Source organism: Balaenoptera ricei, chromosome 4 (assembly GCF_028023285.1).
Source record: "Balaenoptera ricei isolate mBalRic1 chromosome 4, mBalRic1.hap2, whole genome shotgun sequence".
Classification (NCBI taxonomy): domain Eukaryota; kingdom Metazoa; phylum Chordata; class Mammalia; order Artiodactyla; family Balaenopteridae; genus Balaenoptera; species Balaenoptera ricei.
This window is the reverse complement of record NC_082642.1, coordinates 160,576,097-160,717,531: the sequence shown is the minus strand read 5'-3', so window position 1 is coordinate 160,717,531 and position 141,435 is coordinate 160,576,097. Positions and strand designations below refer to the sequence as shown.

The 141,435-nt window shown below is 51.3% G+C and overlaps 2 protein-coding genes across 9 annotated transcripts in view; one reads left to right on the top strand and one right to left on the bottom strand.

The window, feature by feature from the left end:
• POFUT2 (protein O-fucosyltransferase 2) overlaps positions 1-2,628 on the top strand; it is a 12,331-nt gene extending 9,703 nt beyond the window's left edge. The window contains exons 8-9 of the mRNA XM_059921719.1: positions 1-41; positions 1,369-2,628. The exon at positions 1-41 is cut by the window's left edge and continues 83 nt beyond it. Coding sequence (XP_059777702.1) covers positions 1-41; positions 1,369-1,522 — 195 coding nt within the window. The 3' untranslated portion in view covers positions 1,523-2,628. The remainder of the gene's footprint in view (positions 42-1,368) is intronic.
• Positions 2,629-23,162: 20,534 nt separating this feature from the next.
• Positions 23,163-139,682, bottom strand: ADARB1 (adenosine deaminase RNA specific B1). 8 transcript variants are annotated; one of them, XM_059921715.1, is made up of 12 exons: positions 139,567-139,682; positions 89,736-89,871; positions 88,245-88,454; positions 64,436-64,510; positions 59,961-60,895; positions 56,393-56,507; positions 54,233-54,401; positions 53,469-53,617; positions 52,235-52,403; positions 44,741-44,922; positions 27,912-28,090; positions 23,163-27,107 (listed from the first exon to the last, which is right to left on the bottom strand). In XM_059921715.1, exons 4-12 carry the CDS (start codon positions 64,461-64,463, stop codon positions 26,928-26,930), a joined length of 2,106 nt encoding a protein of 701 aa, XP_059777698.1. In that variant the 5' UTR covers positions 64,464-64,510; positions 88,245-88,454; positions 89,736-89,871; positions 139,567-139,682; the 3' UTR covers positions 23,163-26,927. The 8 variants fall into 8 exon arrangements, 6 of the variants coding, with proteins under 6 accessions (XP_059777698.1, XP_059777697.1, XP_059777696.1 ...); XM_059921714.1 differs by having other exon boundaries at positions 88,245-88,442; XM_059921713.1 differs by lacking the exon at positions 88,245-88,454.
• Between the last annotated feature and the right edge of the window lie 1,753 nt (positions 139,683-141,435).

Genomic DNA, 141,435 nt, shown 5'->3' with positions numbered 1-141,435 from the left:
GGCGTCGCCATCGTGGACCAGTGGGTCTGCGCACACGCCCGGTGAGCAGCCCCTCCCGCCGCGTACACGCCTAGCCCGTGTCCGAGGCTGAGTCCTCACGTGCAGACCCCCAGCTCGGCCCTCCTTGCCTCACCTGGGGTCTCTCCTCTGTCTCGTCTTGTCTCGGGGGAGGGGCCATGCCCGCTCCGCCCGCCCCTGAGTCCTGGTCCCCAGGTACATCTCGGGCACCCGCGGGGCACCCTGCCCAGTGTCCCGTCCTTGTCATGGGAGGCAAGCTGCCCACAGGGACTTGGGCCCGGGCCTCGGGGATTCTTCTGGGGCTCATCTGCCCACCGGCGCTGGGAGAGCAGGGCTGGGGTGAGTCGGGCACTTGGAGTGAAGTGGAAAATCAGATCAGAGTAGGTGATTTTCCCTCTCCTTCCAGAATTCTCAGACATGCTGGGTGCAGGGGCCTGTGTGGTTTCCCAGGTAGACGTGTGCCCTGACCTGTTCCAGGGGACACCTCCTCCAGGCTGAGCAGAGGGGTGAGGGCGGGCTCAGCGCCGAGCAGAGGGGTGAGGGCGGGCTCAGCGCCCAGCAGAGGGGTGAGGGCGGGCTCAGCGCCGAGCAGAGGGGTGAGGGCGGGCTCAGCGCCCAGCAGAGGGGTGAGGGCGGGCTCAGCGCCCAGCAGAGGGGTGAGGGGGCGGGCTCAGCGCCCAGCAGAGGGGTGAGGGCGGGCTCAGCGCCCAGCAGAGGGGTGAGGGCGGGCTCAGCGCCCAGCAGAGGGGTGAGGGCGGGCTCAGCGCCCAGCAGAGGGGTGAGGGTGGGCTCAGCGCCCAGCAGAGGGGTGAGGGCGGGCTCAGCGCCACCAGGGGTGCAGGGAGCAGCCCCAGCCCAGCCCTGTGCTCTGGGCCCTGCCCCTCGGCCCCGAGGTTCTGCTGGTGGGGGGCGGGGGAATGGGGTTCGGGGCTTCGCTCTTCCCCGCCCGCCTTGGGCTCAAACCTGGCGGTGACAGGGAGCAGACCTCCGGCACGTGTGTTCCAAGATGCCGTCCCTGGAGGGGGTTTCTTCCTTCTCCGGCTGCAGCTCCGCCCCTCAGCGGGGAGGCCTGCCTGCAGGTTGAGCTTGGCCCTGAGCCCCTGCCCCAAGCAGCCGAGGTCTAGCAGTGGCCCGAGCCTGCCCCTGGTGCGGGACCTGTCACCCGAGCCCCTGCGGCTGCCGCAGCCTGGCCTCCGGGCTCCTCCAGCCCAGGCCGCGTGGTGGCGATTGGCCACGGGGAGCCCCGGCCGAGGAGACTGGGGTGGGGGGCCGGGCGGGCACCTGGGGCCGGGGGTGGGCGTGGCTGGCAGGTTTGCTCCGCAGCCCCGGTGACCTCACGTTTCTCAGCAGGTTTTTTATCGGCACTTCGGTCTCCACGTTCTCCTTTCGAATTCACGAGGAGAGAGAAATCCTGGGGTTGGACCCCAAGACGACCTACAACCGGTTCTGTGGGGACGAGGAGAAGGCGTGCGAGCAGCCCACGCACTGGAGGATCGCGTACTGAGCCGGCCCGCGGGCGCCCCACACGCGGGCTCGCAGCTGCCCTTAGGACAGGTGGCGCCGCCGGGGCAGGGACCCCCCGGCTGGGCAGCAGGCTGTCCCCTCTCCGGTCTCAGGCCCGGGAGCCCTGCGGAGCCACGCTGCGTCTGCCCTGCCTTCCCCAGGCCCACCTGTCTGCCGTGACCCGGAGCCACCGCTTCCCCGGGATGCGGGTTGTTGGCTCCCGATCCGGAACCGTGTCTCCGCAGCCAGCGAGGCCCCCATGATGCCTCGGAGGTGCCGGCTTGTCCTCGTTGACCTTGGTCAGGAGCGTTTCCCGCGGCGTCGGGCAGGCCTGGCACCTGGGCTGCTCCTGTCCCGGGCGGCGGCCACAGTGCTGACCCTCTGTGTGCCACAGAGCAGGGCCCTTGGTCCTGCGCTTCTCCCCGTGGGACCGCGTGCCAGCTGGATGGCGGGCGAAGCGCCACATCACGGGGCCGGTCTGAGGCCTTTGGGGGCCTGTGATGCCCTTGCCCCATCCGCCCCGACTGCCTGGGCCAGAGCGTCGGAACATTCCTTGGCGAGTCCCGGTGCTTTGTGTGCTCACGGGGATGGGGGCCCCTCCCCCCCGGTTGTCTGCAGGGTCCATCCAGCTGTCCAGGCTGTCTGGTCTGTGACGGCCACAGCAGTACGAGGGGTGGCCGGATGCTCGTCCTCGATCCCCGCGCGAGGGCAGGGGTGCGGCCGAGAGGAGCGGGGTCACTCCAGCCTCGGAAGGCACCTTGGGGAGCAGCTGCTGCACGCGGGGCGGAGGCCGGTCTGCAGAGCCCTGTGCTGGGACTTCAGCACGGCCGCCACGGAGCTACCGTGAGGGCACTGCTGGGGCCCCACCCCGTCCCCTCCGACTAGGCGCCCTACTTACCACGACACCTGGGGTGACTGGCAATGTGGGCGCTGGGAGCCCTGCAGAACCCATGAGTCTGGGCCCCGGCCACCCGGCATCTCCTTCCTGAGCTCTAGAGAGGCCCTGATCACACGGCAGGGTCCTGCGGTGTCACAGCCGTGCCGGGTGAAACGGTGAGATATTTATTCTTTGTACATCAAGTATTAATAAAATACGTTTTCTAGAAACGGTGCTTTTTCCCACCCTGCGTTCTCTTTCGGCTGAGCGCTGGTCCAAGCATTTGGACTTGGCCGTTACCTTCCTTTTTAAGAAAAGCTGTGTTGTCGTCATCTGTGTTTACGGCTGTGAGCATCGTGGAGGCACCAGCCTGGCACCACCTGCCCCGCCGGCTGTTCGTTCTTTGCACGTTGGCCGCCAGGCTTGTTTGGAAAGAGCGTGCGGTTCTACAGGTTTGAGAACTGCTGTCGTTTAGGTGCCGAGGGGGCAGCAGTAGAGCCTCCCTGGGGTCTGCATCCTGCTGGGAAAGACCAGGCAGCGAAACCCCACCCTAGAGCGCAGGGCACGTGGTGGGAAGGCAGGGAGATGCGGGAGTGGGTGCGGGCCACGCGGCGGAGGGGGCAGGGGTGAGTCTCAAGGGGCAGTGAGGGTGGGGGCCGCCGGGGGTCTGTGGAGAAGCGGGAGACAGCCTGGAAGCCGGGCTCCAGGTGACACTGTCAGGGCCACCGGACACGGGGTGGGTGGTCGGGAGGTGGCGTCTCAGCTGCTGGAAGGACGTGGGGCCAGGGCCTGTGGTCTTGGCCACGTGGAAGGGCTGAGGGGTGGGGCAGCCTGTGGGGACCCTGACCGCGGGCGGGGCCGGAGGAGGAGGCGGCCTCCGGGCATCGCACCCCCGTCCTGACGGAGACAGGAGGAGCCGTGGCCTCGTGGGCCTCCCCAGCCCCAGGCCTGCCCGCGCTCTCGGCTCTGCCGTGTCTGATGGGGCACCGGGCAGGCCGCAGGAGGGCATCGTCAGAGGCTGTCTGGAGCGTGTCGTGCCGTCGTCGGAATTTCAGAAACACATCGAGGGTGAAGGAAGGCGAGCCAGAGGGGGTGGGGTGGGGTCGCTGTCCGCCTCAGCGGGGGCACGCGTGGTGAGTGTCCCCCGAGGGCTCCAGAGGCCCCCCCCAGGGACGGCAGCCGCCCTCTGCAGGCCGGGGGTTCCCGGACGTGGAGCCACCTCCCTACATCTGGGGCCGCCCCACCCTGCGCCCTGATTTCGTGCCCGACTCTGAGGTCACAGGGTCGGCGCTGCACCGGGGCTTATAAATAAACCGCCTGGTCACAGAGCGCATCCCTGCATCGCCGGCCCGGACAGTCCCGCTGGATCAGGGCATCAGGTCCAGGGGACAGCGGGGGAGCTTGCCACTGTGGCTCCCTGGGGACCCCAGCCGTGCGCGGCCGGTTCCCCTGCACCACGGGCCAGGCTCCGGGCTCCGAGGGGAATTTCTGCGAGGTGGCACCTTTGTCCCCATCCCTGGGCGAGGAGTGAGTGTGTCGTGGGAGATTGTTTTCTTATGATGACCGGTCTGTGCTCTCAGAGCCCAGGGGCCTCCAGAGACCCCATTTCAGCAGAGAACCTTCCCTGTGAGCTGAAGGAGAACGGAAGCCCCCCTCTGTGGAATGATGACCCTTAATAGTCTTTCGCTTCCTGTGGGCAGCAGGCGCTCGTCGGCGGGGTCTGTTGTGAGTCCAGCTGTCGGGGGGTCCGGGCGGCGCTCCTCCGCTCGCAGGACCGCCTGGACGGGGACGGGGACGTGGATGGGGGAGGGCAAGCCTGGCTGTCTGACCTTGAGCCAGAAGGACCACGCGGGCCCTGCGTCTCGGCCCGGCCCTCCCAGGACGGAGGGTGGTGCAGTGGGCGCGGACAGCCTGCAGCCTGGGGGCCGGGCCTTCCAGCACAAGGCCCTTCACCCACCCAGGCTGGGGGCGCCGTCACGACGCAGTCTAGGTTAGGAAATCGGTCGCAGAGCATTCCCAGCTTCACCTGGGGACTGATTCTCTGGGGGGTGGTGGTGCTGTCATCCTGCTTTTCTACTTCACAGAGGGGTCACTGGTGTAAGACCACCCACGTGATCCCGAGGTGCCCTCTGGGCCGCAGACGGACCCCTCATTCACCCCCTGGGCACTGAGCACCCCCCAACCCCCCACCCCTGGCCTGGGTGTCCTGATGGAGTCGGGAGAGTGGGCGCTGGGGAGGCCTCTGCTCAAGGGAGGACCAGGGCCTTAGGTGATGGTCGGGGAGCGCGTCCAGCGCACAGGGCCAGCCGGTGCCTGGCCTGGCGGGAGAGCCTCGGAGGAGGTCGGCAGTGCTAGGCCCGGAGTTTGGAGGGGCACCCGCCTAGCTTGTTGGAGAAGCAGGGGCAGGTCCCAGCCCAACGTGGTGGGAGCCCCAAGGTCTCGGAGCCCCGAGGCCATCAGCAAAGGTTCCTGCTGTGGAGTGGGCTTGGGCGGCTGTGTGTGGGTGGGGGCAGGAAGGACCCCCCACATGGGCCGGGCCAGGCTGGGTGCCCCGAGACAGACCTTTACAGGTGGAGGGCGAGGGAGACCCAGATGCCGGAGGTGCCTGGTCAGAAGGTGGGGAGGGGCAGATGGGAGATGACCAGGGCTGACGGCCGCCATGAGCTGCTCCAGCCCACAGCCCGCTCTCCTGAAGGGACTTGGGGGCTGTCACACGGTGAGGCGGAGCCTCAGCAAAGCCCCTCCCAGCTCTCCTCTGGACCCCTCAGGCCTGCTCCAGCTGACGTCTGACAAACCCGCTCATCACTCATCGTTGTCTGACAAACCCACTCATCACTCATCGTTAACCTTTTAAAAACAAAGGGGAAGTGTCGAACCCGGACGTTTGAACTTTCAGGGATTCGTCTCATCTGTGGAGAAGGTCAGGGAGGCAGGCACGTGGGCAGGAGACAGCGGCTGATGCTCTAAAATTGTTCCCCTGACCTCGAAGGCAGGCGGCAGCTCAACCAAGCAGCGAGGCGCGGCCTGAGATAAATATTCACGTCCCTCCCCGCCTGCCTGTCATCTCTGTGATTAAGCCAGGTCCTTGTTCAGTGAGGCGATGACACAGCCAATTAACTCTTGCAACACCGTCACCAGCGCTCAGAGAAACCCAGGACAGTCACGTGGTCCTTTCCAACCAAGCAAGGAAGATAAGGGACTGGAAAATTCAAAGATGTTATTTAAAGACTGACTTCCAAAGGAGATTGGCTCAAGATGGCGGAGTAGAAGGACGTGACCTCACTCCCTCTTGCGAGAGCATCAGAATCACAACTAACTAACTGCTGAACAATCATCAACAGGAAGACACTGGAACTCACCAAAGATACCCCACATCCAAAGACAAAAGAGAAGCCACAATGAGATGGTAGGAGGGGCGCAATCACAATAAAATCAAATCCCATAACTACTGGGTGGGTGACTCACAGACTGGAGAACACTTATACCACAGAAGTCCACCCACTGGAGTGAAGGTTCTGAGACCCAGGTCAGGCTTCCCAACCTGGGGGCCCGGCAACGGGAGGAGGAATTCCTAGAGAATCAGACTTTGAAGGCTAGCAGGATTTGATTGCAGGACTTCGACAGGACTGGGGGAAACAGAGACTCCACTCTTGGAGGGCACACACAAAGTAGTGTGTGCATCAGGACCCAGGGGAAGGAGCAGTGACCCCATAGGAGACTGAACCAGGCCTACCTGCTAATGTTGGAGGGTCTCCTGCAGAAGTGGGGGGTGGCTGTGGCTCACCGTGAGGACAAGGACACTGGCAGCAGAAGTTCTGGGAAGTACTCCTTGGTGTGAGCCATCCCAGAGTCCACCATTAGCCCCACCAAACAGCCTGGGTAGGCTCCAGTATTGGGTCGCCTCAGGCCAAGCAACCAACAGGGAGGGAACCCATTCCCACCCATCAGCAGACAAGCGGATTAAAGTTTTACTGAGCTCTGCCCACCAGAGCAACAGCCAGCTCTACCCACCACCAGTTCCTCCCATCAGGAACCTTGCACAAGCCTCTTAGATAGCCTCATCCACCAGAGGGCAGACAGCAGAAGCAAGAAGAACTACAATCCTGCAGCCTGTGGAACTAAAACCACGTTCACAGGAAGATAGATGATATGAAAAGGCAGAGGGCTATGTACCTGATGAAGGAACAAGACTAAACCCCAGAAGAACAACTAAATGAAGAGGAGATAGGCAACCTTCCAGAAAAAGAATTCAGAATAATGATAGTGAAGATGATCCAGGACCTCGGAAAAAGAATGGAGGCAAAGATCAAGAAGATGGAATAAATGTTTAACAAAGACCTACAAGAATTAAAGAACAAACAAACAGAGATGAACAATACAATAATTGAAATGAAAAATACACTAGAAAGAATCAATAGCAGAATAACTGAGGCAGAAGAACAGATAAGTGACCTGGAACACAGAATGGAGGAATTCACTACTGCGGAACAGAATAAAGAAAAAAGAATGAAAAGAAATGAAGACAGCCTAAGAGACCTCTGAGACAACGTTAAACGCAACAACATTCACACTATAGGGGTCCCAGAAGGAGAAGAGAGAGAGAAAGGACCTGAGAAAATATTCTAAGAGATTACAGTTGAAAACTTCCCTAACATGGGAAAGGAAACAGCCACCCAAGTCCAGGAAGCACAGAGAGTCCCATACAGGATAAACCCAAGGAGAAACACGCCGAGACACATAGTAATCAAATTGGCCAAAATTAAAGACAAAGAAAAATTATTGAAAGCAGCAAGGGAAAAATGACAAATAACATACATGGGAACTCCCATAAAGTTAACAGCTGATTTCTTGGCAGAAACTCTACAAGCCAGAACGGAGTGGCATGACATATTTAAAGTGATGAAAGGGAAGAACCTACAACCAAGATTACTCTACCCGGCAAGGATCTCATTCAGATTCGATGGAGAAATCAAAAGCTTTACAGACAAGCAAAAGCTAAGAGAATTCAGCACCACCAAACCAGCTCTACAGCAAATGCTAAAGGAACTTCTCTAAGTGGGAAACACAAGAGAAGAAAAGGACCTACAAAAACAAACCCAAAACAATAAAGGAAATGGTAATAGGAACATACATATCAATAATTGCCTTAAACGTGAATGGATTAAATGTTCCAACCAAAAGACACAGGCTCACTGAATGGATACAAAAACAAGACCCATATATATGCTGTCTACAGGAGACCCACTTCAGACCTAGGGACACATACAGACTGAAAGTGAGGGGATGGAAAAAGATATACCATGCAAATGGAAATCAAAAGAAAGCTGGAGTAGCAATTCTCATATCAGATAAAATAGACTTTAAAATAAAGAATGTTACAAGAGACAAGGAAGGATACTACATAACGATCAATGGATCAATCCAAGAAAAAGATATAACAATTATAAATATATATGCACCCAACATAGGAGCACCTCAATACATAAGGCAACTGCTAACAGCTCTAAAAGAGGTAATCGACAGTAACACAATAATAATGGGGGACTTTAACATCCCACTAACACCAATGGACAGATCATCCAAACAGAAAATTAATAAGGAAACACAAGAATTAAATGACACAATAGACCAGATAGATTTAATTGATATTTATAGGACATTCCATCCAAAAACAGCAGATTACACTTTCTTCTCAAGTGCACACGGAACATTCTCCAGGATAGATCACATCTTGGGTCACAAATCAAGCCTCAGTAAATTTAAGGAAATTGAAATCATATCAAGTATCTTTTCTGACCACAACGCTATGAGATTAGAAATCAATTACAGGGAAAAAAACATAAAAAACACAAACACATGGAGGCTAAACAATATGCTACTAAATAACCAAGAGATCACTGAAGAAATCAAAGAGGAAATCAAAAAATACCTAGACACAAATGACAATGAAAACACGACTATCCAAAACCTATGGGATGCAGCAAAAGCAGTTCTAAGAGGGGAGTTTATAGCAATACAATCCTACCTCAAGAAACAACAAATATCTCAAATAAACAATCTAACCTTACACCTAAAGGAAGTAGAGAAAGAAAAACAAACAAAACCTGAAGTTAGTAGAAGGAAAGAAATCATAAAGATCAGAGCAGAAATAAATGAAATAGAAACAAAGAAAACAATAGCAAAGATCAATAAAACTAAAAGCTTGTTCTTTGAGAAGATAAACAAAATTGATAAACCATTAGCCAGACTCATCAAGAAAAAGAAGGAGAGGACTCAAATCAATAAAATTAGAAATGAAAAAGGAGAAGTTACAACAGACACCGCAGAAATACAAAGCATCCTAAGATACTACTACAAGAAACTCTATGCCAATAAAATGGACAACCTGGAAGAAATGGGCAAATTCTTAGAAAGGTATAATAACCTCCCAAGTCTGAACCAGGATGAAATAGAAAATATGAACAGACCAATCACAAGTAATGAAATTGAAACTGTGATTAAAAATCTTCCAACAAACAAAAGTCCAGGACCAGATGGCTTCACAGGTGAATTCTATCAGACATTTAGAGAAGAGCTAACACCCATCCTTCTCAAACTCTTCCAAAAAATTGCAGAGGAAGGAACACTCCCAAACTCATTCTATGAGGCCACCATCACCCTGATACCAAAACCAGACAAAGATACTACAATAAAAGAAAATTACAGACCAATATCACTCATGAATATTGATGCAAAAATCCTCAACAAAATACTAGCAAACAGAATCCAACAACACATTAAAAGGATCATACACCATGGTCAAGTGGGATTTATCCCAGAGATGCAAGGATTCTTCAATATATGCAAATCAATCAATGTGATACACCATATTAACAAATTGAAGCAGAAAAACCATATGATCATCTCAATAGATGCAGAAAAAGCTTTTGACAAAATTCAACACCCATTTATGATAAAAAACTCTCCAGAAAGTGGGCATAGAGGGAACCTACCTCAACATAATAAAGGCCATATATGACAAACCCACAGCAAACATCATTCTCAATGGTGAAAAACTGAATGCATTTCCTCTAAGATCAGGAAAAAGACAAGGATGTCCACTCTCGCCACTATTATTCAACATAGTTTTGGAAATCCTAGCCACAGCAATGAGAGAAGAAAAAGAAATCAAAGGAATAGAAATTGGAAAAGAAGAAGTAAAACTATCACTGTTTGCAGATGACATGATACTATACATAGAAAATCCTAAAGATGCCACCAGAAAACTACTAGAGCTAATCAATGAATTTGGTAAAGTTGCAGGATACAAAATTAATGCACAGAAATCTCTTGCATTCCTATACACTAATGATGAAAAATCTGAAAGAGAAATTAAGGAAACACTCCCATTTACCACTGCAACAAAAAGAATAAAATACCTAGGAATAAACCTACCTAGGGAGACAAAAGTTTTCTGTTCGCAGAAAACTATAAGACACTGATGAAAGAAATTAAAGATGATACAGACAGATGGGGAGATATACCATGTTCTTGGATTGGAAAAATCAATATTGTGAAAATGACTATACTACCCAAAGCAATCTACAGATTCAATGCAATCCCTATCAAATTAACAATGGCATTTTTTTACAGAACTAGAACAAAAAATCTTAAAATTTGTATGGAGACACAAAAGACCCCGAATAGCCAAAGCGGTCTTGAGGGAAAAAAACAGAGCTGGAGGAATCAGACGTCCTGACTTCAGACTATACTACAAAGCTACAGTAATCAAGACAATATGGTACTGGCACAAAAACAGAAATATAGATCAACGGAACAGTATAGAAAGCCCAGAGATAAACCCACGCACCTATGGTCAACTAATCTATGACACAGGAGGCAAGGATATACAATGGAGAAAAGACAGCCTCTTCAATAAGTGGTGCTGGGAAAACTGGACAGCTACATGTAAAAGAATGAAATTAGAGCACTCCCTAACACCATACACAAAAATAAACTCAAAATGGATTCGAGACCTAAATGTAAGACCAGACACTATAAAACTCTTAGAGGAAAACATAGGAAGAGCACTCTTTGACATAAATCACAGCAAGATCTTTTTTGATCCACCTCCCAGAGTAATGGAAATAAAAACAAAAATAAATAAATGGGACCTAATGAAACTTAAAAGCTTTTGCACAGCAAAGGAAACTACAAACAAGACGAAAAGACAACCCTCAGATTGGGAGAAAATATTTGCAAACAAATCAACAGACAAAGGATTAATCTCCAAAATATATAAACAGCTCATGCAGCTCAATATTAAAAAAACAAACAACCCAATCCACAAATGGGCAGAAGACCTAAATAGACATTTCTCCAAAGAAGACATACAGATGGCCAAGAAGCACATGAAAAGCTGCTCAACATCACTAATTATTAGAGAAATGCAAATCAAAACTACAATGAGGTATCACCTCACACCAGTTAGAATGGGCATCATCAGAAAATCTACAAACAACAAATGCTGGAGAGGGTGTGGAGAAAAGGGAACCCTCTTGCACTGTTGGTGGGAATGTAAATTGATACAGCCACTATGGAGAACAGTATGGAGGTTCCTTAAAAAACTAAAAACAGAATTACCATATGACCCAGCAATCCTACTACTGGGCATATACCCAGAGAAAACCATAATTCAAAAAGACACATGCACCCCAGTGTTCATTGCAGCACTATTTACAATAACCAGGACATGGAAGCAACCTAAATGCCCATCGACAGACGAATGGATAAAGAAGATGTGGCACATATATACAATGGAATATTACTCGGCCATAAAAAGGAATGAAATTGGGTCATTTGTAGAGACGTGGTTGGATCTAGAGACTGTCATACAGAGTGAAGTAAGTCAGAAAGAGAAAAACAAATATCGTGTATTAACGCATATGTGAGGAAGCTAGAAAAATGGTACAGATGAACCAGTTTGCAGGGCAGAAATTGAGACACAGATGTAGAGAACAAACGTATGGACACCAAGGGGGGGAAATGGCGGGGGTGGGAGGTGGTGGTGTGATGAATTGGGAGATTGGGATTGACATGTATACACTAATATGTATAAAATAGATAACTAATAAGATAGATAACTAATAACTGCTGTATAAAAAAATAAATAAATAAAAATAATAAATTAAAGAAAAAAGAAAAAAAGACCGACTTCCAGAAATTCTTCTGTCTCAGCTCGTGTACCTCCTTCTGGCCATGGATGCCCTGGAGGTCGACACTGATAATGCTCTGGTGTGGATTTGGGGAGAGTAGGAGCCCCTCTGTGGACCGAGAGCTGGAGACAGGGGACTCCCATCCAGGCATCCCACCCTGGGTGACATATTTGGGAGAAAGAACCAGGGGCTGAGCTTGTCCCGGAGGGAACAGATCTCTGCTGAAGGAGCGTGTCTCTTGGCCCTGAAGACGTCCCAGGGGAAGGGTAGCAGACAGCTGTGCCTGGGCCCTCTCCAGATGGGATTCTCTTCTCAAGGCCGGCCATCAATCAAGAGAACAGAAACCCAGCGAGACTTCTTAAACAGTTCGAGTACATACCAGTCCCACCACTCAAAAGGCCAGGGGTGACTGCCATCAGGCACAGCTGGATCCAGGGGCCTGAGCAGCCTTGCTGGGCTCTGGTCCATTCCTGCTCCCCATTCTCCTGTCTGCTGGTGACCCCAGTCTCCGCAGGGCCCCCATCACAGCGACAAGATGGACAATGTCTCATGTCCCATTTCCACATCCAGCGGGTGAGAGTGGTACCTTCTGGATGCCCCGCAAGCGTCCGTCACACCTGACCCCAAACGTGGCCTGTGGGGGGGTCAGCCCAGCCCCCACAGCTGGGTGGAGCCCCTCCCAGGCCAGCTAGGAGTGGGGAGGGGAGGCCAGCCCCTCTACCTGAGCAGGTGGGCTCTGCACCTCTGGACTCGGCACTTAGTCCTGCAAATGGTCCCGGGCGATAATCTGGGAAGCCCTTTTCATGCCCCCCAATGCCACACATACGCACATGCACACACACACGTACACACACGCACATGCACGCACGCACACTCACACGCTCGGGCAGGAGTCCTCAGGACACAAGCTGCTCCCTCCGCCCTGGGCACCTGGGGTGGGGGCCTCAGGCGTTCCCCTGGGTCCAGCACCCTCCCTGCCCAGGCACGCAGTCCGGGTGTGGCCAGCCTGTGCTGTGGAAGAGGCAGCTGTGCAGGGTGTGACCTCCCGGCTGGAGAAGGAGACTCGGCTGCTGGAGCAGAAGCCGCAGGTGCTGCCGAGGCTGCACGAGCGTCACTTGGCGTGGCCGCAGGAGACGTGCCGCAGGAGGAGAGGCACCGCCTAGAGCGGCAGAGGAGGCTGCCCGCCGCACGTGGAGACCCGGCCTCCGCGCAGCAGACCCGCAGCCTCTCCCGGGAGACGGCCGAGCACCTGGGCCGGGAGATGGAGGCCAACGCCTCCTTCCGTCGGAAGGAGACCCTCTTCCAGGAGACGAGGGCCCGGGAGAGCTGGATGGCGGCCGTGCTGACGGAGGGGGAGCGCCAGGAGCTCAGGAGAGAGAACGCCGGCCGCAGGCAGGTGCTGGCCGGTGACCCAGCCCCCTCCCGGCCCTGCGCATCCCCCCCCCCCCGCCCCGCCCTGGAGCCCCCGCCACTCCGCCCACCGCTCCCCCCGGCTCCTCGGGCCCCCAGGGGAAGGAGGAGGCTCGGGGGTCCCGGGTGACCTGCAGGGGTGACTCGGCTCCCAGCAGCCAGGCCCAACCCCCCACCACCACGCACAACACCCGCGTGTGGGTCTGTGAAGGAAACGTGCATCTCTCCCTCTGTGGAGCTCCTGGGACCGAGATGACGCCACAGTGACTCCGGCTAGTGTAGCGTGATAACTCGAGGGTAGTGGGATTGAGGTATGGATTCGTTCATAGAGTTCTCGTGATGACATAATTTCCCCACTGAGACCTTTAGAGATGATGTATTCTAGAGTCTTGTTTTTTGGTTTAAATGAGATGCCCGCTCTGAGTTAAGAGTTCTCTAAGTTTGGCCTGAATAGAGAGAGATGTTTCAGACGATGTGAACTCTTCTGTGCACTATGGCTGGTACTAAGATTGACCGAATAAATTTTGGTGGGTTTTAAAACCAAAGCAAAAAACAAAAAACAAAAAAACAAACTTAAGGGAAACAAACCCCATGCAAACTACTTAATATTTGCATTAGTGTAGTCTTAATTCATAGTTTAGTCCTAGATTTATAGACTAGAGAAAGTTAGGGTTTTGCAACCACCATTTCATGGTTTGTAATTTTTTGTTAACCTTTGTTGTTTTGTTTAAGATACTGTTTTTGTTTAGTTTTTCTGAAGATATGCAGTCAAAATTAAAGTCTTCTTTTGATGCCAAACACACACACACACATACACCCCACCCGGCAGACATTAGACTCTTTAAGTTGTTTCGTGTACCTGAAAAATGAAAAATACGAGTTGCAAGTTTCAAAGAAATTTTAAAATAAATATGTGTATGGGAAGAAACAATTGTGTGCATGTAATTTTATAGAGATAAGTCTCCTCTCTGATATGTAGAGAGGGAGGGTTCCCTGTGACAGTGACCTGATACCAAATGGAAACACTTCCCCCCAAATGGTGCAGATGGAGACATTGAACTGAAGGCCCTGTCCTGAGCAGTGTCAGGAAGAAGGGAAGGACCAAGGACGGGGCCCCAGGTGCCAGCAACAGCGGGGCTGTCCCCTTCCCTGGGCCTGGAAGGAGGAGGGGACGAGGTGTCCTCTGAGCCACGGAGGGGCTTCTCAGGAGCAGGGGAAGTGCCCCCACCCTGGGTGCTGTCCCCGCATTGACGCAGGACCAGCGGGCAGCCCCCGAGGCCTGGGTAGTGCCGGCAGAGGGAGCCTTGGGGACAGAGCTGGCCCGAAAAGGACCCCTACATCATGCGGGGAATGACCAGCACACTTGACTCTCTTGGATCCAAAGTGTGTTTGCGTGTGTGTGTGTGTGCGCCTGTGTGGTTTGTTGCCTTTGTTTCCATCCATTTGTTTAGTTAACATCTATGGGTTCCTACGATGTCCTCAGCACTGTTCTGGATGTTTGGATCCAGAGATGGAAACATCACCCAAGCTGAATAGTCCTGGGGACCCAGAGGTCACGCTCCAGTGAAGGACAAGGTCAGGTAATAGGACCTTTACAAGGGGTAAAGATGGTCATATCTGCTCTGCACACAATTGCAGCAGGGTGACGGCTGGGGTGACAGGCTCACACCAGGAGGGACATGTGTGCTGCTGTCTGAGGTCGGAGGAGTTTGCCTAGAAAGTCGGGGCACAGTATGCCAGGCAAGAGAGCACAGGCAGTAGGAATTCCTGGGATCCAGTGTCGGGGCAGGGAAATGGGGCAAGATGACCCGGAGGGAGGGGGGCGGGGCAGGGCCTCTGCACTGATGTCCCTCTATTGTGGTGACCGACACCATGGAGGGTGCAGACCCAGAGGGAGGGGGTTGGGGGGAGGTGGGGTGATGGGAGTTCTTTGCAGGTCCCCCTGGCTGTGGGCAGAGTGGAATGTGGGGGGGAGGGGCAGGACTGGAGGAGGGGCCGCTCAGGGGTCTTCGGGGAGCTCTGGGGCGGCCCTGGGGTGGCCGTCTGGATGGAGGAAGAGGAAGGGTGTGCTGTGTGGGGCGGCTGTGGGGTCAGAGAAGAGGGGAAATGGCTCAGAGCTTTCAATGACCCTGTTGTCATCGGGCCCTAAGTAACCTGCGGTGACACCTCTGCAGGAGAGCCGGGGAAGCCCAGGGAGCAGGAGCGTGACCCCGCGAGAGCTGCTCCCCTGGGGCAGGTGTGGAGCAGGACGCGCCCATCTGGGCTCCACGCGGCTCCTCCCGCCCTGCGTCCCTGGCATCAGGGTCTCCCCTCCCAGGAGCTCCCACCACAGGGGCCTCCCAGGGCAGGAAGGAGGGGCTGGAGTGCAGGGTGAGGACTCCCGCGGTGATGCCCTTGCCCCCCGAGTGTAGCGGGTGACGCTGCTCGTGGGACACAAGACGGGCCAGGTGTCCTCCAGCACGTGCACAGCCATGGGAGAGACAGACTCAGGGAGCACAGGTGCCCACGAGCGGGGCCTGTACCCTCATTGCTGGGCCTGCCCGTCTCTCCCCCTGTCCCTGCAGCAGGCTGGGCCGAGCAGGAGGTCAGGGAGGGCTCCCTGGAGGAGGTGGCCCTGAGCTGAGCACTGAAGGAGAAGCAGGAGTTCTCTGCAGGGCTCTTCGTCCCTTAGGGGCACAGGGATCGCCTGGAGAACTTGCTACCAAGCAGCTCCTGATTCACAGGTTCTGGGCTGGGTCTGACCCTGCACTGCTCCCTGCTGACGCCCAGGCTGGGACCGAGCAGGAATGACAAGGGTCTTAGGGGGTGATGGGCCGGGAGGGGGGAAGTGGAGGGGCTGGGACATCTCTGTCCGAGGGCAGCCCAGGCACAGACTCGAGGCAGGGGGAGCCTGGCAGAGCAGGTGTGTAAGGTGTGCAGGTCAGGTCCTCCCAGAAGCTCCCCTCTACCCTGGACCAACATGGTCCTGAGGACACGGCCTGTCTCAGAGCAGCTCAGTGAACCTCAGACCCCTGGTCACCCTTGGGGAACTCGGCCATGGATGCCCACTTCCCTCCAGATCCCCATGGTCAGCAGACGGACCAGGTCCACTGGCTTGCTCAGCCCAGTCCCCCAGGACCCCTCCTGACCTGTCCTGGTCCCTCCCCCTCCATCCGACCCATCCCCCAGTGCATAGATTATCCTTCAAACTCCCTGTTTTCTCTCATCTCAGCCACCGGCCTCCAGGGCAGACCACCCCCTCTGTCCCCTGGGTCCCTGTCCCTCTGGTGACCGACCCTCCTACTGACCCCACTTCACCAGGCTTCTTCCCATCCATCTCCTCCTGGCAGCCAGAGAGGACACTGCGTCCCACGACCCGAGAAGGAAACCTGGGCCTGGGCACGCTTGGGGTGAAGGTCAGCTGACCCCTGTCCTCGGCCATGGTGTCCTGGCTCTCGGTCAGCAACAGCAAGAGTTAACATCGCCCCTGTGGGCCCAGGACACTCCGGTGGTGCCTGGTGTGAGCCTGCCTGTTACTGATGGTCCCTTTTCACTCAAAAAATTGTTCAAGTTAGGGCAATATATTATATGGTCACAAAATTAATGGGCCACCTGTGTTCACAATTCCCAGAGAAAATGCAGCATTAAAAATATATATATACTCTCCTAATAAGAAAGAAAACACGAGGTATTGAACCGTAAGTGCAGCCTCGGACAGTGGAAGACACAACTCACTTTTGCCAATTTAACCAACGTGAGGACAGTACTTTTTTGGTTGAGATGATCCACATTCTTGAAGGTCAAGTAGAAGCCACCTTAGACTTGAGAAGGTCCCATAAAATCCGAGTAATCCACGGGATTAACATAACTCCAGTGTCCTTGGGTTAAAGACAAGCCCCCTCCTGTGACTGCAGACCTGGAAAACATTAAACCTGAAAATCTTTCCACCAGAGCCCCTCTGATGCCAAGTTCCTGGGATGCAACGTTCCGGGGAACCATGGACAATAGATTCATCTGTTCGCTCAGGTCAAGGGCGTTTGTGATGAAGAAGACATGGAGTCTCCAGACAGAGTGTGAGACACGCAGTTGCTGTGTGTGGGAAGCGCCCGGAATCAGCAACTCCAGGAGGACGAGGCAGTGGGAATGGCCCTTCCACCACCACCCCCGCCCCACCCTCCCACCCACCGCCGGGTGAGCTCCGGCCTCACCGGGAGACTCTCCAACACCAGCAGGGGGCTCCGACCCAGGCTCCTTTGAATTTCCATATACATTTTTTGATAAGCTTGTTAGGGGGTTTAGATTGGGATTGCATTTCTTCTATACGTAAACTGGAAGAAAGCTGACCTCATAACAATGTTTTCTTCCAATCCTTCCATCCCCTGCCTTCTACCCTTAGTCTTCACTCTCCCCCTCCCACCTTCCATTACTACCGTCCACCATTCATTTTTCACCGTCCACTGTTCTCCATCCTCCAACCACCTTCCATCTCCCACCACCCACATTTTACCACTCACTGCCCACTGTGCACCATCCCCCACTCACCATCCGACACTCAGTGTACACCATCCACCATCTTCTATCCACCTGGTACCATCCACCTTCCACCTTCCACTTTTCACCTACAACTTTCACCTTCCATGGCTCATGTTCCACCTTCCCAAACCCATCTTTCACCATCCATCACACAGCAGTCACCGTTCACCATCCACACACCACCTTCCACTTCCAAGCATCAGAATCCACCTTCCACCAACCACCTGTGACCCCTCATTATCCACCTTCCACCATCCTCCTCGACTATCCACGACCCGCCATCCACCTGCCACGTTCTACCATCCACCTGCCTCCTGCCACCTTCCACCAAACACCATTTATCTTACATCATCCAGCCCAACTGCCCACCATCCACTTCCTACCACACACCATCCATCATGTACCTATTACATTCCATCCACCATCTACTTCCCACCATTCACCAGCCGCCATCACCATCCATTATCCATTTCCACCTTCCACCCTCCTCCATCCTCCTTGACCATCCACCACCCACCCTCCACCCGCCACCTTCTACTTTCCACCTTCCAGCATCTTTCATCCTCCTTCACTTATCCTTCCTTTTCATTCCCTCTGTGACCAACAGACTTCACTTGTTAATAATATCTCCTGGATTGTTATTTTTTTCAAATACTCTCAGTTCACAATTATTCGAACAACATAAATATATAACAACATTGATAGGTAACTATTACACACAAAAGCAACATTTTAGTGAAAATCCTTCTCCTAATGAGATGAGGAAGCCTGTTCTTCCAACTAGATGGTTCCCATATGCAAGGATCAGGGACAGTCTGCTGCAACGAGACCAGCTTCATCTTAGTTCTGTTTCTAGTCTTCTTAAAATAGAGGTACATCCAGGACACGTTGTGTGCAGAATACATAGGTAAGGAGGTACATTACAGCAATGTCCCCCAATTGTTTATTGAACTCCTACATAACACCCTTTAATCAGAAGGTGATCTGTAATAAAAATTATAAAAATTTTAAAATGTTTTATCAACTGTCAGCAATATTACAATTTCATTCAAATTTTTCTGAAAGCAAAGGATTAGAAATGATGTACTTGGAGGAGGATGTGTTATCCTGTTGGGACATTACTGGCGAGGCCTCACATCGACTTATCAAGGGACTATGGTTTATCCCCGTTTCTCCGTCACCTAGCGGTACCTTGTTTAACCTGATATATTCTGAGAGGGTTGGGAACGTTGAAATGTTCATTTCATTGCTTTTTAGCCCCTTCAATATTTTTCAATAAAATGCTTTTGTCATACTGTTTTTTTAAATATATTTTCATCAAAGCTTGGAGTTGCAGATTTAGTTCATTCCACTTATGGCCAGTGTCCTCCCTGTAGTCTGACCCTCCTTGTCAAACCAGTGAACCAAATTAGACTTATTTTCTGTCAGACAAGGTCTGACCCACTTTTCCATTGAAATAGAAGTGTTAACATGATTTTCCAGAGATTTTCAGAAAGAAAATCGTGAGAAATAAAATTATAGGACACACCTTATAAGATAAATGGCTGAAGACAGTGAAGTCAAGATTTAAAACATATAGACTTAATTAATTGACCCACTTTATAATATGCCATTAAAAGAAAATGAGTCTATACACTGCTTTTCTAACTTAATTTGTAACAATTTAATGAAGTATGTAGGCAAATGTTCAGGTTATATACTGAGTGAGGAGAATGATGATAAAAAATATGTGTATGTGCATGTAATGATCATTATTCCCAGGAGCTAAAGACTAAATAAGAATTAAGTATAAAAATCATTTGAAAAAGCCCTTCCTCACTAATTCTGGTAAGCATCATGATCAAAACCTCCTTTGTGTTTAATGAAAAAGAAAGGTAGGAAAGGTATGAAGGCTTAATGAAAAGGCAAAAAAACGAAATCAGTCTCATAGCTGGCACTTTGCAATGTGTGTTTGCAGTATTTAAGAATATTCAATTCCTCCATATACAACAAGAAATGAGTAGAGAGGCAAGTGGTCTATTTGACTCGTGAAACCGTTTACAGGTCAGCCGGACGTGGGGAGGTACCGGTATTCACAAGACACTCGTCTTCACGAGGCCAGACATTACCCACCCATAGCTGACTTCCTGTTCGGCCCCAGCGTTTCCTGCCAGAGGCAAGCAGATAAAACACCGAACGCATTTAATCTAGCAGTGTAACTCAAACTCCCAGTGGAATTGGGTTTAACATCTTATTAGTCTTGTCATTAACTAGAGTTAACTAAAATCTTCGTCATGTGTCCATATAAAGATAATGGATGCTCGAGTTCCACCCCAGTAAGACAAAGACCTAAATGTATTCTCACACCCCCTAGCCTTCCCATCACCGCAGGCTTTGCCACGTTGACACAACCCAGACCTTAAACTCTAGGTTTTCAGGGGTATGTGTTCTCTTACTTTCAGCTTAGCTTTTACAACCACCATAGACTTAATTTTTACATTGTAGGCTTCTTGCAAGATTTCTTAAATGTTGTTTCTCCATTTAAGCATTTCATCAAAACTGCTTTCAGTGCCTATTTTTCTGTGTCAAAGCTCTGAGGCACCATTTTTAACAATTAATCATTTGCTTTTGTTAATTCAGTGGGTATTTATTGTCTGCAGCACGGCAGGGCTGTCCTAAGTGACGGGGAACAGCTGTGAACTGATGCCTCTGACCTACAGTGTTTAAGTTTCGTTGGGGACAAACAAACCCAAGTTATGTCAGAGCAGTAAGTGTCAGGAAGAAAAATCAGGCAGGGTGAGCGGCGACAGAAGATTCAGCGGATGCATAAAGTCCTTATTTCCATGAAGATACCCTTAAAACGGCTCTCCAAGGAAGTAAATGATTGCCATTTAAAAACCGTTTTATGCCTAGCCTCCATTTTTAAAACTTGGAAAATTCACATTTTACAGTGGTAAAATTTTTTGTGTGTGCATTATCTGCTTTTGTGTAAAAACTCCCAGAGCACTTAGAGTACCATAAAATGCTAGTTTTAAAAGTCTATGTTTGAACTTTTAAAATTCCTTATGAAAAATTTTAAAGACATAAAAGTAGAGAGAAGAGTATACTGCATTCCTATGTGCTGGCTCCAACAATTTCCTACACTCGGCCAATATTGTTTCAACTAGACCCTTTCTCCATTTACAGTCCTTTTTTTTTTGTTTTCGTTTTTTCTTTTAAGGAAGCCCCAGACTTACCATTTCATCTGCAAGGGCTTCACTGTGCATCCTAACGGCGCCCTTGTGAGGGTAACAAATGGCACGGACGCCCCATTTGCCAGATGTGACACTTTACTGCTAGTGTCCAGATATTTTAGTTTTTCTTTTTGTCTCCTCCTCTTTCCATCTGGTTTTCTGATTGTAAATTCATTCTATCATTTAGCTTGTCTACTGTGTTCACTATTTCAAATTCTGCTTGGCTCTCTTGGTTTCTTTTTTATCTCTTTTATAATGTTCATTAAAGCTAATTTTAAATTCTTGGGCTCTCTGTTCTAAAATATTAACACATATTCTGACGGAATCTCTAATTCAATATTCTAATTGTCAAATCGTTGTACTCTTCAGATGTCTTCTTTCTCCTCAGGAGGTCATTTTCGGCTGGGTGTTGGCTACTTGGTCAGCTGGGCTCAGAGGCCTCGGCCCCAGGGAGCTGAGGGGCGGGGAGAGGTGGGGAGCCCCGGCCCCTGCAGCTCTGCCGCTCCGGGCTGTGGGCAGACGCTCCGAGAACAGGGCCTTTGCACCGCCCGGAGCTGCCCTACGGACCCAGGCCAGCGGTGCCGGTCGATGCTTAGCCATGCACCCCCTCCCTGTCCTGTGTGCACGTGTGTCCATGAGCTGACGGTCAACTTTATGGCTGTGAGGACTGCAGCCGACGCTGCGTATAATAGATAATAATAAAACACACGATACTCTGGCAAGTCCCAGGGCCCGCTGCCCCCGCGGACGCCCGGTGGGTTCTCGCTGCGCCCTCGCACCCAGGGCCAGCCCAGAGCGGGGTCGCTGTCACCCGTGTGTCTGGCGCGGGAAGCAATGGTGGCGCCTCTCGTCACGGGCGTGACAGTCCTCAGAGGCGGCACCAACACGTTCTCAACTTCCGGCGCCCTCACAACCTGGCAGGCGCGTTCCAGGTGCCATCTGCACAGTCTGCGCCCCTTTCTCGGGCCTGGGGACAGCAGGGCAGCGGAGGGGGCCCGAGCGGGGGCGTCCAGCGTACACAACTCCCCCGCAGGCCGACGCCAGGGCCCAGCACAACAATGCGACACGGCGAGTGAGGGGCTCCGGGGGTCCAGCACCTTGATCTCGATGACTGGGAGCTCACACGGTGTGATTTTAAATAACGGCTGGGTTCAACCTCTCCCCAAATTCCTGCACCTTCGCTGCTGGGCCAGCGCCCCAACTCTCCAGGTTCACTCGGCTGGTCCCCCTACCTTTACTAAAGAAATTATTAATACCATGACTAACTAAATGTCAATTAACAATTAAATGACTGCAATTTATGAAGTAGCTGCTCCCCCCGCCCCCCGGCTGCAGCCCGCCTGCCCCCTCCCCTCCTCCTCTCTCCACCACGACACCCCCCGACCCCCGTCCCATCCCAGGAATGCATCTGTACCCTTTCCTGCAGGAGAACAAGAGCCCCGTGTCACGCCAGCCCCGCCACAGAACACGGGGTCTTGCCCGCCCCCTCGATGGAGCCACAGGAAGACCCCGCGAGGAAAAGCCCGTCTACAGACCCAACTCGTAAAGAAGAGGCTGCTCCCAACCTTTTCTCTGAAGCTTAATCTGCCCTTTTTGATGACACATATTTTCATTTGAATGTTGCTTTTATTGTGGGGAAAGAAATGAAAACGGAATCAAAATGGATGCAAAAGACAGTAAATCACTTGTCTACAATAGTGCTGCTTTTTATTTGTACGGGACTTTTGACTTTTCAAAAGGTTTTCCTGTTTGTTTTTCATGTGGATATAGAAATGTTGGACAAAGAGATAAAATTTTTAAAAAGGAAAATAAAATTAAAATGAGTCCCAATCCCAGCATTCACACACGGTGACCAGACGCGGCCTCTTCCAGATTGTTCCGTGTGTGCTTGTACCCTTCGTACATAAAGCATCCGAATCTCTCTACAACCGCGAACTTCAATACTGCTTTGCGGCCAGGTTTCCACTGTACTGTGAACGGCCCTCCAGAACGCCAGCCCTGAACACTGCCGCTCTACCCTGTCACCAGGTAGCTGCCTCACCGTGGCCGACACCCTGGCGGACAGTCTGGCCAGCGACGAGCTGGTGTGGGCTCCCCCTCTGCTGTCCCGTCCACGGCCCTCCACACGCCTCACGCCACGTGGGCTCACGCCATCCTCCCTCTCTATAGCCGGGCAGGAGCAGGGCCAGCTGTGCAAGTTCCACTCCTCCGCCTAACATGTGGAAGTGGCCGGCGTGTGCCAGGAACCCACGTGTGGGGGGGTGGGAATCAGAGGGCCCAAGCCCCAGGGGAGGTGCTCAGAGCCACGCACAGATGACAGGAGTGGAGCGTCGGCCCAGTGCCCTCGGCTGGCACCCATCCACACCTTCCCAAACCCTGCTCCGGACCAAGGAGGGAAACAACCAGGGAGGAGAGAGAATCTCAGCGAGGCTGCGGTAGTGAAACATGGTTTTATTGAGAACATCTCAAGTCCTCTGTCTGAGTGACAGGGTCTCATGCTCGGTTCTGGCTGGTCTTGGTGCAGGAGGAAGCTCATGCAGGGGGTCACGTGTGGCCTGTACATCACTGGACACACAGGGGACACCGAGGAGTGTGCCTTAGTGACAGCGTTCTCGGCTGAATTACATTCATATGAAATGTCCGAATTCTAGGATAAAATTAAAAGCATATAACCCAAAGTTGGAGAAGCAAACAGCTTCTGGGGCTCATTCCACGAACATTCCGCAGACCGCCTTTAACTGTTCACGACTGGGTCCGTGATGCAACGCCAGCCCAAGCCGTGGCCAAAATGAGAGTTCTCGGGGCTGGGGGCGTGTACCCCCAAACCCTGAACGAGGACGCGCAGACGCGCTGCCAGAAACAGGAGCTCAGAGTCAGATCAAGTCAGAGCCGCTCCCTCCCAGCCATGTGGACACAGAACCCCAGTGCCCCGGGCCGGCCTCTGGCCAGGGAGAGACGGTCGCAGGACACGCCGGGGACGAGGACACGCAAAGCCAGACTCACACGATCACAAACACTCCGCTCTTTCCATTCGTACAGTTTTGATAAAAAGAAAACCTTTTGAGAGATTCACTAATTTCACAGAATTTAGAGATGGGAATGCCAGCTGATTTTACTTCTCGTGCTGGATCAAATTTCTGGTTGGGGCAGACCTTACATTTTGGTGTAAAATATTTTGGAAATGGAAAAAACCCATCTGTCTTTTTTGTCTGTTTCTGGAGAAAAGGGGCAGGGCGTGCTCCCCCCTCCCAGCACCCACCAATTCCACTCTGGGACCTGCCTACCCCAGGAGACTGGGAGGCTCGGCCACGTGAAATTACAAGGAAAGCAGGGACTCTATAGCCTGCAAAGCAACAAAATTATTCATCAAAAATAAATTCCAGAGAAGTTAATACCTTGTGAAATGTGGGCTTGTACATTTTAAAATAAAATAACTGTTTTTGATTATAATAAAAATCTCCAAATAGAAAAAGATGATGAAAAGCCCCATTAAGACTCAGAGTCAAACTGCAGGGAGGAGGTGAGGCCTCCCGACCCCAAGCAGGGGTGAGGGCTGAGGAACCAGCGATCACGGCCCCCACCTTGGCCACCCTCTCCACAAGCCCTGGCTCGGGTCACAAAATGAGACTTCTCTGTGGCGGACCTTCCTGCCAGCAGGACAGCTACCCAGTGGGCCCAGGCACTGCAGCAGGGCCAGTGTCTTTGCAGAACACACACTACAGGCTCAGCCGACGAGACAGAACAGAAACCCTCCCAAACCCCACCGGTCAAAATGTCCTCGAAGTTTAAGAATTTTCTCAAAAGATCAAGGGCTTGGTTGTGTCAGATTTCCAAAGTTTCTAAAACCCAGATTAAGGACCCTGGATGCAAAACGACACCCCAAGGAAATGCCCGCGTGGTGATGCACGGCGGGCTGTGCCCCCTGATTTGTCTTTTGCGGGGTGAGCGTTTCCTCCTTTTTCCCGCTTACAGAGGCATGTGCCAGTTGCCCTGTCCCGGGAGCAGGGGCTGTGCCGGCCTCCTGCCCCAGCCCGACTCCCCGCAGCCCCGCCTGGTCCTGCCGCCCAGGGGTCCCCAAGCCCCCCTCGCCCGCGACCCTTGGCTGCCTTCCTCCCCAGCACCCTCCTCAGGCCCGGGTGCTCTCGGGGCAGGAGCCCCGCGTCGGGTCCGTCCTGGACGGTCGCACACGTGTGAGCCGGGAAAGGCAGCAGGGCACAGCCACGCGGCACGGACCCACACAGGAAGGCATTCGTTTACCTGGGCTGGGGGCATGGCGGGGGGATCGTGCTCAGGTCCACAGTCGGCTGACAGAGGGGGGGCCGGGCGTCCTGGATTGCTTGTGTGCATGTGCAGTATCATTCCTCTGGACTTTGTAACCAAAATCCACATATTTTTTAAAAACTAAGTCCATCTCCCAATCCCCATTAGAAAAAATACCATTTATAGAGATAAGAATAAAAATGCAGGGACTCACAGATGTCTTTTCTGAGTGTGCAGGAGACTGCTGTGGTCGGGGCGCGCCACCAGACACCTTTCTTTTCTCGGGTGAAACCACAGCAGGCCCCGCCGGGCCACGCGGGCCCGAGCCCTGTGCCGACGGGGTCGGGACAAGAAAACGCCCTGCAGAGATGGTGGTGTGGGCAACCCTCGTCCTCTGACCCGGCCAGGCCCCGGCAGTGTGGCCCCCTCCCCGCTGCCCTGCACGCGCCCACGGGGCGCAGCACCTCAAGTCTCCGTGCGGACGCGAGGAGACACCTGGAGACATGACCTTCTGAGACCACGTCTCCCACTCTGAGCGCCCGGGGTCTGGGCCAAAGTGCCAGTGGCCGTCCTGCTCCTGCTCTGAGTTTTCTGAGCCCATAAAGGACACGGGACACCCAGGCACACAGCTTGATGCCTGGACTTGGCTGGAGGGCCCTCTCTGCCTATGGCACCCCCAAGACCCCCCAGAACCAGGAACTGGTGCTGACTCAGCAAAGGGCACGAAGCTCCTCTCCGATCCTGAATGGAAGTGGGAGGAGCGTGGTGTGGACCTCTGCGTCAGGGTGGGGCGGCCTCCCAGGGTCCCCACCTGCCCGCCTGCCCTGACCCCCGGCTCGCTCAGCCCGCCTGGGACTGGCCTGTGTGCTGTGGGGTGCTGAGCGGGGTCCCGGGCACCCCCGACTCCAGACCACCCCCTTCCCTGCCGTGACATCAACATCCCAACCTGGTCGAGACCCCACCAGCAACACACTGTCTCGCCAGCTCTCAGCCTGAACACTTAAACTTCAAACATGTCCTTGATAAAGCTGGAAAGAATAATCAGAAAATACGCCTTAAGTGGCATTTTCCAAGAATGAATACCTACTTACTTAGCTCTATTTCCATCCTGTGAAGATCTTGGGACAGTCATTCACATCCAGGAGGTTCAGAGGAAGGCCCAGAGGGAATTCGAGGTTATCTATTGTGCAGTAGCCCCCGTGGACCCCGTCTAGTCCCTAAAAACTAAATACTGCTTAAAAAACCCAAATGAATGGCCAGGCTTACTGACCATGTTTGACCTCTGATTATTTAGAAGTCAACCGAGAGACGATTTTCCATGATACGGTCCTACGAGGAGCACAGAAACTTCTAGAGGACGCTGGAGGCTGCAGGGACCCGGCCGCGACCCCATGCGCCACACCACGGGTCGCTGCGCCGTGGACTTGGGCTCCGTGAGGGGAGTTCTCTCCCGGGGAGGCGCCTACGGGGAACAGGGACCTACGTGTGGACAGGGGTACAGTCTCTTTAGGTTGCTGCTTCCTATCTATTTCCTCACTCCCTCCGTATATAAATGCTTCTTTGCAATTAAAAGAATGTGGCATAAGAGTGACCTGACATAGTTATTTCTTATTTTATAAACCATATTCCTAGTTCTGAATAAATTAATTATTCAAGAATTTCACACAAAGTAATTTCTATTTTTCCTAAACTTCAGGAAGCCCTACTCAGTAGAACTCAACTTCTAAATGTAAACTGAGGTTGAAAGCAGTCACTGGATGACTCAAAAGGGGGAACGCTGCTGTAGAGAGATGCCAGGTGGTGACACGGGACCCTGACGCCAGACCCCGCGCCCCGCGCCCCGTGCGCCTGCCCCTGGGGACGGTGCCGCGTGCCCAGCTCCCACACATCCCACACCTGCCCCGCTTCAGCTGCGAGGTTTGGGGCCGCGCTGCACGCCCGTCAGGGTGTGAGTGAGAACTGGTCCTGTTCCGTGGGCTTCTCCACCCAGGCGCCCAGCCCGGCCTTGATGAAGGCTCTGAACAGACAGGCCTTGGCGGCCTGGTACTCCTTGGCCACCAGCTTGGACTCGTGGTACACGTTGGGTTTAGTGATCTTGGAGCGCAGTAAGTTGGAGGGAACCTGTAAAAAGATTAAAAAAAAACAAGTGCAACTGTTTAAGCAATAACGGTAGAAAATGAAACTCAGTATGATGTTCAAAAAACGGCGTTTCAAACGGCGCTGCTTCTGGGGGGAACCAAGGGACAGTGCCATCCCCGGGGACCGTGTCACACAGAGCCACGCTGGACACCCCCTGAGGGCCTGCATCCTCAGCCCCAAGTGGCAGCTTCCAGGTTAAACAGACAGGAGCTGCTGGCCAGCAGCGGACTCCAAGGTCGGGTTTCACACCTGCAGGTCTGTAACAAACAACACCTCTGCCGTTTGGTCACGGGCAGAGCTCGAGGCCCCCCCACCTCCTCCCACCCATTTTTGTGCAGATCTTAGAATCAGCAGGGCAGCTACCCAAGGCCCCCCGCGCGGGTGAGGGTCCCGCCACGGGGACGCAGCAACCTCTGCCCATCACAAACAAAAGCTACTGACCCGACTTACAAGTAAATGGAAACCGGTAACATTCTGACTCACTAGAGGAGAGTTTATGTGGGGAAGAAGGGCCATGCCGCTGCAAAACCCCCAGCCCCCAACCAGAGCCGTCTAAACACACAGGTCTGAACCCAGGGCGCCCCGGAGCTGCGGGCCCCGAGGAGGACTCCGCGGGAGCGCCGAGTCCCGGGTTCCGGCGGGGGTGGGTGGGAGTCTGGGGGGAGGGGGGCTGAGCCTGCTTTGAATCTGAGGAGCCAGGGCCAGACTGTCAGCCAAGAGCACCCAGAAGAGACAAGGTGTGGGGCGGCCGCCCGGGCAGGCTGGTGGGGAAGGGCGCCTCAGTACCTTGCCGTGCACACGCATCCAGCGACAGTACAACGCGTGCTTACACAGGCGAGAGGCGCGGCCCAGCTCGTCCTTCCCTGTGGTGGCGTTGATGACCTCGATGGCCGAGTCGCCCACCGTCCAGTTGACACTGAAGTTGGGGGCCTTCCCCGGCTGCCGCGCCTCCGCGTTGCTGATGCCTGCAACGAGACGGGGGCGGGTGACGCGGGGCCCGGCGTGGGTGCTGCGGGGACGCGGCCCGACAGTGGCCGGCCGGGCGCGTCTGCCCTCCCAGCAGCTCACCCAGTCCCTGCCGCCCAGGAGCACACCCGTCTGTGCAGGGAGGCGGGTGGGCCCGCAGAAACCCCTAACCCCGAGACTTCACGCACGCCCGAGCTCACTCGGGGCCAAATCTCTAGACGCCTGGGCGTAGAGGGGCCCCACTTCCGGGAGTGATTCAGGGTCCCACACGACCGTGCTCCTTGTTAGCGTGCCTGGCGCTCAGACGCCGCCCGCCGGGGCCAGGCCCCCGCCTCACACGCAAGACGCGAACGATCCAGGAGACCCGACTCTCAAGGAGCGTGTACGAGCGTGCTGGTGCTTTCTCAGCAGGGTTCAACCCTCCTGGTCTTGACCAACCGAGGCTCACGTCCTGGGGCTGAAAGTTGGACACACTCAGGTCGCCGCCGGGGACTGAATGCACACCTCCCCGACCCCCTTGCGTGTAGAGCCCGGTCATTCAACCCCGCAGACGGCAGACACAAGGCCACGGCGCCTACGACAGCAGCTGGCCCGCACCTGGACCCTCCCGGGGGCTTCAGCCCGGCCCTCGCTCTTGGTGACCATCTACTCCTCCCTCGCACAGAACGTTAAAGCCGGGACAGCAGGTCCAGGCAGCCCACACTTGGCGCCCAGGCCTTGCTCAGAAGCCTCACTTCTTCAGGGCAAAACAGCAGCTCATCTGAAAGCAGCATGAAAAGACAATAAAGAAAATTCATGTTTACAGGCCACCAACCTCGGGGAAATTCACTTAAAGGGACGATACACGCTTAATGGGATGTCCATGCTCCCCTCCCCCCAGGGCGTGCGCGGGAGGGAGTGGGCACCCGCTCTGTCCAGCTGCCCCTTCTGCCCCTTTACCCCTTCACTGGCTGGTCGCAGGAGGAGGGGGTGGTTGGTTCTGAACTAACATCCTGACGTGATGGAGAAGCTTCTCGTTAGCAGCGCTGGCCGGGGCTTCTTAAAGGGCCCTGGCATTCAACACAGACCCCACCCCCACGGACACGGCGGGGAGCTGCTGCCCCACGGGGGGACCCGCGGATGGTCGCCCAGGGCTTCTCCCAGGGGCAGGCGGAGGTGGGGGGCTCCCACGCGGGGGACAAGCCTCGGGAACAGAGCGGAGCTCGCTTGGGCCGGGAGGACCACACCCTGGATCCCCTGCTCTACAACACACCTGCTTCACCTGCTTCTGACATGAATCGCAGGGTGACTTCGGGTCACTAAATGGACACTTAAAAAATGATGATTTGTCCACAAAAGGAGTGCAGATTAAGAGGTGCATTCTTCCCTGGTGTCGTGGTGGTTTAAGAATCCGCCTGCCAATGCAGGGGACACGGGTTCGAGCCCTGGTTCAGGAAGATCCCACATGCCACGGAGCAACTAAGCCTGTGCACCACAACTGAGCCCACGCGTTGCATCTACTGAAGCCCACACGCTCTACAGCCCACGCTTGCAACAAGAGAAGCCACTGCAACAAGAAGCCCGTGCACCACAACGAAGAGGAGACCCCACTCGCCGCAACTAGAGAAAGCCTGTGCGCAGCAACGAAGACCCAACACAGGCAAAAATAATAAACAAAAATAAAATAAATTTATAAAAATAAAAGAGGTGCACTGCCCTCTATTCATTCAACCACAGAACTGCCTAGTCCCTACTAATCTTTTGTTCGGACACCTAAGTCCTCCTGGCCACAGCTGCCACCTCTGAGGTCTTCCTCCGAGCGCCATGGAGGCGGTCCAGCTGGCAAAGCCAGCTACCGACTGGCTTCACACCATCCCCCGAAAGACAGAGAAGAGTCTGAATGTGGAAGGGGTCAGAGTTCCCCCCAGTGAGGCCGGGTGGAGTGCACACCCTGTGGACAGAGCAGGGGGCGCAGGGGCGCAGGTCCCCCCGCCAGTCCCGACCTCTGGCCGGCCTCTCCTCCTGACCCCAGGCCCGGCTATTCGCCTGCCTTCTCAGATGTACACGACGCCCGCCCACGGGAATCCTCCTCAGAGCAAAGCCAGCACCGGGCGCAGCCCCTCTATCCGTGCCCCAGGGCTGCCCCTTCCCCAGCAGCCAGCCTCGGCGCTCAGCGCAGGGACTTGCTAGCTGGCTGACAATTTAGAAACTGCCCCCTAGGGAGACAGACCCAGTCCTGAGAAAAGCTTCAGGGTTCCTTCAAGGTTTCTGCCTTTTCCATTAAACTGCTGAATCATTTTTTCATTCCAAGACGTGAGCGCTGAGTTATTTCACCTTCCATGAATGTTCTACCTGAAGTATAACAAAGTGTGCAACTTTTCACGGAGTGAGCAACCCGTAATCAGCATCTGCTCAGTAAACTGAGCCTCTGGCCCCAGAGGGGCCCCCCGCACCCTCTCCTTGTCACCGCCCCTCCCCCGTGGCAGCCACCGTGCCGACCCCTCCACCCCCCACAGCACTGACCGGTGCTGCCTGCCTCGATATTCATTAAATGAGTATTTCCCAGACCTTCAAATTAATATTTGAGTTCTATACTTACTAAATACTCTCCACAAATTAGTAAGGTTTATTCTTTCTATCCTCTTCTGTTCTCGGAGTCATTTCCGCTTAGTTGTTCTATTTTCTTACATAGATCACTTCTTTTGTGTTTACTTTCCTCAAAAGTTTGACAGCGGCTGTTCATTCGTGTTTGTGAGTAAACATCTTGGCTGATTAATAGAGGCAGTCGGCATGGCCTCTTGTGCCTCTTTCTGGGATGGGCCTCCAATTGCAGCGAGAGCCTGGAGGAAAGGCCAGGACCCAAGGCCCTTCTGACCAAGAGCCCAGAGTGCAGCCTGGCCCTTGCCTGGAAGCCTCACCACGGGCAGGACCCCACTGGAGGAAGCTCTGGCCTCCTCCTAGATGTGCCCAGGGCATGGGACAGCCAGCCTGTTAGGAGTTAGATGCAGTCCTGATTTCAGCATCTCCTCGTTTCACTCTGCTGCCAGGATACTCCTGCCCTGAGCTCTGGGGTTTTCCACCGGCAGTTCTGTCAGGTGTCTGGGTCTTGGGCGGCTGTCACTAGCACACCTGCCTGGCGTGCAGTCAGTTCCTGCAGGTCACCGAGCTGCCGCTGAGCTTATTCAAGGCCACAGCCTTTCAAGTACGGAGTCAGGGAGGGGTTTGGGGGGAAAGGGGGGGAATCTGTTTAGGTACATTTGGTGGGGGAATCTGTGACCATAAGGGAATTGAATCTTTCATGAATAAATGGATAATGCTTATACTATTTTCCTTTGCAATTCCATTACTTTTCTACAACAAGGTCAAAATCAAGGGTTACTATTGAATGATACTTAAACCTTAGAATTACAACATTTTGCATTAAAACTAGAAATGGTCAATTAACTAATTGTTCAAATTTTCTTTTTTTATTTTAAGCTGAGTAAACTACCATCTTTAGCAAGAATGGAGAAAATAAGGCAAAAAGAAAATAGCTAGCCCAAGGTTCCAACACTAACCACACACTTTTTCTGGAGCAGAGAGCCCCAAATGGGCCCAAGAGCTTATTTCTCTGAGTCTCTGGGGCCAACATTGCTGTAGGACGGACACCAAGAAGGAGCTTATCTTCCCGGGGCTGCAAAGCAAGAACCAGGGTAATGAGTTAATCACAGACCACGGTGCAGAAAACAATAAAAGAACAACTTTGTCTGGTAATGAGAGTCCCTCTGTTGCTGTTAATTAAGTGTGCTGAATCAGAACTTTTCGAGCAAAAGTACAGAGAAACTGTGAATTGGCCTAATAACTGATACAAGTAAAAACTTAGAAAACTCAGCTGGCACTGATATTTTTCTTACTTCCCTTGTAAAGATACTTCCTACATTCCTCACATAGTAACATGTAATCAAATGCATTACATATATAACGAAGAGTAACAGATACCCAGGGTGACTATGGGTTCCCCGTTACAGAAACTGCCAGTCACTTGCTAGATGGTCAGGAAAATGTGTAGTTACAATCTGGACTGAAAGTGGTCTTTGTTCTGTACATACACAAAGACCTGAGTCGAGCTGAAGTGGAAGGAAACCGAGTACACAGCACCCGACAGTGATGGTGACACGGGCCGTGTAGCCGGGGCCGTGAGCCCCGAGCCTGCAGCCCCTGGAGCAGAGCACCTTCGAGACTTCCATTCTGATTTTCGTTAAAAAGGCCCCCTGAGCTGACGGAGCGGGGGTGGAAGCAGTGGGCAGCGCGAGTGTGTGAGGGCGAGGTGGCCACACACACCTGTCCTGCTGGCCTCCTGCTCCCCAATCCCACATGGGCCACGGCTCTGCGCAGGGGACCTCGGGCCGAATCAGACCCCCTTCTTACACGAGCCCAGGGTGGGGTGGCGAAAACACCCACTCCGGGAAGGAACCCAGGCGCTCTGGTCCAGAAGGTGACGTGTGTGCTGCTGGCGAGCCGGCCGGAAGGCAGGCCCATCACACGGACAGGGGGTCAAGCCGGCCTCGCCCCAAGAACCGCACAGGGCTGGTGCGCGAAAGGGAAAGCCCCTTCCCCACCAATGTGCCTGGGGGAGCCAGAGGGGGACTCCAACTGCTGGTGCACACGCAGGGAAAGGGGGACACCTGGGCGGGGTGGGGGCGGCAGACGCCCGGAGGGACACGCGGCGCTTGCGTCCTGCGGGCGGTACTATGGGCCAGGTTCATGTTCTGAGCAGCGCATGACCTTCCGGGGGCCCTGCTGCAGCAGCACCTGGAAGCGGGTGGGCAGGGGTGACAGGGACCACACCGCACGGGGTGGGGAGGATCCAAGGGCAGGTGTGAGGGGTCGGGTTCTGTGACAGGAAGGAGGATGTGTCTGCCCCGAGATATGATTTGAAGACGATGCTCAGTGAAGCTTAACAATTATTTCTGAAAAATCCTCAAAAGTGTCATCAATAAAATAGGTAAAGACACCCACACAGAGAGGATTTTAAAAAGCAACAGGCCAATCACATCCCATAGGCTCTCAAGTGTTCAGAACACACTTTGAGGTCACGTGCATCCACAACAGGCACTGGCCGTCCACTCCACCTGGGACACCTCGTCCCTCTCAGGAAGCGTCCCTAGACAGTGCAGTCACCGGAAGGTTTCTCTCTTCGGCCACAAACTGAAAACCTAATTGGAGACGTGGCGCCTTCTCCCAGAACGGGGATCAGAGCCAGAAGAAGGCGACTGTGAGTGAACAGCTATGACAACGCCCGGTGGGTCCCGGGGCACCGGCCTCCACGCGGTCTCGACAGCACCCCCCATCAAAGGCTGGTCCCTCAGAGCACGAGGCCCCTGGCACGGCCGTGAGCGAGCAAATCGGGGGGTCTCTAGCAGGGCAGACCAAAGGACCCAGTGAAGCAGGAGGCTCGGGACGAGACCTGTGAGCTCTGCCCCAGGAGAGGATGGAGACAATGGCAAAGGATAAAATGGAAGAAAATCTCTCTGACCTGAAGACTCCATTACCCAGATCAAAGCGTTCACAGTCGTCAGCAGGAAAAAGGAAAACCGGCCACACACCTAGGCTTTATGTGTTGAAACCTGTGAATTTTAGGGGAAAGCGATAAATTTAATGCTCCAAGGGTAAAACAAAAGGGGGTCCCAGGAAGGAAAGAAAATCGAGGTGGCTCAGTGACACAGGAGACAGGAGGATGGCTGGGGTTCTCAGGGCAGGGCCAGGCTCGAGATGTCTGCGGTCCTCAGACAAGCGGATGAAGGTGCGACCCGACGCAGAGCACCGCCTGCGCAGGCATTTTCCCAAAAATCAAACAGGAAGCAATCAACAAACAACTCTACTCTGTCCACTAAATTAAGGACATATTTCAGCAAAATGAAAAATAAACCTGAGTGTGGAATTAAAGAGAGGGGAGCCCACAGGTACAGGAAACAGTGATTAGAGGAGGACGTGTATCTCTTCTCTTTCTGTCCAAACAACTGTTGATAATAGGTCCGGGGGGCTTATTAAGAAGGGCTTTTTGAAAGTTTGTAAAATTCAAGATGACATCAGAATCTAGAAGGATGAGGGTGAGAAGGACGTGGAGTGAAAACAACCCTGAGGTTGTAGTTCTTCTCCAGCTGTGACCTTTACAAATACTGATTAATTCTTCATGCTAAATTTTAATCAAATATATTTAAACCACTTTTAAAAATTTAAGAGTGGGCTTCCCTGGTGGCGCAGTGGTTAAGAATCCGCCTGCCAATGCAGGGGACACGGGTTCTAGCCCTGGTCCGGTAAGATCCCACATACCGCGGAGCAACTAAGTCTGTGCACCACAACTACTGAACCCACGCACCTAGAGCCCTCGAGCCACAACTACTGAGCCCACGCACCTAGAGCCCGTGCTCAGCAACAAGAGAAGCCACCGCAATGAGAAGCACCACAACGAAGAGTAGCCCCCGCTCGCCGCAACTAGAGAAAGCCCGCGCGCAGCAACAAAGACCCAATGCAGCCAAAAATAAATAAAATAAATAAATTTAAAAAAATAAATAAAAATTTAAGGGTAATCACTGGGAAAAACAAAATAAGTTTTAAAACTTCCAAACCACAAGCACAAAAAAAGAGAAAAAGACAATTTAATCAACTCAGCAAAAGTAAGGGGAAGAAAATAATAATGAGAAGGTATAATGGCCAGAAAGTATATGAGACAAAAGGAAGAATGAAGAATTCACACCCCGGGTCCAAACCTGGTCCCTCCTGTTTCCTCGGGGGGTCATTCTGTCGTAGAAAGATGCGTATGTAGCATGGGGACCCCTATTCTAGACACCGGGGCAAGGAGAAAAACATCCACACCTATTCCTGCCTGGAAAACACATACACACTCATTCTTATTCGTATTTATATTCTCTCTCTCATTTAAGGCTTCACTGTCTTGACACAAAATCAGCTCTTTTCACCAATTATCATAAATAGTCACGTGCTTTCCCCTGGCAGGCGGTGCAGCTTTCTGTCCTGGTCTGACAGCACCACGCCCCGCAACCCGACTCCCATACCGTCTCCCCAGAGACCCTCGGAACTCAGACCAGATCCGTCACGATTCGCTCCCCGACGCTGCCTTGTTTGTTACTGTTTTTTTTAAAAACATGTATTTGGTTTATTTAAGAAAGATGTTAGCTCTTATTTTTAACTCTAAAAAATTTTTTATAGATTACTTTTATTTATTTAATTGAAGCATAGTTGATTTACAATATTATGTTAGTTTCAGGTGTACAGCATAGTGATTTGGTATTTTTGCAGATTATACTCCATTATAGGTTACTACAAGATATTGGGTATAGTTCCCTGTGCTATATAGTAAATCCTTGTTGTTCATCTATTTAATACATAGTAGTATGCATCTGTTAATCCCATACTCCTAATTTATCTCTGCATCCCTTTCCCTTTTGGTAACCATAAGTTAGCTATGTCTGTGAGTCTGTTTCTGTTTGTGTACAGATTCATTTGTATTATTTTTAGAGTTCACATATAAGTGATATCATATAATATTTGTCTTTGTCTGACTTCACTTAGTGTGATAATCTCTAGGTCCATCCATGTTGCTGCAAGTGGCATTATTTCATTCTTTTTTATGGCTGAGTAATATTACATCGTGTGTGTGTGTGTATAGACATATATATGTATATATAGCACATCTTGTTTATCCAGTCATCTGTCGATGGACATTTAGGTTGCTTCCATGTCTTGGCTACTGTAAATAGTGCCACTATGAACACTGGGGTGCATATATCTTTTTGAATTAGTGTTTTGGGTTTTTTAATATATACCCAGGAGTGGAATTGCTGGATCGTATGGTAGTTCTATTTCTTTTAGTTTTTGAGAAACCTCCGTACTGTTCTCCATAGTGGCTGCACCAATTTACATTCCCACCAGCAGTGTAGGAGGGTTCCCTTTTCTCCACATCCTTGCCATCATTCGGTATGTGTAGACTTTGATGACAGCCATTCTGACAGGTGCGAGGTAATACCTCATTATGGTTTTGATTTGCATTTCTCTAAAAACTAGTGATGCTGAGCATCTTTTCCTGTTAGCCATCTGTATGTCTTCTTTGGGAAAATGTCCATTCAGGTCTTCTGCCCATTTTTTGATTGGGTTGTTTGTTTTTTTGATATTGAGTTGTATGAGCTGTTTATATATCTTGGCTATTAGCCCCTTGTCAGTCATATCATTTCCAAATACTTTCTCCCAGTCCGTAGGTTGTCTTTTCACTTTGTTGATGGTTTCCTTTGCTATGCAAAAGCTTTTAAGTTTAATTAGGTACCATTATGTATTTTTGCATTTATTTCTTTTGCCTTAGAAGACTGATCCAAGAAAATACCATATAATTTATGTCAAAGAGTGTTCCACTGGGCTTCCCTGGTGGCGCAGTGGTTAAGAATCTGCCTGCCAATGCAGGGGACATGGGTTCAAGCCCTGGTCCGGGAAGATCCCACATGCCACGGAGCAACTAAGCCCGTGCACCACAACTACTGAGCCTGCGCTCTACAGCCCGCGAGCCACAACTACTGAGCCGGTGTGCTGCAACTACTGAAGCCCGTGTGCCTAGAGCCCGTGCTCCACAGCAAAAGAAGCCACCACGAGAAGCCTGCGCACTGCAATGAAGAGTAGTCCCCACTCACCACAACCAGAGAAAGCCCGCGCACAGCAATGAAGACCCAACACAGCCACAAATAAATAAAATAAATACATTTATTAAAAAAAAAAAAAGTGTTCCACCTATGTTCTCTTCCAGGAGTTTTATGGTTTCAGGCCTTACATTTAGGTGCTTAAACCATTTTGAGTTTATTCTTGTGTATGGTGTGAGGGTGTGTTCTAACTTCATTGATTTACATGTGGCTGTCCAGCTTTTCCAACACCACTTGCTGTAGAGACTGTCTTTTTTCCATTGTATATTCTTGCCTCCTTTGTTGAAGATTAATTAACTGTAGGTGTGTGGGTTAATTTCTGGGCTCTCTATTCTGTTCCACTGATCTATGTGTCTGTTTTTGCGCCAATACCACACTGTTTTGATTGCTGTAGCTTTGTAATATAGTCTGAAGTCAGGGCACGTGATTCCTCCAGCTTTGTTCTTTTTTCTCAGGATTGCTTTGGCAATTCAGGGTCTTTTGTGGTTCCATAAGAATTTTAGGACTATTTGATCTAGTTCTGTGAAAAAATGTCATTGGTATTTTGATAGAGATTGCATTATATCTGTAGATTTCTTTGGGAAGAATGGCCATTTTAACAATATTAATTCTTCCAATCCAAAAGCATGGGATAGCTTTCCGTTTCTTTGTATCACCTTCAATTTCCTTCATCAATATTTTATAGTTTTCAGGTCTTTCACCTCATTGGTTAAGTATATTCCTAGGTATTTTATTCTTTTTTGATGCGATTTTAAATGGGATTATTTTTTAAAATTTTCTCTTTCTGATATTTCATTATTAGTGTACAGAAACACAAATGATTTTGGTATAGTAATCTTGTATCCTGCAACCTTGCTGAATTCACTTATTAGTTCTAATACTATTTGGGTGGAGACTTTAGGGTTCTCTATAAAAATTATCACGTCATCTGCAAACAGTGACAGTTTTACCTCTTCCCTTCCAATCTGGATACCTTTTATTCCTTTTTCTTGTCTGATTGCTGTGGCTAGGACTTCCAATACTATATTAAATAGAAATGGCAAGAGTGGGCATAATTGTCTTGTTTCTGCATTTAGCAGGACGGTTTTTAGCTTTTCACCACTGAGTATTATGTTGGCTGTGGGCTTGTCATAAATGGCCTTTATTATGTTGAAGTATATTCCCTCTATACCTACTTTAATGAGAGTTTTTGTCATGATGGATGGTGAATTTTGTCAAATGCTTTTCCTGCATCTATTGAGATGATCATGTGATTTTTATCCTTCATTTTTTTGATGTGGTGTGTGGTGTATCGCACTGATTGACTTGTGACCTTTAAACCATCCTTGTGACCCTGGAATAAATCCAACTTGATCATGGTACATGATCCTTTTTATGTATTGTTGGATTTGGTTTGCTAATATTTTGTTGAGTATATTTGCATCCATATTCATCAAAGATATTGGCCCATAATTTTCTTTTCTTGTGGTATCTTGTCTGTTTTGGTATCAGGTAATGGTGGCCTCATAGAATGAATTTGGGAATGTTCCATCCTCTTCAATTTTTAGGAATAGTTTAAGAAGGATAGGTGTATGTTCTTTGTAAGTTTGGTAGAATTCCCCTGTGAAGCTGTCCAGTCTTAGACTTTTGTTTTCTGGGAGTTTTTTTTTTTTTAATTACAAATTCAATTTCACTTCTAGTGATTGCTCTGCTCAAATTATCTGTTTCTTCTTGACTCCGTCTTGCCAGGCTGTATGTTTCTAGAAATTTGTCCATTTCTCACTATTGTCCAATTTGTTGGCATACCATTTCTCACTAGATTGTCCAATTTTTTGGCATATAATTATTCATAGTACTCTCTTATGATTTTTTTTTGTATTTCTGTGGTATCAGTTGGTATTTCTCTTTCATTTCTTAATTTATTTGGATCCTCTTTTTTTTTTCTTGATAAGCCTAGCTAAAGGTTTATCAATTTTGTTTATCTGCACAAAAAAACAGCTCTTGGTTTCATTTATCTTTTCAATTGTTTTTTTTTAATCTTTTCATTTCTTCTCTGATCTTTATTATTTCCTCCCTTCTGCTGACTTTGGGCTTTGTTTGTTCTTCTTTTTGTAATTTTTTTAGATGGTAGCCTAGGTTGTTTACTTGAAATTTTTCTTGTTACCTGAGGAAAGCCTGTATTGCCATGAACTTCCCTCTCGAATCACTTTTGCTGCATTCCATAGGTTTTGGGAAGTTGTGTTTCCATCTTCATCTGTCTTGAAGTATTTTCTGATTTCCTCATTGACCCCCTGGTTTTTTAGTAGCATGTTGTTTAGTCTCCACGTGTTTCTTCTTTTCCTGTTTTTCTTTCAACAGTTATTTCAGAAACAACACTTGGTCAGAAACAACACTTGGTATAATTTCTATCCTCTTAAATTAGTTAAGGCTTTTCTTGTGACCTAGTATGTAATCTATCCTGGAGAACATTCCATGTGCACTTGAGAAGAATGTGTATTCTGCTAGTTTTGGATGTAGTGTCCTCTAGATATCAATCAAGTCCAAGACCAAGTCTGGTCTATTGTGTCATTTAAGACCACTGTTGCCTTATTGATTTCTGTCTGATCTGTCCATTGATGTGAGGGGAGTGTTAAAGCCCCCTACTGTTATTGTATTATTGTCAATTTGTCCCTTTATGTCTGTTAGTATTTCCTTTATACATTTAGGTGCTCCTGCATTGGGTGTGTATATGTTAAGGAACGGTATATCCTTTTCTTGTATTGATTCCCTTTATCACTATATAATGCCCTTCTTTGTCTTTGTTATAGCTTTTGTTCTAGTCTATTTTGTCTGATATGAGTATTGCTATCTCCTCTTTCTTGTCGTTTGTTTGCATGGAATATCTTTTTCCATCTCCTCACTTTCAGTCTGTGTCTTTTACCCTGAAGTGAGTCTCTTATTGGCAGCATATTGAAGGGTCTTGTTTAGTATCCAGTCAGCCGCCCTATGTCCTTTGATCAGAGCATTCAGTACATTGACATTTAAACTATAAATATTGATAGGTATGTACTTATTGCCATTTTATTACTTGTTTTCCAGTTGTTTTTGTAGTTCTTCTCTGTTCATTTCTTCTTTTCATTTCCCTTGTGTGGTTTGATTTTCTTTAGTAGTATGCTTGGGTTCCTTTCTTTTTGGTTTTTGTGTACCTACTGTAGGTTTTAGATTTATGATTACCTTGGGGTTCCTATATGTTGACCCATAATCGTATCTACTTGATTTAAACTGAGTCATTTAAGTTCAAATGCATTCTAAAAGAGCTACATTTTTTACTCTCCTCCCCCACATTTTGTATTTTTGATACATTTCACATCTTCATATTTATCCCTTTACTGTTTATTGTAGTCACAGCTGCTTTTACATTTGTTTTTTAATTACATACTGGATTATTTAAGTGATCTTCAATCCTTACTATATATTTGCCTTTCCTATTGGGATCTTCTCTTTCCTATATATTCTTACTTCTTTTCCATTTAGAGAAGACCCATCAACATTTCTTTTAGGGTAAGTTTAGTATTGTCGAATTCTTTTAGTTTTGGCTTGTCTAAGAAATCCTTTATCTCTTCTTCTATTCTAAATGATAACCTTGCTGGTTAGAGTATCCCAGGTTTCAGCACTTTGAATATATCATGCCACTCCCTTCTGGCCTGCAAAGGTTCTGCAGAGAAATCAGCTGACAGACCTATCAGGGTTCCCATGTAACTGACTCCTTGTTTTTCTCTTGCTGCCTTTAGAATACATTATCTTGAACTTTTGCCACTTTAATTATATATCTTGGTGTGGGTCTGATTGGGTTCATCTTGTTTGGGACCCTCTGCACCTCCTGTACCTGGATATCTGTTTCCTTCCTTAGGTTTGGGAAGTTTCAGCCATAATTTTGATACCCTTCTCTCTCCTCCTTCTAGAACCCCTAAAATGCGAGTGTTGGCATGTTTGATGTTATCCCAGAGATCTTGTATGTTCCTCGTTTTTTGGTTTTGTTTTGTTTTGATTTGTCTTTCTGTCTACTGTTCTGATTGGGTGATTTCCATTATTCTATCTTCCAGATCACTTACGTGTTCTTCTGTGGCATTTAGTCTATTACTCGTGGCTTCTAGAGTGCTTTTTAATCTCAGATATTGAATTATCTATTTTTGATTGGGTCTTTGTTATATTTTCTAGCTCCTTATTAAGAAGATCTGTGTTTAGAGCAATCCTCTTCCCTAACTCAGTTAGGATTTTTGTTACCAATGTTTTGAATTCTTTGGTAAATTGCTTATTTCTGTTACATTATTTATTTTTCCTGAGGTTTTTTCTTTTTTCCAATGGAGAGTAGTTCCTCTGCCTGTTCATTTTATTTAACTTTCCCTGTCTCTATGCATTTACCTGAAGCAGTTACCTATGGTGGTCCTCAAGGGATGATCCCATGTGGGGGCATCACTATGCAGACTGTTTGCCCAGTGTCTGGATTTGATGTGGACACCAGTCACATCTTTCCTCAGGGTATGCGGGCCACTGTCACCTTGGTAGGGGATGTGGCTGGAGATGGAGGGGCTAGAGCCTGTGCGGGGCGGGGTATGAGGTGGGACCTCCTCTCTGCTCAGTGGCCATCGCCACACTGTCAGGGGTGAGGTCAGCAACCAAGCTGCTGGAGCGGAAGCCCTGAGGGTTGGGCTCGAGTTGGCTCTGTGCCCTTGAAGTGTGTGTTTTTCTGTCTCCTGCCCTGAGTACTTTGCCCCAAGGGAGGGGAGTGCTGAAGCCAAAGGGGCTCGTGTGCTTACAGAGGTCTGATGCACTGCCCGTGTAGGCGTCGGCAGCTCTGCTCAGACGCAGCCCATGGTCACATCTTTTCCCCTGTCTAGTGCTGTGCTGTGGAGTGGAGTGGGCAGGGCCGGGGTGTTCACTCAGCTTGGGCTGCGGCCTGTGCCGAGGCGGTCATGGGAATTCAGGTGGCCACCTGAGTAAGCACCTACAGTGGCTGACATCACCCCACCCAGACCACACCCCAGGCCTCTGGGTCACCTGTGCATCCTCAGATCAAGTCTCTTCCCAGGTCCTGGCTGCCCTAGGTCCAGTGCCGAGGTGTGGTGTGGAGTGGGCAGGGCCAGAGTGGTCGCTCAGCTCAGGCTGGGGAGCGCAGAACAGAAGCAGACGCTAAGGCAGACCTCTCCCCTCCCTGCCTGGGGTCAGCCAGCACCCGTGCTCCTCACCAGCGGGGAGTCCAGGCTTCTCCAGCCTTTCCATCTGTCCCAGCGGCTCTCCAAGGAACAAGAGGCTTGTCTCCTACACGCAGGACCCCAGGACTAGGACGCCCTGTCTGTGGCTCTCACGACTCACTCCCCAGGGCTGGTGTCGGCCCCGCGATCTCCCTTTTCCTCTGAGTCCCCTCCCGGGGGCACAGGTCCCGACCCGCTGCTCTTCTTCCCGTCCCACCCAATTGCGTGTGTCTCCTTCTTGCAGCCTTGGTTGTACAGCCATCCTCCTGCCAGTTTCCAGCTAGTATTCAGTGAGGACTGCTCCAGGTGTGGAGGTTTCTTTGTGGAGCTCACGGGGAGGTGAGCTCACACCCTTGCTTCCCCATCTTGGCCTCTTCCTCTGTGTGCTCCTGTTTTGTGACATCGCTGGCAGTAAGACCAGCACTGTGGGGGGGTCTCACCCCGTGACCCCGTGACCCCGGGCAGCCTGGCTGTGACCACGGCCCCTGGAGCTGGTGCACCGGGCCAGTCCAGCACCTTGGTCTTTCTTCTTGAGTTCTCCCAGTGCACCTGGACAGCAAACTGGGCCAGTCGAGAAGCTCAGACTCAGGGGTCCAGTGGGGAAGCCAGAACTGTCCTGAAACGTGCAAGTGCTGGATTTGAAACTAATCTGAAAAGGAGAAACGAGAGAGCTCAGGAGGCCAGGGAAGAGCATCACGTGAGCGTCCAAGGCAAAGGCTCACCACCAAGAAATTCTTTCTGAAAGTAAACGCATGCTGTTTATGCTGAAATTAAAATAAAATTCTCATTTTAACCTCGACAGCATCTTCAAAAACAGCCCACTGCTAAATCTTTAAATAAGTCTACCTAGATTTGCTCTGGTTTCCAGGAAACCTTGTTTAGTTACGTCAGCCTCTCTGCACGGCGTTCAGGTCCATTTTCCTTGCTCCCTTCTGACACTACGGTTCTCTCGCTGCTGTCACATATCGTTCTCTTTTCAACGTGGGAATGATCTGCGATAAACCGTGAAGCGAAAAAGGAACGACAAACACGACGCGAACTGTTAAACACGCAGATGCGCACCACGTGTGCACAGCCGGAGGACCAGAATGGGACCACCCACACGTGCTGGGTGCTCCCCTGTCCCGGGCACTTACTAACTGCGGGACCCGCTGTGAGAAAGTTTTGAGGGCTTTGCTGTGGGGCCCATTTCAAAGGAGTGTGGCCTCCCAAGACCTTAAGACACTGACACCACCCCCCTCCAGACTTCCGCTGTTCGAATCCTTTCGTCTGTGATGACACCCGCCGTGGTACCTGTGGGCCCCAGGCTTTGGGGTCAGGGATGATACCGGGGAGGAAGAAGGAAGAGCAGATTCTTTCCTTATTTATAATTTCACGTTTTTAACAAATATATGTGGTGCAGTGCCAACTGAAACACTATTTTTCCACATGTTTTCACAGATACAGATGCACTTCATATACCTATGATGTGATAAAACACATTTGACTTTCACAGGTGAGCTATCCTTTCAACACCTTGGACTATTCCTTTAGCGAAACGGTCCTGTCTGTTTAGGCTGCAGTGGTGGAGCGATAGTGCTTAGTAAGTACCACGCAACAGGGCACTAGCCAGCAATGATTTCTGAGCACCTCCTGCACGCCGCGTGTTTCACACACGATGTTTTCAGTGGCTATGAACGTAAGAGACAAGTGACGGCTGTAATGAAACAAAGCACTCTCTCCTCAAACGTAGAACACAGACTAAGCAGGGAAAATTATTTTCTGACTCGTGAGAAATTTACACGCCAACACACACCAAAGTACACTTATGTCGTATCTACCAGTGGAAGTTCAATGGGTGTGGGTGCTACAATTTCAGCCATCAAATTCTATCAGTCTGGTTTTTTTTTTCTTAAAAGATAACGGTTAAAGTTAGAGAGCTGTAAAATTTGATCCAAAACAACTTTTGTTTTTCTCCGTTCCTGTGTAATTCATGTGCTCTAAGAGATATGCTTTCAAATAAAGTTCCACGTTGCTCTGCTTAGTTAGAGTTGGGCTAGTAGCAAGACCACAGACCACGGCAAAACACACGCACACCAAGAGGCATTCTAGTTCAGGGTTACGGTTTTAGTTCTAGCTTAAAAAAGTAGGTAAAGCGATATTTCCAAAAGGATAAAAATACCTTAACTGTGTCCTTTTAAATAAAGGTGACCTGAGCAGTTAGGACCCTTGAATTCAAAAGCTCTTGTTCACTTTACTGTTAGCCACTGACACTCTAAAAGAGAAACAACAAACAACTGGTAGCACAGGGCACGTTGGGCAGGGGCAAGCCCCCACTGAGAGACACCACCGCTCGTCACGGGCACTCACACCCCACCGCCAACCTCTGCCAGCAGGCCCGGGAGTGCAGCGCTGGCCGCCTGCAGGGCTCATCGCGGTGCTGACGTACCCCGCGGGCCCGGCCCAGCTTCACCTCGGGCGGCCGCTGCCTGCGGGACCTTCACAGCATCTGTGAGCCTCTGCTACCGACACAGGACTTGAACACGCCAGTAAGGGTGAAAGGAAAGCACGCGGGTGCCGAGCCTGGGCTCTAGTTTCCCCATAAATGGCAAGGTTTTCAATCAGCTAGAGAGAGTAATCTCGAGGGACTCACTCAAATGACCCATCGCCTTCCGCTCCGGCCCGGCCTCCCCCATAGCCTCAGGGCAGCCTCTCTCTGGTGCTTCCCTCCTAAGACTCAGAGGCTGCAAAATCGGTGCGTGGGACAGAGGAAAGCGGCCGCCCCGGAGATACTTGCCGCTGAGCAGAGGCTTGTTGAGGGTGTACAGGGCGGGCAGGTCCTCTATGTTGGAGATGCGCTGGTACATGGCCCTGGAGAGGTGGTCCCCGTGGTAGAGGCTGCCCAGGACGATGCTGGAGAAGTAGATCGGCTCCACGAAGACGCTGAGCAGGGAGCCCTGGATGCCCACCACGTTCCACCTGAAGGCAGAGGGACAGGCCCCTGAGTGCGGCGCCCCGGCCCGCGCCCTCCACAGCGGCGTGCCTACGCGGCCCGCTCACTCTGTGCAACTGTCAGCCAACCGCAAGAGGGCAGCGGTTAAAAATAACCCACTTCGCAGTTGGAAATTTTAAAAAATCTGCTTAAAAATTATCTTCTGCAGGCACGATCTTTGCCTTTATGTTTCCCATGATGACACATTTACTGAAGATTAGCTCTGAAAAGGTACCAACGAGCCACGTTTCTGGTGAGAAAAATCAAAAGGAAAAATAAATCTTTGTTACTTCTAATAAATACAGAGGTAGCTGTAGAGGAGCCCCCGGAGGCCGGGAACTGATTTTTTCCTGCTCCCTGGCGGCAGGGCTGACCGCCCTGACCCTGCGTTTGGCTGGCGTGTGTGAGGCCCCCCGGTCACACCACCAACCCTCCAGGGCTTCGCTCTGACACCACCTCACAGACACGCCGCTGCCCGAGTCCCTACACACAGCAGGAGGGCCGCTCTCCCGGCCGTGGCAGTCCACGTCCAAGCACCCGCGCTGCCGGGCGCTGAGTCCGGGCAGCTGAGGGACGCAGCCCACGCGCCCCTGGAGCCAGCGGGCCGTCCTACGGGGACAAGCAGCAAGAAGGCAAACAGGCGAACCAAGAATTAAAAACTGAGGGAAATCAACGTGAGGGAAGGCAGAGTCCCCGAGGAAGAGGGTGGGTGCCGACTTCAGGGAGGGTCCCGGAGGGGACGCGGCCAGGCAGGGAGCAAGCCACGGGGAGGCCGGGTGGCCCTGGGGGAGGGGCAGCGGGGGCTCTTGCATCTCAGGCGGGGAGCCCAGCACAGGGCCCACCGGGTCCGCACCCCAGACCGCAAGGGAGCTGCCCCCACACGGCACGTGTCGGCAGTACGTGGGGACGGGGCTGAGGCCTGGGGGCCGGCAGACCCTGACAGGACTGGGGGCGTGAAGGCAAGGCCCAGGCTCCGCCCTCAGAGCCCCGGCCGGCCCTGCCCGGGTCCACTCTCACCAGCTGCACCGCGGTGCCTGGTGGATCCGCGCCAGTAAGCGGGGCGGACGGCCCAAACTCCTGAGCTGCCCAGCCCGTGCTCCGCGGCTCAGGCCAAACCTGTCACCGGCCTGCGGCCAGCAAACCTGCGGGACCTCCTCTTGGAACAGATCAGGGGCCGCCGTCACGGCCGCAGCTGGACCCGGGTCAGGTCACCTCCCTGCCCACCTCACCGCCCCCTCCCACGGGGAGCCCAGCAAACACGGCCCCCACCCCCGGGGCCCCTCCCGGACAGTCGCGCGTGACCCTGTGGAAACCCAGGCCAGGCCACTCCTCAGCACAAACCCTCCCACCCACCCCATCTTCTCCCCAGGAAGTGCCACCTTTCCGGTGCCCGCCAGCCTGTCTGGCCTGGTACCTCCCCCCACCACTCCCCATGCTAGGCTGTGCGGCCGCAGTGCCCCCACCTCGGTCTCTGCAGAGTCCCTCTCGTGGCGGCCCTCCCTCAGCCGCCACCGGAGCCCACCTGGCCCCCCCCCCAACTTCCTGCAGCACTTACCGTGCGCCGCCACCCGCCCTCCCGTGCATGCACTCCACGTGGCGGGGGACTGGTCTGTTTAGTTCACTGGAAATACCCCAGCACTTAACCTACGCGCCTGGCATACACAGATCAATACGTGCTGAATGGACAAATCCTCAGATTCCTACATCCCAGCCCTCCCACCCTCTAAAGAGGAAATGAAAACACAGGTTTTCCTATCTAGCGAGGAAAAGCATGAAAGATTCGGTGCTTACAAAAACCACAGGGCACCCTTTCTTATGTAAATCAGAAGCTTCTTTGTGGGTTTAGGCCGTACTAAGCTGAATTCAGACCCCTGGGGCAAACTTGAAAACAGCGATCCTGCGGAAACCTATACTCTTCACAAGCCATTAGCTCTGAACACATGCTTCGCGGAGAACTCTGGGCGCGCGATTGCTCTGCGGAGGCCCTGGTGGGCAATGGTCTGGCTGGTGGGCAATGGCCTGGCGCACCGGCCACTCCGCTGCAGCTCTCGCCAGTGAGCCTCCCAGGGAACAGCGAGGACGTGCACGCGTAGGGTGTGTGCCCTGCAGACCGCCGCCCCAGGGCAGCCCCCTGTGAAGCCTGGAAACGGGCCCCACACCACGACCCCGCCTCACAGGGGCTGCAGTGCTGGCGCCCCTGCACACAGGCGTCTGCACACAGGCAATCCCTCCTGCTCTGTCACTTCTCGGAGGACGGGCTTCAGAGCATGGTCATGCTGTCACGTCCCCCGATCCGGGGGGGCACAGCCAAAACCCCCCTTCGCCCTCCTGGCCCACTTCTGAGTCTGCGCCCACACAGTGAAGGTGGCGGACCCCCAGCGCTCTGAACAGTCGAGCTGCTGCCCTCGGGCAGGTGGTCTCTGCTCCCCCCACCTCCGGGCTCAGCAGTGCCGAGAACTCCCTCTCTCCCACGCCTGGCCCAGCCGACAGAACTCACCCAGAGGCGGGGAGCCCCCAGCGGGCCCCTCCCACACCGCGCCCCCGGCAGCAGGGCTCACCTCCCCCACCCCAGCCCACCGTGGCCTCACTCCAAAGCCCGCCCACTGCCCTGTCCCCATCTGGAACCATCTGTGGGAGGTGGCCCTGCCCCTCTGCAAGACCCAGGTCAGCCCTCCCAGCACCTGCTGTGGGACTTCCGTAGGGACAGGACGGTCCAGGGGACTCTTCACTCCCCCATGGCAGGGACGGGAGGGGCTTGTGAGGAGCTGGCCACCTCGTGGCGCCATCCAGCCATTTGTTGGTGTGATACTGAGCAACTAGCCACTTTCAACCACGTTGGAGTCATGCTGACCAGGTGACTCTGGAGGAAGGGGCTGGTGGCCAGGGGAACCAACCACAAGATTAGAGGGTGGTTCCGGGAGGGGAGAGAGGCTGGGGTTGAGTTAATCACCAAGGACCAAGGATTCAATCCGTCTGCATAGAGACCCCTGAGGACAGGGCTGGAAGCTCCCCAGGCTGAGGGGTGGGCCCCTCCTCCCACGCACCCCTTCCATCTGGCTGATCGGTGAGCCTTCCTAGCAACCTACTGAACCCATGGACGGTCGATCTGGGACCCTCGATTTGCAGCCAACTCAGGTGTGTGTGGGAACCTGCCACCCAATCCCAGCCCCGTGTCTGAGCGGGGGCAGCTTCACGGGCCTGCCGAGCGCTAACCCTGGGTGGTGGAGCCACAGGGTCGGGAAGGGGGCAGGCCAGGGCACTTGTCCCCACGCTGTCCCTTTCCTCCTGCCTTGCGTCTGCTTATTCTTCGAGATGATGACCATCGTACACAGTGAAAGGCACAGATCTTAAGGGTTCGGGTCCCCCAGTTTTGACTTTTATGTGCATGGGTGGAACCCCCATTTCAGTAAGATGGAACGTTCACAGCCCCCCAGCAAAGGCCCTTCCAGTCTATGCCTCTGACTTGCTGAGCTGTGGGAATTATCTTTATAAACCTTTTGCTGGTTACATGAGTCAGATCTCTTTTCCCAGCGTGTGGCTTTTCTTTCCAATATATCTATGGGGGTTTTGGTAAGTAAGTTTTAAAATTTCAATATGGTCAAATTGATTCATGTTTTTCTTTCTCATCTGGGCTTTCTGTGCCCTGTTGAAGAAGCCCGCTGAGGCGGAGGCCCGCAGCAATGCCGGGCACCACGGTGCAGCCCCGGGTCTTTATCTGTCAGCAGGTGCCTCTGCGCACATGGCCCTGGCTCAGGATGGACGCCAGCCGGGTCACCTCGTCCACGAGTCCCCCACGTGGCACAGACCGCAGCTGCAGCCCCGCGTCCCTTCCCTTCTGAGCAACAGGGCCTCCATCCCCCTCCAGACGGCAGCTAACCCAGGCTCCTCTGCAAGGAGACGCGGCCGCACGCCAGGTCCTCGGTGGTGAAACGCAGCTGCCCTGCCATCCTGAGCCGCTGGAGGCCTGCCCGTCTGGCCCTCCTGCTGCTGGGGATTTGGCCAGCTCTGGGCACCGGGGAGACCCTGAGGACAGGCGACACAGTGGCGGTGCAGGAGCACGGAACCTGGCCTCAGGGTGACCAGCCGACTGCAGCAGCTCCGGGTGACCTGTTCCCAAACTTGATTTCCATGAGAGATCAATAAACTTCTATCCAGTTACGTTTCCTCCTCAGTGTAGGCGAACCTGCTCACCACTGGGGCACCACGTACCCAGATGTCCCTCTCCAGGTCTGTGCTCTATGACACCTCCCTGCTGCCTTTACCACTCAGCTTGACGCGGTTACTTTTCCACTTGAGTGTCAAGTGCTATGAAAAACGACGAGATTTTGATTGAAGTTATAGATTTGGAAAAAACCGATCAAACTATTAGAAGTACGATTGGATTCGGTGTAAATGTGAGTGTGTTTATAATTGAGGATGGCTTGTCATCTTGTTTTCCTTCCTGGTCTGGTTTGGGGATACAGGTGGTAGGCAGCCCACAAAATGAGCTGGGGTTCTTTCCCTGCTTTCCTAATCTGTAGAAATGATTATATAAACAGGGATTGCTCCCCCCCGCCACCCTGCAAGTGCAGAGCCTCTCACAGAAAAGCCTCCTGGGAGACCTGCGTCCTCTTTCTCCACAGCCACCTCTTTGACTTGCTTCAATTTATCTACTTCTTGGGAGTGGGGGGTGACTGGTTTAATTAATGGCTAGAATTCCATTCAAATTTTCTACCTATGCTTGAGTCAATTTTACGAATGTACACTTTTCTAAAAAGTTTTTATTTCATCTCAGTTGTAAAAGATATTGGTAACGCAGTGTCCGTAATTCTCACTGTAACTACCTGAGCCCATTTCCGTTCCTGCTGAATCCCTGACCACCCGCTTTTCTTCCCCTAATCTGGCTTGGCTGGGCCTTGTATCTTGGTCACACTTGCCCAAGTTCTGTCGATTTCACTATCTTTTTCAAAGAAGCAGCACTGGGTTTCGTTGCTCCTCGCTGCTCATCTCTGTTGCATCTAATAATAATTTCTGGTCTTTATCGTTTTCTTTTTTCTACTTATTTGGATTTGTTCATTGTTCTCTTTCTGACTCAGTAGCTGTGGGGCTTTCTGTCACTTACTTACAACCATTTCCTAACTTCCACTGCGACCTCCTCTTCCGTGAGCTGCTGAGGGGTAGCTGACACACAGTGCCCTGCACGTGGTTAAAGCACAGGATCTGGGGAGTCCTGATGTTTATACATGCCTGAGACCACCCCAGAGTCTCCTCACACCTTGCTCTAGGCCTTCCTCCTGCCCCCTCCGGCTCTGGCCCCCTATCCCTGGGCAACCACTGATCTGCTTTCGGTCACTGTGAGGTAGTTTGCACTTTCTAGAAATTTACAGACAGGGAATCACACAGTAAGCACTCCTTTGGTTTCCCGTACTCTGCAGAGCTATTTTGTGATGTGCCCACGTTGCACTGACTGTACATCACGGTTTATTCTGTCCCTCGCCTGAGCAGTGCCGCGTGGCACAGACACACCCCCTGCTTACCCCTGTTTATAGACTGACAGCAGTTCGGGCTGCTTCCAGCTTTTGACTTGTACAGGGAAGCTGCTGGGAGCACTCCTGTGTGAGTCTCTGTGGACACTGCTTCCCTTTCTCTCGGGAAGCAGGAGTAGAGTGGCTGGGGCACACGGCTGCCAAGCTGTCCTCAGAAGTGGCTGCAGCATCGGCCCCAGCCTGGGGGGATGGTGCTCCAGCTCCTGGGGTCCCCACCGTGCCGGGCAGGGGTCTAGCCTTAGAGTCAAGCATGTGCCTTCACATCCCTCCTGCACTCCCCGTGATTAACGACGTGGAGCGTCTTCTCATGTGCTAATTTGACATCTTTTTTGGTGAAGTGCCCATTAAAATATTTTGCCCATTTTAAAAATTGTTTTTTCCCCTTGTTGGGTTTAGAGGGTCTTTATATATTGTGGATACAGGTCCTTTATCAGATATATGATTTGTAAATATTTTCTTCCAGTTGGTGACTTTATTTCTCATTCTTTTAACAGTGTCTTTCAAAGAAGTAACTTTTAATTTGATGAGGTCCAACTTATCACTTTTTCCTTTCATGGAGAGTGCTTCTGGTATTGTGTCTAGGAAATTGCCTATCCCAGTTGCCAGGATTTTCTCTTGTTTTCTTCTAGAACTTTTACACATTTAGGTCTATGACACATTTTCAGTGAATTTTTGTATATGGTGCAAAATATCAGGTTCATTTTTTTTTGTTTTTACATAGGGATGTCCAATTGTCCCAGCACCATTTGTTAAAAAGACTGTTCTTTCTCTACTGAATTGGCTTTGAACCTTGGTCAAAAATCATTTGTGACCGACAATAAACATGTAGAACTTGAAATTAAAAACACAATACCATTTACATTAACACCTCCCAAAATTAAATATTTAGGTACAAATCTAACAAAATATATTCAAGACCTATATGAGAAAAACTATAAAACTGACAAAAAAATCAAAGAACTAAGTAAATGGAGAGATAGTCCATGTTCATGGATAGGAAGACTCAATAGTGTCAAGATGTCAGTTCTTCCCAACCTGATCTATGGATTCAACACAAACCCAATCAAAATCCCAGCACAGTATTTTGTGGATGTTGACAAACTGATTCTAAAGTTTATATGAAGGAGCAAAAGACCCAGAACAGCCAATGCAACACTGGAGAACAAAGTTGGAGAACTGAGACTATCTGACCTCAAGACTTACTATGAAGCTACAGTAATTGTGATATTGTGATTCATCAGAAAAGTATACTTGGTCATTCAGATGACCAAAAATATATTTTTCTTATATGTATTTGGTCTTCTTCTGGGGTTCCTGGCTCATAGTTCCCAAACCCTTGGAATTTCCTAAGTGATTAGAGCCATGAAGGTGTCTTATGTTAATGAGGTGAATTCTGTCACCCACCTAAGGATGGGGGCTGGTTGTCTGTGGAGCCAACTACGTGATTATAGAAGGTGGGAACTTTCAGTCCTGCCCCCCTGATCTCCTGGGAGGGGAGGGGGCTGGAGGTTGAGTTCAAATACCAATTGCCCATGATTTTAATCAACAGTGCCTTTGTAGTGAAACCTCCATAAAAACCCAAAAGGACAGGGCTCAAGAGCCTCTGCCCACGGAGACCCCACCTTTATCCCCTCAAGGTGGCCCCCGAAGCACCTGTTTAGAACCTTAGTCCTTCAGAGAATCTGTGGAACACATGAGGTAGGAAATGGGTGCAGGTGTTTCTGGAAACGGCAGCAAGCACCCCAGGTACTCGGCAGGGTAGGGGGGTGCTTACCGCGCCATCTTGTCACTGCAGGACATGGTGAGCAGCCGCTCCCCTTGCAGCACCCCGTCCCACGTCTGGATGCTGGCATTCGAGCGGACTGGGATCGTCCCCTCACCAGACTCTATTTTCGTCCGCAGCTGTCCTCGGGCTTTACGATTCGGATGTCTGTCTGCTGGTTCTAAGACAGAAACATAAGATCCTCTTGGGAGGGTCCATCTCTCAAGGTGGTTAAGTTGAGCATATACTTAACTCACTGAAAAGCACATCTAACAACACCTTATCAATTCAAAATACACTTTACACTTATGTGTGCATATGTTTATTCTATATACACATAAGATATGTGTGTACAATGTAAGTACATAAAATTAGACAGGAGGATATACTACAAACCAAATTCATGAAGGTGGTCTCCTTAGTGGTTGGGAGAAAAGAGGGCTTCCATTTTAATCAAAATGATTTATTTCTATCATTAGAAACGAGCTGAAGCAGACAGGACAAAATGCTAACATTTGCTAATTCTAGGTGATGGATATTTGGGTATTTGCTATATTTCTTTGCTGTATATTTAAATTTTCAAAAATAAATCTATAACGATCCAGAAATAAATTCATAGGAAGCATTCACAAACATCCAGAGTGATTATCTCTGGGTTATATGAATATGGAGTGATTTAAATTTTCTTTTTTATGTTTTAAAAATATTTAGCAACTTTCTACAGTGGGTATATGTTGCTTTTATAATCAAGAAAAATAATGTAATCAAATGTTCTATTTGGAATAAATAACGCTTAAGCTTGTGAGAAGGGATGTGGGTACAAACTCCTATGAAACAAAAGTGAGCACAAGGGAGGACGGAGGGCGCGTGGTGGCCACCAGCCTGCACCTGCTTTTCTAATTCGATTACACACTCATTAAACTACGGCTCCCCAGAAACACGGACGATGACGTACACTTCCCATTCAGACACAGGTATCACCCAAATTGAAAAACTGAAAACAATTTTGATCTAATATCCTCACTCTATTCTAATTTCTCATGAGAATCCACATTTTCATTCATTAAAATGTCAACTTACTGAGAAGAAAAACCTCATGTTTTTATATATTCCTACCAGGTCCACATCCAAGGTTGAAATTTTTAAAGAAGAAAGGATATTAATGTAGGTTTATCCTTTTCTCTGTTATAGCACAGTCGTGAATTTTCTTGAGACATTGTGGCCGTGGACGAGCCCGGTGCCATACCTTCCAGGACGGGCTCGTGTGGCGAGAAGATCCTGGCATCTCCACAGGGGGAGGTGCTGATGTACAGATGGAACCGGACGTTCTCCTTCAGCTTAAATCCTCCCCGCTCGGATTTCTCAAAGATGGATCTTTTTTGATCATCTTTGCTACTGAAAGGAAACGAGTTGCAAAGATAAACTTTAAAGCTGAATACAATCAAAATTTAGTCTGTCATAGCTTACGATGATTTTCAAAGGCCAGTGTTTTCAACGGGGTAAGATAAGCTTGGACTGGGGTATTTATTTTATATGTTAATGATAATTAGCACAGTTCCTGTCTGCTCACCAATGGGACAGGCCATCAATACGCAAGTAACCTCTCCTCCTCATTCATGACCTCAGAACAGAAAGGAAGCATGTCAGACGTGGCCTGTGGCGAGAGGCAGTCAGGTCCACGGTCAGCCGTTCCGGGCACAGTGGCTGGGGCAGCACTGCCCACCTCCCCGGCACTTACTTCTGCATAAAACGAAAGCTTGGGGTCTGAAACACAGACATGGCCCCTCTGACTACACGTGTGGCGTGTATGTACATGCGAGTGTGTGTGTTATAATTCAGCTTCACGGGGAAATGGGATCCAACCTCACTGTTACCCAGAAAGTTACTAGGTTGAGAATTTTTCAGTGCTTACAGAAGCAGTGGAGAGTTTTGCAATACATTCTGATGAGAGGACAATTAAAAAAAAAAAAAAAAACCAGCTTCCCTTACTTATTTACTTGCTAAACTTACTTTAAGTAAAGCTCAAGTTGTGTGTAAAGAAACCTAAGCAAGGATCTTCGAGATATGATTTCTGCGTGGCAGTCGTTCAGCGCAAGGCCGCGATCACTCATGTACTCGCCGTTAATACACTTTGTTCCTGTGGAAACACTGATCACCTTGGCATCCTTCACATCTGTGCCTGAAAAACAGAAGAGAAATCGTTCCTCGCTATTCCTTGCCACGCCCGGGCTGGACCCGCATTCCCAGGGACTGACCTGGGAGACGTCAGCTCATTTTCACCCCCTGCCTGACCCTCACCTGGGCGCTGCTAACGGGCTCCCCGAGCCTTGCTTTGCACATTCTAGGAGGGTAGCCGTCCCCACTCTTGCGTGTCAAGATTCTACTTGGAAAGTTACTTCCCCTGGAACACACTAGCCTTTCTTGAACACTCCCCAGTGGACACGGGGGAGCACTGTGTAGAGGTAGACAGACTGGCCTGGTAATGAATCCTGGAAGTAACATCAAAGCACTGCAGAGGCTGGGAGGACTGCCTGACACTCACGCCGGGGGCCCAGGAGTCATGCAGGGGGCTGTCTAGCGGTCTGGCACCGTTTAACTGCACGGGGAGTGAGTGCAGCCATCAGCACTGGGGAAACCTCGGGAGTCATCACTCTGATATGCAGGTGTCGACAGACAGACCACATACGACAGGGGCAGGCCCTGCGCGCGGCCTGTCGGGGAAGGTACCTCACTTCCCTCCCATGTCCTCCGAGGCCCATCCTACCATTATCTCCATTTGCAGATGAGGGGACTGAGGCACAGGGCCATCAAAGTCGGCCTGGGGATTTGAACCAGGTCTCCTGACGTCAGGACCACATGCCACGTGCAGTGTGGTGCTGCCTTCAGGCGTAAACCGTGGCTTCGAGTAGAGGGTCCCAAGTGCAACACACACTATGGGGCAAAATGCCCCCACGAGGTAACGTGCCCCTTCTGAGGCGGTTAAAACACCTGGATGAAAAACCACAAGCTCGCTCACTCCCGTCACCGGGAAGGGCAGCGCCTTGCTTAGGAAACTACGTCATCCAGCAGCATACGCGTTCACCTTTACGTGTGTACAAGATGACAGCAAGGAGATGGAGGGAGAAGAGGGAGAAAACACAGGCAGCACACATCAGAATAAACACTGAAACCCAAGTTACTGTTCAGAGCATTCCTCCTACCCGTCAGACAGCTCTCAGCTGTGCCAAGGTAAAGACACAGCAAGAAAATGAGATCCTGTCCTCTAGGGCATGGGGGGCGATCAGCGCTGAGGGCCACAGAATCAGGTCCTGTCCATGATCAGAGGCGAACCACGCCTCAGGAGAAAGGGACGGGCAGTCGCCCTATGGGAACTGGGGTTGCCCCTGCCCGCCCGGTGTAGACAGACCAACCACCCCCCACCGCCCCCCTCTCTGGCCTTTTGGTGGCTTCCTGCACGCGGCAGGCCAGGCTTGGCCAGCTGGGCAGAGCAGATGCTCCGAGAAGAAAGGCCCCCCCCCCCATGACAGCCCCAGACTCAGCCCCAAGGAGCAGAGTGTCCTCCCGGCCACCCCAGGGATGCAGGCACTAGCCGAGGCCGTGCTTTCCTGTTCCCAGGAGGGATCCACGGAGACGCTGCCTGGCGGGCTCACTCCTGGGATGTGGGAAGAGAACTCAGGGGGGGTTCCCTTCGCTGCTGGGAACTTAGACGCAAATTTAATAGGGTTTCTTCTGCTATCCCAAAGCGTGCTTTACCCCCACAGATTTCCTACTCTTGCTAGGGCTTCCTCTCTCCCCCGTAAAAGTCACACAGAAACTTATCTGGCAGCGTTAACATTAACTGATAAATCAGATTATGTCCTACTTTCAAGTGAAGTAAGAACTAACAGCTCTCCTGCAGGTTTCCAGAGTCGATCAAGACCATTCACATAAGATTATAGGAATCAAATATTAATACAGGACTCTTTCTCCCAATGAAAAACTTAGGTTAAAAAGATGAACCTGTAGGGGAAAAATATAAGCGCAGTTCCTCTATTTGCACATGGTAAACATTTTGAAGGAGAATGAAAAAGTGACCTCCTGCTGGTGTCACAGAGATTTTTCTAGGCTGAAAGCATTTCACCTTCACGAAGCATGAAAACAGGCAGGGGGACACACCGCCAACACGGTTACCTGTTGTCATGACGATTCCAGCAAGAACCTTCCTGCGCGCGTGGGGGGCGGCGAAGTTGTCCGTCAGGTCCCCAAACTTCTCCAGAACCAGGCGAGCCACGGCATCGGCTAAGACCTGCGGACCAAGCAGGGGGTTAGCGCTCCCCTCGGGGCCACGTTCTGGGGCCTCTCCTCTGGAACCACACAGGTAAGTCTGGCAAACGAGTGTGTGTGTGTGTCTGCGTGTGTGTATGTGTGCGCGTGCATGCACATTTTTTCCTCCCAGACATTCCTCGGAAACAGACGCCCAAGGGGCACGCGAGGGTCTCTGCAGGAGGACAGTCTGGAGCCCGACCGCACGGGAACTAGCACCTGAGCAGGTGAGGCCTCCTCACACCCGCCCTGCCCCGGGGGAGGGACCCAGGCCCAGAGGCGAGAGCGCCTGCCAGGTCACCCCCCTCCCCCCTCTGCAGCTCCGAGCCAGGGCTCCACAGTCCCCGAGCGGCAGGGCTTCTGGAAGAAGTGAGACCACAGGAGGTGCGGCCCAGTCAGCTCAGGGCTGGCGAGGCCCCATGGGGGACACGTGGGAAGAGAAAGGGGAGGTCTGAAGGGCGGTCACATTGCAGGATCACTAAGCTCACAGCACCTCCCTCCCAAAGGCGCCCGGTCCGTGTGTGTCTCAGTGATTTCAACATCTAAAAGTAATTACCGTGGCCCAGTCACTCAGAAACCAGCACCGCTTAGAGCCTGTAAGGGCATTTGTCACTTAGACCGAATGACATCAGAATGCAGCGGAGGCTACAACTGTGCAGGGCGAGTGTAATGTGATTTCAGAAGACTTCCAGTGGTGCGTGTCCAGGTCAGGGGGCCGCTGGACTGCAGGGAGTGCTTCCAGAGGCAAACGCACCGGTGAGATTTTGGACGTGGTCCTACTTTCACAGCTTACGATTCATCTTGGATAGAACGCACTCTCGGTGTTTTGGGAAACGATGCCTGATGGGAGGTGTGTGCCAGGAGCCACGTGAGACCCACGTCCCACCAGCTCACACTGGTCTGGAGTCCCCAGCTGGGCCCTCAATAAAATACTCCCAAATGAACAGAAAAGCCACCTGTCCTAAATGGTGGCTTCTCTGGGAAGAAGCGTCATCAGGATGTTTCCACCGGCCACTGCACCAGCAACGAGCCCCAGAAGGCGGTGCTCAAGGCCAAAGGCACGGAGTGTGGCCAGAAGAGCAAGAGACGGGGCCCTACTCTGCACCCTAGACAGAGGCACTGAGGGCAGAGGTGTGTGGGCAGGAAAGGTAGCGAGGCCACGGACAGAAAGCCAGTATGTGCAATCACATGATGGTGATGATACCCTCCAGTGGGAAGAGAAGAACAGCAGGAGAGGAAGGGGAAGCCAGAGGAAACAAAGGCCCGCTCCATGCAAGGTGAGGCGGGGCTCCGAACTCTCAGAGAAAAGCGGAAAAGCGTGGAGTCGGGCACCTGCATGGACAGCCTCTGCCCAGGCCAGCCCTCCCGTCCCCCGAAGAGACTGGGCGTGAAGCAATCTCCCTCTAGGTTCGGGGCAGATATGATAACAAAGGGAGCATGCTCTCAAAGTCAGCTCGAGGCTGGGCCCCGTGGGACGGCTCGGACCGGCCACATCCACCAAGTTCACTGACAGACCGCCCTGCACACACCACGTGGGCAACGCTGTCTGATTTTAAACCCTCTGATGCCGCCATGAACGCCATGGAGGCAAAAAGTCCTGAGACCAGGGATGGCCAACCCACGCCCTTCAAGGGTTCCACCTGCAAGACAGTAGGACGTTTCACCCCCTCTAGACCGTACGTCTGGAAATTCCCAGGGGAAAGAGTGTAAGGACTGACCCTCTGTTGGCCGGCACGTCCTGCGAGGAGGACACGACTACTTCCTGAGGTACCGCTCGGGGGCTGGGAGCCACCCTGGGGGCCCTGTGAGCGGGGCGGGCTCGGTGGGGGGAGAGACAGCTCCACTTTCCCAGCCTGGCTGGCCTGGGCCACAGAGGCCACCTGGGCAGGGCGGAGACGGCCCCTCCTGAGCAAGGCTCCACCAGCCAGGGGCTCTGGTCACTGCTCCCCACTGACATCACAGCCAGGGCAGCGGCAGGCTGCCAGCGCACACGCACACACCCACGCACACGCACACGCAGACCTCCGCCCGCCTCCCCGCCCCCCCACCGAGGTGTCATTCACGCAGAACCAAGCACTGGGGGTCACGGCATTTGATGAGTCCAGTCGCTTCACGTGACTGCCAGCGCTAAGGGAAGACAGGGCCACCGCAGCTCAGGCTGAAACACTCTATCAAACAGTAAACCTGGAAATAAAAAATCCCTTGGGAACTAGTGCCACCGACGTGTAAAATGATAAATGGACTAATGGTGCTTATGAATAATATTAACAAGAAGTTAATACACGGGAAGCGGTTACTTGGCTCATAAAAAATCAGCGAAATACTTTGAATATGTTACTTTATACTGATGCTGTATTTGGTGGCTTTAAGCGAAAGAAAATAAATTTCCTTTTTTAAAACTGAGAACTACTGGTCCTCTAGGGTGACAACTGTACAGAGGTCACAGAAAGGCAAGATGGAAGCCGAGTTTCCTGAGGGAATGTGGGCTGCCCCGTCAATTTGGAGTCCTTCATTTTTTCTCCTCAGATCAGTGTGTATTTTATCTTCAAAGTGAATAATATTTTGACAGAAAGGAATAGAGAAGAGGGTCAGACTTCCTCCCTGAAAGAAACATTTTTACAATAGACCAGAATAATTTTGGATTTCCAGGAAAAGAAGCAATAAATAACCGAAGAGTTGTAGGGTGTTGAGATGACAACTAAACATCACTTCCTCCTTCCCTCTCCTCAGAGCCCACCCTGAAATGTCCCCTCTCTTCACCCTGAAAATTCACCCTGATATTCCCCCTTCTCGCCCTGTCCAAGACCAAACTAAGAGGGGTGCCCACCTCCGGCTGAGCAGGGGAGCCACAGGGACCCCTCGGGGAACTGCAGGTGCCGAGACCCCCGGGCACCCGGGGGGCTCTGGAGCGCTCGCAGAGGCCCCGACGCCCCGGCCCTTCTGACGCGTGCTCGCCAGCGCTGCGGCTCGGCCTCGGCCTGGACAGGATCCGCGGGGCGCTGGCACTTGACCCAGACTTGGGTTTCAGCTGCTGACCAGCCAGCCCCACCTGTCCTGTACCTGGGTCCCAGGTGAGACACGGAGGGGGGACCCCACTGCGCTGGGGCAAGGTGCCAGGGCTCCGGCCCTCCCCTCCCCTCCCGTCTCCTCCGCGACAGGCCGCCGTGGGCTGTGGTCGCCACAGGGGCAGGCAGCACAGGGAGGGCACCTCGGCCCACCCGCCGTGGGCGGCACTGACCACGCTGCACCTGACGGCCCTGGCCGGGCTTCGCGGCGGCCCCACAACCGGCACAGTCACGGGAAGGCCAGCAGCCGGACTTACCAGGACCTCCCCGTGCTGAGGACAGAGCGGCGAGAAGACACCAGTGACCATGGCAACCGCACCCCGTCTAAAAGCATGAGCAAGACGCGGCCGCGCTCGGGCGGCTGTCCTCACCTGTGGCGAGTGCAGCTGGAGGCCCTCGCTGGGGACGGGCTGGCGAGACGGGGTCTGGTCCAGGCGCAAGTTAAAGACAGTGGCCAGGGCGGACTGCGCGGCCCGGGCCTTGGCGAGCTTTTTGCTCCTCCCCGAGCCTTCAAAGAACTGCCCGTCCACGACCACGGACAGGACGAAGTTTTTGGCGTGGCTCTCCCCGCTCTCCGAGAGGAAGTCGTACTTCAGTCCCGGGCGCAGCTCGTTCAGGATCATCACGGGGTTCTTCCCGCTCGGGGGTGGGAACGGCGGGGGCATGGGGAGGGGCAGCTGGGCCAGGCTGGCGGGCATGGGAGACGCAGCCAGGCTGAGGTCCCCACTCGAGCTGAAGGAGTCGTCGCCATTGGCGCCCAGGTAGAAGGGCATGTCCGGCCTGTCCGGGGTCTCGAAGCCATTGAAGAGCGCGTCGGGGAAGTCAGCCTGGTCGGACGTGAAGTCTGCGTTGGCGGACAGGCTCCGGCCCATGGCCAGGTGGGCCTCGGAGGCGTTGGGAAACTGGACGAAGGAGCGCAAGGCCTTCTCGGCCGCGTGCAGCTTGGCCTTCTTCTTCGTGGGGCCGGAGCCCTCGAAGACCTGCCCGTTGACCTCGACGGACATGACGAAGAGGGGCGCGTGCACGGGTCCCGTCTGCGACAGCAGCGTGTACTGCAGGCCGGGCTTGATCTCGTTGAGCTGCATCAGCGCGTTTTTGGGCAGCGCGGGCCCCGGCGCCCTCCTCCGCTTCTTCAGGCGGAACTTGGAGTGGCCATTGCTGCTCTCGTCCAGGGCCCGCTTCCTGCCGGCGCCCCCGCCGCCCCCGTTGGAGAGCGGGGCGCCCTCGCCAGGCCCCGGGGCGCTGCCGTCCTTGGGGGGCGCGCCGTCCATACCGCAGTTTTCCTTAACATCTGTGCTGCTCGAACCTGCGGTGCCCAGAAAGAGTAACTTACAACGCCTTCGTTGCAGGATCTTGTAAATGCAAAATTTATAGATTCCTTTATCGCCCTTTGTAACTGGTTAAGTGATGTGTGCTTATACATTTTGTTCCTGGCTGCAGACGTGTGGAGCTGTGCATTTAACCACAGAGCTATCTATCCACCTAAGTTGGAATAATTGGAGTAATTTGACGTTCTGAGAAACAATCACTAATCCTGTTTCTATTTAGTATCACGGACTGCTTTTGCATTGAAAGGTGAATTTTTAAATCATCTTTTTCTACGAGAATATTCCGAAGCATCTAGAGGAATTTTATTGAAGTTTATCAAAATGTGGGATGATAAACTAACCCAGAAAGACCTTACATTAATAAATCTAATATCAGTATTGACAAATGTACACTTTATTTTAGCATTTTCCTCCTTTTCAATGCCATCTACTCTCATACTATACTCATGTTGGGCTTTCAATTGCAGCCTTTCCCAGAAAAGAAGACATTATTTAAAACATGCATTCACAAGTTACTTAGTTTTTCTGGTTTAAAATATGCAATTAATATGTGCAGTTATTTGGTTTGGTTCATGGATATTAGAAAACTGCTTATGCAAAGTATTCTGGCCTTTTAGAAATTATTTTGAAGGATATAGCTTCACTTCTAGTATTCATTTAACATTGTTTCATTATGTATGGGGACTGATTTGCCTCTGAATCCTTAATACATCCCATGATAGAAAAAAATATATAAGGCAAGATAGGAAGACTGACACTGCAGACGGCCACAGCTCCCTAACTTCCCAACTGAAGGTGGCATCTTTGTCTTTTTTAGAAAAACAAATATTTGATGGATTTACAGAATAATTTAGTTATCCTACCTTTTAAAGGTAGTTTATTTTTACAATTAATAAAGATAATTTTAGAACTCTAAAAGTTCATGGCAAAATAAATATGATTTTAATTTCAAAAAGGGGAATAAAGAAGCATTCACTCTCCCCTTTAAGTTTATCAGATAAAGCTTTTTTAAAAAGAAAAAGAAGTAACTCCTTGTTTTCCTGGTTAGTTTGCACACGTTGTTGGCCGCAGGAAGCTCAGGGGTAACTATCACAGGGCTTTACAATACTGTTGACATGAATGTACTTGAAGACCTACCACTAGTTTTTGAGAATCCACGTAAGTCTTTTAAGCAATGGAAATATTTTTCACAATTGTAAGCCAGTTTACAAGTACCCGAATATGGTGGCCCTCGGTCCGTTTCTACTACATAACGTGAAAGTAGATTCTGACTATGCTAAGGAAACTGAGAAACACAGTGAAAACGCTCATCGGCCCTACCCACGGGAGGGGGCTTAACGTGGCAGCAAGTCTGGGTCACCGGCTGGCAGTCCCCACAGTTCAAGCTCTCAGATTCCCAGGGCTGTCACCACTCAGCTGAGATGTGAGAACAGCCCTGGTTTAAACACAGGCCACGGGAACACTGCCACCACACCGTGGCAGAGATTGGGAGATGGCCAAGCTTTCCCTACGGACTTCATGCCTCCTACGTACTCCTGACACACACCACTTCTCCCAGTTGACAAAGCTGACGGAATGGACACTAAATTTTCATTTATAACATCCTCCAGCAAAAGCTCAATAGGTTACTCCTTTCGGTGCTCCAGGGAAACAAAAGGTTAGAAAGGGTGGGGCAGGACAGAATTGAGATTAACAAACGAGCAAGAATATCACACGCGACATGACAGCTTACGTTCTGACGTTACCGCTGAACAGAATTATCACTACAGAAGTCAGATCATGAGAAATGTATCCTGACATGCATTTAATCCAATGTTTATAATCTCTGGAACAAACAAACGCTTTCTTTTAAAAAATAAAAATAATCAGTATTGATTATAGAAAAATACACTTTCTATAAGATAGTTCACATAGATTCTGAGCTCTTATTTGCTTCAGAAGCATGGAAATACTGCTCATGTTCTACTTTACTGAAAATGCTACTATGTAAAGGAAAATAAAACACTAAAATTGGAGAAAGACCTCCCACTATCATAACTCTTCTTAAATAGATGCTTTCTCTTTCCATATCATGCTACTTTATTTCATAAATGTGAATATTAACCATGATAAAAATTCTTCATCACTTTCAAAAGGATAGAAAATACAGGACTGGCATTTCAAAGTTTCAGCGCTAGAACCAACAGTTTATCTTTCCAGAAAATGAATTCAGAAGGATTCTTTATCTCAGTAAGAGACTACCGGATCAGTCTGGGATAGTTATATCCCTACACACACTGGGACGTTTCCTCCCATACCTGATGACCAGCGCCATGGGTGACAGTGGGAGTGGGAATTGGGCTGACCCCTGAGAACACAGGCTGGGTTCCAAAGACCCCGAGAGCAGCTGTGCTGGGGGCAGCACCACGGGCAGCCAGAGGCCGTGGGAGGAGGTGCCGCCACATAGACTGAAACCGCGCCTGGTCACGTCTTCTCACGCTTGCGTCCCGGGAATGGCCTCCAGCCTGAGGGCACACGACTGCGGGGTCACCCAGCAAAGACCCAGCAACTCCACGGCGCCCACTGCACTCGTGGAGCAGAACCCCTGGCTTCTGCGTGCAGACAAGCCAACTCCGAGGCCTCGGCTGTGGGTTCTGGGTGAGGCCGAGGGAAAGCGGTGGACTGTATCCTCATCCGCGGTGACCGTTCGTCACTCACGCCTGCGGGTTCTTCCTGGGACCTCTCAACATGGACAAGTAACAATGCACATTACACACATACCAGAACACTGATGTCTCTGTTGTGATTTCCCTACTGAAAGCTCCCAACTTCTGTGGGAGCATTTAACCTTATGCAAAGGCTCTGCTCTCCGGGATTAAAGACAAAACAGAATAGAGAAGTATATTCACTGAACTCTTCATCTATGAACATCTATGAACAAGGTCGAGAGCGGGAAAGCTGAGGCTCTCTGCCCCTCCGTCCCCTCCGTCCCAGAGGGCAGTGTGGAAAGGGGTTTCAGGCCACGGCAGCCTGAAGGCCCATCAAAGTCTTTGGAAACAAGATCAACAGACTCACGCGAGTCCCCTTCCTTCAAAACGCACGGACAACCCACCGTATTTGAAGGGAAGATGTTATACACTGTCACCTCAAATGACCAATCTCAAAGGTTATCTCAGATTTACACAGATGGAAATTGGACCATGATCATGAGAACCACGCAGTGACAGAGCACGAAGCCATGCGGCTTTATGACACGTGCACCTGGAGGCAGGCCTCCCCCTTCCAGGCGTGTACATCAGGACCCCAGGACGACAGCAAGGAATGAAAATCCAGACAAACAGCTGTAAGGAAATGCCCACAGTAGACACCGATACCTACTGTAGAGATTATATAAAAATTAAACACATGCCACCGTTAGCAGTCTGTATCAAAGGAAAACAATCACCTTCCCCAAGTTGGTCCCATTCAATACATTTACAACACTAAGATTTTCATAGAAAATTAGCCACTTGATACTACGTGATAGGCCTAGATCTTACTCATGTTTTCTTCATCTTCTACATCCATGGCAAAATACTTTTGAGGGTTTCTTGACTGGCGGAGACTGTTTCTGTCTGAAAGACAGCAAGAAAATGACATTGAGTGTACCAGTCATATGAGGTAAAGTCTCCTCTGTGGAAAAAGTCGCAGAACAAGGACGGTTAGGTCTGCCCTCTGGACAGAACATTCTGATGCTCCCGCCTCTTCAGCATGGTCCAGGACCTCCAGCGTTCCCCCCACCCCCCACCCAGGATCCTGGCCAGGACTCTGCTGTTGGGCAGGGGGCGGGTACCATGGCAGGGAAGATTTCGGGCCACGCTGCGGAGGACGGCCTGGATTCCAGGGGTCAGGACCATGGAGAGCTCCGAACCAAGGGAAGGGTGACACGTTTACATCTCAGAAAGACACCTCATCAAGACAAACCCCAAACAGAACTCCAGCCCATCTGCCACTTGATCTCTGTTCTGGGGGGACTTTGGTTTGGGTTATAAAATAAAGCTGTGGAGCAAGAACACGCTGCAGCGTTCACCCTACTCCTAACCTTCACCTTGACTGAGAAGCATCGCACGGACGGAACTAAAAAGCACATAACTGTTCGAATCTGATCTAATTTCTTAGCCATGTATAACTTATTATTCTGTTGTCAGGAGAAACCACAAGAAATCCTCAAAGAACAATTATTCCAATTATATGATTATTAACAAATTTAAGAGTTTCCTCTTCCTAAATACCTTGGCTATACTTTGCAGGACTGTACTAACATATAATCTGTAATAAAGAATCCCATCAAATTGCCATTGAGGAAAAAGATCTGCAAATTTTGTAGTCACATTTTTTATACAAATTAAATTTATATTATAAATCAGTTAAGAGGCAAATTTATTGCTTTTAAGGAAATAGTGACCAAAATGTGCTAAATCATGCTTATACCTTATACATCTCTCTCATGTAACATATATGTAAAATAGTTTCCATGACAACCATTTGTTAATGACATTAACTCTCACTGTATATCTGGTAAACATACAGTTAAATGAGTTAAAAGTTAAATGAGTTTTTATTTAGACTCCTTTATTCAAGAAAGTGTTCCAGATAGATTTTAAAGCATTAACATTTTATACTCATGAATTACTTCAGCATAAATTTCTGAAAGTTTATTATATGAAAAGCACAGTACTGGATATTACAAGAACCTAAAATGAATCAGACAGACTCTGCAATTGAGAAATTTAAATAAAAATATTGTCTGGATAGCTGATTGTATTAAGGAATAACTTTCAGTCATTTTAGGTGTGGAAATAGTGCTTGTCTTTTAGTGATATATACTGAAATATTTACAGACGAAATGATACCTGGGATTTATTATTATAAAATGATCCCACGTGGTGGGAAAAGGTAGATACGGATGAAACTGAGGGGCCACGGCTGGTGATGCCGGTGCGGCCTGACGGGCACTCGGGCTTGCCACACAATTCTGTATCGGTGTGTGTGTTAATATTTCCACCAAGGAATAGTTTCAGTGGAAGTAATTTCCTTGAGGTCTGGAATGGGCACGAGTGCCAGACCACCCATGCCCTCAGTGAGATGCAGGTGCTCCAAGGGTCCTCTCGGCCACGGTCAGGGCGTGTGGTGGTTAAGCTGATCCTGGAGGAGAGGGCGGTGGGACACACCGTGAAGGCTATGACAGGTAGCGTGCGGGAAGCACAGGGGCTGTGTGAGAAAGGCCCTTCGAAAGCGCTGCTGAGAAACTCAGTTATCAGTTCTGGAAGCAACCACACAAGCTGTCCAGACCACTCTGTTCTCACTGGCTGAGAGCTGGACTCAAAGCAGGCACAGGGGCTCGTGTGGTGGGACGACGGAGGGCACGTCCCCTGTTTAGCCCAACTGAAAACCCTGGACGGCACAGACGCAGCAAGCACGAGGAGGCTCGGGAGGGCGGAGGGGAGACGGCACAGCAGCAGGGGACCCGGGGACGGTGTGGCGGCGAGTCCCTTACGTCTTCTTTTTGCATCATTATCCCAGGCTTGGAGCTGAAGAAGCCGGCAACCTGGAAACACCAATGGGCAGACCAAAACACCCAACGAAAACTGTCTCTCTGGCCAAGGGACCAGGAGAGGACCTCCCAGCAGGACAGGAACCTGACAGACTGAACCGCCCTATTCAGCCAGACCCCAGCCTCCCATCCAGCAACGACGTGGGGTGGGGGAGCCTCGCGTCTCATTCCCTCTGGGCTGTGACGACACCCTCCCCCCTCCCCCCCGGTGATGCAGAGTCAGGGAGAACAGGCGGGGAGCCTGGACTTCCAACCCCCTGGCGGTACCCAGGTGCCTGCCCCCTCCCCACTGCGGGTGTCACAGGAGGCCGCCACCCAGCAGTGCCAGTGGAGGCCAGGGAACCTGGGCGTGCACCCCCGTCCGGCAGCGATGAGGCGGCGTCTCCCCTCCCCAACAGAGGGCTGGGAGAGAAAGCCAGCTGAAGCAGAGGTCCAAGTAAGACTCAGGTTCTTGTAACACAGTATGTCCAGGTTTCAATCAAAAATCACTCATCACGAGAGCCAGGAAGATCTCAAACCGAATGGAAAAAGACAATCGATGCCGACCCAGAGACATCAGCGTTATCTGAGAAAATTTTAAAGCAGCCATCATAAAAAAGAAGTGGGAGGAATCAGTAACTGATCTCAACACTGCCTATACAGTCCGAGTCATCAAGACAGACAGGCAGACCACGCAGAACAAAACAGAGGACCCAGAGACAGGCCCCCACAAAACACCCGCTCATTGTTGACAAAGGTGCACAAGCAACACAAAGAAGGAAGGACAGCCTTGTCAACAGACAGTGCTGGAGAGCCGGGCACCTAGAGCTCACACCCCCCACACACATTCACCTGGAATGGACCATGGGCTTATTAAACGTAAAGCATGAAACTACAAGACGTTTACAAAAATCACAGGAGAACATCCGTGGGATCTAGGACTCGGCAGAGAGTGTGCAGATTAGCCACTGAAAGCACGATCCATAAAAGGAAAAAATGATGAACTGGAGCCCATCGAAATTAAAAAACGTTTGCTCTGCTAAAGACCCTGTTGAGAAGATGGAAAGACAAGCTATAGACTGTGAGCAAATATCTGAAAACCACACACCAACACACAAAATACACAAGAGGCTCTCAACAATGAAACACACGCTCCCATTACAGAGACACTTCACCGAAGAACGCACACGATGGATGTTCACACGGGAAATGATGTTCATCATCATTAGCACGAGGGAAATGGGACTTAAAACCACGTGAGATTCCACCACACACCTACGAGAAGGGCTAAAATAATGACAACCCAAGGGCCAGCGAGGAAGGGGAGAAACTGGATCACTCACACGCTGCTGGTGGGGATGTAACATGGTACAGCCACTCTGGGAACCAGTCTGGTGGTTTCTTAAAACTACACGTGGGCATTTATTCCAGAGAAATGAAGACTTACGTTCACATAAAAAACGTGTACAGGAACATTTATAGCAACTTTATTCGTAACAGCCCCAAACCGGAGACAAGCCAGTGCCCTTCAGCAGGTGACCGGCTGAACACACTGTGGACCATCCGCACCACGCAGCACCATGCGACAATGAAAAGCAACAAACTATTGACACACGCAATTACCTGGATGAACCTCCAGAGAATGAGGCTGAGTGAAAAAGCCAATCCCAAAGGTTACATACGTTACAGCCCGTTTATACAAAGGCGATCCTTGAGCAACACGGGTTTGAACTGCATGGGTCACTGAGACACAGATTTGTTTTTACTAAGCACGACCTACCCCACTGCACGGCCTGAGGTTGGCTGAGTCCAAGGATGAGGATACAGAGGGCCGACTATCAGTTACACAGGTTTCCAACTGCACCTCGGGTCGGCACCCCAACCCCTGTGCTGTTCAAGGGTCAACTGTATAACATTCTTGAAACGAGAAAACTGTAGAAATGGAGAGCAGAGTAGTGGCTGCGGGTGCGGAGGGCGTGGGTGTGGCTATAAGAGCACAACGGGGGGGCGGGGGCGACAGATGCTCCGGATCTTGACTGTCCTGAGGTTGGCACCCCGGCTGTGACAGTGCGCTGTGTAAAGGGAACACCGTCCTCCCCGTATTGTTTCTTACAGCTACACGTGAATGTACGTTCTCTCAAAATAAGAAGGTCAATTTAAAGCAGGCAGAAGGCACACAGTATAGTGGCCGGTGCGCTGGGAGGCTGGCTTCCCTGGAGGTCCCGGACGAGGAGGCCACGCCTGCCGCGACGGTGATGGGCAGTCGGAGCACAGGAGAACCCTGCGCCGCCAGAGCTCACCTCGTTTGTAGGACGTGCCTCGTTTTCCTGCTCTTTCATATTAAAGTTCTAAAAAAGGACAGGGAAAATGTCTCACAGTAGAAAATAATCAGGCTGTGCACAGTGTGGGTGGGTACGTGTAAATTAAAAGTGGAAGCCAGAAATCTCTTGCAGAGCAGAAGCCAATATTTTCAGCTTCTACAAATGCCAACTCTCGTACTGAAGGTTATAAAACAAAGCAAAATAGCAAATGCAAGCACTTTAGAGCATTTTGCATAACATTTTTCTTTCATTCTGAAAAGCACCTCATATGGCCTGGACTACAAACACATAAGAATTAAAACCCCATCCAAAATCCCATATGGAACAAAATTCCAGGAATGGCCAGGTAAAGAAAAGCTTTACTTGACAGCAGTATTCAAATGCCTTCTTCATTTTTCAGGGTCCCCTAAGCATTAAGAAGTAAGCAGAACTCGGGGGGGGCGGGCAGGGAGGCGTGAAAAGACCATTAAACTTGGCATCGAAAGACCTGGGACTTAAGTTTAACTTGATTCCAGTTATAATTTCAAATTTTCTTTTTTTAAATAGAACTAGAAAAGCTGATCTTACGTGGAAAAATAATCAGGTTTGAATAGTCAGGAAAACTCTGAACTAAGGAGCAGTTAGGTGGGGCTGGTCCTCTCAGACTGGAAAGGATGGGGCGCCAGCATCCAAAGCATGCCCGCGGCTCATGGACTGTGGAGCAGGGAGACGGACTCAGGACAGAGCGGCTTCCCACACCACTGACCAATGCGCTTTCTAACACGTGGGCCTGGAAACGGGGTAAGCCCCAGAGGAAGAGGAAGCTGGACCCACCAGGGCCACTCGGTCAGTGTCGGTTTCGGTTCCCCATGGGTTCGCGTCTGACTTCCAATAACATGATCCGACAGGCAATGCTTTATTTTCTAAGTGGGTGGTGGGTAAATGGTCATCTGTTGTGTGATTCCTCATACACTGTAGATGTTCATGATGGAAGCCAAGGTGTAGATATATATGTAAAATACAACATTCCTATCCGCTTCTGCCAGCACCCTCATCTTCACCGTGGAAACGTCAGCCTGCACAAATTCCTCCCCTTCCCTTGGTGACAAAAAGGTTTTCCGGAATCAAATACACAGAACATAACTTATTAATATTCAGGATGCATCAGAACATGAATTCTCTATTGTGCTGGTGAAAAATGCTATCTTTAGGAATTCACTAAAAATTTATAGATTAAAAAATGTTTAAGACAAGCAGTAACTTGACAAAAATTACTAGCCATTATTACTGGGTTTTATCCATGTTACTCTCCGAACAGGATGGCTTTGAGAAAAGTTTTACATATTCTTAATGACTGTTAAGGGTTTCAGTTTTAATAGCCATACACTACAAATTTTTAAAGAGCGAAGTGTTAAAATGAAGATTCTTCATGTTAATTCTCTACTATAAATCAAGCAACTTGCTAAAGGCTAGACTAATTTCGCAGCTATAGCAAAAAACTGAATGATGATTTTATTATTTATTTAACAAAGATAACTGAAGTATAGAATTCTTACATAATTTGAAGAAAAATAATCTGAAATTCAACAACTTAATCATGCATGTTTAGAGAATGCATTCATGATCTGTATTTTGCTTCCAATATTTTGCTTTCTAAACAAACTAATATCATTAAAATATTCAAACCATTCAATTTATAATATTTTACAAAGAAATAGTTTCATTCCTAGGAAACCATCCAAATAATAGATGTTCAGTTATCCTTTAGAGATTTTGTACACATTGAACTAGATACAGCAGACTGTGCATAGCAAATAAGGTTCAAGCATTACTTTTAAAACACATGTTTTTTTCTAGTGAAATGCAACATGGAATAATTAAAATAACCATAGCAATCGACAAAAAAACTCTTGGAACTAATAAGCAAGTATAGAAAGGTTGCAGAATACAAGGTTAATATACAAAAGTCAATTGCTTTCCTACATGCAAGCAATGAACTGGAATCTGACATAAAAAACACAATACCATTTACATTAGTACCCCCCCAAATGAAATACTTAGGTATAAATTTAACAAAATATGTACAAGATCTATATGAGGAAAAGTGCAAAACTCTGATGAACGAAATCAGAGAACTAAATAAATGGAAAGAAAATCCATATACATGGATAGAAAGACTCAATAATGCTGACTTTGGCTCTTCCCAACTCGATCTACAGATTCAATGCAATCCCAATCAAAATCCCAGCAAGGTATTTTGTGGAAATCAACTAACTGATTCCAATGTTTATATGAAGAGGCAAAGACCCAGAGTAGCCAACACAATATTGAAGGAGAAGAACAAATTTGGAGGACTGGCAGTATCTGACTTCAAGACTTACTATAAAGCTATGGTAATCAGGACAGTGTGGTATTGGTGAAAGAAGAGCCAAATAGATCGATGGAACAGAATAGAGAGCCCAGAAGCACACCCACATAAATACTGTCAATTGTTCCTTGACAAAGGAGCTAAGGCAATACAGTAGGGCAAAGATAGTCTCTTCAACAAATGGTGCTGGAACAACTGGTCATCCACATGCAAAAAAATGAATCTAGACACAGATCTTACGAACTACATAAAAATTAACTCAAAATGGATCACAGACCTAAATGTAAAATGTAAAACTCCTAGAAGATAACATAGGAGAAAACCTAGATGACCTTGGGTTTGGCAATGACTGTTTAGATACAACATCATAGGCATGAGCCACAAAAAAAAAGAATCACTAAGTTGGACTTCATTAAAATTAAAAACTTCTGTTCTATGAAAAACAATGTCAAGAGAACAAGAAGACAAGCCACAGACAGGGAGAAAATTTTTGCAAAAGAAATAGCTGATAAAGGACTGTTATCCAAAATATACAAAGAACTCTTAAAACTCAACAATGAGAAGACAACAACCTGATTAAAAAATAGGCCAAAGACCTGAACAGACACCACACCAAAGAAGACATACACATGGCAAATAAGTAAAGCTGTCATCAGGGAAATGAAAATTAAAACAACAATCAGATGTCCCTACACACCTATTAAAATGGTGAAAATCTAGAACACAGACAACAGCAAACGCTGGCAAGATTGCAGAGAAACGGGAACTCTCATTCACTGCTGGTGTGAATGCAGAATGGTGTGGCTGCTTTGGAAGACAGTCTGGTGGTTTCTTACAAAACTAAACAGACTCTTACCACAGGATCCAGCAATCGCTTTCCTTGGTATTTACCTAAAGGAGCTGAAAACTTATGTCCACACAAAAGCCTGCATGTGGATATTTATAGCAGCTTTATCCACAGTTGACAAAACCTGGAAGCAACCAAGTTATCCTTCAGTAGGTGAAATAAACTGTGGCCCATCCAGACAATGGAACAGTATTCAGAGCTAAAGAGAAATGAGCTATCAAGTCAAGAAAAGATATGCAGGAAACTTGAATGCATATTCCTAAGTGAAAGAAGCCAATCTGAAAAGGCTACGGACTGTATGATTCCAACCATATGACATTCTGGAAAAGGCACAACTATGGAGACAGTAAAAAGATCAGTGGCTGCCATGGGGTGGGAAGAGGGGAGGGATACACAGGTGGGGCGCAGACATTGTTTAGAGCAGTGAAACTACTCTGTAGGACACTATGGTGAAGATTAATAAACAGAAACTCCATTATTTTTATAACCACACTCTGTCCTTCGAGATGAATGAAGAGTAACAACACATTTGAAATACTGTCCATGCTTGCTCTGTTCATCACGGCCTACTTAAAATCCCGTTTATCTGAAAATTACACTTTATTTTCTGGAATGAAAGGGAGAAAAGAGAATACTGTGAGCTGTATTTTCAATATGAACACTAATAATTACATTAAGAATAGGCACTGTTAAGATTTGATCCAGTTCCCATAGTATTTCAAGTACATTCCACAAATCTAACTCCACACATTTGCTTTAGAATCTCAACTGTCAAACCAGGGTGACTCTGCCCATCCCTGGAATACACCCCCAGCTGAAGGAGCTCCTTCCCAGGGAGCACGGCCCCCACTTGTGCTGGGAAGCCCATCTGTACAAGTGCAATGAAATGTACCCATACATCTGTCACAAGAGATTCTGGGAGCCCTGGGCCTTCCATCCGTAACTGCTGTCCACCAGGGGTCTGCAACTTCCCTTACTTGCACCCCTCTCCTGGCAGACACAGTGTCTCCCACTCTTGCCAGAGACTGGCTAAGATCCCTTCCTTCCTGATATACACAGCACAGCAGCAATGCATCACAGAAATCCCCCTCCTCACCCACCGAATGGTACTTCAGGTGGCCCATTCCAGAGTGAACTCCAGGCCTGAAAGCTGAAGCTATCCCTCTGCCACTGCCATCCTGTCACCCACACCTGTCCCATGGGTGCCCAAATCCCTGGTGCTGGCACACAGAAGGCTCTAATGGCTACTTGTTGCATGAATGGATGGATGGATGGATGGATGGGTGGGTGGATTGGATGAACGGGTGGGTGGGTGGGTGGATGAGTGGGTGGATTGGATGAATGAGTGAATGGGTGAGTGGATGAATGGATGAATAGATGGGTGGATGAATGGATGGATGGGTGGATGAACAGATGAATGGGTGGGTGGGTGAATGGCTAGGGGGATGGATGGGTGCGTGGGTAGATGGGTGGGTGGGTGGATGAACAGATGGATGGGTGGGTGGATGAACAGCTAGGTGGGTGGGGGGGTGGGTGAACAGCTAGGTGGGTGGGTGGGTGGGTGAACGGCTAGGTGGGTGGGTGGATGAACAGATGGGTGGGTGGGTGGATGAACAGATGGGTGGGTGGGTGGGTGAACGGCTAGGTGGGTGGGGGGGTGGACAGATGGATGGGTGGGTGGATGAACAGCTAGGTGGGTGGGTGGATGAACAGCTAGGTGGGTGGGTGGGTGGATGAACAGCTAGGTGGGTGGGTGGGTGGATGAACAGCTAGGTGGGTGGGAGGGTGGATGAACAGCTAGGTGGGTGGGTGGGTGGATGAACAGCTAGGTGGGTGGGTGGGTGGATGAACAGCTAGGTGGGTGGGAGGGTGGACAAATGCCCTCCCACCCTAAGCCTCCAGCTGCCACAGCACTCTGCCCCTCACAAAGAGGCAGTCTCTCAGCCTCGTGGAAGCAGGGAAGAAGCCTGGCATGACAGCTGCCTGCTCCCTCAGGTGCTGTCTGCATCTCCTCGATGGCACAGAGTGCCCATGCCCCGTCCTCCAGCACTATCAGAGGTGGCTCACCTATGCAGGTCTGGGCCTCCATTTCTATAAAAGGCCCCCACCACCCATTCACTTCTCTGTCCTGGAAACGCGGGAGCCCAGCTGGACTGCAGCACAAGCACGGTGACAGTGGCCGTCACAGGGTGTGCAGAACGACGGGGCACAGACAAGGGTGCTGCCACCCTCAGGACAAAGTACTCGCTGAGAACGCCCTGCGTCGCAGAATACAGGCGGGCGTTCATAAGGTGGGGGGCGGGGGGTGAAGGAGCCCTCTGGGTTCTCCACCCCGCCCCTCCCACTGCCGTGAGTGGAGAGAAGGCGACAGCGTCTGCACTGGTCGGGCCCGGGGAGGGCTGGTCTAACAGTCCCCGGGAGTGTGACCTGGGCTCCAGACCCAGCTCGGGCCTCAGGGGGCAGCACCTACCAAGACAGCAGTGTCTGCTGTATGGGGGTCCTGGTCAGTATTTAAATTTCACATTGTTCTCTTCTAACCATAATTTTTTGACAACTAAGCTAAGCCATGTGCCTCTCATCCAGAGTAAACAGCCAATACCCTGCCTTGTGGAAGGGAGTGACCCTTCCACAGGAGCAGTGAAAAATCACTGAAATCGCATTGCTACTGAAACCAAGGAACCTGCTGCTACACTGTTCTGACAAATAACTAAATTCGAAAAGGCACACGTTATACCAGTCTTTACACAGGATTGGGAGCACTTTAAAATTATACAATACTAAAAGACTACATTTCACATCTTGTAAAACTTTCCCAATTTGGTATAAATGGGATGGCCAGTCCTAATAATACTCATAATTTTTAAAGGCATTATTATAAGTTTCAAATATAGGGCATGTTATAAATAGGAACAGGTATTAACACATACCTAATGTTGTTTAGCAGTGTTCACAATGAATCTACACACACAGGAATGTCCAGTGAGCACGACTCATTTAATACACTGCATTGCTACATCTTTTAACACCCAATTTCTCAAGATGTTGGTCTGAAACCGCAAAGTACTTGGGAATGGTTTTCCTACTGAAGAATAAGATTCTAGAATGTGTGAAGACATTTAGAATTTGTATACAGTGGCACTAATACAAACCATGTGAATTACAATAAGTTCCAAAAGAATGATGACAGAATTGTTCTTACACGTCTCAAAATTTTCCCGAATTTATATGCTTAGGGATGAGGGGCCATGGAGAAAAAATAGTGGCAAGTCTAAATTTAGGGTATGTGGATGAAAATTTCTTGCAGTTTTGGCTTTTGCCTTTGTCTTAATTTCCTACTGCTTGTCTTAATGCCATCTTGCTCTTTCATGCCTGACTGAGGAGAGCAAACACACCGACGCTGTAACCAGGTGCAGGTCGGGAGCAGCAGGGACACCGAGAAGGCTACGCCCGCGTGCCCTGGGGACGGTGCCTCTGTCCTGGACACACACGGTGGGCATGGTGCCCGAAGAGGTCACACATCACAAGGCCCCGCCGCTCCTAGACACAGAGCTCCGTTAGTACAAGCGTCTGTGTTACAGTGAGCAAGATGCTCTTATCACAGATTGCTGACTCCAAAATGAATTTCTTCTTCCTCTTCTTGGGAAGCCACACTGAAGAACTGTGGCTCATTTTATTTCCTGGAGAGATGACTGTCTCCTGCCGCAGAAGACCCCAAAGATGCGGTGCTGGAGAAAGACCCCGTTCCAGCCCTATCAGCTGCTGGGTAACGAGGTGGCGCCCGGAAGACAACTGGCTATTGCCTCAGCAGGAGTATCTCTGCACCTCAGACATTTTCTGTTAGTTAGCGCATAGTACGTGGAGACAGCAAACGCTCAACACCTCTTAAAGCAACAATTCACCCCAAAGCCAGTAGTTTGTGATTTTTATAGTCACAGGCAACTTTTAAATCTGGTGTTAAGAAAAGAATATTGATCTTAACACATCAAGTTGAATTAAAGACTGAAATTATCTGGAGTGTTGAATGGAAGGAATTTGCTCTCCGTGTTTTTAAAAGGAAAACACTGTAACAGCGGCAGCCAGTCTTACCACAGCATGAAGAGTAGTTTTGACGTTAGAAAAGTCAGTCAGTAAGGAAGAGTGGCAGCAAAGGAGAAATTACAAAGCATCTGTCTCTAGACGGAAAATCTCCTGGGACTCAAAGCTACACACTTCAAAGATTTCATAAATGTCTTCCTAAAAAATACTTTAAACCTTGAAGCTGACGTGATTCCTAGACATGTTTAGAGACATGTTTTTAAAATATACCGTTGTAAGTGAGTCCCTAGCTAAAACTCTACGAAATGCCAACAGAAGAAAAGAGAGGCACTCTAGAGGGAAAGCAGAAGTAACCGGCATCAACAAGATAAACTCACAGGCAGGTCAGAACACGTTGCCGCACCGCAGGCGTTGGAAGCCCGGTATTTGCACTTCAGGATGAAAGACAAAGGGGTTACCTTTCCTCTCAGAGCGTCTCTTGCGCCTCCTTTTACACCGGCGGATGCTGAGGACAGTCCCCATGGCCAGGGTCCCCGCGATGAGCAGGGCCAGCCCTGGCCAGTCCGGCCCCGTCCCAGCTCCCGGCCACTGGGGTGGGCGCTCAGCCAACCATCCGAGCCGCGCGCCTGCGACGGCCCTTGTGGACACGTGGGAGGGCGGCTCCTCCCCCACCCCAGGCTCACTCTTCAAAACGCAGATGGAGGGGCCCTCAGCCCTTCAAAGTGGGCAGGGACATGACTCCGGGGGCGGCAGGGGGGACGACACCATCTCCCCAGCAAACAGAGTCCTGCCTAAAAAACCCAACATCTCCAGAATACACACAATTCCTCAAATAATGAAGTAGAACCACCAAGAGTCCAGTTCACAAAATAACACTGCCCAAAGTAACGCTACCACGCAGCACTGCTCAGGGGCCCAGGGCCCCATGGCCTGGGGACATCGCTGGCCCCACCTGCACGTGGGCACCTGGGGCCAGGCAGGCACGACCCTCCCCTTCCCACCCAGCCTGGCTCGCTGGGGGGTGCAGAGCAGGGCGGGCACACACACACACGCATGCACGCACACACACACATGCGTGCACACACATGCACACGCATACGCACACACGCACGCACACACACACGCGCGCGCACACACACATCTCAGGGCGCGGGACCCGCACTTGGACTGGCCCAGCACAACCCACAGCCCGCAGCCCCCCTCATCCAGACACGCTGCGGAGATGCTCTCCCACATCTTGGGGGCCCTGTCCTTGGAACAAAAGGCAACTGCATCCGAGAGCCCTGAGGACAGGGGTGTCTCGCGGGGGAGTCAGTGTGCAGGGAGGATGTGAGTAGCAGAGCCCTTCAGCAAAAGAAAAGTTAATCGACGCGTCAAAATCTTTCTCTCCACACAACTGACCGTGTCTTGCATAAAAAGTGTTCCTTTCCTGATAATGCCAGCATCGTTTTTCCAACTTATTATTCCAAAGGTGCACACGAATTAACGCCGGCTTCACCACGATTGCACGTGGAGCCTGAGCCATGTTTTGTCACATCAAGCAGCTCCTATTACTCTTAGATTTGTGTGCGTGCCCGTCTGGACATGCTCCACAGAAGACCTGGCCCTGCAGAACCCCCCTCCCCAGGGCTCCAGGCAGTGGGCACTGGTGGGACAGAACCCACCGCTCACCCTGGGGAGGGACCAGAGTGCAACCCTGAGAGCGTGCCCTCCGACCCCGTCCCCAGCTGCAGGTGCAGCTCAGCTCTTACCGGCAGTCGTTCTAACTCTGCTTTCCTGGGGTCTGTACAGTAGTTGTCTGTGTGGCATCCCCACATCACACTGCAAATTATTTTAACTATATTTTCTTTTTGTTGATGCTCTGGCATTTGGGGGCCTTGCAGACCCTGGGAAGGAGAGACTGCCCCTCCCGGATGGGCTGATTTGCAGAGACAGCAGAGGGCTCGGCCAGGAGCAATGCAAACCACAGCCCACACTGCGATCTAACCTCCCGCCAGGCCCCTGCTGCCCCGCCCCTGCCCCAGATCACTCAGGCAGGGACCAGGCAACCAGAAACCACCGCTACAGCCCAGAGCCTGCCAGGGTGACTCAAACTGGCCAATCCTAAGTGGTTTACTCTGCCCTGCCTTGCTGTTCTCATGGAAACCCCCCAAAAGGCCTCCTCACTCCCTTCTCCCGCCTGACCCAAACGGGTGCTCCATGTCCTGCGGGGTGGGGCATGTGGCGCGGCGTCTCCACGGCACCTGCGGCACCTCCGCTCACGACGACCCCGCGGGTGCAGGACGGTTCTCAAGACGCCTGGTTTGACAACATCGAGTCTATTTAGGTTCCTTCTAACTAAAGGGCACCGAACAGTCTATGAAACACAAGGACAAGCTGGCTTCCTGCTATCACATCATACAACCCAATTTCTCATTCGCTCTACATTCGTATAAAAAGTCAGGTAAAAGTGGCAGTTACGTGCATATAGCCTGTACTTCATAAAGTGATAATTTGCTTTTTCTCATCAAATGACACGACCGAACGCACAGTTAATCTTCCTCACGTAATAAATGCCATGTTTTCCGCTTTCTTGAAAATCAGAGTGAGTCAGAACCCACCGGAATGACAAGGCAAGTGGTGCCCTGATGCCGCGTCTGTGGCCGCGGACGGGAGGGGCCCTAACGGAGCACCACCTTTCTCAGCGCGTCTTAACTTACAGCCATTCCACGAGAAGTTCCCAAAGGTGAAGTAACTTCCTCTCTCTGCATCTATCATGCTCTTCTTTTTTCTTCCCATTTCTTTCTGCTACCTTTAGGATTATTTAAGAGGAGCATAAAAATAGAATACCTGTATTCATGGGAATCAAGAAATTCACAGCAGAATGGCAATGATTTGCTGCATCAGATATGGTTTCTAGAACCATTAAATTGACAGTTAATAATCTAAAAAAACACTTTAAAGCTTTTTCCAATTTCAAAAGTACACCAATTTCGGACTTCAGCTGTCACATCTTTGCAAGTTAATAACTACTGAATTCTAGGAGAATGTCAGAAATAGTTGTACACCATTTAGCATCTGACATTCCTGGTACCTAATTAATTTTATTTATCTATGTCCTAGAGTAAAGACTCCAACATTTAATGTTCCTGGACTATTAATTTAGGATAAGACTCTTGAAAACTGTTTTTCTACTCTTTCAAGAAGGAAACAAGGAGTTTATTCCATTAGAATTCTACAGTCTCTAAATGAGTCAGTTCCTCATTAGTTATTCACATACAATCAACACACAGGAAACTGTAATGGTACTTGATTTAATACCATGGTGCCTCAGAAATATCTCTTAATAAGAAACACAGCAAACATTCACTCACTCATCCAACTGGGAGCAAGCACCTACTATGTGCCGGGACCATCCTCGGGGCCAGGGCTCTGTCGGTGAACAGAGGACATTCACAGGCTCGCATGGGGCTCACGTCCAACAGGAAAAGAAACCCAGTCAGCAGTGAGTGTCACCAGCAGTTAAAGGACTCGCGTGTCAGAGGACGGTGCACGGCTCCAGGAAGACGGTAATGAAGCCAAGACTAAGGCGCTGAGGAGGCTGACGTGAGGCCCCGGGGAAGAGCGTTCCAAGAAGACAGAGGGCGAAGACCCCGAGGCAGAGCCCGCGTGGCCCAGGAACAGCCAGGAGGCTGGAAGTACTGGAGGGTCGGCTCACTCTGCCTGGCCTCTGGCCTCTGCGGAAGGACGGGTGTGGGGCAGGGCTGACGCGGGGGGACAGGTTAGGAGACCAGTGCAAACAGATCCGATGGTCAGAGCCTGACGGCCGTGGACAAGGTGAGAAATAACCAGACTCGATGCAACCTAGTGGCACAGTAGGCAGGCTCTCCTGATAGCTTGGATCTGGGGCAGAAGGGAAAGGACGGCCCCGGCTTTTGGCCTGAGAGCCTGGAAGGACAGAGCTGCTGAGATTGGAGGCCTGTGGATGGGGGCGGGGGCACTGGGGGGTCAATCTGATGTCCCAAGTTGGAGATGAGGTGATTCCCCAGAAGATGCTGGGGGACCCGGGGTCTGAGCCTGGAGAGCAGGAGAAAGGTCTGGGCTGGAGACTCAGGTGTGGGACTCACCTGCAGAGAGGTGAGAGCGGGTGAGTCCTGAGAATTGAGTGTAGACAGAGCTGGGAAAGGCACTGCGGCTGGGCGGTTGGGGGAGGGAACAGCCACTGAGGCGGTGTGCACAGGACGAGTGTACTGAGTGACCATCACCTGCCGGTCACTCCAGTTACATGTCACCAAATCTTAGTAAAGGAGACTCTGCAATGACCACACGAGGGGCGGGCTGGACACAACCACCACTTGTTTTACAACCGGCAGGGATGCCATTCAAGCGTTTGTGAGTGGAGCTGTGCAGTGTAAAACCTGCACGACCGCACAGCATGGCCATGGTTACAGCACAGGGGTCATCAGCACGAAGCCCAGAGCAGGTCTCCCCGCTGAAGCCCTGCTCTACCTCCTTCTAGCCTGGGGCCACGGCAAGTTCTCACCCTCTTGGCTCCGAGATGACAGCCATGGTTCCCCCCAGGCTTGCTGGGAAAACCAAGTGAGGACAGTGTGCAGGACACAGTAGGGGCCACCTTGGCTTCAGCTGCTGCCGTATCATCAGGACCACCACCTTCTGAAGAGGAGCAGCCAGCTGGAGAGGCTAGGTGACCTGCCCAAGGTCACAACTGGGCAGGCGGCAGGACACTGTTGAGAACCCAGGACACTCCCAGCTCGGGACCCAAGCTCTTCCCCCTCCACAATGCCGCCATCGCAGCAAAAGCACGGCCACTCAAGGTTACTTTTTCAATACGTTAAGATTCCTCACAATATTAGGTCAAAGTAACACGCACGTATTTCTTCAACTAAGCACATTTCTACTTTCTAAGGCAAGACAGTTCCGAGCAGATTAGGGGGAGTGTAGTTTGCATTGCACCTGCAAGTTTCCTCCACTCAATTAAGATCACGAACTAAAGTAAGCTTTCTCCATTTTCTTTTGAAGAGACTTTACCAAGGAACTTTGGATTAAAATAAAAATTTACATTGATCAGATAAGTAGAGCAGGTGTTGGATTTGAAAAAAAGGGGGGGAGACACTTGAAGGCCCTAAAATTAGTTCCAACAGCCTAAAGCCACCCAAAACAAGGAAGCAGCCACAGACGATGGCACGCAGATGGCTCGGGTGGCCCACAATGACTAGAGGTGGCCCACGGAGGCCTAAGGTGACCCACAGATGGCTCAGGTGGCCCACGAAGACTAGAGGTGGCCCACGAAGACTAGAGGTGGCCCACAGAGACCTAAGGTGACCCACAGATGGCTCAGGTGGCCCACGTATGACTAAGGTGGCCCACCAACGGCTGGGGTGACCCACGGATGACAAAATAGCCCCAGATGGCTTAGGTGGCCCATGGAGTAATGCCGGCAGCAGAGGCCATCTCAAATCTGAGAGGCCTGGGCTGAGCACAGAGAGCTCTGATTCCTAGTTACAGACTGAAGGAAAGTTTAAAACAAATAGTGTCATCAAGTCTGAACGTAAATTTGAAACTGAACTGGGTATACAATTGATAGCCATGGTTTAGACAGGTATTTCTTTAAAGATTATTTTTGAACCATCCTTTAAAAACAATGTTTTCTACTACTGATTATTAAAAACAAATTAGAACATACACTTTATGAAGTATAAAGTAAATCTGGTTGGGCCTTCAAAGAAGACAGAGTGATTTTGCTCAGTCTAGAGTAGAAAAACCTCTGACCCAGTTAACCTATGTATACTTGATTCCAGGGTTGGTTTTTTTTTTTAAACCGGGTATGTGTAGATGAAAGAACCAACATAAACATGCATATGTACAAGCAATGTACAAAAGGACAAAAATGGTCAGATCTGACTAACAACTCAAACAAGACTGAATGGAAAAGAAAAAACTTAAAAAGAGATCAGAAGCATCACAGCCTGGACCTGCAGGGTGGAGAGCCAAAGGCACAGGACTCGTGGGTCTAAGGACCAGACACATGACCAGGGAACACACCAGAGCTGTGAGAGAACTCCCCAGAAATGAAGGTCTGAATCTGCCACCAAGCGGACACCGTGTGCACCAAGAAGGTAATAAAAAGCAACGAAAACTCACATTTTTCTCAGCAATATCGCTGAAATTCATGACTAGAGAATTCGAAGGAAGTCTAGCCCAGAGCAATCTGGTTACTGAGGCGATGAAGCCGGGCCGGAGGGCAGCGACGGGATATCCCCCAGTCTGAGAGGGGGGTACGATCCCAGCTCGGGTCCCATCAAGCTGGTCAACTACGAAGGTGGGGGGCCTATAAAATCTTGAGTCCCGGTGCAGGGCAGCCCCCAGGCCTCACCTCCACAGACCCGAGGGCACAGGGGCTGGAGGGTACACCCCCACCCCAGATCTGTATCCCCAAACTGCTGGGAGGCTCCCAGGAGAGGTGGGTGCTGTCCTGGGCGGATGCTCAGAGGGACGTGTGGGGACAGGTCCCTCACTCTACCCAGGCCGCAGAGAACCCTGCTGGCCAAGGTCTACCTTCACTCTAAAAGTCTAGCTCTCTGGTGCCTTGCGGGCAGAGTCTGAGCCAGGGCTTTCAGCTCCTGGATTCCATCACTGATCCCGGCCGCCGCCTGGCCAGACCCACCCCCCGCCCCGGGACCCTGTCCCAGCGCACACTGCTGCAGAGTCAGCCTGGGGAGAGCAAGTGGCGGCAGGGCCAGGACACCAGAGTGGGCGTGTGGGTCAACAGGCCGTAGGGCTGAGCAGCTGCAAGACAAGGGTTCATGCAAGAGAAATTTTAAACCTCAAATATTCACATTATTTCTTCACTTTATGTTGGCCACTCTTCACTAACGATCAAACACACATATACAAATTTGGGTTAATTTAGTCTTATTAAAATTAGCAATCCGTCACCACACATTCAGAACTTGATAGTATAAACTATTGGGGGTTTTTCTGCTTCTGTATTTTATCTTAATTATAAAACCTATTTGAAATATTAAGCTAAAATAATGAAACTGTAAAATTATATTACACATAAATAAGCAAAGCAATAATTTTTTAAAGACTGGAACAGATGTATGAAACTGTGCTTTCCAATTCCATAACAGGAACTCAACTTATTAGAATTAAGTTTATAAATTATTTGATAAAATTTAATTTACAAATCAGGTCACTCACTGAACTAAACCAGCTGTAAGTACTCCACACCACTGCCTCACGGGTCCTTTAAAATGGCTAAAGCAGAGCCAGTGAACAGAAGCTTTTCTGCGGGAAGTTGCTATCTGGGCTCGGGGTAGGAGCGCAGGACAACTGTCCTCAGGGTGTGAGACGGGCTTTTTCTTGCCGTCTCAGCGTGACCTCACAGCGCTACCTACCACCTGAAGGCGTCCGCCCGGGGCTCGCGGCACGCTGGCCGTGTGGGCGCCTGATGGCGTGGGCGCCCCGTGGCCTGCCCTCACCCCTCACCGCTGCGTCCTGGTGTCCTGTACAAAGTAGGCAATGACACAGAACGCCAACGCCGGACAAGGCCACTCTGGGGTCAGGATGGATCAGGACAGCAGAGTGGGCAAGAGGGAACCTTTGGGACGAAGGACACGCGGGTGGTGCTGTGCTAACTGCACACACTGTCAGAGCACATCTAACTGAACACATACAAAGGGTGATTTTTATTGCATGTAAACTGTACGTCAATAAAGGCAGCTTTAAAAAAATCCCAGAAAAAAAACCCCACAAATAGTAGAAGAAAGTCATAGTCTCAATTTGAAATAAAATGGAAAATACGTAGATTTCAAGAAGAAGGAATGCATGGATTCCAAACACAGAATGAATCAGTTGGAAAAGACGAGAAAGCACACGGGTCTCTCAACAGGACTGCAGAGGAAGGCTTACAGCAGCTCTTGCTGCCACCGGCTGACTCATGAGGAGACTAGAGGGGGGAAGTGAGCAAACTGCCCCAAACTCAGGCTGCAACCACGTCTCACCACCCAGCTCTACCACCCCCCAGGCAATGCAAGAATGCAGGAAAAAGGCAGCACTGAGCAAAAAAGATACGACCCAACTATAAAGCAAGTTAAAATGTGGCATGACTTTTGGCAATTAGTGTAGTGTCCTAAAAGAGAAATCACTTAAAAATTTTCCTTTGCACGCACAAGTGTGACAGAGGAGGAACTATCACCTGCATCTTATCTGGCTCTGTAGTGAACACCGTCTGCTAATCATAATAACGTAAATGCCATGTACGGATTTGAAACTGAGTGAACCATGGTTACAAAACGGAAAATAAAATTTTCTGCTTTGATAACATTAAAAAACCCAGAAAACCAAACCTGACAGAAGCTGAACAGTGGAGAGTGAGGAGGAGGTGACGGGCAGGGTAGGGTAAGTGGCCAGGTACACCTGACACGGTGGGGAGCCAGGAGACGGTCCAAGGTCCAAGAAGCTGGCTAAGAATCCGCAGTTCCTAAGACAACCAGCAGGGAACATGGCTGCCAACCTGGCTGGCTGACCCAATGCTCCTCCCCAAGCCCCCTTTCTCCTGCCCCCTTTTGCAGAGATGTTACAAGAGATAAATACTCATTTTCTCAGTCTCCTTTGTGACTACAGCTGGCCACACAACACAGTTCTGGCCAATGAGATATAAATGAAAATATGCAGAGGCTTCTGGAATGCCCCTGATGAAAACGACAGAAATGGGCTGCACTGCTTGCTCCTTCCTTCCCAGTTGTTATTGCCTTGAATATAGATGTGATGGCTGGAGCTGCAGCAGCCACACTGCAAACACGAATGGTTAGGAGAACTGCAGAGACACTGAACCAGACTCCTGATGTGGTTGTGCTCTGAGCCAACTCTAGCAAAAACCTACCTTTGCTTTACTTACGAAATAAGTAAATGAATAAATCCCCAGTTGTTTAAGATACCATAGGTCATGTTTTCTGTTACTTTCAGCCAAAAGCACTCCTAAATGACACAGGAAAAGAAGGGAAGGCAGAGGTGTAAGTGAGCTAAATCCTCCTGTATCTAAACTGAAAGTCAATAGATATTGTCCAAAATTAACAAATCAAATAATTGCAAGTGTATTATTAAGAAACAGGAAGCATGGCAGTGACTGCCATCTGCGCCAACAGCAGAGCACCCGCCCAGCCAGCCACGGAGAACGACCTTTCCAGCCCTCTTGCCATTCATTGGTCATGGTCACGTGACGACAGTTCTACCCACTGGGATGGAAACAGAAGCGTCACGTGGCAGCTTCTGGGAACCTCCCCAAGAGACAGCACACAGGTGCCCTTTATCACACCCCCTCCAGCACCTGTCCCAACTATGGGTGGGTTCACACACAGTAGACCGAACACCAGGACAGACGGTCTGGGCCTGGACGGGCCCGTCTGCCTGGACAGGCGCTGCCGCTTCACCTTCCTCCCGGTGAAGCTCCTCACGCTATGCCTCTGTCCCCGCAGCGTGTCCCCTCACACTGGCCAATCCAGAAACACAAGTATCTACAACTCTTTAGAACAATCAGGGCTGCCTCTGGGGAGGGCGAGGACTGTGGACCGCTGCTTTCCACCAAAAGCCCTTCTAAATTACGTGACTTGTCTGACTTTGAAGACATCGCTGGTAAAAACTGAAAAACAAAACCCAAGCAGGCCTGGTCTCCTCTCCCGCACCCCCACGTGCCTCCGCCCAGCTGGCCTCGGCCCTGCCCCTGCATGCCCCCACCCACGACAGGCGCAGCCCCTCTTGGGCCCACCAGGCTGCTGGGGTCCTCTCCTGCCCCTGCCCCCCTGCCCCCTGCCCACCTCCCCATGCCATCTGCCTGGGAAATACACACCCTTCAAGACTCCCCCCGCCCCCACGAAGCCTGCGACCCCTACCGCAGGGGGGAGAACAGGCCACCTGCCTCTGGCCCCTACTTCTGTCACAGCAGCAGTAGACACCACTGTCGTCACCTGCTCACTTCCCTTCCCCCCCAGCCATGTCCCCACCCCAGTGCCCGCCTGGGCAGCGCTGCAGAGGCCTGAGTTCCACCATGATTCAAGAGACCCACCCCTTCCTCTAAGCAGCTCTGGGCTTTGCTCTTCCAGAACGGGCCCCACGGAGCTCTCATCGCCGCTGCCAGCTGCTGCCCCACAAACTTGAGGGAGTGATGGAGAGACCACATCGAATGCCCTAGCCCACATCCAAAATGTCATCCGTAGACCGTAAGACCAGCAACGGCCCACAGCATCCTGGTAATAAGGCGGTCAGGAGACATAAGCCTTCCAGAATTCTCCATCTGCACAGGAGGGGCAGGGGTTCTCTGATAAATTCAGCATTTCGAATTTTACAGAGGGGTGACTACACAACGAATCTGTCCACAAGAGGGCACTGCTGTATGTCTACAAGTCCCCCCAGGAGGAAACAAGGAAAGAATACCAGATTTTTCCTGTATCTGTAAATGAATCTCCCGTTTTTCTTTTACACATTAGTCTTAAGTATCTGGATCCATTATTTTGTATTTAGTCATGACCAGAGCACAGAACAGCTACAAGAAAATCAGCAACCTACTACTAAGAACAACAGATACTACTCTGCATCTAACACTGCAAAGGCAATTGAATTTTTATTCACTAGAGTCATACTTTTGAGATTAACCGTGCACTATTTTGCTTGCAGCCACCCTCGGGCAGGGGTGTGGAGAGAAGCCGTGTGAGGGTCCCTCCTGGGTCCTCTCTGCGACACCACCCCCTGGGAGAGGTCCCTACTCCTGTCCTGAGGGTCCCCCTCACGGCCGACGCTGCCTGGAGCGACAATGACTCTTCTCCGCTCCCACCAGCATCAGCGGGTGCTGTCCGTCCCGTCCCACCCTGGTCCCGAGGGCCTCGGTCAGTGCCTGCCCACAGATGCAAGGCACCTATTTGCTGGGTGAATGAAAGAGTGGGGGACGCAATACACATCTTTCTTGATCACTGCTGCAGACCCGTGACCTCACAACCAGGGGCGCTTCTTCCTGGACGCGCTTTGTGGAGCTGACGCCGATGAGTCAGTCCGGATGACACAAGGACACTTTCTCAGTGGCAGTGACTCATGCCAGAAACTCACTGAGAATCACTCTTCGTTCTCAGCCAAATTTTGTTTTATTTCGCTGACCTTCAGGAACGTTTATAAACTGAAGTGTCATCTGTGTTAAATAGGTTATGTTAGCCAGTAAATCACATTAAAGGGGAAAAATGTCAAGTTTTTGCCCCCGTGTAAGGATTCAGCCCCTGCATAAGCACTGGGTGTCCCTGCAGCGACGCCTCTCCCCACCTGGGGCACTAGGAGCCCTGGAGCCGCTTGCAGTCGCGGGGGCCCACGCCTGACGCTGCGGGGGCTCCTCCCCGGCCCACGGCTGCTCCAGCCTTCAGGACACCCTGCAGGCCTGTGAGGGCCTCGACGCCACTCTGTCCCCGACAGCCCCTCCCTGCTACATCCTCCTCTCGGCCAAGCCTTCTGTCAGTGGCCGCGGGGGGTGGCAGTGGTGGCCACGTGTGGACGTGGCCTGGTCGTCGCAGGTCTGGGGCACTCTGGCACCGTGCAGGGAGAGGGAGTGTGTGGGACAGCAGGACTGCCCCAGAAACAAAGAACTGTCCTGCCTGAAGGACTAACATGCAGGCGACAAAGAGGTTCATGGTCTCCCAAGACCCCTGTTTCATATATAATCACAACTTTCAACACACCCAACCATCCAAAAGTGTAACTGCCAAGCGAGAAGCAGGGAGAACTGCGTCGCGCTTCTCCAAGAGTGAATCCATGAGCTGAACACCATTCCACTCAGGTCTACACCCTCGGTCTGTGTCACCCTCGCAGCGCCTGCGTCTCTGCATTTACAGGCGTGCGTGCACAGGGTCCTCCTGAGAGCGGCGGTGCCCGGCGTTCACATGTCAACAAGAGAACTATTTCGTGGTACATTCTTAATTTCTCTTTTATTACATTTAAATACGGCTATAATTATATAAAGTGGTACCTTCTATGATTTCATTTCAGAATAAAAAGGGGAGTTAATCAACATTTGCTCTAAGCAGAATGCTGGGGTTGGTGGCAGTGAGACACACCAAGGAAAAGCCTCGGCATCTGAGCACACTCAGGGCTTCCCCGGGCCTCCCTCGAATGTGTGCAGCTGAGTAAGTGCTGCAGAGGTTCCACAGCGCGAGCCCCGAGACGCCCCAACCTCGGAAGATGTTCTCACCTGTAAGACACAAGAAGCAACTTCAATCTTTTCAAGGAGCAAGAGAGGCAAAAGCGGCAACTGTGCCTGAAACTAAAAATACAGGCTCCCTCCAGCGTCACCGTCAGATGGCAAACGAGGCTACTGACAGGAGCGCTTCCACCCGTAGAGACTTTTTCTGGCCACTTCCATGGTTTTTTTTTTCTTTTTCGAACCACTCTGAAAAAAAGACTAATACATCAGATTATCGTTGCCAGAATTAGCTCTCATTTTATGAAACAAATACAAAATGTCTATTCTGCAACTAACATCTATCAGTAGGAGACATGATTCACGACGTTGTGGTATTTGATCATTCCCAGCCCTCCGTTCTGCTTCAGATGCCACCTTTTGTCCTTGGTTATTTTTTCTGTGCCTTCAAGGACAATTTACTTGTGCAAAGGAGCATAAATAACTCGCTTCTCCGGTGCATGCTTACATTACATAAAAAAACACTTTCTATTTCACTTAAACAGTATAATTAATGAGGCAGTTTAGGTCTATGGCACCTTGGATGTAGGTGGCCGTAAATCACACTTCACTTGCAGCACTAAAGCACGTCTCACTCCGGGATTCTTGCCGTCTCTCAATAAACTCCAGCTACAGAGACACTGATTTAAGGTCGCTAACCGAGCTGAAAGATGAGCTGGGGCTGAACATAAAACTCCACCCCTCTGGCACAAGCAGCGGTGAAAGTAACCTTGGTTTTGCCCTCCCCGTGTGCAAAAAAAAAGAAAGAAAAGAAGCATCAGTCGAAGAGTAAGCAAAACCTCTTTTAAAGGTCTCCCTGGGAACCAGGTGCCTGACATCCTTGACGTTTACAGACACAGAAATGGCACGTGGGGCCTTTCCAGGCGCACCTCTCCTCCCCCACCCGACCCCGTGGGCTCCACGTCTGCCCCGTCCAACGTCCCCCAGGCCCAGAGGGTGCTGTGATGTGGCAGACACTCCTCAGCCCCCACCGGGGGAGTGAACGTACACAGAACACGCTCTTGCTGCACTCAGCAGCCTCTGGCGACCACTTCCGTATACTTCTTCCCCGTGAAAAGACCTCCTTGAAAGTTCAACGCTAGACCTTCTGCAGGCCGCAAATTAACCTTACATCACACTACCGGGATTTTAACACTTGTCTCAACTCCTCTCAAAAGCAGACGCTGAATCATATAATAGTCACAAAAATAAGTACTAACGAAATTTTCTTTTAATCACCTCAAGGAAAATAATCTGCAGCAAAGGCTTTACAGCAAGTCCAGCGTGGCGTCCCCTCTGCAGGGACCGCGCCGGCCGCTGGGGGGCAGCAGAGCACCGGCCGAGAGACCGCGGGGACAGTAAAAAAACGGTCTCTGCTGGAAGCCAGCCCATCACACGCATTTTAAACGGCAAGCCAAAGGCTTAACTAATCAGTTTACGGCAAGCCAGAGGCACTCTTATTAGTCAAATGTTAGCAGAGATGTACAGGTGTTTTGCTCTTACCTCGCACTCAACGTGTTTCTGTTTCCTCGGCCCTTCGGTGCAGGCGGGGCTGAGAAGATCTAAGTGTGGCGTCCGGTTGGCGAGCTTCCTTCAGGCCCCCCTCCAGCTCTCTGTGCCCAACCTGAAAGCCTTCCCTCTGTAACAGAAGCATTCCATTACTTTGCATTAATTTAACTCAATAGTAAAGCTTTTTCACCAGTGCAGGAGCTAACTCTAATAATAAATATTGTTAATTAAAAGTCCTCTCCTTGGGAGATGATCCTGCAGGCCACACAGCACAGGCAAAAAAAAAAAAAAAAATCCCTCTCCTAAACATGTTTCACTTACTTTTACTGTACTCTTACGATATTTAAAGCAGATACCCAATGGTCAATCACGCCTTCACCCCCGCGACGATAGGCAGACGCGCACGTGACACGCACCACCGGATCTCTGCTGGCGGACGTGCCAACGCAAACGAGCACCGACCCACGCGCTAAGGAGTGGGGCCCCAGGCGAAGTCCTGTATGGACCTATCTTCCGAAAAAGGGAACGTCACATGCACGGGCCCGGGCACGCGCGTGAGTGCAGACAGACCCAGAGCTGCACATCCGGCATCCTCCCCGCCCCTCCCCGCCCCCTCCCGCCCAGGCTCAGGAGCTGAGGCCAGCCCTGCATCCGCACCTCCATGTTATCTCCCCGCCGACCAGCAGCACGACCGCAACGCGCTAAAACACCTACAGAACCTGAGCATGGGACATCTCTATTTTCCTTTCGAAAAACAAACTGATATCCAAATGACGTCTGTGCTGGGCTCCTCCCGTCACCCACCCACAGCGCCACCCACCTCATCACCACCCGGCGGCCCACCTCCACGCCCGGGCGAAGCGAGTAAAGGGGCGCTGCCTCGGTGCCCACTTCCGCGGCAGGTGGGAGTGGGTCGCAGCGGCCGGGGCACGACCCCCCGCACTCCAAGGAGAAAGAGGAAGGACCAAGTGCGAACCACGAAGGGGTGAAGTGCCGTTCCAGGAGCTTCACAAAGCGAAAGTCCACAGACTAAACAGAGCAAGGAAAACACGGCAGGAGCAGCACGACAAGAGGTGCAGAGCCGCACTCGGACACACAGAGGAGTTTGTACACTGAGACCTTTAAATACAAAGTACTGGAACGGGGTGATGGAGACTGCCATGCTCCCAGGGGGACTGCAGGGCCGTAAGGACGGGCTTCGGAGCAGGGCCCTGGGCGGACACCCTGGCTCTGCGAGCGGTGACTCGGCCTCTCCAGGTCCCCGGACAACACGCTCCAGACCCACGGCCCCCTCCAGCCATTTGGGTGACCCCAGCTGAGGTTCCGGTCACCGTGGAGCACAGACAGGCCATTCCCTCACACCCCGCCAAATCCCTGACCCACGACATCACAAGCGTAACAAAACTGTGGCTGTTCTCAGCCCCCAGGTTTTGGGGTGGGTAAGTCAGGCAGCAAGAGACCACCGAAATGGAACTATCTCTGCAAACCCTGACAGCACTAACGTAGAGTAAGAGGGTACTAGGAACTTTATTCCAAAAATCTGGTAAACTGAGGCAAAATGAGCAAATTCCAAGAAAAATGCAACTCAGCAGAGCTGACTCAGGAAGAAACAGAAAATCTGACTAAACTACCAACGTTAAAGAATTAGAATCAAGAAAGAAAAATCAGTGTACAAAGAACACTCCACGCCTAGATGGCTTCTCCAGAAAGTCCCACTCAGCGTTCAACAGGAACACATCTGTGAAGAACATGAAGAAAAAGTATGGGCCAAACTCACTCCTGAAGACAGATGTAAAAATCCTCAACAAAACGTCAGCAAACGCAATCCAACAATATTTTTAAAGGCTGATACAGCATGATCAAGTTGGCACGAAAATAACTGCATGCGTGAAAATCAAGTGATGTAATCCACCACGTTAATAAATCAAGAGGGACGTAAGAGAATACACCCACGACTCCGTACGTGACGCCCAATCACAGGCACGGCTAAGCTGGACTCTGAGGGGTGCACGCTCCGTGGTAAACTAAAAAGAACGGCAAGGACAGCGTTACTCTGAAACACAGGACAGCGGCCATATGGACAGGAAGGGAGGGGCCGTGGTCAAGGAGACGGAGACACAGCGTCTGCTTTTACCCCGGGGGGGCAGCTGCACGGACGTGTCATGAGAACTACTCTCTTGCACCCGCACTCTTCCGCAGGAACCACACGGCTCACAACACGGATGCTTGAGACAACCAGGCACTGAGAACAAAACACGCCTGCAGTGCCCACGGTGTCCAGGGGCATCGTCGATGACGGAGCCCAGCACGGCCGACTCGGGAACCACGCGGGCGAGCGGCACCGACCGCCCGCAGTCAGGCTGGGCTGCCACATCCGCGCGCGGCCCCTCAGTACCCGCGGGGCCTCTGCGTCCGCAGGTCGCGCAGCGCTGTAGAGCGGACTGCTGATGGAAGTCCGAGCGGTTCACACCCACGCTGTTCCGGGGCCAACTGCAGCTGCCATACAACGAGCCAGATGAAGCCAGTGGCAGCAGCAACCGGCCAACCACCTGCACTAGCAAAGAGGGCTATGGTGGCAAGACCGTGAGAAAAGTCAGGAGAGGCAGCTAGAGGTTTCCTATTTCCTGCAGAAGAGAAGAAGAAAGACCCCGTGGGGAAAGGAGAGGGAGCTTGGGGAGAAGAGGCCAGTTGGTGAAGCGGGGCTGAGTCAGAATCCTGCCCCGTCTCGTTTGCCTGGATCCACCATAGGAAACGGGCAGGGCACGGGACACCCTAAAACCCCCAAACGGGTGGAGGTGGGGTGGGGCACACAGAGGAGCCCCGCCAGCTGGTGGCTCCGTGGCCTCCGGCCCTGACACGTTCAGGCACCCCCGCCTTCTGGAGCCTTCTCCTGGTGACTGCGCCTGGCTCGGGACACCCTCCTCTGACAGCAGCGTGACCCCAAATTAGTTAGGCTGGAGGGGTTTCTACGGCAGGTTCCAGCCGCCTCTCTGCTGACAAGAGGAGTCCAGATGCCACAGCAATGATGATAAAACAGGGGTCACGTAAGATCTAGCGCACCTAGTACCAACTGCAAGTCCAGAACTAGTTGTACTGAGATAAATGCCTCACTCAGCACTTGATGGGATTGCTGTGCCCCTGAGAATCACATTGATTAAATGAAGCAATTGCATTTCCTTTTAAAGTGATATTTATCGTTATAATTTAATGAGACTGGAAATTAGGGCTTAACTCTGCCACAAAATAAGTGCTCTCATTTTCTACCTTGTAGGTGTGTAAACCTGTTACGTGAGCGTGCAGTTAAACAAAGCAGATTCTCCGATGTTTAGAGACACCGATTATTCAAGATACAAGGCTTGCTATGCTCAAGGCAAGTGAACAGGTAAACGATCACCTGAGGGATGCTGAGACAAGGAGCGCTCTTCCTCGTCACTGACAGCGGCCACGGTTTTAAGTGCTTAACTAGCCCTACGAACAGGTACCCACCAGAGAAGGATGGCGAGCGGACGGGCACCGGAAAGAGAGGCTGCAGGTGGGGCCCGAGTCACGGAGCCAGGGCAGGGAGGGCACCGACGCCCCTCAGCTGAGACAGAAAGCAGGAGGAGTCCATCAAGATGCTTTTGGTGAGAGGGAGAGGGGAGGCCTCTCAGGAGAAGCTGCAGGAGAAAGAGGAGTCCGGACTGTGTTTTCAGAAAGATCACGCTGACAGCTCTGTGGGCAAAGGCCGGAGGGTGAGGCTGGGACAGTTAGGGGACAGAGGGATTACAGAGATGGAAAACATCAGAGGTATCTCATCTCACAGGTGCCATGGACAGGCCTTGGGAATGAGGCCTACGGGTGGAGGAATGAAACGAAGCCGGAGTGACTCCAAGGATCCCGGTTCCTTCAAAGGGGCAGAGAGGCTTTTCAATAACCAATGTGAGAAAGTCAAAGGAAAACATGAAATTTTAGAAGATAGGTGTTTTTCAATTGTTCTGAACTATTAAAACCTCTGAAGTACATTAACTGTGGTCATTGATATTTCAGCTTCAACAGAGACAAAACCTTTCCTGGCTGAGATTTCATAAGAATAAAGTCAATTCTAGTATGTGAACTACTATGGAGAGAAGTGAAAGCTTCACGTGGTAAAACTGCAATGAACACTTAAATACAAGAACATTCAAATAATTGGTACAAATCCCAAGGAAGGGGAACCGCCATTGGACAAATATCACGCAGTCAGGGTTTGATAAATGGGGCAGGGGGGAGCACTCAGTTCCTCTGATACTTCTATGAAGAAAGAAATACCCAAGGAAATGGTAGTCTAGTCCAGAGGTCTTGGTTTGATTTAATCTTTTTTTAAAATGTATTTATTTATTTTTGGCTGCGTTGGGTCTTCGTTGCGGTGCGCGGGCGTCTCACTGCGGTGGCTTCTCTTGCTGCGGAGCACAGGCTCTAGGCGTGCGGGCTTCAGTAGTTGTGGCTCGCAGGCTCAGTAGTTGTGGCGCATGGGCTTAGTTGCTCCGTGGCATGTGGGATCTTCCTGGACCAGGGCTCGAACCCACGTCGCCTGCATTGGCAGGCGGATTCTTAACCATGGCGCCACCAGGGAAGCCCCTGATTTAATCTTTTTTGTATGATTTAAACTCCATTTGGAATTCCCTGGCGGGCCAGTGCGTTCACTGCCAGGGCCCGGGTTCACATCCTGGTTGGGGAACTAAGATCCTGCAAGCCGCGCAGCGCAGCCTAAATAAATAAAGTCCATTTAGGAAACGCTCCACACGGCACATTTTGTTCCATGACATCCAAGAACCACACTTGTCACTGCTCCCACGCAGGGCCCACTTTGGTCTGAGTCAATGGGACTGGGTCCAGGTCGAGAATACTGGATCCACCTCGTCCTGAAGGCTCAACCAAACGCATGTTTCTCACATGACCTTGGTACCTCCCAATAGGGCCTCAGTTTACCAACCTTTTATTTCCCCTGCATTTTGGGCTTAACAGACCAACCAAAATGGACTTTGTCATTTGTTCTACTTAGTGAATTAAATACATTCCAGGTTCTGAGCAAATAAGAATAACGTACTTTCCCTCGTAAGCAAGATTCCTTTGGAATGAAGCACTGCAACAATGTGGCTGGGTCTCTGAGTCATCACGCCGAGTGAAACAAGCCAGACCAAAAAGGGACGAGCTGCCTGACCCATCCACGTCAACTCCAGAAGGTGCAAATGATCCACTGTGGCAGGAAGTGGGCAGGTGGGGTCGTGTTCATGACCTTCACAGGGCGGCGCTCCCACAGGGTCTGGAGACTCATCCATTTGTACACGTTACAGGGTACAGGGTACAGGGTCTGGGCACGTGTCAACTGCACCTCAAAAAAAGCTGTTTCTAAAAGAGACTACTTTGGGAGATCAGCTGGGTGCTTTGTGTCCACCTAGAGGGGTGGGATGGGGAGGGTGGGAGGGAGACGCAAGAGGGAGGAGATATGGGGATATATGTATATGTATAGCTGATTCACTTTGTTATACAGCAGAAACTAACACACCATTGTAAAGCAATTATAATCCAATAAAGATGTTAAATAAATAAATAAATAAATAAATAAATAAATAAATAAAATAAAAAAGACTACTTTGTTCTGAATTTTAAAACCCCTCTTCCTATTTTTTGAAGTGAATTGGTAATATTACTGGAAATATTTTTATGACCTGAAGGAAATGTTATTTTTTCAAACTTTCAACAATCAAGTACTTCATGGGAAATTAAAGCGTGTTGCAAACATTAAAACAATTCATTAAATAGGTGGGAGACTTCTCCCTATGTCTATATATCTTATTGTTTTATGATGGTGTTTAGAGAAACCCAATGTTCCCACCAGTAGGAATGAGCCCTGCGTCTCCACAGGAAGAAAGCAGGGATGGAGTGGGGGGGAGAGAGACAGAGACAGACAAAGAGAGAGGGAGAAACACAGAGAGACACACAGAGAGAGGGACAGAGAGTCACAGAGAGAAGGGGAGAGAGGAACAGAGACAGAGGCGGGAACAGAGCGGGCGAGCAGGGCGCCGTCACCGCAGGGCCCAGAGCACAGCTTCCCCCTGCCTCTACCGCGCTCAGGCCCAGGACGATGCTGACACACAATGAAGGCAGCACCGGCATCACCCAGCACAGAAAAGGAGCGACTCAGTCCCGGGCACAGCGGCGACTGCCTGAGTCTCCAGGACGGCAGGTGTGGCAGGTGGGGAGAGACAGGCGCTCTGAGCCCTCCCTGTCCTCGGCTCCTGTTCCCTTCAGGACAAACCAGCAAGGCCAGTGGGTGAGCAGAAGAGGGGTCTTTGCCAAGGGGAGCCCAAAGGCATGCCGGCCTAGACGCCCCCATCCCAGCCGACAAAGCACACGACCAAGAGAAACGTGAGGAGGACGCAGAGCAGCGGACGAGGGGGGCCTGGCCCAGAGGATGCCCGCCCGCCCCAGGGCTGCAGCCACTGCCCACAGATGCCAGGAAACCCACCAAGACGGCCCCGCACACCTCCCCCCAGAAACCTGGACTGGATCATGAAGAGAACAGCTGGAGAAAACGAAAAGCCCTCCAGATTGAAATGCATGAGCCAAGTACACAGAGGAGAGTTAAAGGAAGAATTAAATGCAAAGGAACACTCAGGAGGCTTCCCGTAACCGAAAGAACAAGGACCCGAGACCCGCACAGGCCAGAGCAGGTGAGGAGAGATGTCAGGGGCAGCGGCCCGGGGCGGGGGAGCGCTGAGACCGACCATACACTTCAAGGTCTAAAAATACCAATAACGCGGAAACTTCCCTAGGGACTCGTGTCCCTGGGTGACAACAGCGCCAGCTTCTACCGTCACATCCCTGCGTTACATAAACTTGGGACATCCACCAGCCACACTTCGATCAGGTTCATGTCAAACTAACACGTTCTCAGAAGCTCTTAACTAAAATCCAAACAAATGTGATCTCTGTATTTCTTAAGTAATGTTATAATTTTAAAAGTATTCGGTCAGGTTATTTATCAAATACTGAAAATTAATATATTCTATTATCCATTGCAAGGAGATGAGCTGCCTAAATAGGAAAAAGCCTTTAATCATTTCTGATAGAAAGTTCTCAAATCTGTCTCCTTGCTCTTACATAAGATGAACTAAATATAAGTTTTTAACCAGAAAATGCCCTTTGGTTAGGGAACAGAGAGGAGAAAAGGGCAGGTCCCTAGAAGGAAAGAAGCTCCCTTGGTGGGGAGACCAGCCTCCCCCGGCAAATAAAATGAAAGTAACTATTATAAACTTAGCCCCCAGAGAGCAGGAGGCCCGGGGCCCAGGAGGGATGGTAAGACCCCCGCCAAGTGGGAGGGGAGGGGGCAGATCCCCTTCCACGGTGAGAAAAGCCAAGACGTCTCGAACGGCACCTCGGGCCTCTGCCAGCAGCGCCACACGAGGGTCCATCTCAGAAGGAGGAGGAGGGGGTCGCGGAGAGTAGCGGGAAAGAAGAAAGGTGGGAACAGGCGGCCGTGAACCTCACAGACCCGCAGAGGAGGGAAAGGAGGCCACGCTTCCTGACTCTCCTCACAGCCGCTGTGACCTTGCCTGGAAACCCATCAAGGACACTGCAGGAATTAAAAACTACTGCCAACTTCTCTTACAAACAGAGACACAAAAACCGTAACCAAAATACAAGCAAATTCAAACCCACGCACGTATGGAAAAGAGCACATCACAACCAAGTTGGACGTGTCCATACCAAGAAAGGGCGGTTGGCTGAATTTTGAAAATAAATCAATATTCCACGTCGCCAGTGACATTTCTACTCAAGAGCGCTTTCACACGGACTCCTCAGTAACCCAAACTGGCATTTCCCTCAACGTCCATTAGTGTGATGAACTCCACTGTGGAAGAGAACTGAAAACAAGGAGAGAAGAAATAAAGAAGCTGAGAGGATGAAAAACAGTATTTCTGCCAATCATGAAAATAAAGACCAAGCACATAAAGCCCCCGCCCCCCACTTTCTGCCCTGGGGAGAAGGAAGGGCGACAGGGCTCGGCGTCCTCGGAAGATCCCAGCGCGTCCGTCAGGAAGTTGTGAGAAGAGCCACAGGGTGAGGCGGGGGGGACAGCCAGCCGGCCATGCAGCCCCCGTCCTCTGTTTTCCACACGTGGCACGGCCTCCGCTGGGCGCCTGTTCCTAGAGCAGGGGTGCAGAGGGTTCCCCAAGTCCGTGGCAAGAGTGAAATCAGACACAAAACGGTGTGTCTGCGTGTCCAGGTGCATCTTCCCAGTGAAAACGGACAGGGCTTCAGTCAGACGCCCAAAGAGCCCCGGCCTGCATCCCGTTTCGGGCGAGGATCTAACCACTGGCTGTGCCTGAACCCAAACCCGGTCCTCTCTTTGGCACTGAACCAACAAAACATCAGAGCCTCTCTTTTATCAGTACTAGTTGATGGTAACCTATAAAGTGAATTATTAAGGAGCACTCAAATTTGTAATTCCTAACCCACACCTGGGGTGTCCCCGAGTTTGCAGACAGAAGTGCGGTCCCCACACCCAGCACAGGTGCCCGCAGAGGGCCACGCGCCCCACGTTCAGAAAGAACACTTCATTTTCGACGATAGCTTTAATTTACTATGGATTTCAATGGCTACTGTTGTTATTTTTATCGTTATAACTTTAGCTTTCTTTTATCATTTCACATTAGTTTAATATGGGTTGCTTGTATACACAGGGATGAAAATTTTGTCAGCTTTTTGGAACGATAATTTTTCAAAAACTAAACTTACGAGTATCATAAATCAACTCCAACTTTACTGCAAAACACATGCATAGAACCCCTCCGAATTGTAGGGGTACAATGAGGTAGAGATGTCTCATTTACTGGTAATGTGCTGACTCCCAGTATACGAAATTTAACTAACTTGCAACACACTATCAAGGTAAGTGTAACAAAATTACCCAGCTATTTTTTTTTTTTTTTACCCAGCTATTTTTAAGTTTATGGGGCACTCTTACATAATACAAAATGACAAGTGAAAGTACAACACGTTTCTTAAAAGATTTATATATGCTGCTGACAAATTTACTGGAACTGGCTCATTTAATTTCCTCCCAATTCTTTGATAATGTTGAGCAATTTTTCCAGGGGAAAGAAAAAACCCCCCCGTTCAAGATGTTCAAAGGTACAGAACCTTGCCACTAACGGTGATCTAAAGACTTTTCATTGTAAATAGTGACAAAGTCCACATCTTCCTTCCTTTCTTCCCAAGGCCCTGTTGAAAGGTCAGAAGAGGTACTTTCTGGCCGTGAAGGAGCCGTAATAGTGCTGAAAAATGACAAAGGGGGCTCGCAGCCCAGGAAGCTGGGACGGTCGCTCACGGCAGAAAGCAGGTGGACCCAGGCTGACTCGCTGGAGTGGAAGGAGCCATTGCAAGACATTAGCGCAGGGCTTCCCAAGAGCAAGGAGCCAAGGGCAGGAGTATGACCCCCGGGCCACAGCTTGATAATACTCTCCAAAGACAGTCTGAGGTTTCCAAGGCAGCGGGGGTGGGGGTGGGGGGTCCAAGTATGGTCACTTGGACCTGGAAGAGAAGTGGATCAGGGTGAAGAGCAATTCTGAGTCAAATAATCAGCACTGGAGGCCACGGGCAGGGAGAGAAGGAGAGAGCAGGAGAGATCTACCCGCAAAAGAACGAGCATCGAGCTGCCATCTGACTTCTCACCAGCAACACCAGACTCTGGAAAACACTAGAGCATACTTTCTGAGTTCCAAGGGAAAACTGTATAAACCGAGAATTCTAGACCCAGCCAAATTACCAATCAAGTATGGGAACAAATAAACCACATGTTTGAACACTGCATGCAGGAACCCAAGAAGTCTCTCAGCCATGCGTTCCATAAAGAAGTGGATTAAGCTGGGGTGAAGTGAGAGAGTAGCACTGACATACATACACTACCAAACGTAAAATAGTTGGCTGGTGGGAAGCAGCAGCATAGCACAGGGAGATCCTCTCAGTGCTTTGCAATGACCTAGAGGGGTGGGATAGGGAGGATGGGAGGGAGGCTTAAGAGGGAGGGGATATGGGGACATGTGTGTGCGTATGGCTGATTCACTTTGTTGTGCAACAGAAACTAACACGGTATTGTGAAGCAATTACACTCCAATAAAGATCTATTTAAAAAAAAAAAGAAGTGGATTAAGGAGGTGCTCCAGCAAAACAAAAATGGAATTTAAGAAACGAACATCATGGGATGTGAGAAACCACAGCAGCTGAAGCAGCCAGAGGCAGCACCGAAGCCCGAAAAGAAATCAGGAGGCTCCGTCTGCACATCCTCTTTCCTGGGCAACAGCTTTGTGACGCAGAATTACGTCTTCTGCCTTCTCCAGTCAAGCTATTTGGCTCTGCAGTAAAATATATTTATATTATCATAATACTATACACTTTGCTTTCCTTACGTTAACATTTCTGGACTAAAGCTGTAGAAAAAGCACAGAAAGCTTAATGACAGATGAGAAACAGACTACAAATGTTTTAAGTTTTGTCAATATAAATCTAAAAATATAACCCATAAAAGCCAAGAACTAGAGAGGCACTGCTTGCTGGCTCCCCACGTGAACAGAAGCGAGACAAAGTGACAGGGGTAAAGATAAGAAGGACATGAAAGCAGAGGGAGAAGACGCACACCATCAACTGTTCACCTCTGGGGAGAGCACAGAGGAAGAGGGAACGTGTAACTTCATTCTCGCTCAAAGGCTGGGCCGCATGTAAGAAGATTAATATTTAGTTAAAAATACCTTTAAACACCTGTTAAAGCACCAGAGTTCTTTTATAAATTGAGTACACTCTTATACCACGTGCAGATATCACTTCAGGTTTTTTTTTAAACAGTTAAACTGAAAGGACACCCTTATCCATCAGGGTGTATTAAACAACTGCAGTGCATCTGTAGGACAGAATAATAAGCTCTCCTTGTAACAAGTGAAGTAGTTATGAGCACTATATTAGTTACATAGAATTGAATGCTTTTAAAACTATTTTTTACCATGAGAGCAAAAAGATAAAATGTGTCAGTCCTAAGAAGAGGGAGGTACCTCTGTACTAACACGTCCATGGTGTAATGACGAAGGTATATGACACAATGGTGCAGAGACTAAACCAGGATTTCACAGAGAACCTCCACATACGCATCACACGTATATGGTAAGTATGTACATATATCTCAGAAATCCCAGGTATGCAACAGAAGTCCCGTGCACATCATGGAAATGCCACATACATAACACAAATCCCCCACGTCTACGATGCAAGAGCCACACGCAGCACAGAAGTCGGTGCTGACAAGCGCTGTTCAGTTGCCTCCTTCTGCATTTCTCCTGCGTGTCCCCACCACACACACTTTCACACGCCCGACACGCCGGCCCGGAGGGAGAGCAGCTGTGGCGGGAAGACGCCACGGCGCTTGGAGACGACCTCCCTGGAAACTCAAAAGGGCAGCGGGCAAAGCGTCCTGGGAGAAGAACGTGGCCAGGAGCAGCTCTGCATCGAGGCCGCGTCCTCTCTGCTGTGCCCCCGTCCTGAGAGGAAGAAATCCCAGAAGCATAATGCTGTCCATTCCACGTGGGATCAAAAGAGCAGGGACAGAAAACATCTTCAGTAAAGTCCTTGTTATACCCTGAAAACGAAAATATAAACCACTTCTCCAGTTGTTGCTGTTAATTTGTACCACATCTTGCTCCAGTGATCTAAGAGGCCCGCAGAAATACGTAGAGGAGCAACAGCCTATCAACTGTGTTTAGGGAAAAAATAAAACACATACGAAAGAAGCTCAAAGGACACAGACAAATGCTAGTAGCAACAGCTGCTGTTGGGCAACGGGATTAATGCGTCTCCTTCTTCCTAGTTTTGCATCTCTGCAAAGTACACAGAGTCCACAATGAGCATATTTTGTTTTTGAATAAAATATAAAATCTTACGTAAAAGAAACTCAGAAACGCAAGAAGTGTTCTTCAAAGACAGCAGCTGAGGCAAAGGGACAGTGGCTGCGTGAGAGCACAGACACCGGTCCCGCCAGCCCCCGCCCTCGGACAAGGCCAAGTCTCAGTCTGACCCTGTTTATACGACAAAGCTGGCTCAAACAAGCAGCTGTTCCTGTGCTGAACTGGGAGAAGCCTCGCCCTGGGGACACCCTCACCAGCATCTCTCCCCCCAGTATCCACCCTCACGCAAAAGGGCTGAGTCTCCACAGTAAAAATGCAGAGCACGGGTCCTCGCATAAAGAGGTGACAATGGAGAAGTCATTTAGTTAACAGATACATATCTCCTCAGCTTTTGGCTTTGCAGAAAATGACAAAATAAATTCCCTTAATGGATAAGTCTGCGTCCCTAACACTTAGGTCAGGGGATGCCCTTGCCCTGGAGTTCAGGTGAGGCACTAGACACCCCGGACAAGGCCACGGCTCTGGGCTCAGCCCCAAGACATATGTGTTACACAATAGCACTGCAGACCAACACTGGAGTTTCAGAGCAAGTGAACTGTCCTCACCTACCAGACAAAGCTGATGACTTCTGCAAGAATCCTTGGGTTTAACTGACACAAAAAAAGAAAGATGTCTCAACTCTTAAACATGTGAAGTTCAAAACCCAAGGCTTCAGGAGAAGGGGGGTCGTGTTGAAGTCAAAGGCGCGCAGGCACAACAAGTCAGCACCCTCATAACAACAGAACTCAGAAAACGCACACGTGGGAACGCCCACTGCCCAACCGTGAGCTCCAGTGAGGGCGCCGCTGCTACTGCGTTTTCACACTCGATAACGGGCCCACCTGTCACTCACTCTGTGACCAGCCAGAGGACGAGAGCGGATCGCCTCCCCCTGAGCACCAATACATGAGATCGAATATCCAAAAACATGTATTTTTGCATTTCTGGGATGAAGAAATGGAACTCAGTTCAAAATGTTGTTTGTCACCAGATGGCCGGTCACTTTACTTTTCTCCCGAGCCTGCACAGCTGGGTAAGCGACCTGGGAGACGGAAGAAGCAAACCTCCCCAAGATCCTGCTTTGCTGTGGCTGGACCCTCTCTCCAGCGAGCCAGCACAGGGCCTCCGTGCAGATCGGTGTGCCCCGCGTGCCGGGCTAGGAACAGAGCTGGCATCGTGCCTGCTGGAAAATCTAGCTCCCCAGGCCTAGAGGCTCCAGGCTTTCCCTCCTGGATGCCCACCTCCCGGGGCTGCACAGGGAGTGAATACAACAATCCAGGCAGAGGACTCCGCAGGGTTCACGCACTGCGGACGGAGTGGGGGACGAGGATGACCAGGTGAGGACGGAAACCACCTGTTAACAAACCCCGACATGCTCGTAATCTACAAAAATTAAGTGATGTTGAACACTTTTAATATTTGATTCAGTACAATCAAACCCCAAAAGAATGTTCCGCTCAAGTACTACCTCCTCCGTGAAGACCCGGCAACTGCGAAGCCCTCCTGCCGCCCAGAGGCCCCTCTGCCCCACGAGGGTGGAAGGCCTCCCCGCTCCAAGCCCCTGAGATGCATCCTGGGGGTGATCTGTGGTCTCATGGGAAAGCATGCCACATGGATCTCCAACACCTGCCATACCTGGTGAACCCTGCCTGCCTCCTGTTCCGATCCGTGTTTTATCTGTGTGCCATCTAACAGGCCGGAGCCTTTGAGGGCAGGAACCAAGAAAACCTCCAGGTATTCTCAGGCCCAAGCCACTGCCTAGTAAGAATGTGCTCAGTATTTTTTACTGAGTGTGGTAACCTCTGATTGATACACAGGCGATGTCTACTAATCCTGGTATTCATTAAAAGAAAACTTTATGCCACTAACCGTGTTAGATCACATGGTTCTCCTCAATTTATAAAAGAATTCTGGTGCTTTAACAGGTGTTTAAAGGTATTTTTAACTAAATATTAATCTTCATACATGTGATATGTATATATGACTAATCTTAACAGTAAAGATTAAGCTCACAAAAGTAATAGCCAATTGTGACTTCCAACTTGAAATCTCTGAGAAAGTTATGAAGTGGCTAAGCTAAACTGACCTTTGCACTTGTCAAGGAAGGGCTGACTGGGATATAACTGTGTCAGTCTTAAGGAGTTATTTCAACAGTGGCTAATATTAAAGAACTCTCAGTAGTTCAGAGGCACCTCCAGGCAGGACCCTCTGAGGTGTCACCCACGGACCACGTTTCAGACGCTCTGTTAGATAAATTCCACTGTCCCAGGCCATTTCCTGGTAGTTTTAAGAGAGGAAGTTCTCCAAGCACTTCCTTTCAGTGCCCATCAAAAGTAAACAAGAGGAGTTGAGGGCAAGGTGAACAATTAACGTCTCATAAAATATTTTTAAATTTTATTTGCACATCTTGTCCCCCCAAATAGCCCTGGGAAGCATTCAAGCGAGGCGAGTAGATTTCCCTCTTCACGGATGTAAACTACGCAGAGTCCAAGGGCGTGTGGCACTCAGACACCCTGGCCTCCAGCCCTGGCGACCTTCCCACGGCCCCTCTGGCCCCCACGACCCCAGTGCACCCTTCATCCTCCGGCAACCCCCTCGGCCTTGCTCTGGGATCTGACCCCATCTGCCCAGGACGCCCACTCCCCATGCCATCTTCCAGGAGTTACGAACCGCAGGTGTCCCCGCTCTGGCGGTCACTGCCCGGTCACCGTTCTTAGCGCAAGCCCCCGTCGCCAGCCGGGAGGTGAGAGGGAGGTCTGCAGACGCCTGCCGGCTGCTCCTCGCTCCCACCTCGCCCAGAGAGATGGGCCACGAGGGGGCCGTGTCTCGCTGCGCAGCTCCGCACGATGACCAGGGAGAGCGGCTCCCCTCCCCGCAGGCGTCCCGGCAGGTCCCGGGCCGCCCAAAGCCTCCACGTGGCTCCTGGGCACCTGCCTCACTTACGGTAAAGTGATGACCTGCTTACGCCTTTGAAAAACTGAATAAAACAGGCAACTCCGGAAAAGACACCCAAGACAGAACTGGAAAATGATGAGCCAATTTCTACAACTTCCACAGGAAAAAAAGTGTCTTTTGTATTTTAGAGCAAAGGGGGGAAGGTGTGCCACGAGCGGTGTCGGAGCACTGCCCCTCTCCACCACCTCCCCGGGCACACACGCCTAGCGGAGCGGGAAAGTGTAACAAGGCGGGAACAGGAGAGGAGCCAGGCCCGGGGAGCGCGGGGACAGGAGAGCCGCCCGGGGCCGCGGGTCAGACGTCCACCGCCCTCAGAACAGCCACAGCAGTTTTACTCGTAACTGCCCCCAAACGCCTGACGATCCATCGTCAGCAGAATGATGGTCAAACGGTGGAATGTTACACATGGCAATAAACTCCAACAGCACAGGGAGCCTCGCGTATGACGCTGAACAGAAGGAAACAGACACAAAAACGCGTGCTTTGACTGCATTTGTGTAAAACAAGCAAGCAAGGAAGCAGACCTACAGCCCAGGGCGGCGGCAGACGCACCCACGGGGGCCCGGGGGCTCCACCTGGGGCGGGGCTGCCTGAGGCGGGGGGCCGGGGGAGGCTGCGGGGGGCAGGGCTGCGTTTCCAGCGCTCAGGGTCTTGGCCTGGGTGCAAGTCTGCTCTGTGATAACACCCTGAGCTGCGTATCCATGGCCTGTGCACGTTCCCGTGTGCGATGCTTCTCAACAACAGTTCAAACACAAAGCATTTTAAAAGTCACTGCTGATGAGGTGGAAGAGGAAGGAGAGTGAGAGCACAAAGGCTCCTGAGGAGACGGGAGCGCCCTCATCTCACACGAGAGTGCGGACAGCAGGCGGAAAGCGGAGGTGTCAGCAGGGCACGGCGGGTGTCCTCCGGGACAGAGAGGGACAGAGACGCGTGCCTTGCTTCTGTGAAGCAGGACAGGAACCTCTGTTTTCATAACACATACCATGAGATTCAACGTGTTTGTTTATTACCTTTTTCTAACAATGGTCAAAATTTTGTCACCTATTCAAAATAAAATGAATCCTGACAGCAACTGTAAATAGAAATATCAAAGGTGCAATAAATGCTAGCAACTCCTTGACTGTTAGAATTTCCAAAGGGATGGCTGAGTGCTTAAATAGATTAGGATGACCCCTCAAAGTGCTACAGGTGAGGACTTGAATTAAAATAGATTCTTGCCAGTGACAAGTATTTAGTTCAATTCCTGAAGAACAAATAAATAAAAACCAAATGGTAAACAAATCCCACGCACTCTCGCCTCATTTGGCTCTTTGACAAAATGGTCCTCACGAGCAGTCACCCCATGTCCCTCTGTCTTGGAAACCTGCCGGACTGTGTGGAAAACACAAGCGCTACTCGGGATGCAAGTGTGCTGTTTTCCAATTTACTGAAAAAAGAATTAATAATTACTTCATAAAGTAAACAGATCGACATTTTAAAGTTTGTTTCCTGAACGGAAAATGCACACGTCACCCTGAGGTTAATTCCACCACTTTCAGAGAGTCTACTGCTCAAAGAGGCTTCTCATCAAGGAAGAAAATTATGCAGAGAAAAGAATCTCACATTTTCTTCTCAAAATCTGGAAGTGAAAAGGCCAAGTAAAAATAAATACAAAGCAAACTGACTAATTTGAGCTTCTTTTCTCCCTGCACTAGCTAATAGAGCAGAAAGCTAGAGTTGGAAAGAAAAGCGTCTGAGCTTTTTGGAGAAAGGCTGAGGATATAAATACACGCTCACATCTGACTCCGGGCTGGGTCGTGAGCCTCGCGTTTGCACTGCGCAGCTCGAAGGAGAAACTCCTCACTGTGCGGCTGGCGAGCGGCTCTGGAATGATTTGCTATAGGACTCTCAAGGAAACCTCAGGAGTAAACTGACTATTTTTGCTGAAACTCAGATTGAGGCGGCTTTTCTATACTTACAGCCGAAAGCACACTAAGAGCTACAGCAAAACACTGGTCTGAACAGCACACCCGGAAACAAGCAAAAGGTGCACGACTGGGTTAAAATACTGTGGCCACCTCCGCACTCTTCAACAACCGGAGGGCCCCGTCCCAGGAGGCCAGGTGCTAGGAAGGAGCACAAACCAGCACCCAGAGGGAGGGGCGAGGAGGAACACCACCCACCCGGCCAAGAGAGCGGCTCACGACACGGAAACAGCGCTCGACAGGCCAGCGGTGCCACCGTCCTCACGTGTGAGCGTGCTTGGATGTACACACACGCGGTCAGGCGTGGCTGTGCAGTGACACACACGTGAGCCCGGGGCCCAGACTCTGCCCCGGAGCCGTGCCCCCGGCAGCCGCTTAGTCCCCCTCAGCTCCCTGATCTGTCACGAGAGCAGAGCAGCCGCGCCACGTGTGCCCCACGGCCGTGCACACAACCAGCCGGGTCTCGGGTACAAGGCAGGCCCGTCCGTGAGCCCACGTGAGCCCGCGAGGAGGCACCGCCCCAGAAGGTCACTGCGGTCTCCTCGGGGTGGCAAGATGACTTCTTTTGTTTTCTTCTGCTCGTCTCTGTGGTCTGGATTTTCTACAGCGAAGCACAGGATTCTCACAGGAGAAAAAGCCTGTGGGTGACGGGGGCACCGCCCCACAGGAGAGGGAGGCTGAGCAGCCAGGCCCGCCACTGCGCCCGGGACCTACGCGCCCGGCTCTGCGCCTTCACCCCCGCCAGCTGCCGCCTGCTGCCCCCTGCTGTCCCTGCTGCCGCCTGCTGCCCCCTGCTGCCCCCAGCTGCCCCCTGCTGTCCCCACTCCACCCCTCCCTGGCCAGTGCGCCTGAGCCGACCAACTTTTGTTTCTATTTAACTTAAATGTAAACAGCCACGTGTGGCTAGTGGTGCTGCTTTAAACGTCCCTTTAATTCTTAGAGCCACTTGGGGAGGTGGCTCCAGGGATGAGGCACCCCTTCATGATGAGGCATCTCTCTTCCCCTCCAGACGGTCCCCAAAATGAAACGAAGCTTCAAGGCCTGGCACGTAGAGCTGGAAGACGCCAGGGATGGGAGCTTCTGACGGGCGGTGCCACGCAGCCTGTAAAGGACGTCAGGCTGCCCCGCACTGCGGCGGGGAGGACGAGGGGGACGGAGGGGGCACATGCACACCTGCCAGGCCCCTCATCCACCCAAATCACCGCTTTCTCCCCTGCAAGTGCATCGTCCGGGGTCCGGGCTGGGCTGTGGCCAACAGGGGAGGGCTGAGACTGCCCGGTGCCGGGGGGGAGGAAGGGAGCAAACGTCCAGCAGCTGTCCGCGCGGCGCCACCGCAGGGTGGGCCCTGTCACCCTCTCCCACTGCTGACCCTGGTATGGTCTCACCGCGTGCTGACCCTGGTATGGTCTCACCGCGTGGGGCGGGGAGGCTGCTGTCCCACTGCTGGAAGCGGCCCAGGGCCACGCTGGACCCCCAGTGAGAAGCAGGCCTCAGCCCCACGGGCGGCTGGCAGGACGGACACTGCCCCCCACGTCCCCCGTACGGAGAGGGGCGCGGCTCCCGGCCTGGAAGGGGCCTTGGCCCGGGACCTGCTCTCCGCGCCGCCACCGCCCACTGGGCACAGGAGGGCTGGACGCAGCACCGGTGCAGCTCAGCGTCATGGGGCCCCGCCAGACTGCGTGAAAAGGCCGTGTGTTCTTAGGTCCACGCTTGGAACACAAAATCAGCTTTTAAATCAAAACAAGTCGGCCTTTAACCAAAACCCAGGAGCAGAGAAGGCAGTCCCCTGCCAGCAGCGGGGGTCTGCGGTGAGACGGCGGCTGGAGGGCCGGGCCTGTGGCTCAGGACGCAAGGTTCCAGCCCAGCCCGAGACGAGGTTCTGACCTGCAGACGGGCCTCTCCTCCTCTCCGTCTGACTTCTTCAGGTCAAGTTCCTGAGACAGACCAACGCTCTCCGCACTGGCCACCTGAGCGGGCGGGCCCCCTAGGGTGACCCGGCTCGTGGACGGCTGGGGGGGCCGCACTGCACAGACAGGGCACCGCCCTGCCGCCGAATCTGCGCACCCACGGCGGATGCCTCCTGCCAAGCAGAGTGTGAAATCCACAACGAACACAGAGCCACGCGAAGGCAAAGGGCAGCAGAGCAGCAGCTCCTAAGCTGCAGGACTACCGAGTGTGGGGATGAGGGAAGGACAAACGGCCTGGAGCGACCGACGGCGCCCGTGAGGGGGCCCGGGGGCCCAGCAGCTCGTGCACACAGCTTCCCAAACGCCCACTCTGTGGTCAGCACCTAACAACAATGAAATCTAGGGGCAGAGTTGTCACTTTCATCATAAGGTCCATTTCAAAGCCAACCACGGGTTAGCTCAGAATCAACCACCGTGAACTTCAACGCTCTCTGTGGAGCCGAAGAGGCCCCTTCACCACCACTAAGCACGTACATTGTGACAGCTTTCAAAAGGGCTTTGGAATTTCTGCTAATCTGATGTGTGAGAAACGGTACCTCAGTGAAGCTGAAGGGCCATTTTTACACGTGTGTGTGTGTGTGTGTGTGTGTCTTGTCTGTTCATGCCTTTTGCCTATTTTCCTACAGGATTTTGGCCTTTCACTTCCCACAATTTTAAAATATTAATGACATGTTGTGTAGATTTTTCTCACAAATGACCTTTTGTCATCTGACCTTACTGACAGTGTTGCTGTTTTGGTCGGGCAGAGGCTTTTCATCGCTCTAGTATTTTAATGTCATCAGTTTCGCCATCGTTTCTTTTGTGGACCCTAAACTCTGAGTTATACTTTTAACAGCCTTTCCCACACTTAGGTTATACTAACGAATGTTTCTTACACTCGAATAGTTTCCTCTTCACATTCAGCTCTCGGATCCACTGGTACATGGTCTAAGGCATAAATCTAATGTTGTCTTTTACAAAATGGTGTCCAATTGTCCCCAAATCACTTTTTCAAAAGTTCATCCCGACCCAGCACTCTTAATCACACACTAGATCTCCATCTGTACTTGGGCTTCTGGTCCACTGGTCTGTCTGTTCTGTCTATTTGTGTCTGTCCTGCACCATCACCACATTACCTCTCTTAGAGAGGCTTTACAGGACACGTTAATGCCCTTTTCTTAGCCCTTTCTGTTCTGAGTTTTCTAGATATTCATGCATGCTTCTTTTTCTGTCAATTTTAGAATCAACGTGTCCAGCCCAAGGGAAAAAAACGACTCTGGAGTTTGTATTTTTATTGGAATCACATTAAATTTGTAAACTTACTTAGCACCGCCACCTCAGTGATACTGCGACGTCCAAACCAAGAATAAGGTATGTCCTTCCGTCTGCTCAAGGCTACTTTTGTGACTTGGAGGATCTGTGGAATGTTCTCCACTCAGGTTTCGAGCAGTGCTTATTCCGTTTACTCCTAAGTATTCTGCTGTGGTACAGGGGCTGTCCCCTCCCCAGTAACTTCTAAGCGGTTAGCTCTGTGTATGTGAACGGCACCACTCACGTCTGCGCAGTAGCTCTGTGTTCCTGCTACCCTGGCAGGTTCCTTTGTTATGTGACTTGCTCTCCTCACTGATACTCTGGGCCATTCTCTCCGCGTGGTGGCCTCCGCACAAACAGTGCAGGGGTGAGGACAGAGCCCACCCCAGCGCTGCAGAAGGTTCTGCTGGACAGTACCGCCCGGGTTTGCTGGGGGAGCTGCAAACAGGGACGGCTAACGTCCTCTCGTCCAAACTCCACGCCTCTGTGTCCTCCTGTTCTTTTCGCAGCCTGGCCGGTAGGAACACTGTGATTAGTAGTCACACTGCACACCCGTGCTTCCTGCAGCTTCCGCCTCCCGCCCTCCCTGTGGTCCACCGCCAGCCCCACTCCGCTGTGGGGAGCACAAGTGGAGGGGGGAGGGCCAATGAGCACCTAGAATTCATTTTCAATAAAACCTTCTTTACTTTTCTGGCTCTTATTTAAACCTTTGCTAAGACTTTTTCATAGAGAAAAACAAAACTGCCATGTGGGACAAACTGAATGACTGATATTTGTGGACCCTGAAAAAGAGATTGTTTTAGATTTCTAAATGTTACTTCTATTAGAATTTGAAATAAATAGAAAACACATTTCTGACTCCCATTCCACGACTGTAGTATTCCAGCAATTCTACACCTCACCAACCCTACACTGAGCCACGGCACCACGCTCACTCTCGGGGGACGTGGGATTCCTTCATCCTGCTGCTCCCTGGCTCGGGGCACCTTCCACTGGGAGGACCCAAGTCTACCGCAGACGCAGTAACCCGGTCTGTAAAAGGGAAGTGGGCTGAACTTTTTTATGTTGCTGGGAAAATTCATTTTTTATTAATTTGTTGTTCTAATTCCCAAGTCACTCATTATTAGAAGAATAAGAGAAAAGGGGTCAGCAAACACGCCAAAGGTCCACGGCCTCCCGGGTGCTCTCCAGGGGTTACCATGGAGACCACACCCAGGAAACTTAATCTAGGCCCCGCATCGGTCAGGTCTGTGCGAGTTCACGCATCAGGATGGCTGTAGAGAAATGATCGTGAAAACACTTAGAATGATGAGTTAACTGACAGACTACATGTGTACTTAATATACTAGTCTAGGCTGCAACATGAAACAGGCCCAAAACCCGCCCTGAACACAGAGAGCTTTGTTAAACCCCAGAAAAGGGCTTTAAACTCAGCAGGCATCATAGGCAAGTGGAGAAAGGGACCTATAAAAAAAACCTCCCAAGGAATTTAATAAGCCCGTTTTTACAGGATACAATTGCAATTAAGACAAAGAAAGGAATTAATACTGCTGTGAAAAAGCAAAAAAAAAAAAGCAACCAGCTTTGAAAGCTTGAAACACTATTGACAACGGCTGAAAATCTAAGAACAACTCTGTCAGCAAGCTGAGAAGTAAAGAATCCTGAAACGTGAAATGGCACGTAGCTTTCTCCTCAGGAAAGAATGGACACCAGACTGTTGATGTTCCCCCGCAGCTGTTTTACAGAACAAAAGCAACAGTATCACTAGCAAAACAGACTGAAAAAGCAAAGAAGCTGATTTCAGCCAAAATTTATAGACAGGGCCTACTGTGAAAAGAGAACTCACCCGACAGGTCTAGAAAGCCTGGCCAGGGCAAGGGTCTCAGCACTTCCGAGGCCGGTTGGTCCCGCATCCTCCCACAGGCCCCAGGGGGTCTTCATAAAGGTGGTCAGTTACTGAAATACACCCACTTACACAGGTTCCTGTAACGCTGGTGTACCAGAGAGCACAGAACCAACACAACGTTCGGGTGCTTTATTCTGCACAACGTTCAAAATACTTCCCTGTTTCCTTAGGGCTAACTCTCAGGGGTTCTCTCGTTTAGAATGTGTTCAGTTAATTGTCCTCTGAGACCCTCGAGGTGACCAGCATGAGAGACCTGGCCTTCCACCTTAGGTTATCACACCCAAAGGGCCAAAATGAAACCGAACGTTCCTCGAAAAACACAAATGACACAAACGACACAGTCAGAAGTTGAAAATCGCAGGCTCAATGATGCACCTGAGGCAGCAGAAGAACCACACAGGAGGTGACCCAGCAAGCTCACAGACATCGCCCGCCCCGGCACCTTCACCCTGAGCTGGGAGGCAAGTTTCTTCCACTCCACCCTGCCCGCCGACCCTACACTCGGAATTCGTGCCCTTCATTTGGGAGGATGTCCCCCTGGGGGAAATGCAGCCTGTGTGTTAAGGTCATCAAACCCGAGACCCCTCGCGGCCGGCAGTCACCCCAGAAAGCCTCTCGGGGGAGCGTGTGTGGAGGCGAAGCTCTGAGCAGAGCTCCTGGGCCGCTGTCAGGATGCTCGCCAGGGCCACGTGTGGCATCTGCGCCCCATGGGCTGCCCGCCCGGCGAGGCAGAGCCCCCTTGTCCCTCCGACACTCCTGTGCTTCCAGCCCCTCACAGCGTCCCACTTGGCAAAACGGACACCTCACCTTTGCTGGAGGCCACTGCCGGCAAGCAGGACAGGGTTTCAGCTCCCAGCTCCGGGGACCCTGTCCTCCAACACCTCCCCCTCCTGCCCCAGCCTCCACGCTCCCGCCCTCTCCAAGCCGCAGTCAAGCGGTCCCTGTCCAGACCCCACCTGGGCCTCCACTGCCCCCATCTGTCCTCTCCTTTCTGGGGTCCTGAGGTCACTGGGTGCAGCGGGCACCTGCCCCTTCCACTGGCCCTGGTCCTTCACACCCCGAGCTGCACAGAACGACTCCAACATCCAAGCTGACGGCACCTGGACGCCCTTAACTCCTCACAGAAGCCACCAGCCCCACACACCTGTGTCCCATTAAATCCAACTACACACACCCCCAGTGCGGCTTCCTCTGGGCGGATTTGCAACAGATGTCCAAGGCCATCCAAGGCCTCCCAGCACAGGAGGGGTTGGGGGGGAGGGGGGAGCCAGTGGAAGGGGCTGGCCGCAGTCCTAACTGACTAAAAGTCTCACTTTTGAAAAATGTATAAACCTGTGTGACTTAGTGAAGACACTGCCAGAGGGACGCCTGCAAGTGAAGTCCCTGGAAACCCACAGTCACTAAGACCCTGGCCTCGCCCAGGAGTCCTCGCTGGCGATCTGACCCTTCCCTGCTGAGCGCGGTTTGCAATGGCAAAACCACAAGATACACTGTCCAGGGCAACAAACGAAGGTGATGAATCTACGAGAAAACCAAGCGAACAGTTGCCACGGAAGTCAGGCTGAGGGACTTCCCTGGTGGTCCAGTGGTAAAGAATCCGCCTTCCAACGCAGGGGATGCGGGTTCGAGCCCTGGTCGGGGAACTAAGATCCCACATGCCGCGGGGCAACTAAGCTCGCACACCTCAACTAGAGAGAAGCCCCCATGCCGCAACAAAGACCCAACGCAGCCAAAAAGAAAAAAAAAAAAAAAGTTGGGCTGATACTTAGGGCAGAGGGTGAGGACACAAAAGGAGTTTCTACAGAATTATTAGCTTTTTTAAAAAACACTTTTTAAAGACTTTATTTTTGAGAACAATTTTAAAGAAAAGCTAAGATGACAACACAGCGATTTCCCACATACCCACCGCATTTTCCCCCATTATTAACATCTTACATTAGTATGCTGTATTTGTTACACTTAATGAACCAATATTAATAAACTATTATCGAGGAAACTAATAAGTCGTAGTTTATTCAGACTTCCTCAGTTTTCCTTAGCGTCCTTCTGCTGTCCCAGGACCCCATCCAGGTCCCCACGTGACATGTAGTCATGTGTCCCCTCAGAGCTCCTCTGGGCTCTGACAGTCTCTCAGACCTCTTGCCTTTAATGACCTTGACAGTTTTGAGGGCCAGTCAGACATTTTTCAGGACGTCCCTCAGTGAACCCCACAGAGGGGAAGGGCCCTTCTCATCACGTCCCGTCCGGGGTGCGTGCTGTCACGTGACCTGCACTGTGGACTCTGACCTTGGTCACCTGACGCAGGTGTGTCTGTCAGGTCTCTCCGCTGTGCAGCTGCTTCCCCCCTTCCCCACTGTCCTCTGGAAGGAGGTCGCCGTGCACATCCTGCACCCAAGGAGGGGGGACGCTCCCCTCCCCTCCCCGAGGACGGAGTGTCTGCAGAACCACGTGGATTCTCCCGCAGAGCAGATTCCCTCTTCCCCCGTTTCCTTATCAATCACTTAGTTATGTCCGTTTGGACCCGTGGGTGTTTGCTTTATACTTCGGGCCACGATCCAATACGACTGTGTTCTGTTGCTGAACCGGCTCCAGCTCTGGCCCTTGGCAGCTCCCTCGTTTGGCTCCACTGTCCCCCTGCTACACCCATCCATGGGGGCTGGTATTCTTTTGCACTTCCATACTTCTTGGCACTATCAGGGGCTCCAGGATCATGTTGGGTGTTTCCTGCAGTCTTAGAAAGGAACCCTCACTATTTTTTATTTGCTCGTTTATGGAGCATGCAGTTACACATTAAAAAATACACTTGGCAGACAGCTAGCTGAGCCTACCTTGAATCCATCTTCCTCCTTGTGGTAACAGCACCCCAACTCTGTTCTGGGGGACTGGCTTCCCCCTGCCGGACACTGACTGGGTGGTCCTGTGGAAAGGGTTGCCTGCAGGGAGCGAGATGCGGGAGGAAGCCTCAGCTTTTCATTTTAAACTGCCTGCATAATTATTTCCAAGGGTGTGTATTATTTCCATAATTTTTAAAAATGTAAAAAAATTTAAACCCTTGTGTTGTCAACAAGTAGAGACCAAATCTAAGTAAGAAAAAGAATACTAACAATCCTGATTTAAACTAAAAATAAACACAAAGCATGCTCGCTTTAGAGTGGACCGAGTCTGGCAAAGGACATTCCACTGCGTCTACTCTTTTTCTCTTACACAATTTTAAGTTGCTCTTTTTCCCATTTAACAATCAGCAGAGACTCTGGTCTACTAACATGACGAGCACCCAAAATATTCAAATGTTTTTGTGGAGTACACAGTATTTGGAAAGTTTCACAACACGCTTTGCTTGGGGAGAGAAGTTTTACAGCTGGAAAGATGGTGGGGCCCACCGTAACTCCCCAAAGCGAAAGGATCCCTGATTTACTTGAGAAATGAATTACCCCTTAAACTCCAGGGCAGGAAGTAAATGTTATACATTAGCAAAACCAAAGCATTAGCCAAAAAATGTTTTAGTTATATCACAGGCATACTTAAGAAAAAGTATAATTTCAAGGTTTTTAAAACCAAAACTCTGTGTGTATACTTTAGGAGGTAAGGTTTTCCGGTATCCCCTAAAATATCTGAAGCGGGGTTTCTGAGGAAACGGGCGGGGGCGGCGCGGGTGGGAGGGGCCTGGCGCGGGCGGCTTGATAAGCCCCTGACCCAGGGCCGGGCGCGCGGGGCACAGCACGGCGGCTCCGGAACGCAAGGGCGAGGGCGCGCAGCCGGCGCGGGGCACGCCGTTAACAGCAGCCAGCGCGAGTTCGCCAGGTGAAGCGGCCCAGACCTCGCCCGACAGGACCCCCAAAAGGTCTCAGCCGAGCAGACTCACCCAGCGCCGGCCGCGACCGCCCCACCGGACCAGACCGGGGACGCGCCAAAGAGCACGGCCATGGCAGCGCCGCCCACGCCGGTGCTGCTACTGCTGGTGGCCCTGCTCCTGCCCGCGCAGACCTGCGCGGAGCCCACGGACAGTGCAACCACCCCGACCCCGACCCCGGAGGGCAACACCTCGGAGAGCCGGGCCCTGCCCGGCATCAAGCTCAAAGCCCGCGGCCCGAGCCCTGTGCCTGGCCCGCTTGCCCTGCTGGCCCCGCTGGGCCCACTCGCTCTGCGGCTGGTCCTCGGGTAGGGGCGCCACGTCAGGGCCTGCCCAGCGTGGACACAGCGCCCGCGCCTCGCCGGCTTCCACGCCTCGACCTCACGGACAGAAACGGACCCAGAAAGCAGAACCCCACGGACACCAGTGTGCAGCACATGGACGCCAAGGTCACACCTCCCCCCACTCCATGAACAGACTGAAAGGAGATGGGACAATCCCAGCAAACTGAAGATGTGGCTCAGGAGATCTGGGCACCTGGGAATCAAAAGATATTTTACCTTTACTTTGGTTCATTAAATTATAAAGTCAAAAAACAACTGGGTGGTGTGCAAAGCCTTTCTCTGTACTGTGGGTGATGGGTAGTGGCCAGGTCTCCCACCAACAGATCTCTTGTAACTTGCAAGTTCTCTTAAGAGCTGGTGGCTACATTTGACTTGGGGACAGTAAGTGACAGGGGCCAACACAGTGACGGCAGATCATCCCCAAATCCAGGCCCAGTGAGTAAGCCCACTTGTGCACTCTGCTTTCCTACACACCCCACGAATGACCCAGAGATCAGACATACATGGTCTCATAGAACCTTCAAATGCTGCTGCTTTATTTCTGTATGTTGAATAATTTTTACAATTTAAAGGTGAGTTTTTTAACATATATTTTAAAACCCTGAACATAAGGTTTGGGGAAAAAGGTAAATTAAGTGTTTCTAGCAACTGAGGGTGTTGTGATAGTCACTGGGAGGAAAACGGGTAGAAAATTTAGGAAAATAGAATGATTGGTTCCAAATGTTCAGTTTGGGCCGCCTGTGAAACGTCAGCCTGGAGAGGGAGGTGCAAATGCTGCCTGGCAGGCCGGGGGCCCGGAGCACCGCTGGGGAGCCGGAGGTGGGAAAGCAAAACCGCCGGAGCAGCCAAGCTGCGTGTCCAGAACAGACCTGCTGCTCCGGCCCTCCCGCCGCCAAAGCTGGCTTCCTGCAAGCTCTGTCCGGGCAAAGGCACCCCCCTTTCACCCTGCGCAGCCCCAAACGTGCCCAAGCTCTCCACCTGCCCTAATCCATCACCTCCCTCCGGGCAGGCCACCTCCTCGCCCCACCCACACTGGTTCTCCAGCCTGCACCATCGAAACTTCCACACCGCAACTCTGGGTGCAGACCCCCGCCACAGTGGCTCACCCACTTCTCACTCCCCGCGGTGGCCCACACACCCTCCGCCGGCCTCCTCTTCTGCACCCCAGACTTCCAGCAAAGCTCCCACGCCCACCTCCACTTTTCCAGCAAAGCTATGCTCTTTCGCTATCAACTAACAAAGAGAAGGTACTGGGACCACCTGGCGGTGAACAACACTCTCTCCGAAGAACTGAAGGGGCCTGTCCCCCGGCTCTCGCCCACCTCGGGGCTGCGGAGGAAACCCAGTCCTCCAGCCCCTTCCCTGCAGGAAACACAGTGGGGGGGGACTCCTCCCAAATCCCAGACGAGTGTCCCCAGAGGCTCCCCTCGGCTCTCATGACTGTCCTGGAATCGACCCTGGGTGGGTTTCTCCTCAGAAGCCGAGAGAGAGGCAGCAAGAAGGGGGCGAGGGTCAGCAGGTCCCCCGGGGGGGCTCGCAGAGGTACAAGGGGGGCTGCCTCGGGGGCTGCGCGAGGACAGGGCCGGGGCCACCGTCCCCAAGGTCGCCCCACATCCAGGCTTCCCCCACGGGAGACGGCAAAGCCCACGGGGGACAAGGGGGCCGCATTCCTGCTCCCGTCACCCTGTGGGGAGACGCCAGCTCGTCCCCGAGGAGGGAGGCGTGGGCAACAAGGGTCTGGAGGGAGGGCGGCCCACCCCAGGGACTGTGTCCTCGGGTCGCTGCGCAGAAGGGGCTCGCCCCTGCCGAGGGCACCTGCACTTGCCCCCACCATGCTCGCCACCAGGTGGGTCTGTCTGTCTAATCTGAGATGAAAGATGAGTGCCCCATCCTCTATTTCCCATAAGGTCGGCCCATCTATGGGGTGTGGGGCTCTCTCCTGGCCGGAACCTGCGCCGGGAAGTGATGGGTGCGGACGACAGGAGCTCACACTCTAAAGCCCCTGCCAGGCAGGCCCTGGCCTCCCCCGCACCATCTCACCCCTCCTCGCAGAGCCTGATTCTGGGGAGTACGGTCTGTGCCCCGCGTGATACCCTCCCTGCCGGCGAGGTGGCGGCAGGGCTCCTGAAATGCTCCTCTGAAAGAGACCCCGTCCCCCTGCTTCCCGTCAGAACAGCCGCCTCAAGGCCAAGGAGCCACACGTGACGATGGAACAGCAGAGTGGCGAGCCGGAGGGGCCCAGCCCTGACGGGAGGCCCAGACGTCGGAAGCCACAGCAGCCAGGTGGTCTGCTACCTGCAGCCAAACCAACCATGAGCCAAACCCGGGCCCGGGACCAGTGGCCTGCTACACCAGTGGCCAGGACCGCCTCTGGCTTCCAGAAGCTCACATTCCAGGGCAGGAGACAGACAGCACACGTGCAAACAAACAAACAGGGCCTGTCGAGTGCTCACCCACGGGGCACAGACAAGAACGGCACAGGGGGAGGCCAGGGAGCGACTAGGGGATGGCTGAACGGGGAGCACCTGGGGAGGAACTGTCGCCCGCGGGAGGAACAGCAGACACCCGGGCCCTGGGGTGGGGCTGGGTTCGCCCGGAGCAGCGAACAGGGAAAATGGAGGGGAACAGGCCGGGGAGCAGACTGTGAACTCCTTCCTAAGGGAGCGCCCTTCCCCCGGTGTGATGGGAAGTCACAGGAAGGGGCCCAGCGGGGGTTCCTGACGGGATGTGCCCCCAGAAAGATGCCTACAGGGACCAGATGAAGGGTGGGCTGCGTGAGAGCAAACCCTGACCCGGCGAAGTCAAGGAGGAGCACCCGTGGCTCCAAGCAGGGCTCTAGCAGGAAGATGGAAACAGCGTTGGGAGGAGAGGCTGGCAGGCCTGGCTGAGGGCAGCAGGCCTGCGGGCAGCAGGGGTGGGGCGGGGGAGGCACCGGCACCCAGAGCAGGAGGGAGTGTACCCTCAGGCTGAGGGCGGGAGGGGCAGGAGGGAAGCCAGGCTGGCACGGCCTGAGCAAGACAGGAACAGGATACTGGCCGCTGCCCTTGACAAAGACAGGTCACTGGGGGCTGGAAGAGCCACGTGGAGGGATGGCGAGCCCACATGACCACAACAGACGAGGAGATGGTGACAGTGGGGCCAGGAGGCGGGAGGCGCCGAGCGCACAGAGAACCCGCCAGGCTGGCGCCCGAGGACCGTGAGCTCGCCTGTGCCCCAGGCGGGAACAGGGCCCACCGAGGCAGACATGGGTGCCTGGGGGCTGCTTCTCCGGGCAGAGGGGGTGTCCCGACTGGCGACCACACCAGCCTAGACAGCAGTGAGGGAACCTGGTGGTGGTGGTGCCAACACATCCAAAGGACATCTTCCACCAGATCCACCTCAAAAGCACCCTAGGGGGGCTTCCCTGGTGGCGCAGTGGTTGAGAATCCGCCTGCCAATGCAGGGGACATGGGTTCGAGCCCTGGTCTGGGAAGATCCCACATGCCACGGAGCAACAAGGCCCGTGAGCCACAACTACTGAGCCTGCGCATCTGGAGCTTGTGCTCCGCAACAAGAGAGGCCGCGACAGTGAGAGGCCCGTGCACTGTGATGAAGAGTGGCCCCCGCTTGCCACAACTAGAGAAAGCCCTCGCACAGAAACAAAGACCCAACACAGCCAAAAATAAATAAATAAATAAATAAATTTATATATATATAGCTTTTAAAAAAAGCACCCTAGGGAATGAATCCAAAACTTTGCAGATTTTACTTAAAGATTTCCCAATGCAAAGGTAATTTCGGACAACAAACTATCAATAGCATTAGGTCCAAAGTGGGCTCACAGCACTTGGGAAGCCCTGCCCTCAATAAAAAGACAGGCAAGCAGCCTGACGTTAGCTGATCTTCTGGGTCTTTAATGAGACTCGAAATACACATTAAAGACTGCTTTAAACCCAGCTGTTCAGAGAGCTGTGAAATCTACTTCTGGACGTTTCTGAACAAATAATTTGATTTATTCTATATCTGAAAAGAGCCTCACTTTTCATACACAAAATCACTAGAAACCCATCTTATCAAAGAGGACATTATACATAACATGAAAAACAAGAAACCACCTCTTAAAACGCTTTGAATAAAAAAGTTACAATCACCTAGGGCCATACAAATAATCAGATGACTCACAAGTTGAGAAGGCAACTAAACAAATCACCCTGAATATGAAACGCCTGAAGCAAGTTATTCGATTAGATTTTACTGAACCTCTTCTGAGCTTCCCATTTGCGGGGACACGAAGCCCAGCCCTAAGGTGCTTAGCGGGGGGCGGGGGGACGGGAGGGGGACGCGGAGGAAGGGGGTTCTGGACTCTGAGAAATCCAGGAGGCCCGCCGGCAGCGCCCGCACCCCCAGCCCTCCAGCCCCCCAGCGCGGCCTGTGCCTCCCCAGGCCCTGTGCCCCCAGGCCTCCTCCCAGGAGAGGCTCCTCTCAGACACAGCCGTGCACCCACAGTGACAGACCGCAGCCTCAGTCGTGCACACCACAGCCTCACCGAGGAGGACGAGGTGGTTCCAGGGCCGCGGAGTCAGAGGACAGCGGCAGGGAGGCTCCGAGGGCGGCGCCCACAGAATCCCCGCTTCTCTCTTCCGATGATCATCGATGATCGCCACGGATGCCGGCGGGCGCTTCTGGAAAGCGGCCAACGGGAGTGTAAGCTGAGCTGGGACAGCGGTGCCCAGGGCATGAGAGGGACCCCGCGGCCTGGATCCAGTTCCGGAGCCGGCCGGGAAGTGCGAAGGAAGCCAGCATCCAGCAGCTACTCTGCACCTCGGGGCCCAGTGCCTGCTAGCCGGGGTCCCGCCAGGCCCCTCCTGGCCGGAGTCACGTGCAGGCGGGTGTGACCCCACAGTGTGTCAGTAGCCAAGCTGCTTCCGTCCTCCCAAGACTCTGCTTATCTCAGAGCCTGGGTTTCCTGGTTTTCACTGTGCTGACTGAGTAAATGTGGGGGGGAGGGGATGACCTGAGACTCCCCAAAAGGGGTTCAATGGCCTAGTAACAGATTACCTTGCTGGCTCCAGAAAACAGGTTAAAGATTTCCTTGGCTTTAGAAAACCAGATGTGATACTAGTTTTGGTATCTTTAGGACCCAGGATCTATCTTCAAGACAAAGAACTAAAAATACAAATGTGTGATGATGAATTACTCCTATTTTATAGGATTGAGAGGCTTTACTTACTAAAAGTTTTTAAATAATTACTCAAGAGTTAGATTTAAGCCATTAAGAGCCTCACTGATTTCCTCCACATCATCTACTGTGTTCTTGTACAATCCCTAATTTGCTCATTACTTTAATATTTATAGAAAGATGTTTTGTTTTTCCTATTCTGTGATACGATTAGTATCAGTCTGACATACATTTAAGTACAAATAAATAAGATGTATCCATTTTTAAAAATCCAGTAGGAGCACAACAATGGAAAATTACTTTTGACGAGGGTTCCTGAATTCTGATTCTAAGATTTAAAGGTAACCTATGAGGATTCAACCTTCACATTAAGACTTGATCCCCATAATTGTTATTTTCAAAGACTAAATTCTAAGGTATAACTATACCCCCCCAAATAGGTATTTATTCCCATGAAAAATGTTTTCTTTGACATCCATTTTTAAATCCCCCTCATAAGCCAGTTGCAAAGCGGTCAAAAGAGAAAGGAGGGCCAGCCCGGTCAGCATCCCCGAGAGGTCACAAGTCACCCCAGAGTTTCTGTCCATCCTCAACGGAGACCCCAGAGGGTGAAGGTGTCAAGCGGGAAGGGGCCAGGAACGAGAACGGGTGCTGGCTTTGGATCTCGACCGAGGGCCGGGCCACGCCTTCTGCACCAGCGGCCCCAGCAGCGCAGTGACCCGTCCTTCCTCGGAAGGTTCTTCTCCGCAGGTGGCTGCGCGAGGGCCAGGCGCAACAGCCACCCGTGCTGCGCTTTCACGCGCTCGACTGCTCCTCAGCCTCTCCAGAGGAAGGAGGGAAGTTGATCTCTGAGGTGTTCGAAGTTGCTTGAATAAATAAACTAGACTATTTTTTCTTATCAAAATAAAATACTGACTTTTAAATTAAAAACAAACTAATTTTGCAAAGGATTAAAAAGGCAGAACTCCCAATCAGTTTGGCAGAACTACGGGCAGGTGAACTTCTCAGGCCCACTGGCCTGCATCCCAATTCCCCAGTCTGCCCTCCACGCCAGTCACCCCGGGTCAAGGCCCTCAAGCTCTTCCTCCCCAGGGAAGCCTGCCACTCTCCCTGGACTGCAGCCCACAGGGGCACAGGGTCCCCCCCGCCTCCACCCCACATGGTTCCAAGGCATGCGGCAAACACGGAAGAGCACTCGGTGACCAGGCTCCCACCCCTCGGAGCGCCCAGCTGCCAGAAGCACAGCCCCACACACCCTAACGCCATCGGGAGCTAGAAGAGACCATGCTGGTGGGGAGCAGCCCTCGGACCCCCCAGAACTGCAGCGGAAGATGTCAGCTCGTCCCTGGCTCCTCCTCGGACGACAGGCCACACACCATAAAGCGTGTCACTTCACTAAACTTCTCCAGTTAGTCTACTGTCGCAACCCTTTTAAAACACTGACCTCTCCTAATGTCAAAATCACCTTTGCCTTTTCATTGTGAAAATTTGGTAAAAGCAGAAATAATTATATAAGTAGTTAAGCTAAACGTCAACTAGCATCGAAGCAGGGAGTTTCAAAACTGAAGCAGTGGAAGAAATCAGATGAATTCAGGGTTGATTTAAGGTAACACCAGGGGCAAAGACAAGTAGATGTCTGAGCAAGGAGAAAACGGGCAAGGATGGTAAGATTAGAAAGACGCACAACTTCAAGGTGTATCAGAACCTGTGCTCCATGAGGAAGGAGACTGGGTTCTTTACCCACTGCTACACCTTTGGAATCCAAATGCCTGACACATAGTAGACGCTCAAAAAATGCCTGCTGACTGACTGCGCAAATAAATGAATGAAAAAAGCCTTAATTTATACTAAGGAAGATGAAAAGTTACATGATTATAATGATGCTAGCAGCCCCTCAGATTTAAGGAAAGTTACTATCACAGAACCCACACTGTTTTCTAATAAAGTTAGCGCCACAATAGTAATCACGAGTAAGATGCTCTGTTTTCCAATAAAACTCACTGTGAGCTCGATACGTTACTATCTTTAAACAAGGTGGCGGAGGCGGTTCTCGGGGGGGATGAGGTGCTAGGAACGCACAGAACAGAACTCTAGGTCTAAAGACAGGGCGAGGGCGCAGCGTGACCGAGGTGAGGACCCAGGCTGACCAAGGGCAGACCCCAGGGAGGTGCGGTGTTGATGCGGGTGGGCAGGGGGGGCCACGGAGGACATCCGGGATGGTCACGTGAGCCACACAGGCACGGCCATCCCCAGGCTGCCCACCGGGCTCTCAGCAGCTGGGCCAGCTCCTAGCACCCAAGAGAGGACGGTTCCATCTCAGGGATTCTGTGGGCCACCAGCCAACAGCTAGCTCATCAGCAGCTTGACACAGGTAATGGTGAGAACACTTATGCCACGGAAACTGGCAAATGCTACAAATCAGGGCTTTTTACAGTCCCCCCCCCCCCACAAAAAAGCCATTTGTTAAGCATTTATCAGCACACCACTGCAGTAACTTATAGTACATAAACTATGTCTCAAAAAAAGCACGTGGGATGAGGGGGAGAGGAGGGACTCATTCTAAAAAAGAAAAAACATTAAAATAAATAGCAAATTTAATTGTCAGTGTTAAGAGTAAAGTAAGGTTTTTCCTGCAAATGAAAGAATATTTAACATCAGGAAATCTATGAATGAAATTTACTATATTAACAGATAGGAGGGGAAACCATACAACCATCTCAACAGATGCAGAAAAAGCAACCAATAAAATTCTATTGCTGTAAATGATAAAGTTTATTTTTAATAAAACTCTCAGCAAAGTGGGACGGCGACTTGCTTAACTACGTGAAGGGCATGTACAAAACGACTACAGTAAACGTCACCCTCAGTGAGGAAGCATGGGAGGCGCCCACAGTGAAGCTGGAACCAGAGAAGCGACTGCTGGTCGCCACCACTGTCCCAATACCCCACTCGGCCTGGCACCACGAGTTCCAGCCAGTGAATAAGGGGAAGGTGCAAAAATTAGAAAGGAAGAGGCATTGCTTGCACAACGTGATCCTCTCCCCAGGATGAGTTGGGGACACAATCCACATGCAAAACTCCACAGCTGGTACCCGACAATGACAAGCAAGAGGAAACGACACCTTCTGAAGCAGGAATTTAGGCTAGGATACAAGTGGCATTTCTGGTCGCTGAGCAAAGGGCAGACCACGCAATGACCGAGGCAACTGTCTAGCCAACAGGAAAAAATATTAGATCCTGGCCTCAAACTGAATAGAAACAGACTTCACACAGATTAATAGGCTAAATGTGGAAAACAGAATATAAAACTGCTGAAAGAAATTAAGGAGGAATGACTCCCGACATAGGAAAGTGTTCTTAGGACTCAAAACCCAAGTTGTAAAGGAAAAGACTGATAAATCTGAATATATAAAAATTTTAAATTTCTCTTTGGAAAAAAATAATAACATCAAAAGACCAAGGACACCAAGGAAAGCCCCTGTAGCCATGTGCGAGGTCCCCAACCTGCGCCTCTGGTCACAGCGCCTCTTCCCACCGGGTCCAGGAGATTCCGGTGCCCCCTTTGGAAGAAGCGTGCCCCTCTGCACCACAGGTACGGGACGCATGTCTCCAGAATGCTCCGCATCAGGGCTCGAGGTGGCCAGAATTCCCAGTAAGAAGGCAAGAGAGTGTTTCTCCCTGGGACGGCGCTGAACCCTCCCTCCCGAGGCAGAGTCGAGGACAGCTCAGACGGCGGCGGCGGGGGTAGGGACAGTGGACAGCGGCGCAGAGTTCCCACGTCGCCCCCACCCAGCTTCTCCTAAGGGTCACATCCTATGGCATCACTGAACAATGATCAAAGTCAGGACAGTACCGTGAGCTCCACTACCGCAGTCTCACCAGTTTTCCCACTAACATCCTCTCTGCCCCAGGAACCCCTCGAAAGCCCATACTGCATTTCGCTGGCGTGTCTCCTTAGGCCCCTCCAAGCCCGTCTCTCAGGACGTGGACGGTGAAGAGCCCTGGCCAGGTGTTTTCGGGACACCCTCTCCCGGGGTCTGCCTGCCGCTTCCTCGTGCCTAGGCTGTGCCCATGCCCATGTGGGGGAGAGGCTATGACTGCGACCTGTCTTATCACATCGATCTCCTGGGTGAGGTGGTGTCTGCTGGCTTTCTCCACTCTAAAGTTACTACTTTTCCCTTTTCAATAAATAAGTAAAGTGGGGAAGAGATAACTTTGAGACTAGAAAAATATCCTGTTTCTCCTCAAACTTTCATTCACTAATTTAGCGCCAGTCCTGGGTCCCGTCTAAAGTAACTATTGCCCTGGGGTCCGCCTCAGGGTGATCGTCCATTTCCTCCTTCCTTCCCCGCGGATTAACTGGAATTCTTCGGCTCCCCTTCTCCCTGCTTACTGATTGTTATTCATGTGTATCAGCAGAGTGATGGACGCTTACTTTATTCTACGGGTTATAAGCCAACACCATCGTCACCCATGCCCTTGCTCAGAGCCACCAGCTCTGACCCTCTCCCCGCCCACATGGCCCCGTCCTTTCTGAGCTCTTCCCTGTACCACGAGGGGGTCCAGTCGCATCTTCTTGGAGGATCCCTTCTTCTTTGCTCGGAGAAAGCACCTGGGTGTCCTCGGGGGACTGGATAAGGAGCTGTGCGACTGAGCACCAACACCTGTGTCTCTGCACCGTCTGGCACATGGACAAACACTCAAAACTGCGGTGCACACTGACACCTGGCTCCAGCCCAGTGCCCTCTGTCCCCTCCCCTCGTCCGCAACTTCTTCCCACCACACACTCACTCTTCCATCCTTATGAACACGTCCGCACCGCAACCTTACCCCCCAGAGAAACAGACAGTTTCTGGGCAGTTACTGTGTGCAGCCCTTTCTGTCTGTGGCTTTACAGAATCTAGAAAAGTACTGTTTTCCAAAATCCAGCTGATTCTTTTCTTCCCCACCCCACCCCTGCTGTAGCTCTGTTATTGTTTTGTCCTACACTGAGCTTTGGTTCTGTCTGTATCCCATTCTGGGTCCCCCCAGTCCTGGTTGAGGTTCATGTGTTTTGTTCTGGGGTCCACGGTTCCCAGAGTCGGGCTGTACTGAGACGTCCACTCAGAGAAGCCCCACGCCCACCCCTCCAGCCACCTGTGCCCCCCCTCCTTTCCAGCCCGCCCCCGGCCCCTGCAGGGCCCAATCCCTTTCGTCCTTGATTTTCCTTCCTGTTTTCCTTTTGCGCGGAGGCGCAGATACGCATGTTTTCTCATGAGAAGGGAGCTCACTCGATACCCTCTGGCACTCACCCCTGCTCCCTTCCTGCATGTTCTGGAAATCGCCAGAGACCCACCCCTCCACACGGCTCGTTGTGACGTGGTCACCCAGAGTCGATCCACCCGCCCCTGACTGGACATTTAGGTCACTTCCATCTGTGTTTTCATCTTGTTGGAGGCGTGTCCTCGGGCTGAATCCCTAGAAGGGGACTGCAGGGGCAAAGCATTGAGCACATGGAGTTTGCAGGCTGAGTGTGGTTTTTAACACGCCTAATAGTTCTTCGTTGACTTCCTCTGATGAGTGAAAGGAAAAACCAAATACTGGGGAAGAGTTCCTCTGTCCCACACTGAGCACAGAGGGCGTCACCACAAGAAACCCTGGTCGCCTGTGCTGGACCTCAGGTCCACGGTATTTCATCCCGGAAGTAACAGGTCCACACTATTCAAGACATGCAGGGCACGTCGCGGAGACAGACCTGAGAGCGCGCCCAGGGGTCCCACGGGCAGCTGTGCTGTCAGCGTCACACGTGCCGTCATTCTAAGCCCCACTCCAAGCTCCTGTGCACACAGAGATGTGCTCGCTCACGCGCAGAGCAGCCCTATGCACAGAGGCAGAAAGTAGAAACGATCCAAACGCCCATCCCTGGTGAAGAGCTAAAAAAGGTGTGTGACCCCCACACAACAGAGTCCTAGTCAGCCGCTGAAAGGAACAAACTGACAGGGATAGAAGAGGATAATCAAATCGCTCAGAAATGCCATTAGGGGATTGTAGACAGACAGGGAACTTTAGGGGGCTTTGGGAGACAACAGTAAGTTAATGATCACTCAAGAAAGCAGGTTTGCTTAACCACAAAACCATGTAACAGAAGCATGAGCTATGCCTCAAAACAATAAAACAATGTTGGCATGAGACCCACATGCTGCCCAATGAGCTCAGTAAGTTAATGACCCCTAAGACATGCTCTCTGCACATGTAAAAAACAGTAATTTATGGAAAGGTGACATTTCAGACCCTCACTGTACTGAGACCTGAAATAATTTTTCCATTGCACCGTGACAGTCCTGGCTTGACCATGTAGAGACAAGAAAACTCCCCAGTGCAACCTGGAGGAGTAGCTGATGATGGAAGCACGACATCTACTCAAGAATGAGGAAGATGGTGGTCTCTTCCCCCTCCCACTTTTCCTTTGATTATAAAACTGTAGCCCACTAAGTTCTCGGGTCACGGCACCCTCTCGCCCACCCACCTGTAAGACTCACAAGTGTCCTTTTCTAATAAAGCACTTCTTATCTATCACTTTGCCTCTCGCTGAATTCTTTCTGCGCTGAGACATGAAGAACTGAAGCTCCTCGGAGCCTCCCCCAAAACACCACCTAGCGGTTCCATAACTACTGATCCATTGTACAGCATGGGCGAACCCCAAAAACATTATGTGAGGTGAAAGAAGCCTGACTCAAAAGCCTGCATATTTTTTTTTAATAAGATATCTTTTTTATTTTTTTAATTTTTATTTATTTATTTATGGCTGTGTTGGGTCTTCGTTTCTGCGCGAGGGCTTTCTCTAGTTGTGGCAAGCGGGGGCCACTCTTCATCGCGGTGCGCAGGCCTCTCACTATCACGGCCTCTCTTGTTGCGGAGCACAGGCTCCAGACGCGCAGGCTCAGTAATTATGGCTCACGTGCCCAGCCGCTCCGCGGCCTGTGGGATCTTCCCAGACCAGGGCTCGAACCCGTGTCCCCTGCATTGGCAGGCAGATTCTCAACCACTGCGCCACCAGGGAAGCCCAAGACTGCATATTGCATGATTCCATTTACATGAAATGCCTAGAAAAGGCAACTTCAGAGAAACAAAAAGCAGATCGGTGGTTGCCAGTGGCTGGAGGTGGGAATGGGAATTTACCACAAACACACACAAGGAGCATTTTGGGGTGATGGAAACATTTAAACCTGGACTGTGGTAACAGTTGCACAGCTTAGAAATTCATGAAAATCACTGACTCCTCTACTTACTGAGGGTGAATCACATGGTAGCTTCTCAAGCAAGAGAAAACAAAGCTTCCCCCAGTGCCTGCCCCAGCTGTACTTCCTACCCACATCTTCCCGATCACTCAACGATGGACGCTCGGACCGCAGGCTGACCGTCCACACCATCTGTATAGTCTCTCTCCACCACCAGTGAGGCTGGGCAGGCACCTGGGCGGGGGGGCCTCCCTGTGAAAAGCACACGCCTGCCGTGGACAGGGCCGCAGGCACGTAGCACAGCTCCCTCACAGCAGAGCTCTGCCCCACGAATCCAAATCCAGCACACCTCTCCCGGGCCACGGCGTGGCTCAAAGGCTTGGCTAACTAAAGGGAAAGGCCTCCGGTTCCTACAGCAAGGCTTCCGGTGAGAAACGCTGAAATTCATCAAGTTCGGCTCCTTCCTACCTGTGCCGCGCACGCCCAGGGCAGATCGCTCAGGGGGAATGTAAGGGGCGCTGGGCTGGTTTACACAATTCCTGCTCTTCCTTTGGAAATATCATCAATACCCTCGGTTTCATTAGAGGATAAAATTAAAGAATAGAAAGCGTCACTGTGCAATGATCAAATACGTCTCTCATTCATGTGCACGTGGGTGAAAACCATCTCCTACGTGACACCAAAAAAATACAAAGAAGAAAAAACCCCAGAGTAGGCGTCAGAAGATGTAGACTTAAGCCTGGTCTGCATGTGGCTGACACTGGACCACTTGTTCAGAAGGACCACAAGCCAGCAGTCCTGACACAGAGGTGGTCATCTCATCACTTCTAAAAACCAGCTGACACTTGATGGAAAAGGTTTTTCTCCATAGCATTTCACTGATGGTCAAACCTAAGCTGAACTCTGTGGCCCTAAATTCTCGCAGCTCTGACATCCTACAATTCATTCCTACAAACTCCACATCTTCCTGGATTAGGGTTTCAGCCTCAACCCCCGTACCAGTTTCTACCTGCAGCAAGTGAGTCTTCACTATTTACTGCTTGTGCTGCTACTTCCCTGGAACCGTTAATTTAAAAAATCACTACATGAGGAACTTAAAACGTTTAGATAGCTTTTTAATGAAAATGAAGTTTTAATATATTAAGAAAGAAAGGATAATCCTCCAAAGTATCCCGCCAAAAGAACACTATATCATAACAGGCATATGGTAAAACCTAACACAGATGACCAACTCAGAACAGTAATTCCTTTTGACTACTATTTTGGGTAGATTCCTATTCTGAAAAGGAATCAAATTCAAAATGATCAAGATGAATAAATGTGCATTTGATGTAATTAATTTCATTCATACCTAGAAGAGAGCAGACATGACAGGCCACACCATTGTTATTTAAACTGTGGCCCGAGCACCTAAGCCTCTGGAACTACACCTCCATAGACGGACTTCAAGCTGTTCGTGCTCAGGCTACACCAGGTGAGTGTCTGCATGAACTATGCTTTCCAGTCTCCTTCACGTAGGGCTCAGGGGGTGCATTTGTGGGGGCCCAGCAGCCAACCGCCCCTTCTTGGGCATATCTCCCTGGGTGAGTTCCCCTTCCTAAGGCAGAAGCCAGAAATCCAGTCCCCTGTCCTCGCGCTGCCACAGCACGCGGACAAGGCAGGCTGTGCCCACCTGACACCTACAAAACCTCACCCCCAAGCGAAGCAGCCTGAGCAGGTGCCAGGACGGCGCTGAGAGAAGGGGAGCTGGGCATCGGGAGGCGACAGCGGCCCACCAGGAACTGCGAACCATGCCATCTCTCGGCCTCACGCGGGTGATGAGAAGCTGCCTTACGTCCTTGAGCAAACTCCTTCTTCAAGGAGATCACTCACCCTAAGCGAGGGAACACTTGGAGCAGCAGGGAACTTGGGCTGTTGGCAACCAAAACGAGAAAAGAAACTGGACTTGTGAGCACGGCCCGTGAGAAGAGGCGCAAACACAAAGCAACTTTGAACCGTACTCTCCAACCTGCCCAGTGCATGTGTTAATGCCCTCAGTTTCTAATGCTTCCCGGATACAAGAGGACTGATGAAATATTACCTACTACTGCGTTACCTTTACTCATTTCTGACAAGCTCGAGACCTGCAAACCTGAAAAACCAATCCTCGCCCAATTTAATTCAACATTTAACACAGTCTCGTCCCCTAAGAGTGAGAAACCAGAGAAAGGGATCAGTCGGGCTCCCCGGGGTCTGGTGTTTTCTCACTAAGCCAGAGCCCATTACTCTACCCCCTGTCCCCGCCTGCTGGCCCACCTTGCTCCCCTCTTCCGGGAAAGCTGCTGGTCCAGAAGGAGGTGACAGGACACCTTGTGCCGAGGCCAGCCTCTTGTGCACCCAAAGCCGCCGCAGTGACCGGCACCGCGTGCTTTTCACACAGGGCTGCTCAGAGGTTAAATATTTGTTGACATCCGACTGAATGACCCTCGAAGCACTTAGAGTTTGTTTTTCGACTCCTACGTACAACCATCCTCTAGAAATGGAGCGACCTTGGACATCACCAACTAGACCACCCCCTTCACACTCAAGGAACCTGCGGCGGACAGCCCACCAGGTCAGAGCTGGGCTGGGACGAAGGGCCCAGTGTCCCAATTTCCAGTCAACTCTTCTGTTGGCTCCCCTACCAAACAGCTGTGAAGCTACATTTCTTCCAATTTTTAAATCCTCTGAGACTCCATGGTGAATTAAGTATTTTTTATTTTATTTGGCTGCTTTTCTGAAACCTTCTGGAATTATTCAAAGTATTCTCACTTTCACCAAGATGTAGTTATGAATATTACTTCTCTACAACAGGTACTGTTATTTCTTAAGACAATGCATTTCAATTACATGTCACCTAAAAGCAGTTAACAGAACAAGAGCTATTTCTTTTTTCAACTTGAGGACTCTCTGTTTTTAACAGATTAATTTGCTATATTGCACTTTATAGTTTTAGAACAATTTTGAATGTTTTATAAATGTTTCTGTTCTACAAAGAAAAGCACAGAAATCTGGAGATAACACAGACATATGGGGCATAAATATATGACTGATTCACCAAGTACAATAGGAGCGGGGGGAGGGGTACAGTATGTTCAGGCAGAAAAAACACATTTTCAGAGGCAAGCAGCCTCAGCTCAGATTCTACTCCCTACATCAAAAGTAAGAAAAAGTTATTCATTCATTCAACAAACAGTGGTAAGTGCCTTCTATCTGCCCGTCATTGTTCTGGGCCCTGAGGATAAAGACAGAACAAGACCCCTGCCTTCCTGAGGCTTCCACTCTGCCAGGCAGGCTGACGAAAGGGAGGGAGTGGTGGGTACAGAGGGCAGATGAACAGAACGGACAACAGGGCACTCAGTGGGGAGGAGGTGAGGGTATGGAGGAGCGAAGCCCACCAGAAAGCCGGAGGCAAGGCCCCAAGGGCCTGGCTGGAGGGCGTGGCCAGAGGGGCAGCGGGAGAGGACACCTCTGAGATGAGGGCAGGTACAGGGCTCTGATCTATCCTCCAGTTAAGGCTTGGATCTGAACAGACAGGAGCAGGGAGGGGCTGTGAGGCAGCTACTCAGGTAAGCCAGGTAAGAGGGGATGAGGATGGTTCCACAAGACGGATAATCCTAAGATTATCATCAGGAGTAAACTAGATTAAACTGATTCCACCATGGCTGACACATAGTAAGAGCTTAATAAATGTCAGCTAAATATCATCCCACTTTCCCAGGAAGTTACTGAACCTCTTCCGTCAGTTCCTGATCTGAAAAATAGGCGCAATGAAACGTCTATTGTGAGGACTGTGAGGAATGACGAATAGAAGCGAAGTCCTACCCACGTGTGCCTGTGTTTCACAAACAATACATGATATATCTGACAGATCACACATAAGTATGTATCAAAATAAATACTCTGCACACCACACGCCAGGGGATAAGAATCCCCACCTCAGATCCCTCTGGTCTCAGCATCCACAGCTCGAAGAGCCCTTCTTAACCCTGCAGGCCCCCCCCCGGACCCCACCCGTCAGTCGACACCTCTGCTCGCTCCTCCCAGCCGCCCTGCACAGCTCCGACCAGGCCTCTGTCCTCCTCCAGGGCCTCCCATCTCACTCCGGGGCTCCTCTTCCCCTCGCTGCCAGCCCTTCCTGGGCTCAGGAGAGCCCGCACAGCTGGCATCCCCACGGATGCCCTGACAGAGGCCACTCCAATAAGCAGCCTCCACGTTGGCTCAGTACGTGGGCGCCCCACCTGGCCGGGTCGCCCTGAGGCAAGGCTGGCTCCCAGGGGCAGAGACCTCTCCCGCCTCCCGCATCCGGCCGGGGAAGGCCCTCAGCCAAACCTGTCCACATCCACGCAGGGCAGGGGGACATGATCAGGCAGAGCCGTGGGAACCAGCTCCCCCCAGGCCACCCCGCGGCTGGAGCGCAAGGGGTCTGGGGCCTTGTGCGTTTCATCCTGCTGATTCAACTACAGAGAAGGTTGATGGTTTGAAACTCCAAACCCGAAAAAAAAAAAAAACAAATAACCACAAGCAGTACAAACTGACATGCAGGGAAGATGTTTTACCATTTTACCAGGCAGCTAGAAGCCAGTGCTGCTGCCCCAGTGGGGCTTAAGCCTACGGGGGCCCAAAGCAACACCACCCACCTCCCAGGAGGTGGGGGCAGCCGTCCTGGATGCAAAACTGGCATTTCCCTCCAGAGCTTTAAGACAAATGCAGCACGAATCAGGAGCCAAGTCTGCTGAGTCCTCTGAGTAGTACTAAATTTGGTGAATAAAGGTGCCAACTTCTAGTGAAGCTGATGATACTTCTAGAGACGAGTGAGTTTTTTTTAATAAAGAAAAACGCTATTTCCACATGCATCCTTCTGCAAGGATGCCCCACGGTGTGTTTAGCACCAGAAGCTAATAAGAAACTAGATCCTAAGTCCTACAGCACAATTCCCAAGTTTCCTGGACTGAGCACAAAATTATATTTTATTTTATGCCCTCCTTTCAAAGGGGCAGCATGTCTCTTAGAAATATTTTCGAAGTGCGTCAAGGCTCTCATGCACAGAAGTCCTGCCTCGCTCCGGGGGCTGAACTGCCCCTGCTCCTCCCTCCGGCCACCCCCTCTCACCGGCCCAAGGACTGTGCCCCTGCAACTGTCCCTGCCCAACGCACTAGAACTCTGTCCTTCTCCACTGGATCATCCCTGTCAGCCCAAAACACATGACAATCACTCTCACTTAAAAATCAAAAATAAAAACTCCCTTGAGTCCACAACCCTCCGGCTTCTGTCCCGTTACCCTGTCCTCCTCCAGAGGATCCTCCACACCCGATGCTCTCCACCCCTCCCTCCACACAGCCCTCCCCACTGCAAGGCCATCCGCCTCTTATCAAATCCAGGACCCTCCCCCTCTTGTGGACCCCTTGCCCAAAGCCCCCAGGCTCAGTCTGCACCCTCCTGCTCTTCTGTGTGGACACCCACAGCCCGGCCTACGGTTTCAAACATCAGCAGTACACAGATGACCCCCAAATTTACATATCTGGCCCCAACCTCTTCTTGAACCAAAGTAAGCCCTCTTAAGCACCGTTAGTGAAGTACTATTTTAGGCCCTTTACATTAGCTCAGCTATCGACCCACCGACCCCAGAAGACCACGTGCTGCTCTTCCTCCTAATTTACGGGAGAGAAAACTGAAGCACAGGAGGATCAAAGCGCGCAAGCTCACACACCTGGTGCGCGTGGGACAGAGACCCACCCGTGGGCCCACCTCCCCACCTCGCAGCCTCGCCAGCCTGCTCCTCAGCCAACGACCTGGGGGTCGCTCTGGGCTGTTCCATCTTGCAGAGACTACTGGCAATCCCGATGGGCCGCCTGCAAAACACACCACAGTGCCTCAGTTCTAAGACTCGCGTTTTCCCACATCTTCACGACTCTGAAATTGGGCAGGAACTCTGAGTAATCACTCAAACTCGGCCGTCCCTCTAGGACGCATGACTGACAGGGCAATGTGACCCATCAACAGGTCAGTCCACAAATCCTTTAAGGACCGGAAACCTCTCCTTAACACCTGCCGGTAGGATCAAGAAAGCGTCCAAACTCGCGGATCGTATATCCGCAGCTTGGACGCGTCCCAGAGACAGCAGTGGTGCAGTCGTGAGAAATGCCACCTCGGCAAGAGACGGTGACAGCACAGCGGACCATGCCATGGGGCTGATTTGGAGGAACCAAATTCTAAAGGGGAAGACATTTTATAATTACTTTATTTCACTCACATCTTCCTTTTTCATGAAAGCACAAGACTGGCATGATTTTAAAAGTCTATGCTTAAAGTCTAAGAGCTCTTTCAATAAATGACACCTAAGTGAGAGGAAAGCATTGTGTCACAGGCAAACTGGCAACATTTTCCTGTTAACATAATGCCGCAACTTACAAACGAAGCCGGATTTGATCTCCCCACCCCTGCCCTGGTGCCAGGCCCCAGCGGATCACCGTGGGCCCCCGATGCTCCCCTCCTGCGTAGGGCAGGGGAGGGGGAGAGTCCCTGCGGCGCGGACACTCAGGGCAGTACTCCCTCTGCCACTTATCTGTGGCCTCTCTGCACCTAGCTTTACCCACATGTAAGGCAGGAGACTAAGAGTCATGCTTGCCTTATAGACAGTCATGAGATTTTAATTAATATATGTGAAGCGCTTAAACGGCCTGGCACACCACAAGCTCCCGATAAACAGTAGCTGCGTAACAGCTGGAGTGATGCTTCTCAAAGAGGAATCAGATCATGTCATTCTGTTGTCCAAAACTCTAAAGTCAACCAGGAAGGCAGGCAGGCAGGCAGGCAGCCCGAGTAAGGCTGAGATCACCATCTAAGTTCCATACCCCAGCAGGGTGCTCCCACAAGCTGCAGCCCTCCAGCCTCTGGGCTCACTCCCTGCCACCCTCCCTCCCTCCCCTAGGCCACACTGGGCTCCGGCCTATTATCAGCCCAGGACAGGAAGCTTGGACCCTGGGCCTGAGGCTGTGACTCCAGAGTTCCCCGTGCCAGCACCCAGCCAGGTGGCGCCCAGCTCCCTCAGACCTCCCGACCTGCTAGATTGATTTGCCCCTCTTGGGACTTAGGACTTTTTTTTAATTTTTATTTTATATTGGAGTATAGATGAGTACAGCAAAGTGATTCATTCATACATATACATATATCTATTCTTTTTTAGATTCTTTTCCCATACAGGTTATTGCAGAATATTGAGTAGAGTTCCCTGTGCTATACAGTAGGTCCTTGTTGGTTATATATTTTATACATAGTAGTGTGTATACATTAATCCCCAAATCCTAATTTATCCCTCCCCACCACCTTTCCCCTTCAGTATCCATAAGTTTGTTTTCTATGTCTATGGGTCTATTTCTGTTTTGGAAATAAGCTCATTTGTATTTTTTTTTTTTTTTTTTGGATTCCACATACAAGCAATATCATATGATATTTGTCTTTCTTTGACTTACTTCACTTAGTGTGATAATCTCTAGGTCCATCCATGTTCCTGCAAATGGCATTATTTCATTCTTTTTATGGCTGAGTAGTATTCCATTGTGTATATGTACCACATCTACTTTATCCATTCATCTGTCGATGGACATTGGGGTACATCTATCTTTTCAAATTATGGTTTTCTCTGGCCAGCACTTAGGACTTTAGCTGGGGTTTATGATCCTCATCTCCCCCATAATGTGAACCCCCAGAGGGTAGGAACTACCCTTGCTGTGTTCACTCCCGTCTCCAGCACCTAGAACAGTACCTGGCACATGGTAAATACCAATACCTGTGGGGCGACCACATGAGTGAAACAAGTCTGCCCTAGATGCAAGCAGTGTCACTGCACTTCCCATAAAAATACCAGGCCCCTCCGAGCTACTTCCCCTCCGAGCTACTTCCCCCCCAATCTCTGCCCCGTCTTCACATTTTAAATCCACCACAAAGACAAACTGAAAACCAAAGTCGTTTTTTGGCACACTCCTAGAACACTGTACACACATACAGGAGGAGAGCAGCCGGCAGTACTAATGAGACCACCAAAAAAATGTGATAATTTGGTACTAATGGCCTGGGACCAACTGTTGTCAAGCAAGGCAGCAAGGCCAGGGGAATACCTCGGTCCACACTCCAAACAAAGCGTAACTCCAAAGAAAGGCACTCGAGGAACAAGGACATCGTAATGACTTTAACGTACAATTTTTAAACGGAAGTCTCACTGTTTGCCTTTCCTACCTCACGTATTATGAACATACTTTCTAAAAGTTTTTTTGTTTTGTTTTGTTTTGTTTTGTTTTGTTTTGTTTTTAAACAGCAGCATTTCTATCACACCAAATTGTAGGTTTGGAAATCTGTGGTTTAGAAAATTGACACAAAAAAATCAAGTTTTCCAATAAAACAGGACCTCTTTAAGCTCTTCAGTTTCATACCGAGATTGACTCTTTTTTTTTTTTTTTTTTGGCGCACCACGCAGCTTATAGGATCTTAGTTCCTGAACCAGGGATCAAACCCAGGGCCCCGATAGTGAAAGCACCAAGTCCCAACCACTGGACCACCAGGGAATACCCCTGACAATTTTTCTTAAACAAGTTTTTTATAAGCTGGTAAATGTATAACTTCACCTATTAATCTCCAAAATGTACTTTCCAACTATCTCCAACCTATTTAAATAAATTCCTTGGTACTAAGTACTTACATAGCTCAGCAGAGCATTCAAGAGAATAAAACCCAGCACTTAAATAAAGCTTACAGCTAATGAATTTTGATGATTAATAAAAAATGATTAGTGGGTTTTGCTTGCACCCATGTATAAAAAAATATTCACTGCAGCACTGTTTCTTACAGCAAATATTAAAAACTATATTAAAACACATATATAACAGTGTATATATTTTGCTACTGCTGGGACAATACATAGTCAACTGGTCACAGCAGTTACAGGGAACTGATCAGCTAGGGATGGAGTGAAACGAGGTTTTCTTATGTGTTTGTACCTTTTGAGTGTACAGTGCGCACACTTATACTTTCAAATCTATAAATAAAAATTTCAGTGGTATACATTTTTAAATTTTATAACTGAAAGTATAAATTTTATTTTTAAAATGTAATGCTATAACAGTGTTTAATAAAACAAACTGCCAGCTTTTGAACTTTTTTGACCTCTGCCTAATTTGTTCAGCACTGTATCCCAGGAGCCAAAAACAGGGAGGGCCCAGCACAGCACGACATGGGTTCAGTACTTGCCAAATGCATTAGTTTGCTTTGTTCATTCACCAGACAAATATAAATTTTAAAAATTTTCTTATTCCAATCTAAAAGCAGTTGAAATGCTTTTAAGACATGTAAATTCACAGAGGACTAAAGTAGCCTACAAGCCAAGAAGTTTTTTGCGGAGGCTGTTATTCGCTAATTATCCTCTCTTCACCTCCCAGGACTGACCTCATGAGCACGCAGCATCTCGAGATACATGTGTCATCAATTTCTCAGAGCTGGACCAATTTTCTTTTCACCACTGCCCCCTGCAGAAAGGCCTTTTTTTTTTTTTTTTCCAACTACAGCTTCAAATTTTGTTGAAGGTGTAGCTGGATATATTCAGTCCCAGGGACCCTCAGACATCAAACGGGGCACTGCTCACAGACAATGCTTTCCTTGCAGAGCCCGAGTGAGTCCCTGCCTTCACCTGGGCAGGGCAGGATCGCCAGACAGCTCAGTGAGTCTCAGCGATACTTAGGAGCCCTGCTGGGGGTGACCCTGCGGAGGGGACCCTGTCCCTGGAGGGACCCTGCAAGGAGGGCAGCTAACTGTCACACCCAGGAGGAAGGGTACCAGCCAACCTCTGCATTTTCCTTCTCCCCTTCCCCTCAGGGAAACCCGCAGCAAAAAGGTAAAAGAATCTCAGCCTCAAAGAAAAGCTGGCAATCGAAAGACACTGCCCAGGACTGCTCTTACCACAGCCCAGTGTTTTCGGAAAATGCAGCTCTAGATGGCACCTTTCAGAGGAATAAAACATACGGCAAATTTAAGAGAGAACAAAGAGGATTAATTAAATATTTCTAATCTCAAAACTTACTGATCATCAGTTGATTAGGGCACTAAGAGTAGAGAAGCAAGTCTGACACCAAGCCACTTTTCCTTATACTTCGAGGGCTGAAAGCTAACCACTATCAGAAAGTAACCTTATCAGAAGTAACAACCCAAACCAGCCGGCCAAAAATACGAAGCGCGAACCAAACACGGCGCTGCGGGTCTCCGACATATAAATAGGAATTCGAACATATTTTAGGTTCCCCAGCTTGTCAACTGGGACTCCAACCCGTTTTAGCGTCCACAGCCCACTCTGACACCTTCCTCCAGACCCATTCACTACCCGGTAATTTTCCTACCGCAGATCTGAACACGTCAGAATTCACCTCGAGCCCCCAGTCGCCCCAGACTGTTCCGGATCGCTCCAGACGGCCGGCACCCGCGGGAACTTCCCCGCCCCGGGACGCCCGCGGCGAAGAGCATCCCACGCGGACACTGCGCCCTCGGGAAGGGACGCGGAGCCGTGCCTGGCGCAGCCTCACCGTGGGCGCAGCCTCCCCCCGGGGGTGCACTCTCCGCAGAGGAGGGCACCCCGCGCGGACACGGTGCCCTCCCGAAGGGGGCGGGGGCGGGGGGGCCGTCCCGGGGGCAGCCTCGTGCCGGGGCGCAGCCTTCCCTCCCTAGGGCGCAGCGCATCCGGAGCAGAAGCGGCACTCCCGGGGAGGGGACAGGGCTGTCCCCAGCGCAGGCTCCCCTGCCGGGGGCGCAGCCTCATCCCGAGGGGCAGTGTCCCCTCCCGGGGCGCAGCCTCCCCTTCATCCCCGGACTCCCCGTACGCGCCCCGGGGCGCAGCTTCATCCCGGGGCGCAGCCTCGCTCTCCCGCGGCGCAGAGCATCCCGCGCAGATGCGGCGCCCGGGGAGCAGACGCGGGGCCGTCCCGGGCGCAACCGCCCCTCGCCGGGCGGCCCGCAGCCCCTCCGGACAGCCCCTCCGGACAGCGCTCCGGGCAGCACTGGTCTCGCTCGAGCCGCGCGCCCGGCGCGGCCTCACCACCTGCCCGGCGGCGCTTACATAAACGCGGCCACGGCGCTGCGCAGCGCTGCCCCGCGCTGCTGGGCGGCGTGGTCGGGCCGCGGTGTCAGAGCCTCGCCGCCCCCGCCGCCCCCGCCGCGCCGCCTCACCTCAGCCGCGGGCCGCTCCGCGCCGCGCCGCACCGAGACTCGGACCGCGAGTCTGCGGAGCTTCGCTCGGCCGCCCGGGGCTGCGGCGCGCTGGCCGTGGCCTGGCGCGGCCCCGAGCGCGCCCCCGAGCGCGGCCCGACCGGCCGCCGCCTCAGCCACCGCCTCAGCCTCCACCCTCCGCCCTCGGTGTCGGCTCCGCCCTCCCCGCACCCCCCGCCGCCGGCCGCGCGCACGCCGGGGAGCGACGCCGCGACGCAGCACGGGCGCGCGCGCGCACGCTGCGCCGGGCTCCTTCTACGGCCCGCGGGGGACGGGGAGCGGGGACGGGGAGCGGGGACGGGGACGGGGTGTGGGGACGGGGAGTCGGGGCGCAGAGAGCGATAGGGCAGGGGGGGTACCCGGCGGGGACCGCCCACGAGACCCCCGCCCGCCGCCTGCTGCGTGGGGCCCGCACAGTCCCCGCGCTGGAGGGCGCGCCGGGAGCGGGACGCGAAGGTGCGTCCGGCCTGTGCGGGGCCAGCTCGGGGCGTGTTGGGAGGAGAGGGTGGGGTCACGCCCCCCAGGCCCCGAGGGGCGCCCTGGGTGAGAGCAGAAGCGAGTCCAGATGACCGGTTACGGTGGTGGCGGGTCGGTGGGTTTGGCGGTGCAAGCATTCAAAGCCTCTTGCAGCCGTGCAGTAAGCGGTCTCCTCTGTCTGTATTCACTGGCTCTTCAGCGGTTGCACCGAGAACATCTACACACAGGATGATAAGCGTCTGTGGAAATGCAACATCGAAGACCAGAAAAAGCAACTCGAGGCTGCAGTTCTACTCAGGACAGAAAATGGTTGGATAGGGAAAACTAGTTCTTGAATGCAGTTGGGGCGCTGGTGGTCCACCAGCGGGACTCAAGGGCGCAGATAGGGGTGACGGGCAGGCCCGGGGGCTCCACCTGCTCAGGGCCGGTGCCCGGAGACTGCTCTCCAAGGTCAAGTGTGGCTGCCGCCCTTCTCAGCTGTGGGGCCTGAGGCCGTCTCTCTGGACCGTTGCCTGTTTGCTCCAGTTTAAAATGGGGAAGAGAAGTCAAATACAGGGGAAGACCCCAGCCCAGCACTCCTTAATTGTTAGCTACTGCTGTTATTCCCAGAGTCATCGGACAGAATTGAGCATCCCTGAGAGTTCAGTGGCCTGGAGCATAAATAAACCACAGGGGAAAGTGCTGCAGCCGGCCAGTTACCTGCTTCAGGTTGCTATCTGATGGAAAGGAAAAACCTGCCTTTGGGGCCTGCCAGCTACCAGGCAAGCCCAGTGCCCTCCCTGAGGGCTAAATGCCAGTACAGGGTCCAAAGGGGGGGCTTGTTGACAACACGGAAAAATCAAAGACTCCTGGGATGCCTTCTAGGGATTCATCCTATTTTTGTTAATAAACAAAAAGTGCATGAGAACTTTATTTCTGTGTAGCAAACCACCCCAAAACTAAGTGGCTTGAAGTAATCGTTTATTTGCTCATGATCCAGAAGGCCAGCAGCTGGGATGGCTCAACTCTGCTAACGGGGTGTGGCCCATATTAGCTGGGACTGGCAGGGGCCACTCCCACGGGCTGTGGCCAGGGCTGCTGCTTGTGCTGGCGTGGCTCAGTCAGCAGCAAGAGGGAAGGCAAAGCTCGGCGCACGGGGATTTTCCAGCCTCTGAACCGTGTTTGTTTACTAATGTCCTGTGGGCCAAAGCAAGGCAGAGGGCCCAGCCCTGAGTCGGTGGAGAGGCCTTGGCCCAGCCCGGTGACCTGCAGGGAAACACATGCCTGCCCTCCAGTTGGAGTGGGCTGTGTGAATCTCAGCAGCAGTGGAGAGAGCAGTGCCGCCATGACCATGGCCTTCACGCTGCTCCAGGT

What these genes read in the sequence shown, in the direction of transcription:
- ADARB1 (XM_059921715.1), bottom strand. Translation starts at nt 64,463, where the DNA reads ATGGATGTAGAAGATGAAGAAAACATGA. An exon ending in TGGAATCGTCATGACAACAG is followed by an intron (nt 54,402 to 56,392) that starts GTAACCGTGTTG and finishes TCTGTTTTTCAG; the next exon opens with GCACAGATGTGAAGGATGCC. An exon ending in TGCAGTGACAAGATGGCGCG is followed by an intron (nt 44,923 to 52,234) that starts GTAAGCACCCCC and finishes CTCTGCCTTCAG; the next exon opens with GTGGAACGTGGTGGGCATCC.